General features: G+C 44.7%; 9 protein-coding genes, 1 long non-coding RNA gene and 3 other non-coding genes across 26 annotated transcripts in view; 6 read left to right on the plus strand and 7 right to left on the minus strand.

Annotated features, from left to right (window-relative positions):
• The first annotated feature begins 1,029 nt into the window (after positions 1-1,029).
• Btbd18 (BTB domain containing 18) lies at positions 1,030-9,992 on the plus strand. Of its 2 annotated transcripts, XM_002729202.6 has the most exons (4): positions 1,030-1,564; positions 1,981-2,060; positions 3,336-3,505; positions 7,362-9,992. In XM_002729202.6, the coding sequence occupies exons 3-4, from the start codon at positions 3,382-3,384 to the stop codon at positions 9,410-9,412; spliced, it is 2,175 nt and encodes a 724-aa protein (XP_002729248.1). In that variant the 5' UTR covers positions 1,030-1,564; positions 1,981-2,060; positions 3,336-3,381; the 3' UTR covers positions 9,413-9,992. The 2 variants fall into 2 exon arrangements, with proteins under 2 accessions (XP_002729248.1, XP_063141354.1); XM_063285284.1 differs by lacking the exons at positions 1,030-1,564; positions 1,981-2,060 and having other exon boundaries at positions 2,403-3,505.
• A 227-nt stretch (positions 9,993-10,219) lies between these two features.
• Selenoh (selenoprotein H) lies at positions 10,220-11,787 on the minus strand. Of its 2 annotated transcripts, none has more exons than NM_001321292.1 (4): positions 11,567-11,787; positions 11,329-11,474; positions 11,107-11,210; positions 10,220-10,442 (listed from the first exon to the last, which is right to left on the minus strand). In NM_001321292.1, exons 1-3 carry the CDS (start codon positions 11,668-11,670, stop codon positions 11,110-11,112), a joined length of 351 nt encoding a protein of 116 aa, NP_001308221.1. In that variant the 5' UTR covers positions 11,671-11,787; the 3' UTR covers positions 10,220-10,442; positions 11,107-11,109. The 2 variants fall into 2 exon arrangements, with proteins under 2 accessions (NP_001308221.1, NP_001108411.1); NM_001114939.2 differs by having other exon boundaries at positions 11,082-11,210.
• A 1,519-nt stretch (positions 11,788-13,306) lies between these two features.
• Tmx2 (thioredoxin-related transmembrane protein 2) lies at positions 13,307-20,957 on the minus strand. 2 transcript variants are annotated; one of them, NM_001007643.1, is made up of 10 exons: positions 20,750-20,957; positions 20,383-20,460; positions 19,958-20,281; positions 17,009-17,069; positions 16,657-16,770; positions 16,309-16,385; positions 14,695-14,801; positions 14,453-14,518; positions 14,222-14,351; positions 13,307-13,753 (listed from the first exon to the last, which is right to left on the minus strand). In NM_001007643.1, the coding sequence occupies exons 3-10, from the start codon at positions 20,144-20,146 to the stop codon at positions 13,610-13,612; spliced, it is 888 nt and encodes a 295-aa protein (NP_001007644.1). In that variant the 5' UTR covers positions 20,147-20,281; positions 20,383-20,460; positions 20,750-20,957; the 3' UTR covers positions 13,307-13,609. The 2 variants fall into 2 exon arrangements, with proteins under 2 accessions (NP_001007644.1, XP_063139352.1); XM_063283282.1 differs by lacking the exons at positions 13,307-13,753; positions 20,383-20,460; positions 20,750-20,957 and having other exon boundaries at positions 14,259-14,351; positions 14,464-14,518; positions 19,958-20,146.
• On the plus strand, positions 20,508-31,030 carry Med19 (mediator complex subunit 19). The gene is given in 5 exon segments (NM_001107741.1): positions 20,508-20,768; positions 27,190-27,446; positions 27,603-27,699; positions 27,992-28,086; positions 29,148-31,030. Coding segments are annotated over 5 exon segments (735 nt in total). The 5' UTR covers positions 20,508-20,551; the 3' UTR covers positions 29,217-31,030.
• On the minus strand, positions 30,413-58,568 carry Zdhhc5 (zinc finger DHHC-type palmitoyltransferase 5). Of its 6 annotated transcripts, none has more exons than XM_017591897.3 (14): positions 58,199-58,337; positions 56,733-56,862; positions 55,986-56,147; positions 53,253-54,407; positions 45,353-45,474; positions 38,973-39,130; positions 36,831-37,003; positions 36,579-36,681; positions 35,498-35,589; positions 34,859-34,991; positions 34,411-34,534; positions 33,347-33,459; positions 32,081-32,940; positions 30,413-31,687 (listed from the first exon to the last, which is right to left on the minus strand). In XM_017591897.3, the coding sequence occupies exons 4-14, from the start codon at positions 53,354-53,356 to the stop codon at positions 31,522-31,524; spliced, it is 2,148 nt and encodes a 715-aa protein (XP_017447386.1). In that variant the 5' UTR covers positions 53,357-54,407; positions 55,986-56,147; positions 56,733-56,862; positions 58,199-58,337; the 3' UTR covers positions 30,413-31,521. The 6 variants fall into 6 exon arrangements, with proteins under 6 accessions (XP_017447386.1, XP_063140208.1, XP_017447387.1 ...); XM_063284138.1 differs by lacking the exon at positions 58,199-58,337 and adding an exon at positions 57,787-58,053; XM_017591898.3 differs by lacking the exon at positions 55,986-56,147.
• Positions 58,518-68,025, plus strand: LOC120101590 (uncharacterized). Of its 2 annotated transcripts, XR_010065262.1 has the most exons (3): positions 58,518-58,920; positions 60,243-60,463; positions 67,346-68,025. It is a non-coding gene; the product is annotated as an uncharacterized LOC120101590 (long non-coding RNA). The 2 variants fall into 2 exon arrangements; XR_005502272.2 differs by lacking the exons at positions 58,518-58,920; positions 60,243-60,463 and adding an exon at positions 58,929-60,202.
• On the minus strand, positions 65,140-68,844 carry Clp1 (cleavage factor polyribonucleotide kinase subunit 1). Its single transcript, NM_001009599.1, has 3 exons — positions 68,762-68,844; positions 67,355-67,982; positions 65,140-66,237 (listed from the first exon to the last, which is right to left on the minus strand). Exons 2-3 carry the CDS (start codon positions 67,958-67,960, stop codon positions 65,566-65,568), a joined length of 1,278 nt encoding a protein of 425 aa, NP_001009599.1. The 5' UTR covers positions 67,961-67,982; positions 68,762-68,844; the 3' UTR covers positions 65,140-65,565.
• Positions 68,845-73,738: 4,894 nt separating this feature from the next.
• On the plus strand, positions 73,739-79,074 carry Ypel4 (yippee-like 4). Of its 3 annotated transcripts, XM_039105727.2 has the most exons (6): positions 73,739-73,969; positions 74,528-74,715; positions 76,999-77,323; positions 77,482-77,525; positions 77,851-77,959; positions 78,133-79,074. In XM_039105727.2, exons 3-6 carry the CDS (start codon positions 77,183-77,185, stop codon positions 78,220-78,222), a joined length of 384 nt encoding a protein of 127 aa, XP_038961655.1. In that variant the 5' UTR covers positions 73,739-73,969; positions 74,528-74,715; positions 76,999-77,182; the 3' UTR covers positions 78,223-79,074. The 3 variants fall into 3 exon arrangements, with proteins under 3 accessions (XP_038961655.1, XP_063140475.1, NP_001019540.1); XM_063284405.1 differs by lacking the exon at positions 74,528-74,715; NM_001024369.1 differs by lacking the exon at positions 73,739-73,969 and having other exon boundaries at positions 74,541-74,715.
• A 1,832-nt stretch (positions 79,075-80,906) lies between these two features.
• On the minus strand, positions 80,907-80,994 carry Mir130a (microRNA 130a). The gene has a single exon (NR_031876.1). It is a non-coding gene; the product is annotated as a microRNA 130a (primary transcript).
• Positions 80,914-80,987, plus strand: Mir3590 (microRNA 3590). The gene has a single exon (NR_037388.1). It is a non-coding gene; the product is annotated as a microRNA 3590 (primary transcript).
• Positions 80,995-96,987: 15,993 nt separating the features above from the next.
• Positions 96,988-97,094, minus strand: LOC120101953 (U6 spliceosomal RNA). Its single transcript, XR_005503006.1, has one exon. It is a non-coding gene; the product is annotated as a U6 spliceosomal RNA (small nuclear RNA).
• A 3,994-nt stretch (positions 97,095-101,088) lies between these two features.
• Serping1 (serpin family G member 1) lies at positions 101,089-110,978 on the minus strand. 2 transcript variants are annotated; one of them, XM_006234447.4, is made up of 8 exons: positions 110,864-110,978; positions 110,292-110,366; positions 108,698-109,211; positions 107,283-107,417; positions 106,130-106,333; positions 105,810-105,946; positions 103,596-103,815; positions 101,089-101,577 (listed from the first exon to the last, which is right to left on the minus strand). In XM_006234447.4, the coding sequence occupies exons 2-8, from the start codon at positions 110,340-110,342 to the stop codon at positions 101,324-101,326; spliced, it is 1,515 nt and encodes a 504-aa protein (XP_006234509.1). In that variant the 5' UTR covers positions 110,343-110,366; positions 110,864-110,978; the 3' UTR covers positions 101,089-101,323. The 2 variants fall into 2 exon arrangements, with proteins under 2 accessions (XP_006234509.1, NP_954524.1); NM_199093.2 differs by lacking the exon at positions 110,864-110,978 and having other exon boundaries at positions 101,102-101,577; positions 110,292-110,396.
• A 20,405-nt stretch (positions 110,979-131,383) lies between these two features.
• Ube2l6 (ubiquitin-conjugating enzyme E2L 6) overlaps positions 131,384-139,370 on the plus strand; it is a 15,017-nt gene continuing 7,030 nt past the window's right edge. The window contains exons 1-2 of one of the 2 annotated variants that reach the window (NM_001024755.1): positions 131,384-131,876; positions 135,520-135,615. In NM_001024755.1, coding sequence (NP_001019926.1) covers positions 131,850-131,876; positions 135,520-135,615 — 123 coding nt within the window. In that variant the 5' untranslated portion in view covers positions 131,384-131,849. Of the gene's footprint in view, positions 131,877-133,134; positions 133,215-135,519; positions 135,616-139,370 lie in introns of those variants that run through there. The other variant, XM_017591548.3, reaches the window with a different exon arrangement.

Genomic DNA, 139,370 nt, shown 5'->3' on the forward strand with positions numbered 1-139,370 from the left:
TTGTTTGTTTGTTTGTTTGTTTGTTTTGGTTTTTTGGGGGGTTTTGGTTGGTTGGTTGTTTGTTTTGTGAAAGAGTTTGTCTGTGTAACAGAGCCCTGGCTGTCCTGGAGTCGCTTTGTAGACCAGCGGGGGTGGGGTGGGGGTGGGGAGGCAAACCCACAGACATCTTCTTCAGCTTCTGCTGGAACTTATAGTGTGCACCACCAAGCCCAGCTAGTAGTGGTTTTGTTGTTTGTTTTATTGTTTTGAGACAGGTTCTCTCTACATAGCTCTGGCTATCCTAGAACTCATTATGGAGGACAGGATGGCCTGGAACTCAGAGATCTACCTGCCTCCGCCTTCCAAGAGCTGGGATTAAAGGCGTATGCTATCATTCCTAGACTCATTCTCTGAAAAGAAAAAAAAAACTTTTATTTTATTTTTAAATCAGTTTTTAGTATCATCCCTGAAAAGTTTCTGTTATAAACTTAGCTAAATGGTTTGTAGAAGGCTACAGGTACTCACTGTAAGAAAGTGTTCCCACAACTTGAGTCACCACTTCTCTGAGATTCGGGACTGGAACTGAATCCATGGAGGATGAGGGGAGGGGCAGAAACCAGTCCAGTGATTTTTTTTCCTGAACCTCTCTAGTCTTAGAAAACATCTATCTTAATAGCAATATTGCAAGCAGAAACATATGTATGTTTGGTTTTTTTTCTCCAAAAAGTCTAGAAGGATCTAGCCAGGACAAAGATTATTTGCTGCCTCTTCAACAACAACAAAAATGTACCTCGACCTCTCAGAGCCCTCCCTATTTGAGCGGAAGTCTTGGCCCTGTCCCTCTATGTGCTCCGGAACAAGGTAGATTCCAGAAGAATCCCTCCCATGCAGGCCCGTGCCCCCTACCTCTCGCAGCCCAGACATCTTCCCTCAGCCTCAACTCCCTCGATACTTCGTCTCCCGCCAAAGCGCCCCTCCTCCTCTGATTGGCTCTCCCAGCAGCGGCCGTCCAATGGGGATGACGTATTCTGGCGCGCGGAGGTACTGCGGGCAGAGGAAGGAAGTAGTCAGGAACCCTCGACGCCCGGAGCGCGAGGATGGCAGCGCGCGGTGTGTAGCCTGGGCCGCGTGGCCTCAGACCCTCGTCGTCATCACTGCCCAGTGCATGTGGGTGCTGGAGACCCACAGCGGCCTGGGGGCACCAAGGAGAAACTACAAAACCCTGTGGGCAAAGCCAGTGAAGTCCGTGAGGGCCAACCCTGATTTCAGGCCTCGGCTAGCTCCTTGCTCCATTCCCAGAAACCCTCGCGCCGAGGATCCCTCTTCAAAGGAGTTGGGCCTGGGGGCCCAAGGTGTGCGGGGTGACCTGCTTTGCAGGGCCTTCTGTGCCACCGTTTTCTCCACTAACCCTCGTTTTCTTGTTTCTGGATTGGGAGAGGATCACTTAGGCTGTTGGCCTACCTGTGCTGCTTTGCGCAACCTTTCGACTTGAGACTGGACATTAGAAGGAAACAAAGCAAGTGGACAAGAGGACCATAGGAAACAGAGGACAACAGGAACAAATTCAATTGCAAAACAATTCCAGGTTGGGTCTGAGGAAAAGGCTAGGCATTGATGTTTTGGAAATCCTCCCGGCACCCTTGCAACAGGTGCCTCGCTCATGTACATTTCCTATGGCTGAGATGAAAATTAGTCGTCTTTCCCACCCTGCCCCTCTCACCTCCACCCCCATCCTCTTTCATGGTATAAGGCCTCACCCTCACACGTGCCAGGCAAGAATTCTATTCCTGAACTATACCATCAGTCCTTTTTAAATTCTATTTTGAAAAAAAAAATTCTACTTTGAGAATGGAGCTCACTAAATTGCCCATGCTGGTCTGAAACATAATACTCCTGCCTTGGCCTCCTGAACAATAGCTAAGATTTCCGACATAGGGTCACCAAGCCCAGCCAATGCTTCTTTTTCTTAATTTACTTACTCTGTCTTTTCTTTCCTGACAGTTTTGACGTGAACTATTTGGACTCTTCAGTGCTTCCTGACAGAAAACTGCATAACTGTACCAGAAAAAGGCAGCTATACGGTGAGTAGGGGTGGGGAAGTGGTCAAGGCACACGCATACACCCACAAACAGGAAGTATATGTCAGAATATTCATTTTATTTGGGTGGAAAAGAGTCAACTGCTTATCTCACCTTGCCCCATTGTTAGCCAGGCAGTTAGCCAGGGGGACGAGTCCATGTTTTTGCAAATGGATGAGGTCAGTCTGTCTCACTTTGGTCAATCAACAGTGGTCTTGTTTCTACGCAAGACCTCCCAAATCCTGTCTTGCCTTGATTGTGCACCCTCTACTGGTTAGTGTGATAAGTGAAAGTAAAGTGCACATGGCTTCCCAGAGTCACTTTTATAGCTAGCAGTATTGTCTTTAAAAGTGTAAAACTGGCCTGGAGAGATGGCTCGGCGGTTAAGAGCACCCGACTACTCTTCCAGAGGTCCTGAGTTCAATTCCCAGCAACCACATGGTGGCTCACAACCAACTGTAAAGAGATCTGATGCCCTCTTCTGGTGTATCTGAAGACAGCTACAGTGTACGTATATAAAAGTGTAAAATTCAGAGTATTCTAAGATGTGGTGCTCAGGAAGGATGCAAGTAGTTGGCACTACTGTAGGAGTTGGGTCTTGGCTAATATGAATGAGAAAAATAATAACAATCTTGGACATTTGGGGAAGACAGTTACTTTGTGCTAGGCACACACTGTACTAAACAATTTTACCTGTATTGACTCATTTTATTTTAGTTTGAATCAGTCTCTCTGTGCAGCCCATGCTGGCTGGCCTCAAACTCACAGTTATCTCACCTTTTCCTCTCAGTTGCTTCAATTACAGACATGTTATCCCACCCCCCATTCCCTCATTTGTTTTGTTCTGTGTTTGAGACAGGGTCTTATATAGCCTAGGCTAGCCTTGAACTAGTTAATTATGGGAGGGTGGATGTCCTTGAATTCCTGATCACACTACCTCTGCCCCCAGGAATTGGAAGTATAGGTATGCTCTACCATGTCTAGCTTATTTAAAGTTCTTTAGAAGCCTTACAAGGTAAGTACTGTTATTTCCACTTCATGCATGAGAAAAGTGAGTCTCTGAGAAACTAGGTCATCCGCATGGTATTAATGCAGCTAGGCTAGCCCAGAACTAGGCAAGCCAAGACTCACCCTGTCATAACAGTCTTTCTTGACAGTATCCTCCACATAACTTCTCAGCTGTTTTTTCAACTCATTAGCTTTTAAAATGTCTGCCATTTCAAAGGCAAAAACATAAGTTAGGTCATAATAACTCTAAAATATATTATCTCCCTACAGGAATCTGAACCAGGAAAACCTAGGAGGTTTATTAACCAGATACAGCATGTGCTCTCCTGCCAGTCCCAAAATCCTGTACAGGAATCCCCGGTTCCTCCGGGTAGCTTTTCTGCAGCTTCATCACCAGCAGCAGAGTGGTGTGTTTTGTGATGCCCTTCTGCAGGCAGAGGGTAAGAAATTACCTGAGGTTGAACTGAACAATCACTATAGAACAAGCAAGGTAAAATGAGTTCAAGGCCAGAGGTAAACCTCAAACTCAGAAGATTATTATTAGCTATAAATATTGTAAACTTGTTGACAAAAAGCTTTTTTGTTTCCAGGACAGTTATTTTTGGGAGGGGATGAGGTTTTGTTGGTGGTGGTGTTTGTTTTGTTGAGATAGGGTCTCAGTCAGAACTTGCTATGTAGGCCATGCTGGCCTCAAACTCAGGAATCTGGAACTTGACCTCTGCCTCCCCAGGGCTGGAATTAAAGGCTTTCTTTTTACCACCACACCTGGCTTAGGATAAGTTTTTTCTTGTTGTTTTTTGAGATAGGGTCTCATGCAACCTAGGTTTTCCTCGAACTCTATGTGGCTGAAAAGGGCCTTCAACTTCTACTTTTCCTGCCTCCTAAATTTACCAACATGCCTAATTTGATGCAGAGCTAGGGATCAATCCTGTGGTTCTTGTGTGCTGTAGACAAGCACTTTACAAAATGAGCTATATCCCCAGCCCTTTCAAAACTTCTCGAGAGTAAAATTGTTGGGAAGCTGAAAAGATGGTTTAGTGGTTCAGAGTATTGACTGCTCTTCCAGAGGGTCTTTGTTCGATTCCCAGAATCCACGTTTCAGCTTACAGTGGTCTGTAACACACACACACACACACACACACACACACACACTTTGTGTGTGTGTGTGTGTGTGTGTGTGTGTGTGTGTGTGTAGGTAGGTATGTAAAATATAAAACACATTTTTAAAAAGTTAAACTGTTACTATTTTTTAACCCCTAAAATTAAACTAGAATGGGGCTGGAAAGATCTGGCTCACTGGCTAAGAACATTTGCTGCTCTTGTACCAGCAGCCACATGTTGGCTTATAACTATCCATAAGCCCAGTTCCAGGGAATCCAATGCTTTCTTAGCAACTGGCACACGTGGTGCATATGCATTTGTGTAGACAGAAGACTCAATATGTAATTTAAACCTGGATTTTAAAGAAAGTAAATCTTGACACTAGGCAGGACTTAGGAAGTTTAAGTAAAAGGATCACAAGGACAGCTCAGGCTACTGAGTGAGGCGTACTTACTCATGCATGCTGCTCCTGTGTGTGCTTGTGCTCTGTCGCATACACATATATACGTTTTTTGGGCTGGGAGGTGTGCCATGGCACACAGGTGAAGGTCAGAAAACAGTGTGCAGGAGTCCGTTTTCTCCTTTCATCCTGTGGGCTTCAGGGATGGAACTCAGGTCTGTAGACTTGGTTGACTGCTAGTACCTTCCCATGCTACGTCATCTTGCATACCCAGACTGTCTCAACAAACAAAACAGCAAAACATTAAACAAAAGTGGCCAGATAGTATAGGCTGGAGGGATGGCTCATTGAATAAAAAAGCCCTTGTGTTGCTTTTACAGAGGACCTTGGTTCAGTTCCCAGCAATGACATGGCAGCTTACAGGCTATCCAGTTCCAAGAGATCTGGCGCCCTCTTCTGGCTTCCTTAAGCATCAGGCATCTATGCAAGCAGAACATACATACACATAAAACATAAATATATAAATCTTTTTTAAAAGTTGAGCATATAGTTCAATTGACAGAGTGTTAGCCTAGTTTTTATAAATCCCTTGGTTCAGTCCCCAGCACAGATTAAACCAGGTGTGGTGGTACATGACTGTAGAAGTAGGAAGATCGGAAATTCAGGTCATCCTTGACTACATAGGGAGTTTTAACATTGTACCCAGCCCCAAAATAACTAAATAAGAGCATAGGGAGATGGCTCACTAGATATAAGTCCTATGTGTCCAAACATGAAGACCTAAGCTTGAAGCCCTAATACCCAAACCCATAGTCTGTAATTCCAGCACCCCTACAAAGAGATGTGAGTCAGAAGACAGGAGAACACTGGGAGCCCAAAGGACAGCTGGCCTGGCATAGGGAGCACATAGAGATAGACCCTGTATCAAAAGTGAGGAAAAACACAAGTTGTTCTTTTACCTATATGTATCTTTTATAGCACACGCATAATTGTGCTTACACACATGTGGTATGCAAATAGGGGCTGGGGAGAAGGCTTAATTGGTAAAGTGCTTACCTTAAAAGCACAAATATCTAAGTTTAGATGTCAACACCCATGAAAAAGCTGGGTGTCTTGATATCTATGTTCCTATAATCCCAGTGCTGGAGATATAGAGACAGACAGACCCTTGGGGTTTGTTGGCCAGCTACTCTAGCCAAATTGATGAGGTCCAGGTTCAATGAGAGGCTCCCTCTCAAAGGATAAGGTAGAAAATCAATCAAGGTCAACTTCTGGCCCCCACATACCCGAAATAAGTAAGTAAATGTAAACTTACTTATTAATGTAAGTAATGTAAGTAAATAGTAGTTAGAGAGATCACTCTATGGGTAACAAACTTACCATGCAAATGTGAGAACCCGAGTTTGAATCCTCAGACTCCTAGTAAAGCCAGTACAGTTGTGCACACCTCCAGTCTTAGTGCTCCTTTGCCTAGGTGGAAGGCAGGGGAATGAGAATCCCAGGAAACTTGTAGACCAGCTAGCCTGGCATTATGGGAAACAACAAAGAGCTCCTGTGTCAAGGTGAAAGGTGGGAACTGACGTTTGAGCTTGTTCTCTTTTATGTTCATGCTATAGCATGCAGATATCACCCCTTCATGAATATGCATGTACACAAACAAAGAAAAGAACTAGAGCCTGATGTAGAGGTGTACAACCTTAATTACTCTTCTCAAATGATTTGTGTATTTGAAGCCAGTCTGGGCTATATAATCAGATCCTGTCAGGAAATAAGCAAACAAAAACAAACTTTAAAGTCTTGTGGGCATAGAAAGTCTTAAAAATGAAAATGATATCCTAATGAGATAGTTGCAAAGATTCAAAATATGTTAAGCACTTGGGAAATTAAGCCTTTTTTTTTATTTGTTTGGGCCTTTTGAAAACAAAATCTCACGATTTAATCCTAGCAATATGGAGGCAGAGGCAGGTGCAGGTGGATCTCTGTGAGTTTGAGGCTACCCTGGCTTCAGAGTTCCAGAACAGCCATAACTTCACAGTGAAACACTGTTTCGAAAAACCAAAAGAAAAAAATCAAAACAATACCTTACATCCTGGCCTTCAGAATGACTGAACTCTTGATGTTTCTACCTACGGACTTCTGGTGTTACAGATATGCACCACCAAATGGGACTTGAACGAGGGTGTTCTTTTGGCAGGGGGAGGGTTGTCTTGTTTTAGATTTACTTGTTTTATTTATATGAGCACACTGTTGCTGTTTTCAGACACACCAGGAGAGGGCATTGGATTCCATTACAGATGGTTGTGAGCCACCATGTGGTTGCTGGGAATTGAACTCAGGACTGGGAGAACAGTCAGTGCTCTTAACCATTGAGCCATCTCTCCAGCCCTGGACAAGGTTTTTTAAAGCCCTAAGTTCGCTGATTGGTTAGCTGATGCTGTTTCATATTTTCCCACTCTTTCAAACTGTTGCTTAAGGTTTTTTCTTATCTCCAAATTAGTGATCTTTGTTGTTATTGGGACGAAAAACAAACCAAAGCAAAGAAAAAGCATAATAGGGCTGGAGAGATGGCTCAGCGGTTAAGAGCACTGACTGCTCTTCCAGAGGTCCTGAGTTCAATCCCCAGCAACCACATGGTGGCTCACAACCATCTGTAATGGGATCTGATGCCCTCTTCTGGTGTATAGGCATGTATCAGGCAGAACACAGTATACATAATAAATAAATAAATCTTTAAAAAAAAAAAAAGAAAGCAAAGAAAAAGCATAATAAATGTGTTTTTATTTTTGTTTCTTGAGGTGAGGCTGTCCCAGCCCACTGCTGCATCCTGTCTGCCTGTAGTCCCTTCTTCACAGAACGCTTGGAGCGGGAAAGGCCAGTTCAAGGTCGGAAGGTGGTGCTGGAGCTGGGAGGCCTAAAGATCCAGACACTAAGGAAGCTTGTGGACTTCCTGTATACGTCAGAGATGGAAGTATCTCAGGAAGAAGCCCAGGATGTGCTGTCTGCTGCCCGTCAGCTCCGAGTGTCAGAGCTGGAAACCCTTCAGCTAGAGGGCGGGAAGTTAGTAAAGGCTCCTCAGGGCCGAAGACTTAACAGAGAGTGCTTACAACCACCAAGTGCTGCACCAATCTCTGCCAGAGTAGTGGTACCCAGGAGCCGCCCTCGAACTCCACTGCCTGTCACCCAAACTCCAAGTCCTCTTGGGGCAGTGAAGTTGAAGTCCTTAGGGGAAGAAGAGGGGGCTCACAAAAAGAGCAACCTACCAAATGCAGATAACTTGTCAGACACTCTTCTACTCAAGAAGAAAGCCAGAGTTTGCCTGACTCAAGAAAGAAGTTCATCTCCATCAAGCCAGAGAGAAGGGCCTAAGGAAAACAAGAGTAACCCTGGTTCCACAGCACTCCCCAGTTTGTACCCTTCTGTGGATGAGCAACTTTTGCCCAGAAAGATCAGGCTGAGCCGCTCAAAGCCATCCCCCCATGTCTATACATCTAAGCCTTCCAGCATGTTAAGTGGTCCCAGCTCAATGCCCACAGCCCCTGGCCGGCGTCTTTGGAGACAGAGAACTGTAAGTGAAGCAACACAGGGTGTAGATAAGCAGAAGCCAGGAGAAGTTAGTACTCTACAGAGCACTCCAGACCCACCTGATGTCGGGAAGACAGGTGGGAAGAAGCAGCCAAGCCCTGAATCCAGAGCCCCTGCCTCCAATTCTGTAGAGGAGGGGCAGGTTGGAAGAGTAAAACTTAGAAAGATTGTCAATGGTACCTGCTGGGAGGTTGTACAGGAGCCTCCCATCAGAAACACTCAAGATAGCCCCCAGATCCTAGAATCCTCAGATGCAGATGAGCCTCCGGGAACTCTGCTGTCCTCAGTTAATGAGCAGGAAATACCTGCTAGAATACAACTGTGTCATGACTCCCCTGAGAACTCTAGACTTCAAGACATTCTGCTCTCTGCTAGCCACTCCCCAGACCACCCAGTGGTGAAGTCAGAGTTTGGGTCCAGTCCAATGCTGACAGGGAAGGAACCTGAGTTGAATATTGACTGCAGAGAGCCCTACACATTTGACACAACCTTGCTTAGCCAACCTTGTGAGGCTGAGCAATATCGAATCACAAGTGCTGCAGCCACCAGTGAACTGGAAGAGATTTTGGACTTTATGCTATGTGGCTCAGATGTTGAACCACCAGTAGGATCTTTGGAGAGTCCTGGGGCTGAAGGCTGCAGAACCCCAAGTTATCACCTGTCAGAAACAGGAAAGAATTGGATTGAAGGGGAAGAATGGTGTTTGCCAGACATGGAACTCTGGCCCAGAGACCTCACAGGATTGGAAAAAGAACCAGTTGGTGAGAACAAAGAGCCAGTTGAGCCCTTTAGTCCCCTTGTCATGCGCTCTGAGAACACAGAATCAATTGAGCCCCTCAGCCCCCTTGTCATGCCCTCTGAGGTGAGTAGAGAGGAACTTTCTCTAAGAGGCTCTTGGACTCCAGACCTTGAAATTACCAGCTCCCAGCCACTGGATGGTCAGGGAGAAAAACTTATCCACCTTGACTCCTCTGACCCTTCCCAGAGGTCTTATAGTGATCTCTCTCCTCCATGCCCAAACTGGGCCGACACAGGGCTGGAAGTGTCCCTAGGCATGGATGAGGTATTGTGTCCTGTTCCCAAGGCAGTCAGGGAAGTGTCTGCCAACCCTGAACTGCTGGACCCATTTCCTGGCAGTTCTGAAGATGAAGAGATTGATGTGGTAGACTGGACAGTGGAAGGGAAGCTGGGGCCCACTAGTGTTCCCTCTGTCTGGCCTGATCCTTCCTCAGAGTCAGAAACAGAGGTAGATATACTAACATAGTAGAGGTAGGAGGGCAGGTTAGAGCTCTTAGGAGGGTGACAACTATTCATGAACAAAAAGCTGTGTCAGAAAAACAAGCATGTCTCCTCCTCTCAGCACTGATCTCCCCTCAGGTTTGTGCACCAGGCAGAAGTCAAATAAATAGCAATACCATGGATAGAGAATTATGAACAATGCTATTTCTTTGTAATCCATTTTTCAGTGATAAAACTCTGGTCCCCAACTCTGGTCATAAGAATAGTTATGAATAGGCCTCTCTCAGTTCATGAGACACAGTCACTGAAAATTCAAGAAAACTTCAAACACTGTATTCAAAGAATGTTTGAGAAGAAATGAAGCCATTTTTTGGCAGAACACTGAAATGAGTGGGCTCTCTAAATTGCCCAGGCTGGCTTTGAACTTTGACTTCTGCCTCAGCCTCCTGTAGCTAGTATTACAGGCCTGTGCCACTAAGGCCAGCCTATGGGGCTTACTCACTGCCGGTATGGGAAGTCATGAAAAGCTGCCACAGAAGCCAGAAAGATGTTACTTCCATGGCCACTTCCAAGAAGTAGATTAAAAGTAGTTGATTTAAAAAACAGATTTGCTTTGTACAGTTTTGTTTTAAAGCAGGGTCTCTAGTAGGCCAGGTTGGCCATGAACTCCTAGTCCCCTCAGCCTTCCAAGTGCTGAGATTGCGGGCATACACCACCAAACCCAGCAACATTCATGTTTTTGTGTTTCACATGTTTTACCATAGGCCTTACAATTTCCAGACACAAGTTACTTTGCACTATGAAAAATACATAGACCAACAACTCCACAAAGTTGGTTGTATCCATTCTTTAAGACAAAATTTAAACTTGATCCTTATTTGCAAATACTTGAACTTTTATTAAACAAATCAACACACTTTTACAGTGCCTTGCTGGAGATCTGCCTCAGAACTGAACCATCACTTCTGGTGAGGAAGAAACTATGGCTTCAGGTACATAGCTTAAGTTTGGCCATGCACCATCATAAATGCTTCAACATCTCCAGGGACTGAAAGCTGCAAATAGAGAAGGGAACATTAGAGTAGGGTTCAATCACAAGAACCAAGAAAGACATGCCCTCCCCACAGCCACACACAACTCTGGAGCTCAGTGAACTCACCTTCCATCAGTGATCACTCAATATGCATATTCAGAAAACATGCCAACAAAGTACTGTATGAAACACCAGGGACAAAATCAAATCTATGTAACCAAGGGTTTGGGGGGTGGTGTGTGTGTGTGTGTGTATGTGTACGTTTTAATGTTAACTCACAGATTACTAACACAACTCAGAAAAGGGCAGGTAAAGTGAAGTAACAGCAAAGATTCTATCAATACAAGGGAGAAAAAAAACAACTAGAGGTAAGCCACAATTTACTGAATGGGTAAGATTTGCAATAGACTCAAGGGATTAAAATAGCACCAGAGGTGGAAAACTGAATTAGCAAACAAAACTTGCCTATACCCTCAAGGCAAGACTTAATTAACAGGGAGCACAAATGGCATTTCACTTAGATGTATTTGGGGGTCTGGAATGTTAGCAGGGATTCTACAATTTATCTACAAAAATCCCGAATCCCATGTAAAATACACCAGAATGGTAAGGAGACCTTCCCTGTCTATCCCAGCGTGCATCCCCTGGTCACGATGCAAACCTCAACAAGAGGACTCTTTCCCAACCTCTTATGAAAGGTACTTCTTCAATTCTTCAACCATCTCTTGAGGCTCAGGAAATTTGAGCTTTCGTGGAGGGCCCTTCTTAATACCAGTCCAGAGTTCAACACCTGGGAAAAGATTGGATAAAGCCAAATTATGGTGGTACTCATTAGTACCCTCCTCAGTTTTCGGGTGGCGGGGTGGGGGTCGCTTCTCGCCCCTCCCCCCATCGCGGCCTCTACTCACGACTGTTGTCCGGGCGCAGCAGCGTCACTTCGAAGCTGCCCCTCCGCGGCTTGGACCGGTTCACTTGCACAGATATCTCTGGGGCCTCCAGTTGCAGAGCCTGGCTCAGGGCAGCAGCATGGCGGCCGTAGACACGTCAGCTCGTACTGCAGACACAAGAGGTTGCAAATGGGGGTCTCTGGTCCCAGCCGCTAAAGCCTACCCTTCCCTGCCCTTCTTTAATCCCCCAGCCCCTCACCAATGCTCAATGACCACGGCCGCGCCCTCCGCCAGTTTCTCGCGCTTGTCCGCCGACTCGATAGGCGCGGCCCCGGCCTTACGCTTTCTTCCGAGAGGGGCCATGGCTCGGATCTCCGAATGGAGCGTTGGAGGAATAAAGTGGCGACGCAACCCGAGAGGGAGAAAGCAGCTGCCCGGAATCACAGTTGCAAAGTTCAAATCTCGCAGCAAACGGGAAGTGCACGGGGTGGGAACACGTGATCTGAAGGAGGGCCCTTCAATCACAACCACGCTGCCTATAAGAAGGGAGTGGGCGCGGCGCGGAAATCCGGATCAAACCACCCTGTACAGCAGAGAGGACCAGTACTCTGAACCCTTTAGAAAAACACAATGGGAGGAGATGGAGGGGTCTTGAAAGCCTCTTTCAGCTGGGGGCTTTCTGTATCTATACCTCCTACCAAGGGATCCTCAGACCAATTCCAAATGAAGTCCATGGTGTTTGTACGTAGATTACAGAAACTAGCTAATTCGCACCAAATTTCTTTTTTTTTTTTAAAGATTTATTTTATTTATTTTATGTACAGCATTCTGCCTGCATGTGACTACAGGCCAGAAGAGGGCACCAGATCTCATTTCAGATGGTTTTGAGCCACCATGTGGTTGCAGGGAATTGAACTCAGGACCTCTGGAAGAGCAGTCAGTGCTCTTAACCGCTGAGCCATCTTTCCAGCCCTCGCACCAAATTTCTTAATCCACATCCCCAGTGGTGAAGGCAAAAGGTATGCCCTTCGATGTTGTGTATTTTGAAACCCAGCCATTTACAATCTAGACGCAGTAGTGGCGCCTAGTCTTGGATACTTAGGTGAAACCAAGACTAAAAAAGTTGAGATCTAGAGGTGTGTTTGGCTTTTAAAGTCAGTTCAATATTCAGTTTTAGGATTGAAAAAAAAAAAAGCAGTCCCCCTGCAGCTGCCCACTAATAAAGGAGAAACACCAAGGCAATCAAAATAACAATCCCTTTATTAGGGAAAGCTGTGGGGTAGGAGGAGACAACAGCTGTTCAGCCATGGGGCTTTCTTCTTCGGGGCCCACCACACAAAGGAACCTCTCAGATTTATACTGCCCTTCCTCTCAGTTCCCATGACACAGGGTGGACATCAATTCTATTTCTAATGATGAAATCCTGGTTGAAGGCTTTTCATTTAAGAGACACTTAAATGATAACACATATACCCCTTTTAGGTGTTCTGCCTTCGTGTGTTTGTGCACCACATACACACAGTGCCAGCCATGGTCAAGGGTAGATGTTGGAGACCCTGGAACTAGAGTTACAGACAATTTGGCTCCATGTGGCTGCTAGGAATCAACCTGGGTCTTCTGGAAGAACAGCCAATTCTTTTAACCACTGAGCCTTTTCTCCAACCCCTTAAACTTAAATTTCTTTCTCTTTCAAGATTTACTTATATTTATAGTATTCTGCCTGCATGCCAGAAGAGGGCACCAAATCTCATTACAGATGGTTATGAGCCATCGTGTGGTTGCTGGGAAGAGCAGCCACCATACTTTTAATCAATGAGTCATTTCTCCAGCCCCAAACTTAAATTTCTTAATGCACAGATCAAGCCAGAAAGGCCCAAAGGAAGTAAGGGTCCTTGAGGGAAAATTATAAATGCTTCATACTCCGATAGCTAACATGAGAGTTAATTTAGTCTATGCTTTGCAGGCTCACTAGGGGAATGATTAAACCAGACTGGTGATATTCAAGTGTTGAACAGCAGTTTACACACTGACCCAACCTTGGAGGGAAACCATTTCTACCTCTATCCATGAGATTACTCCCTTCGAGGAACAGTTGGCCAGGGCAGAACAGCCCTTCGTAATAGAATGCTTCATGGTTCCCAAGATGCTTCTTTAAAAATCAGAAGCAGACACAGTGCCCCACCTAGGCACAGCCAAACAGGAGAAATCAAAAGGCCTCAGGCAAGGATTGTGGTTACAGCTGGAACTGGGCCTCGAAGGTTCCTGAAATGGACAGGAGAGGAAGCAAAAACAATGCAGGGTCCTATTTGTCTTTCTTGTTCTCCCCATCTGGCACGGCAGTGGGCGTAGGGTTCCCAGGCTTCTCCTCTGACATGTCTCCACCCTTTGAGAGCTTCTTGGCTCGTTGGTACAGCTCATTCAAGTTGAATTCTCGAATCACATTCTCCTATGCAAAAGAGATGAACACATCAACCGCTAGGTGGGAAGGTAAAGTTCAGAGTGTAGGAGTAGGAAGTATTTAACTAAGCACAGTCTGTAAACCAGAGGAATCTGCCCTACCCTACCCTTTTTCTGATACTTAAGTGTCTACTAGAGGCCAGTTATTGTGTCAAGAATTGTTCCGTGCAACTGTAAAGCAATCCTATGAGCCTCCAGTTTATTGAAATTTAGTGATGAGGAACCTAATTCCCTACAGAATACAAGCACCTCATACACCAAGTCTCTATCATTTTTCCTCAGTATTAGCAGCATATAACATAAATCTGCTGACTTAATAAGTGATATCCTGGAACTAATCTACATCCTCAAAAACAGTGGGCAAGTGTCAGAATTCAGGATTAAACCCAGACGAAGTATAAAGCCCATTCACTGTTGTATATCTTTCTCCAAACCATGGCCCATGTTTTTCCCATACCTCAGAAAAGGTCCAAGAGACAGCTCGTCCTTTCTTGTCAATCTGTGGCCGACGCATTACCTCCTTGCCACCTTGGAAGAGGATCAGGGTAGGGAGTTGTTTGGTGAGGGGTGATGTGCTCACTTTGTACCTAGGATCAGATGAGGGCTCAGTACAGTGTGCACCTGTATACACTACTTATATCACTGCAAGTTAATTCTCACTGGGTCTCCAGCCCAAGCATCTACATACCGTGTGCTAACGTCAGTGTAACGTCCAACATCTACCTTCCCAAAATTTAGCCCTGAACAGTTGTACCTGCAAAAAAACATATTATTTAATGTACTGAAATATAAAGAGATGGATCAAGGGAAGTGAAAGTATAGATACCTAGGTAAGAAAGGGAGAAACAACTTTGGATATGCAAAGGTTAGGGACAAAGGAAGGGAGCTACAAGGTCTCTGTCTCTGATATGCTTCATTGTGTATACTCACTTGAGAGACAAGTCAGCATAGATGGGAGCAAAAGACTGGCAATCATTAGACCAATTGGCAAAGAACTCCACAATCCAAGTGACCCTCTTGTCTCGTTCCAGTTCTTCCTACCACACAAAGGAAAGAGAGAATGGGCTAAATCACCCGAGCACCTGAGAAGGTTCAGACCCATGGCAATCGCGGGCTTCCCCTTCCACAATGAACAGTACCCTGACAACATTTCCAGGTTTACCTGTTGGTTCCAGGGATTACATCTAATGCCTCATACATGTAAGGCAAGCACTCTACTACAAATAAAAATCATTTGGAGGGAAGTATTAAAACAAACTTTTATAAAATATTATAAATCAAGAGATGGACCTTCCCCCAGAACTTCCCAGCTGTAACGGCCACCAATCTTTTTTTTAATAACCAAAAAGAAATGTGTAGCTACAGTTATTGTGTGGGTGCAGGCATGCATGCCACTGCCCGCTTATTGTCAGTTCTCTCTTTTTAGCCTGAAGATTGACGTTTGGCAACAAGGACCTTTTTTTTAAGTTTATTTTTTAATTATTATTATTTTGCGAGAACACACATATGGAGGCCAGAGGATAACTCTGTGCAGTGGATTCTCAAATTCTACTTTTACATGGGTTCCAGCGACCAAGTTGAGGCTGTCAGGGCTTGTGCAGCAAATATCTTTACTTGATGAAGCTCATCTCACTAGCCTACCAGTCTTTCCTGTGACAGACACGGAGCTGGAACTGCTCTAGAACTCATTATGTAGCCTATACTTCCTCAAACTTGCAGCAACTCACTAAGCAGGCCTTTAACCCCAGCATTTGCTAGGCAAGGCAAAAGATCTCTGATTTGAGGCCTGCCTGGTCTATGGAGGAAGATCCAGAATAGCTAGGACTATCCAGAGAAACCCTACCTTGAAAAACCAAAATAAACAAACGAAACCTTGCAGCAATTTAGAATAATACAACCTAGCTTCAAATAAATGAGACATAAATAATATAGTATTATTTACTAGGCTCTGCACAATTACCGGGGGATTACCCCTAAACTAAATCTCTAATGCTACTACCCCAACTAGGCTCCCCAAATACTTGCTGTTTGTTACTTCTCTGCGTTATTTTTGCTTCAGCAGTCTTCAGCAGGTGTTCTAGGGAGGCATTTCCCTGTGGTACATACTTCTGGTCATGAATCACAGAGATCTCCTGTCTTCTGCCTCTTCCCCTCCTCTGTGCTCCTTCTCCTCGTGGTCCCTACCTGCGACCCCCAGTCTGGTAACTCAAACTCTAGCTTTCTCTATTCCAGCACTTATTGGCTGTAGTCAGTTTTATTTAACCACTCGTTTTAAACTGGGAAGCAAGGTTTATACAACAAAGGCTGGTGTACACGAGGATCCACTAGTCTTAGATCTTGGGGTACAGAATTTAGTGTTTGAATACAAGCAGCACCAGACCAACCCCCCTAGGCAGCAATCCGACCTCAGCCTCCCAAGTATGAGCATAACAATTGCCCATCACCAACCCCAGCTGTTTACTTCTACCCTGAGGCACTGTCTGTAGGAATAAAGAACACGAAGCCATAAAGCAGGAACCAAGAAATAGGAAGCAGAATACTCACATCAATGGTTTTATCATTGAAGTACTTGATATATTCAGGACCCATGTACAGGGGGGGCTTGCAGGTCATCAGGAACACTAAATGCAGAGAAAAAAATGTCAAGAGATAAAAATATACAAGGCCTTTTACAGATTTACTTGCAAACTCACTCAGGAATTTCAGAATATGTGCACATATTCCTCTTAAAATCCTGTCTAAGAAAGCACCACCTTAGCTACACATATAATTCATTAGGTTCAAGATAAGGATCGGAATCTGGTCCTCAAAAATCAAGCCTTTATCAAAGAACTTTACTATTTTGAATTATTACCTTATAGAACCTTAGCATAATAAAAGCCATTTTCTCACCTATGCAGAGTGTGAGGTACAGCAGGCCCATTCGAATATCCAATCGGAAGAAAAGAATTGCGTTGGCCACTTTGCTAAACATGAAGATGTTGCCCACATGTTGCTCCACAGTGACTAGAACACAGAGATACCACAGTCAGGCTGGCTGAAGTTCCCACTCTTTGCCCCTCTTCCTAGGGTACTTTGAAATGGGAACAGGAGGGAGAGGATATACAAAGGCCAAGGAGAAACTAGTCCCTGGCATGAAATGTGGAACTAGTTTACTAAATACAATGTTCCTCCAACAGCATGAAAGGGGAGCCTCAGCACGGCATGAGTCCCAGTGCCCAGCCAGTGCACAGCAGGAACTTACTGGATCTGCGGTTCTTCATCATCACAATAGCACTGAGAAACATCAGGATCTCCACCTCTCTCTGGAAGACAACAAAGTGGTGAACAAGGCTGATGGGATAGGGGACAAAATATGAAATGCAAAACAAGAGATCCAGCTTGAGTTGGTAATAAAGCCATAGCTGGAGCTGGCTGAGGGACAGTGGTACCAACAAGTCAAAAGACTGAGGCTTAGGGTCTAACCTTGGCAAACGGCTAGTATCTTTTCCTGTCTCAGCCTCTGATTATTGGGATACATAACCATGTCCCACTGGTTTTCTTTAACAAGGTAGTGAGTGTGTGTGTGTGTGTGTGTGTGTGTGTGTGTGTGTGTGCGCATGTGCGTGCTCTCAGGCGTGTGCCACAGCATACACGTGGAAATCAACAACATCTTGTAGGAGACAGTTCTCTCAAACTCACAGTGCTCCTCCCACTTCAGCCTCTCCAGTGCTGGGCTTCTTTTATCATCTGGTTGAGAAAGGATCTTGTTATATAGCTTAGGCCAGAATGTCTTCTCTTTTATTTTGTTTTGGAGAATCTTTCATGGGTCATGTTGGCACCCAACTCCCCATGCTGGTTTACTTTAAGCTTGTGACCCTCTTGCCTCACCTCCCAAATGGTGAAATCACAGTGTGTATTACCATGCTATGGTTTTACAATGACTTATTATTATATTATTATTACAATTTCTTTTCAGGGAGTCTCAAATTTTTATGCTGTCTTCTGTCTTCAGGATACACATGGTGTGAGTCCACATGTAGTGGTGCACATGTGTGAACCCAGCATCCTGGAGGACTGAGGCAGGAGGAACACCAAAACTTCAAACCTGGGGTTGGGGATTTAGCTCAGCGGTAGAGTACTTGCCTAGCAAGCGCAAGGCCCTGGGTTCGGTCCCCAGCTCCGAAAAAAAAGAAAAAAGAAAAAAGAAAAAAACAAAACAACAACAACAACAACAAAAAAAAACTTCAAACCTAGCTTGGTCTACAACATATCAAGTTTCAGGCCAATGAGGACTACAGGTGTAGTTCCACTGATGCTGGCACAGCCTGAGGAGCTCCCCTAATCTCTTAGGAGCCCACTCAGGTCAAAGTAGGATTCATAGTTTCATTAAAGGAGAGTTTCACGGCTAGCCAGTATAAAGAGTTGTGTGTATATTTGTTTTGAAAGAATATTTTTCGCTTATGTGTAATACATTAAATGTGTATTAGGAGTTTACCTGAATGTATATAACTGCACTGTGTGTTTAGTATTCTCAGAGACTAGAGGTCATTGCTGGATCCTCTGGAACTGGAATGATGGATGGTTCTGAGCTGCCATGTGGGTGCTGGGAACCTCATTCAAGTCCTCTCTCTAATACCAGTCAGTGCCCTTAATCACTGAGCCATCTCGTCTCTCCAGTCCCCAGAGTTGAGGTCTTCTTAATTCAATGTTTACTTTTATTATTTTTATCACATACATGTGTGCTGGTATATGCAAGTGAGTGCAGGTCACTGAAAGGCCCCCCCTCCCCCCAAAACCTGGAGTTACAGGCAGCCCCAAGCCTCCTGATGTGGGCATTAAGAATCAAATATGGGTTATCAGAAATGAGTATGTGTGATTCCTCCTAACCTCCCCCAAGACAAGGTTCCTTTATGCAGCCCTGGCTGTTGGAACTAATCCTGTAGACCAGGCTGGCCTCAAACACACTGAGATCCACCTGCCTCTGTCTCCCAAATGCTGGGATTAAAGGCACTCACCACCACTGCCTGGCCTGAGTATGTATTGTTAACCACTGAACCATCTTTCCATTTTGAAGCTATTTTAATATAGTCTTAAGTGTGTGGGTTAAGGGAGAAAAAAAGAGTTCAGGAAGATTCAAAACCATAGGCACTTCTTCCTTATTTTTTTTTTTTAATCATAGTCATCTATACTATATTGGTGGGATTTGAAGCTGTTCTCTTCAGAGGGCCTAATGAAATCATAGGGCAAATCTTAAGAGGCACCTGGCAGAGTTGTAATTTATAAAGTAAGATTCCAGAGTACAGGAATAGAAATAAGTAGGGTATCTGGTGCTCTTTTGTTTTGAGTTAGGGTCTAACTATGTAGTCCTGATGGATCTAGAAAGCCCTATATAGATCAGGCTTACATCAATCTTACAGAAGTCACCTGCCTTTGTCTCTAGAGTGCTGGGTTAAAATGGTACAACCCAAAGCCCCGCAACAGTATTGTATCTTTAATGTAAACAAAGTTAATAATCTTGTTTGAGAGTCCCAGAACATGTGAGGCCTACCCAAGGTTATATTAATACCTTTAGTCCTGGTCATTGCTGTTATAGCATAAATATCTGTATATGAAAAAAAAATATTAGCTCTATGTCCACAACCTTCACGGTAAATGTTAACTGTTCTTAAATATTGCTTCTTAGATGGTTGATGGGCTTCCCCCCACCTCGTATTTTTGTAACCTTCCCTGTTTTCCTATCCCACCTCAGGAAGATAGTGCGCACAGTTGTTATGCCCAGAGCAGACGATTTTTCCACCAAAGTCATTTATTTTGTTGAGTCAGTGACCTATGTCTGCCGGTCTATCAGAGAATTGATTAAGGTTAGACAGCACTTAGTGAACGCTGTGTTACCTTGAAAAATCGCCTAACTACACTGTGATCACTTCGTTAAAAATTAGAAAAATTTAAATGGTATTTCTACCACGGGCCTAGTCTTCGTCAGTGGCGCCCCAAGGAACTTGGAATCACAGAAGAATATTGTTCATCTGTGATGGAAACCCTGGAATCTGTTTCTCCATCTTTAACACGAAGGTAAGGACTAGATAACGGCCTAGGCTCTCCACTCAAGTGTGTAAGCTACACTCGAAACCCGCCCTCCCATCTTCACATGCACCTGCAGGGCAGGGATGGATGGTCAAGGTCGACAGCTACTAAGGCAGGGGGCGCTCACCCAGTCAAAGTCACACGGGTTGCCATCTTCGCGCTGCGTGGGGAGACCGTTGCAAATCGGCGGCAGCTTCCTCACGAGGAGGAAAGCAATGGAAAGCAGGGCAGACAGAAGGCAATAAGGTCTGGCCAGCCATCGAGAAAGCCGCGGCACCGAGTACACCAAGGCAATCAGAGGCGCGAGGACAGCCATCTTCCCTGCCTACACTCTTGCAGGCTCACTCCCGCTCCCCAAATCGTCGTCCTCCGCCCCCAACAGCAAGGCTTCTATTGGGCCAAATATCAGATGCAACGCCTCCAGACCCGGATGTAGATCTCTTATTGGGTGCTATAATAGATCGGAAAATGAATTAGATAGTCTATTGGTCCTCATAATTGTCGCTTTTCTACCTGAGTCATTTTATTGGCTATTAGTCTGTGAAACACTACCTGAACAATCTCTCAGGGCAAAGGAAGTAAGTTGCCGGAAGATGGTGGGCGGAGCTTAGCGTATCCAATGATGGGAAGCTGTTAAACCAAGAGGGTGGTACCCTGTGAAAGTGCTGTCCAATGAAAGTAATTAACGCCAGATCCCGGGTAACCAAGAGCGGCGAGTGCTATGGAGAACTTCACAGCCCTGTTCGGAGCTCAAACTGACCCCCCACCGCCACCAAGCGCACTAGGGTTCGGGCCTGGAAAGCCTCCGCCGCCACCCCCTCCTCCTCCGGGAGGTGGTCCAGGCACGGCTCCACCTTCGACCGCGACCTCGGCCCCCGTGGGAGCGGATAAGTCCACGGCTGGAAGCGGTCCCTTCTACCTTATGCGGGAATTGCCAGGTGAGTAGTGGGCCAAAAGTAGCCAATCAGATAATAGTTTAGGTGACCGTTGTGGCTAGCATCCTGCAGCGCAAGGTGTAAGATAACAGGGCTACGGGTGGCCAGTGGGCAACAGTGTCAGAAGCCCTTTGGCGATTCACAACTCTAAAAGATAACTTGATTTCCCGGGGTGGGTTTGGGTTGGGTGTGAATATCTGGGACTACCTCTAGCGAGAAGTTCTGTGATCCGGGTTCTCTAACCGCTGTTTGTGACTCTATGAAAACGAGCCATTGTTTGGAACTCGGGAGACCTGATTTAACGTTTCTGGAGACAGTAAGATTTTAGTTTAAAGTCTGTCACAAACTTGTTGGTTTATAGCAAGTTGCCTTCCTCGTCAGGGACTTGGAGATTAACCCGCTCAAAGAAAGGACTAGAATTGAATCAATTCTTACATTCATAAAGTTAGTTATTCGGGAAAATTGGGGGGGGGCGTGGCTCAGTGGTAGAACTCTTGACTGCCATGCATAAGGCGCGTGTTCACAGAATCATCTCTGAGTAGGTAACATTCAAGAATAAACAAAGCCATCGGTCCTTGGACAGAGAGAAGATACTAGATAGAAGAAACTACATCAGGAGACCTGTTTTGGAGGGGAAGATGGGGGGGGGGGTGCTTAGAATATCTGAGGGGCAGAAGACACATTGAATTCAAGGAAAGGAACAATTCCAGTACTGATGGAAAATAGGTAGAGGCCTTTATAAGGCAATGTAGGTTTAAAGTTCAAGTTGAAGTCAATTTCAACATGGGGGGGGGGGGGAATGAGCTAATTTAGTGATTTTTTTTTTTAAAAAGATATTCAGCAGAAACATAAGTGAAAATGGGGTAATCAGAAATCAGTGTTCCTAAAAGAGAATGGTTTGGACCAGGACTTAGCAGTAGAGAAGCAAATGAATACAGGATACATGATAAAGGTGAAGCCTACAGAAATAAAGAACTAAATATAAACAGAGGAATTGTGGGTGTTCTGTACAAAGGTTATAGTAGTCTGAGAGTAGGAAGTTATGGAAAGAAAAAATTTGAAGAGCTAAAAATCAAGAGGTGTTCTGGATATGTTAAATCTTAGGGAACTTGTGGTACTATATACCAGCACTCAGGAGGTGAAGGCAGAAGGTTCTGGAGTTCCAGCCCAGCCTAGAGGACATGAGATCCTGCTTCAAAAAAAGAAAAATAGAAGTTCAGTTATCCCAATTAGCTATTAGCACAGTAGTTTAAAGTTCACATCAGTGAGGTGTGTACAATATGTAGCCCTTTTAGATAGATAGGTATTATATTTTATAGTTGAGGACTGAAGCATAAAGAAATAACTATATGTGCTTTAATGACAGGTGTCTTCCAGAAGTTCTCTTTTTCCTTATTTTAGTTGTTTTGCCTCACTATGTAGCCCTGGCTTGTCTCAAATTCACTGTAGACTTGGCTGGCCTTGAACTCACAGAGATCCACTTAATCTCAGCCTTCAGGTATGTGCCACCATGCCCAGCTTCTTCCAGCAGTTTATCTTTTGCATTTCCTGTTCTGATTATGCCATTTATATATAAATCAGTTGATAAATACTGAATCTCCGAGGCAAACGCTGGGTATGGTGGGATTCTGAGAAGGGGAGATTATTAAGCCGGGTTTTTACGTAGCTTACTTTTTGAGATCCATAATACATGGTTTAAGGATGGTGCTTGTATCTTTGTGGGTGTCTGTTTACTACTTTATAGTCATGCTTCACACAGGAAGCAGTGTTTAAAACTACCTGATGGTTTTCAAAATGTGTTAGCCAAAATGACAGCAATAATAAGATGTCATTTGAACTGAACTCTGAAGAATTTATATAGGCAAACAAAATTAGAAAGTTATTTTCTCAAAGGAAATAGTGGTACAGTTTTGTTGCTGTTTTCTACCCAGAGGATACGTAGATCTATCTGGATACATTAGAAATTTTGCAGGAAGATTAGTAGTTGATCAGGCTCCAAAGTTAAGTTGTAATAAAATTTGATTAGGAAGGCTAGGGATGTAGTTTAGTTGGAAGAGTACATGCTTAGCATGCATAAAGACCTCTATATTCATTCTCCATACTTGACAAACCGGGCTTGATGGTATATTTCTATAATCCCAGCCCTTGGGAGATGTACACAGGAAGATCAGGAGCCCAAGGTCATTGCTGGCTACATGAGACCTTGCCTTGAAAAGGTCCATTGGAACTGTAAAGATGACTCTAAGGTCATGCAGTTAAGGACATTTGATGTTGTCCAAAGGACCAAGCTTGGTTCCCATAATCCATATGGGAGCCTCACAATTGTATGTAACTCCAGCTCCAGGGATCCCAACACCCTCTACTGACCTCCATAGGCACTCAAATAATATGTGGCATACATCCACACAACACAACACACACACACGCGCACGCGCACACACACACACGCACACACACCAAATAGGATAAAAATAAATCTTTCAGGATAAATCAAGAGGCAGGTTGATCTCTCAGTTCAAGGCTAACTTGGTCTACCTAGTGAGTTCCAAGTCATCCAAGACTTTAGAGAGAGACTCTATATCAAAAAAAATTTAAAATTTTAAAAAATTATTAGATTCTAGTACCATGGGAATTTAAATAGAGGTTATTTAAATAGAGCACCCCCATGCTTAAAATCACACTCAAGACCTTCCACAAGCTACATAAGCACCTAAGCACTGTACCACTGGTTTTTGTTTCTAAAACTACAGAACATGAGTTCTCAGGTTTGGAATAGAGGGGCCATAATGATGTAAACAATATTTAGACTTTCAAGAAAGGAAAAAAAATGAATCTGCATAGAATTGACATAGAAAGAGTTGGGAATTCAAAATTTGGTTTTTAGAATCATGCCCCCCCCCTTTTATGGATTTTTTTATTTACATTTCAAATGTTATTCCCTTTCCCAGTTTCCCATCCATAAACCCCCTATCCCATCCCCCTCTCCCTGCTTCTATGAGGGTGTTCCCCACTCCCACCCCTCCTGCCTCCCTGCCCTGGCATTCCTCCATACTGGGGCATCGAGCCTTGACAGGACCAAGGGCTTCTCCTCCCATTGTTGCCAACAAGGCCATCCTCTGCTACGTATGCAGCTGAAGCCATTGGTCAGTCCATGTGTACTCTTTGGATGGTGGTTTAGTCCCTGGGAGCTCTGGTTGGTTGGTATTGTTGTTCTTATAGGGTTGCAAACCCCTTCAGCTCCTTTAATCCTTTCTCTAACTCCTCCAATGGGGACCCCGTTCTCAATCCATGGTTGGCTGCAAGCATCCGCCTATGTATTTGTCACGCTGTGGCAGAGCCTGTCAGGAGACAGCTATATCAGGCTCCTGTCAGCATGCACTTCTTAGCATCAGCAATATTGTCTGGGTTTGGTGGCTGTATGGCTTAAAGAGGTTTATAAATCATTTTCAGAGAACCAACAATTCAAATAGAAGTTAAATCCCTATTTACTTTTTAGTGTTTATGTGTATGAATGTTTTCCTGCATGTGTGTATACGCACTGTGTATCCAGGGAGGTCAGAGAAGACATCAGATTTCCTCTAACTAGATTTATATACGAATGCCTGTGAGCAGCCCAGCAGGTGTTGGGAATGGAACCTGGGTCATCTGCTGAGCTGTCTGTCTATCTGGCCAGCCCCCTCATGTTTACTTATTTAATTTCTTTTCTGTTTGAGGCAGTCTCATGTCACCCAGGCTGGCCTCAAACTCCTGCAGTCAAGGATGAGCATGAGCTCCTTTCTTTCCTGTCTCTACCTCCTGAGTGTTGGGATTACCAGGATATGCCACTTTGGTATGCTTGAACTCCTGTTTTAGAAGTTCTGAAAAGCACTGGCTTTGGTGGCTCACCCACCCAACTCTTGGGTGGCAGAGGTAGACAGATCTCTCTGTGTTCAAGACCAACCTGGCCTACAAAGTAAGTTCTGGAACAGCCAGGGTGTTAAATAAAGAAACCCTTTTGGAAGAAAAAAAATATGAAAAGCGGGCTGGAGAGATGGCTCAGCGGTTAAGAGCATCCGACTGCTCTTCCAGAGGTTATGAGTTCAATTCCCAGCAACCACATGGTGGCTCACAACCATCTGTAAAGAGATCCGATGTCCTCTTCTGGTGTATCTGAAGACAGCTACAGTGTGTACTTACATATAATAAATAAATAAAAATCTTTAAAAAAAATATGAAAACCAACAACTACCCTCTCAGCTGAGCCTTAAACATAACCAGTGGGAAGGAGGGGCACTGGCGGAAACAGGACAAATGAGACAAACAGGAGGGTGCTCAGTTAGGAGAGGCATGACAGTACTAAGGATCCAACACTGCTGCACATCAGCCTTCTGCATTATTGCACGGCGAAGAGAAGGGAACATGTGCAGTAAGGCCTAGACCAGAAAAAAAGTGCTTATGTCAGAAACATTTTAATGTATAACCTGTGCACTAACCAGTCATGTGGATAAGACACCATCTCTTGGGGCTGGGGATTTAGCTCAGTGGTAGAGCGCTTACCTAGGAAGCGCAAGGCCCTGGGTTCGGTCCCCAGCTCCGAAAAAAAGAACCAAAAAAAAAAAAAAAAAAAGACACCATCTCTGCCTTCACAGTTCAGAACCGGAACTTTCCCAAGTAAATATCATAAACAGGCCACTTTACCTGTATGCTGTCATAATTATCAGTGAGGTTGTTCATTAGATAGTTCTACTTTTATTTTGTCCATATTATTAGCATATTTCTATTTTGAAAAAAGTCAGCCATTGAATATATTGTATCTGTAACTGAACTATAAGGTTCTGTTATACTGATCCACACAGAGATGTTTCTGAGATCATTTTATGAAAAGCAGAACAGTATTTGATATAATGTCAAGTAAGTTATTCTAGTTAGTTTTCCTCCTTTTTTGAGTTTCTGTCTCTCCCTACTTTGCTCCATCACCTTTCCATCCCTCTAGCCCATGGTGTAGTATTTTGTGTTTGTTTATTATATGTTACTGAGGTGGGGTGTTTGAGACAGGATTTCATTAGGGAGCCTAAACCTTGTCTCGTAGCATTACACTTACAGGTGTGTACCACCATACCTCGATACCATGTTATTACATACAGGTTTAGTGTCTACAATCTAATACGCTTATCTAAAATGTTTCCAGTTTTTCAGATTTCAAAATATCTGCATAGATTTTAACCAGTTGCACATCCTGAATCCAGAAATATGAAGTCTGAAATGCTCTAAAATATGAAACTTGTTAAGTGCTTGAATTCACTAAGTTTCACATTTCAGACTTTTGAACAAACTATGAATGTTCAACTTATAAAATTTACTTTTATTTTTTTCTGCTTGGTTTTGTGTGTATGTGTGTTTAATTATATGATTTGTTTTTGAGACAGGGTCTCTATGTAACAGCCTTAGCTGTCCTGGAACTAGCTTTGTAGGATAGGTTGGCCTTGAACTCACAGAGATCCGCCTGCCTCTGCATCCCAAGTAAATGCTGGGATTAAAGGCATGTGCCACTATGCCTGGCTTTGTTTGGTTTCTTATTTTACTTTTTTGAAAAGGTTTATAATTGTGGTGGCTTAAATAAGAATGGCTCCCAGAGGGGCGGCAATGGGGGGAGGGTTGGGAGGGGAACACCCATAACAAAGGGGAGGGGGGAGGGGGATGTTTGCCCGGATACCGGGAAAGGGAATAACACTTGAAATGTATATAAGAAATACTCAAGTTAATAAAAATATATATATATATATATATATAAATAAAAAATAAATAAGGCTGCTATGAAAAAAAAAAAAGAATGGCTCCCAGAGGCTCAATATTTCAATGTTTAGTCACCGGGGAGTGACTGAAAAAGATTAGAAGGATTAGGAGGTGTGGTCACTGGGGATGGGCTCTGAGGTTTCAAAAGCTCATGCCTAGGATCTCTCTATGCTGGTGATATTTCTCAACTCCTCAAGTGCCATGCTGTCATCATGTTACCCAACATGATAATGAACTAAGCCTCTGAAACTAAGGAAACCTTCTTGTAATTATAAGAGTTCCTGGAGCCATGTCTCTCTAGAGCAATAGGACAGTGACTAAGACAATAATTCTCCTTTAATAGATTCCTCATTTACATTACTATAGTCCTTCGTGGGGCTGGAGAGATTGTTCAACAGGACATGGGTTACCCTTGCAAAAGAGCCAGATTCAGTTCCTAGGGCAGCTCACAACCATCTTTAACTCCAGTTCTAGGGGATCCAACCCCCTCTTCTGCGGGCACCAGACACACATGGTACACATGCATAACATTGCAGACAAAATAAACATACATATAAAGTAAGTCTAAAGATTGTTTTTTCTTTCAATTTTCTTCCGAGCTACTAACAAAAAGTTACCTGCTTTTGGTATAACTATTATTACTGTTTTCTAGGCAGCACAGAGCTGACGGGCAGCACCAATTTAATCACACACTACAACCTGGAACAGGCCTATAATAAGTTCTGTGGGAAGAAAGTGAAGGAGAAGCTAAGTAACTTCCTGCCTGACCTCCCTGGGATGATTGATCTTCCTGGCTCCCATGACAACAGCAGCCTCCGCTCCCTCATTGAGAAACCTCCTATTCTTGGTGGCTCTTTTAATCCGATCACAGGGACCATGCTGTCTGGTTTCCGCCTCCATACTGGCCCGGTGAGTCCCTTTTTGGGGAGTAAGAAAGTAAATGGCCTGAAAGGTATGGAGGTAGTTTTCTGTCCAAGTCTATTCCTTCATAATTTACTGAGAACAGATGATGGGGGAGAGGATTTTTTCTCTCTGCTCACTAGGACCGTCTTTTGGTTCCCTCAGTTGCCAGAGCAGTGTCGTCTGATGCATATTCAGCCTCCCAAGAAGAAGAATAAGCATAAGCACAAACAGAGCCGTACCCAGGATCCTGTTCCCCCAGGTAAGGAGCACCTCTTATTCAAACAGAGACCCTGTCAAGTATGGTCTGGCCTTACAGTGAAGCTTAGTTACCCTGGACTCCCAGGTTTTCCCCAAAAAGAAATTCATATAGTGCCCTTTCTTGGGCAAGTAGTGACTTAGCACAGGTGCTCTAGCAAGACCTCTATATCCTTTCTAGACACTTGAGAAAAATAGTAGTAGGATTTCTAGAGTTAGATTTTCCTGTAGCCTTGAGAGTTTATAGCAGTAGATCTTAAGCTCAACAGGTTATAGGCTCTTAATGTTTCCTACAGAAACACCATCTGATTCAGATCACAAGAAGAAGAAAAAGAAAAAAGAGGAGGATCCTGAACGAAAAAGGAAGAAAAAAGAAAAGAAGAAGAAGAAGGTAGGGAGCTGATGTGATTGGGACCCATCAAGTTTTCCCTGTGTCACCTTTTCCTTCTTTTTATTATTTATGAGTACATGTGCTTCCCTACATTAGTGCAGTGGCCAGAAGAGGGCTTAGCCCTGGAGCTGTAGTCACAGTCCTATGATGGTACTGGGAACTGAACTCAGGTTTTCTACAAGACAGTACATGCTTATAACCACTGAGCCAGCCATCTCTCCAGCCACCATTTTACCATTTTTAAATAGAATTCTTTGCCTCAAGTTGGACCAAAAATTGAAAACTTAGGGCAAACTTTTTGTTTGTTTGTTTTTTTCTTTTTTAACAAAACTGACCAAGGCTAATTCTTTTATTGTTTTTCTCTGAAGTAGTAGGGAATTAGCTAGGGCCTCACTCATGGTAGGCAATTGCTTTAGTATTGAGCCATGTCCAGTCTTTTTAAAAATTTGTATTTTGGGGTTGGGGATTTAGCTCAGTGGTAGAGCACTTGCCTAGGAAGCGCAAGGCCCTGGGTTCGGTCCCCAGCTCCGAAAAAAAAAGAACCCAAAAAAAAAAATTTATATTTTGTTTGATAATTTTTTTAAAGAATTATTTTTTGTGTAATACACTGTAGCCATCTTCAGACACAACAGAAAGGGCATCAGATCCCATTACAGATGGTTGCTGGGAATTGAACTCAGGACCTCTGCAAGAGCAGTCAGTGCTCTTAACCACTGAGCCATCTCTCCAGCCCCTCTTATTGATAATTTTTGAGATAGAGTTTCACTGGATTGTCTAGGCAGGCCTTGGAATTTGTAGTCTTTCTGCCTCCATTTTCCCAGGTAACTGAGATTACAAGTTTATGCTAGCAGGCTCACCTTGTATTATTATTATTTTTTTTTTTTGACAAGGTTTCAAGATGTAGTCTTGGCTGGGCTGGAATTCAGTGTGTAGACCAGGCTAGTTTCTACCTCAGATCTACTTGCTTCTGCCTCCAGAGTACTGGGATTAAAGACATGCACCACCACATCCAGCTAGGTCCATCTTTAGTTTCTGAATGTCCTTACTTTTTTTTTTTCCAGAACCGACATAGTCCAGACCACCCGGGTATGGGCAGCTCTCAAGCCAGCAGCAGCAGCAGCCTCCGCTAATAGGACTACTGGACTTTGCCAAGGATGACTTTCCTGTGATACTGAACCTGCTGATAAAAACTGTCTTCTGGGCACTTGGACCCTGTTGTGGGGTCATCCAGCGGCTGGACAGGGGCCAGCCCCTGCTGTGCATGTGACTAATACACTTTAGAGAAGGGCCATGCTTTTTATGGTTTAGACCAATTGGTGTTTCCATGGACGTCCTTTTTTACAAGAAGCTGTTTTTCTTTTTTTTCCCCCTCTCCTTTATGCAATTTGATTCCAGGACTTCGGTTTTTTGTTTTGCTTTTAAAGTGCGTTTAACAGACTAGCATAGCTGCCTTTTAAGAGACAAGTGCCATTCTATTTGAATCAAAGTTTAGGACAAGGGACTAAGATAAGATGCAAGAGATTCTGGATCTTGCCATCACATGATTTCTTCTTTAGCAGGCTAGAAAATCAAAATGAGACTAGAGAACATGGTGTGAAAGCAAGTTTGCTAGTATTTTCCCACCATAGACACAAAATTACTTTGCTGATTATGCTCAGAGCAAAGTGCCTGGATGATCTTCATCTTCCATCAGGAAAGCTGGCCCAAATAAGGTTTATACCTGTGTTTATATACCACAGTGAACTGGTGATCCACAGCCACCAGTATATTTCAGCAGGAAAGACCAACTAGTATTTGTCTCATCGTGCTCCTACCGTTCTCTGGTGCCTGTCCCCTAAGACGTATGTATACTAGGCAAGTTTATCTTTTCCTTTCCCTCCCTTTTTTTCCCTACATGCTTTTTAAATGAACCTCTCACAAGAAGTTTAATATTGGATTTGGTTGTTTTGAAAAAGTTTAGGGTTTTTTTTTTTTTTTTTTTTTTTTTTTTTTTTTTTTTTGAGACATCACACTATGCAACCCTGGATTGCTATGACGGCTAGGCTGGCTGGAGACCCATCTGCAGTTCCCACCAAGTTCTGGGATCAAAGGCATGCACCACCATGCTTCGCTGTTTTTACTTTCTAAAGAGGAAATTAAGGAGGAGTAACACAAGAAATTTCAACAAACCAGATGCTTTTGTTATGAAAAGCCAGGTTTTTCTCACCCAGCCAGGCATTTAATTTGATAGCCAGAATAAAAACAGGACCAGAGAATGAGGTTTTCCTTTTGACTCCATAAGACCATTCTGCCTTAACCAGACAAAACACAAGTCAGGGGGAACTGGTTAGATCAGGATTTATTTTATTCTTTGTTGGTTTAAAATGGCTAATCAGAATAAAAAAATTAAAGGGTCTCTGTATAGAGGCTGGAGTCTTCCCTGTTTAAGGTTAGAACCCAGCTACCCCTCTACCCAGCACCATATTGAGGTGGGCTAAGGGGTAAACCCCAAGGGACAATCGGAGGGGCCTAGGCCTGCCACTCCTTCTCTCTATCCCATTTTTGGCATATGATGAAAAATATTGCTTTTTTGGATTCTTCTCTCCTGGCCTTGGATTTTAAGATTTTCCTGTAAATTCTAGGGAAGCATTGAAGGGGCTCACCACAATCCCTGTCTTCCAAGAATGGAGGGCAGGGCTGCCTGGTGTTTCTTAAATTTGGCCAAGCTCTCTTCCTGATCTCCCACCACCATCATGGAACTGTGACCCCTTTCCTGGGGAAATTAGATGTGAAGGAGTTTAAAAACTCTCCAAGTTCTTTTATCTGACAGAATCCCAGATGTACCCAGGTTTCTTTCCTAATCACTGAGCACCAGCAGGTGCTACTTCTTCAGTCGGTAACTGGGACAAAAGAGGGAACCATGGAGAAAAGGAAGACTTTAATGTCTCTCTTTTCCTGCTGGTCTAAGGAAAGGGAAGAATAAAATCCCCCTCCATATATATATATTTCTATATATCCCTCCCTTGTTTTCCCATCCCAGGATAGATATATAATTTCTTTGATATTTATAATATATATATATGTACACACACACCTGGTAACGGAGAAGAGGAAAAAAATAGAATCCGTAACAATAATAAAAAAAATTATTTCTGGTTTAAAAATGATCTGGTTCCCTCCAGGGCGAGCAATTGCACAAATGTCCACTGAGTCTGGTCCAGGGATCAAGGAAGGGAAGGTCTTAAAAGATCAAAGGAGGGGGAGGTGCCACCCCAGTCTCAGGGCCCCAACTCTCCTTAACCCCATGGCATTTTGTAAAACAAGCCTCATCCTCTTGGAATCGGTGGTTTAAAAAATGTCCATGCAAAGTAGGGGAGCCCCTTGAGGGAAGGAAGGTGGCCACCTGAGGCCCTTTGGTGTAGGTGCAGAGGTGTGGGGGAAGGGAGGCGCCAAGATTCACACAGAAATCTCGTAAGTGGTGCCACCCACCCCTGACACCTTCTTGACTCCTCCCCTTGTGGGGCTACTGAGAGGTGGCTGGCCTGGGCCAGGGGAAGCTGAGCCTATACTCTTGGGCTGCCCATTGGATTTGCTGTAGGTGGTCTTGAGCTGTACTTCGTCTCTGAGGGAAAAAGAAGAAACAGACATCAGGGAAAGATGCACAAAACACACAAAAGGTCTAATATTGGGGGGTGGGTGAGTTTTTCACATATTTTCTTACCCAAATACAGTCCCTTTTACTTTATTGATATGTTTAAAGTAAGACTGATTTCTCTTTCTCCCCAATTCATTCCTAAGCACAGCTCCCATATCCTTTCTGGCAAAGAAAACTTTCAGGAGGGCAATATTAAGGGAATATTATCAATCTTCAATCTCTTAAGGAGGAATTGTTCATGAAGGCAATCAAATGTGAAAAGAGTTCTCAGCATCCCCAGATACTAGAATCCTATACAGCCAAAGGCCTGATGCCTTCTGCTAATTAAGTTGAATGAAGGGGGATGAGACAAATACTTACTTGGGTGTCAGTAATGGCTGCAGTGCTACTTCCTCTGTCTCAGACACACCAGATGGGGCTTTTTGGCTGCTATAGGACATCGATCGGCCCAGGTAGGGGGCAGTTGTGCCTGGTTCAGGGGACCCTAGTCCCCGGCCTCTTAACCCATCTGGTTTGCCAAAACGGGGGACGGCTGGGCGTCCCAGTGGAGTCTTGCTCAAGGGTGATCTCTTGGAATCATCTGAGGAGGAACTAGTACGGGGGGCATGGCCTGAGCCTGGTGTTGACTGAATGCCTGAGTCTCCCAAGCCTGGTTCTTCCTCACGGCCTGCAAGTGGAGGTGACTGTCGTAGCAGCTTCTCTCGTTCCTGAAGGGAGGCCACGATGTGGCGAGACAGATTGTCATAACGGACTGGTGAGGGCTCTCGGTGTGGTGGGCCAGTTGGCAGCAAACGTGGGTGCCTCTCGGCTTCCCGTTGCTGGGCCAGCCGGGCTGACAGGAAGGGAGAGGTGTAGCCTAAAGGTGGGTCTGGCTCAGGCCCTGCCTGTACTGACTCAAAATCAGGGCTGTCTGAAGGAGTGAGTAGGCTGTCATAAGATAGACTTCCATTGCGTGTCTGATTGGCCAGGCTCTTATAGGAGGTGGAGGTGGTGCCCTCTGAACGAATGGACTGCAACTGGCCCAGCTCAAAGCCCGTGCCCTGAGCTGACTTGAGGCTGGAGGATCGTGAACCACTGGACAAAGGATCAAAATGAAAGCTTTTGCCAAAAGTGGGAGACCGGAAGCTCTCTGGCTCCAAGCTGGGTTCTGAGCGGTAGCTGGGATGGCGGCTGCTATCTGCAATTGAAGTTGGTTCCTTCAAGCTGTCTCCACGACTCAACTGTGGAAAAAGTGTAAAACAGTCTTAGCAATCCTTTTGATAGCTAAAAAGATCGACTGCGGAACAGAATTACATGCCAGGAGTAAGTACATTTCAAACTTGGACATCATATAGTTTGCCCTTAACAAAAAACTGTGACTTGGAACAAATACCTCATTTTAAGATGCAGGAAATGAGGCTTACAGAGACTAAGTAATTTGGCAGAAGTCGTTTCTCAAATCAGATTTGACACTAATTAGTGGTTTTATCTAGTATGCGTCACTGCTCCTTTTTTTGATGAAAAACACAAGGAAATTCAACTCCATTAATGTCAATAATCGAAAAATGCCCTTGGCTTTTATGTTCCCTCCTCCTTTCCTCAAGAACTAACATAGGTTATGACCCCACTTCTTAGAGTACACAGTACCTTGGCGCTGGAGGAATGAGGCATGGCGGCTGATGTGCTACTGCTGCTGTAACCTGGCCGATACTTGTACATGGTAGGTGTAGGGGGGCTGTCTTTGCCCAAGAGACTGCTATCTACAGGAGGAAAACCCAGAGGGAACTACTTTTAATAAAGTTAATTCTTTAAACTTTTTGGGGTTTCTGAAAGTACAGGGAACGGACATGGTAGAATCATGTATACCTAATAAAAGCAAAGCCTAGGGAACAAGATTTTGCTACAGTGCCTGAAGACTCTGCTGGGCCTGGTGCTTAGACACAAGCCTACAGTCTCTGCTACTCAGAAGGCTGAAGCAGGAGGATAAATGCTGAGCAGATATACACATGCAAGCCAAACATCCATATACATAACATACAATAAAAATTAAAAAACAATGATAAGGTCAGTGGTGGTAGATAGAACACATCTTTAATCCCAGCACTCAGAAGGCAGAAGCAAGCAAAGTCCTCTGAGTTCAATAACAACCTGGTCTACATAGTCCTTGTTTCTTTGTTTCATTTTGTTTTTCCAGAGAGAGTTTCTCTGTGTGGCCCTCTCTGTCCTGAAACCTTGTAGACCAGGCTGGCCTTGAACTAAGAAGTCCATCTGTCTCTGCCCCCTGGTGACCCACCCACTAAAGGCTTGCGTTTGTTTGCTTGTTTAAAGAGCAAACATCTATACTAGTTTCATAATCTGTGGTGGGCAAATGCATCAAACATACTAAGAGAAACTCTGATTCAGGCAGACTCTCAAAAGATAAAAAAGCAACAAGCCATAAAAGCCTACAGACCCAAGTTCAATTCCCAGAATCCACAGTGGAAGGAAAGAACCGATTCCTGGAGTTGTCCTTTGATCTACCCACTCAGCACCACCCACATATACAACATAAGATTGTAAAAAGTAATTCTCTGTGAAGTCCCAATCACTATCTCTTGCTAACTGGCATCCCCCTTTTCTAGCTATTCAAAGAAAACTGCTCAAGTATCATCCACTGGGTGTTCTCAGCCATAAGTCAACTATTACCTCCCAGCCCTTGCTCATTTCCTTACCCTCATTAGTAGCCAGGCTGAGGTGTGTTCGAAGCCCTGTGTATCGGCTCAGGTCTGGCTTAGGAGGAGGTGGAGGTTCCGCATCCGCAGACTGGCTCTCTGTTATCTCTAGGCTTCCCTTAGACTAATAAATGGAGGGAAATCAGAGAGGGAAACTACATTAAGGTAATATTAAGTCGGCATAGTGTAAATACTGGGACAAGAGTCAGTTTGGGGATAATAAAGGACAAAAAAAAGCTGAGCGTCTGTCATCTGAAAGATGTTACATCTTATGAAGACATGGAAAGTGGCTCAGTGTCTACTGTCATGGAACTTGAAATGTAATGAAGAAAATATCTGTGTTTAAGTGACTTTAACACCAAGATGTACACTCAGTGCAGGTTCCTATCTCTTTGCCAGAGCGTGAAATTCCCTGGGTTTCCCTAGCTTTACTTTCCTAATTTCTCACCTTAGTCCTCCTCAGTTCTCCCTGGATGCCATTATCCATGATCTTCACAGTTATCTGCCCATCTGACACTTCTGGTCGAAGGAAAGGGGGTCTGATTACAATTGTCTTCTCTTTCTTTGGTCTCCCCAAATACCTGGGTAGCAAAAGTGAGAAGGCTTTCACTTACTACTTCATTCAAAATTTCTACTTGCACACCATCTAGGAAGCACGGTGCATACACAATAAGTCATGAGCTGAGGTATATGGCTCAGTGATAAAGAACAAGACCCCAGTTTAATCTTCAGCCAAAAACCAGTCCTATCAGAGTCTATCAGAGTAAAAGTTAGTCCTAGCCTGATTTAATTCAATGAAAACCTTCAGCTTGAGTAGGCCTTTACAGGCAGGTATCTAGCACTCTGCAGGTAAATTGTATACATCCTCAGTTCTCAAATGCAATTAGCCATACCTAAACACTATCAACTGAACTCAAGAATTCACTAAAAGATCAGCATGCCTCTTCCTTGTAGCGCTCACCATTCTGAAAGCAAACCCACCCTAAAAGGCCATTTTCCATTAAAATTCCCTTATTCAGAACAAGCCCAAAGGAGACAAAAGTTTGACCAAGAATGAACACTAGTCCAAGGGTGTATGTAGGTGTACCTGGGTGCTGGAGAACTGCAGAGGACACGGCTAACATTGTTACAACAGCCATTGGTAAAGGGATTCACACCTCCCCGGAATTTTCCTGTAACCTAGGAGGCAGAAAGAACCAGGTAGGTCAGACTATGCCAAAAGGCAAATTATTGTGTAGCCATTCTTTCAGGTAAAAAATTGATGCTGGTGATGATTAAGAACAGATTCTAGAATGAGGGTTCTAAGTCTACCTCATGGAAGCCAATCCTCATATCAGTTTTCTGTATAAAATGGGGTTAACTAAGTACCTCCCCCCCCCGGGGGGGGGGCTGGGGACCGAACCCAGGACCTTGAACCCAGGACCTTGCGCTTCCTAGGTAAGCGCTCTACCACTGAGCCAAATCCCCAACCCCAACTAAGTACTTTTCTGAATATTGACTTAAAATAATCCAAAAATCCACAGATGAGTTCCCTTATATAATGGGTACAGTAACTGCAAATAGCCTATGTACACTAACTCATCTCTCCATCATCGATACCTAATACAGTATGTTATATAAAGAATTATTGTATTATTTACATAACAATGCTAAGAAAAAGGATGTATATATTCAGTGATTTTCCCTCCAAGTCTATACCATCTCTATTTGATTGAACCTAAAGAATCCACAGATAGGCTGACTGCAAGATAAGACTAAGCAATTATGGTTAGCTACTATTATGTGCACAAAAATAATCTTTAAGCAGTACTATGTATTTCCTAAAATCTGTCCCAACTCGTTTCTATAAATTCACAGACTAAATATTTGTTAAGAGAATTAGAACAAGACCATTTTTTAAGGTTACTGTCTTCCTTTCTTGAAGACAGGGTCCAGGTAGATCGATCCTATTGCCTCAGCCTCCTAAGTAAGATTCTAGGTCTGCACTACCATTCCAAGCTTTAATTCTACTTATTGAGGACCTAGGCCTCCTTCACTTTCCCCACTACTGTTAATCTCTACACCATCACACTAAGTATTCGCTAGCATTCTGTTTGGGAAAGTATTAATGTTATTAAGTAAGGACCTAAGACATGTCATGTTTAGTCTCCTGCCAGTTCTCCTGGTACCTGTTCATTGGTTGTGCGTCCCCTGGCCACCAGCACCACATGAAATCCTGTGAGGCCAGCTACAGGGATGAAAAACAAGCCAGCCACACACATCACTGCCATTCTGATTCCAAGCAGTCAAGGAAAACAGGACAACGTTATCTTGCTTTCCCCAGCTCTACTATACCACTTCCCCTTTACCTTTCCTAACTCAAGGATTCAACTTGCCCCTCATCCCACCCCCCATTCTATACCAAAGGCATTCAAGGATACGTGACAGCAGTTCGGACCCCTGAGAGTTCCTCTATGTGACAGAGGACATAAAGGAGGCCAAAGCCAAACACACCCATGATGTGGGCTGTCAGGGAAAGGAGGAAAAGGAAGAAGTATCTGTAGTTCCTGCGACCAATACAGTTGTTCACCCAAGGGCAGTGATGATCAAATTCCTAGGAGCAAAAAGATACAGAATAAAAGGCATCCTTAAAACATAGCACCAGGGGTTGGGGATTTAGCTCAGTGGTAGAGCGCTTGCCTAACAAGTGCAAGGCCCTGGGTTCGGTCCCCAGCTCCAGAAAAAAAAAAAAGAGAGGCAAAAGACAAAGGTAAAAACATAGCACCAGGGTTAGCCAAATGGTTCACTGGGTAAAAGTACTTGCCACCAAGCCTGACAACCTGGGACTCACATGATAGGAGATAACCAAGCACTGCAAGTTATCCTCTGTCACATGTGTGCCAGGCACACACGTACATCCACCTGTCCACCTCCCCATCCCTGCCCAACTATGCCACATACATAATAAAAAAGAAAAAACCCCCACCAAAAAAAGCAGCATTAGATTTCTTCTGTTGAAAAGAGGAACTAAGTAACAGAGCATAAGTTTTACTTTTGTTATTTATGATCATTTAGTTACGCAATTTTGAAAAGTTTTAAAAATTTAAATTTAAAAAATATTCAAAGCAGTTTCTCTTTGCTTTCTGTTAACGCAAAGACTCCGGAGGTTGGCCAAAAGCCAAATTCTCAAGTTGATCTAAAGTCTGGCATGGTGCTACAAGTCTACATCTCTAGTACTTGAGATATAGGAAGATGGCCACAAAAGTTTGAGGCTAGCCTGCTCTATATAATGTGTTCTAGGCCAGTCAGGGCTACATAGCAAGTCCTTGCTTTAAATAAAAAAAAAAAAAATATATGCAACCAAAAAAGACAAATGTTGGTAAAACATTCAAAATTTATGGAAATAAAAATAAAACAACACAGAAGGATAGGTACTAAACACAGGTCATGCTCTTCGTACAAGAGATAACACTAAGTCACCACAGGATGGACAACTGAACCAATGTTGGGGTGAGGAAAGCTGTTATTAGAGCGGAAGCGTCCCTGTGTAATAACAGTTCATGCTCTGGCTCTCATGTGCTGCACTCTAGATAGCACTCGATTCAGCTGGACCATGCAGATTAGGCAGCTCCACAGGACTATACTTCAGGAATCTACACTAGGGGCTACAGAGATTGCTCAGTGATTAACATGTATGCTGTTCTTGCCACGGAATCTAAAATCTGTTTATGGGTAGTCAGCTTACAACTGTGAGGCCCCTGGCCTCCTCTGTCACCGGCACTTCATATGTAAATACCCACAAACACATATAATTTAAAAATAAATCTTTGTTTAAAAAAATTATTCTAGGGGGTGCAAGACTGCTTAAGAGCAGTTACTGCTCTTGTAAGACCTGGGTTCTGGTGCCAGCATCCACACAGTCGATCGGTTTTAGTTCCAAGGGATCTAAAGCCATCTTCTCGTCTCCTCAGGCACCAGGTACACACAAAAATAAAAAACAAAACTTTTTAAAATGTATTTATTTATTTTTAAAGATTTATTTATTTATTATATATAAGTACACTGTAGCTGTCTTCAGACACACCAGAAGAGGGCATCAGATCTCTTTACAGATGGTTGTGAGCCACCATGTGGTTGCTGGGAATTGAACTCATGACCTCTGGAAGAGCAGTCAGGCACTCTTAACCGCTGAGCCATCTCTCCAGCCCTTAAAATTTATTTTTAGGGGGTTGGGGATTTAGCTCAGTGGTAGAGCGCTTGCCTAGGAAGCGCAAGGCCCTGGGTTCGGTCCCCAGCTCCGAAAAAAAAGAACCCCCCAAAAAAAAAAAAATTATTTTTAAAGAGAGAGCTGGAGAGATCTTCCGGAGGACTCAGGCTCAATTTCCCACATGGAAGCTCATAGCTGTCCGTGAGATCCACCTCTGGTCTCCAAATGCACACAGTGCACAGATATACACAGGCAAAAACATCCATATAAACACATAAAAAAATAAAAATTTTAATTAAAAAAGAACCTACCATATAGTAAGGAGGAAGACAACTTAGGATAAACAGAGTCTCACCTCACCGTCCAGTGCTCTTACCTCCACACAGTTGTCACAGACACTGCAGTGGGAGCATCTAGGAGGGCGGTAAAAGCGGCAGGTGGCGCACCATTTCATTCGCACCTGGATACCCTTGATCTCCACTGTTTTGTAAAGGGGAGCTCGGAAATCATCTTCTTTGTCTTCGTCTTCTTCAGCTAGAAAAAGAGAAAAATTTACAAACAAATATGCGCAAACTATTAAGTACTAGGAACATAGGATGTTCAGAACACAGCTCCTTAACAGGATGTGCATTTGTGTGTCTGTGTGTGTGCCAGAAGGTGTTGGATCCCCTGGTGGTGCTGGAGTTACAGGCAATTGTGAGCTGTGAATTGAAGCTCTCTAGCACCAAAAGAGTTTCTTTAGTACCTCGAAATAATGTTATATTTTACAAACCCACAGCTCACATCATACTGCATGGTTAAGAACAGAAGTTTTTCCCTCATATCAAGAATAGCAAGAATATATACTCTTACTTAAATTTTTAAAAATCTGTGTATATGTGAGCACCTGTGTGTGGAGGTTAAAGGACAACTTTTCAGGAGTCAGTTCTCTTTTCAGTTCACAGTTCAGTTGGGTTCACAGGAATTGAACTTACATTTATTTTTATTTTATGTATACAAGTGTTCGCCCACAAGCATGTATATACAGCAAAAGCATGGAGTACTCAGAGGCTTGTAGAGGTAGACTTGTAAGCCACCATGTAAGTGATAGAAATAAAGCCTGTGGTCTCTTTAAGAATAATAGCCTGTGTTCTTAACTACTTAACCTTACTTATCTCCAGTCCAAATAAATAATCTTTTTTAAAATAATTATTTATTTTATGTACACAAGTACACTGTAGCTGTCTCCAGACACACCAGAAGGCATCTGATCACGTTGGTTGTGAGCCACCAAGTGGCTGCTGGGAATTGAACTCAGGACCTCTGGAAGAACATTCAGTGTTCTTATCACTGAGTCACCTCTCCAGGCCCCAAATAAATAATCTTTAAAAAATCAAAATAAAAAAAGAGCAATCTGTTAATGGATACTAGTAACTTCCCCAGTGCACCTTCTTTCACAGTGATGCTGGCTATAAGTGAACATTGATGATCTTGTAAAATGCATTAATACTTTACTTACTTTTGTCTTATCTACATATGTATTAAAATTCAGTAAAAAATCTATTCAGGGCTGGTGAGAGAGCTTAGCCAGTAAATGTACTAGCTGCCATGACTAACAACCTGAGTTTGCTTCCTGAGACTCACAAGGTGTAAGGAGAAAACTGACTCCATATGTGAACATAAAAAAATATTGCATCCGGGCTGGAGAGATGGCTCAGCGGTGAAGAGCACTGACTGTTCTTCCAGAGGTCCTGAGTTCAATTCCCAGCAACCACATGGTGGCTCACAGCCATCTGTAATGGGATGCTCTCTTCTGAAGTGTCTGAAGAGAACTACAGTGTACTAATATATAAATAAAATAAATCTAAAAAAAAAATATGCATCCAATACACACATACAAAATAAATAACATACATACACAAACACAAAATTTAGTAAATAAAAACCAATTTTTGTTAAGTTTTTGTTTTGTTTTGTTTTGAGGACAGGGTTTCTCTGTATAACATTTCTCTGTGGAGCTATGACTGTCCGGGAACTCTGTAGACCAGGCCTGCCTCAAACTCAGAGAGATTCCCCTGCCTCTGCCTCCATGAGTGCTATATTAAAGGCATGTGTCAGTATACTCCCCCCTTGTAATCAATCTTTAATTAAAATTTATATTTAAGTAAACAATCATTTTTTAAAATGGGGGAGAAATCCACAATCTAATGAGTAAGAGAGACTGGGAACTATTAACTAATACTGTGAGAACAATTCTACACACACTGTGGGATGCACACACTGTGGGATGCACACACTGTGGGACCACAGATGAGGAGGAAGTGTACTCTGCACTGGGAAGTAGGGTTCAAAAGAAAGGTGCTCAGAGAGTGATATACATATGATGATTTCCCTTGGTTTACAAATTATGAATCTATCTTAAAAGATAATTTACATTTCAAAATACATAATTACCTTTTCCCCCACAAACGAATCTCTTGCTCAAAGGGTCTGCTCTTTTAATTCCATTTTCCCCCACACTGCTACTCAAACTCCAATTTGCCTCTACTGAAGTTTTCAACTTCCAGAAACTACCCCTTTTTGAAACAATGAATATTACTTTCCCCCTCATATGCAGAGGGCAATTTTTACTTTTATAATTAATCTAGAAAGAATGTGGGAAATGAAGTTTTCAGCCAGGCTTAGTGGCAAACACTTTTAACCCCAGAGGATGCAGATCTCTTGTGCATTATGCACAAGACTTTGGGTTCAATCCCCAGACTGGAAGTAAAAAGACATCTTATTACTTCTGTAGATACATATTATATGTAAATAAGCCTAAATAGTGACATATAAAAAAATGATTGTTTTCCACCATGCTCTTACTACATAGCCCTGGCTAGCCTGAAAACTACTTAAATCTGCCGGCCTCTTTCTCTCCAGAGCTGGGACCAAAGGTGTGCAATCATGCCCAGCTCACATGCACAATCTTCAGGGATGTAGCTGTGATAGATATCGTTACTGTCTAACACATACAAGCCCCTATGTTTAATCCTCAGCAATGTAAGAAAACAAAAAAAAAAAGTCCTTCAAAATAAAGGGAGTATACCACAATTTAAGAGTTCTCTTTAGACGATGAAGTTGCATGTAGCATTTGTCTCTGCAATATTCCTAAACAAAGATTTAACTAATGCCTAATTTATTTTTTTTAAATGGGCAGTGCATGCCTTTAATCCCAGCAATCAAAAAGCCAGAGGCAGGTGGATCTAGTGAATGAGGCCAACCTGGTCTATGGAGGGAGTTCCAGGACAGCCAGGGCTACACAGAGGAACCCTGTCACAAAAAATTAAATTAAATTAAAAAACAAGTTAATTAATTAAAGATAAGGAATCTCCCTCTGTTACCTAGGCTGGCCTCAAACCTGGGCTCAAACAACTGTCCTACCACCATGTCATGTACCATCATCTTGACACAAAAATCTCTATTATACACATCTTTTCAACAGGAAAATCAAATGCTTGGCATTTTAAAATTTCTGATTCTTCCACATTATCACCTATAGAACTTAACTCATTTAACAGCAATAATTATTTTCATTACTTATCAACACACACACACACATACACACACACACACACACACACACGCACACGCACACGCACACACACACACACACACACACACCCCTTCTGAACTCAGCTATTTGAAAGTAATGACCCTAAAAACATTTTAAAAGCTGGGCAGTAGTGGTGCACACTTTTAATCCCAGCACTCAGAAGGCAGAAGCAGGTGGATTTCTGTAGAGTTCAAGGCCAGCTTGGTCTATAGAGCAAGTTCCAGGCCAGTCAGGGCTACAAAGACACTCTGTCTCAAAAACAAACAAGCAAACAAGAACAAAAAAATTAGAAAAAAAATTACAAATGATCATCATGGCTTCTCATATAGTATATACTGAGTATCTGGTGAATCAGTATTAATAAACTCACTAAAGTATTCTTCCTTAGTTTTGGGGCCACAAACCTTCTCTCACAGAAATCCCAAACGATCAGTTACACTGGTCTTCCAAGTACAATGACAGTCAGGAAAACCTCATCTCATTTGCTATCCCAAGTCCACTTAGAAAAATCATCTTACACTTGTGAGGAAAGTAGATGTCATTAGGAATAGCTTTTGCTAGCTCATGGTCTCTCTACCTCTAACTCATGATAGTTCTTATTCCCATCCCCTTTCCAAAGAAAAGCCTACTCCCTCCATGAGCAGGACTTCAATATGCATCAGAAAGGATCCCGTTTGTCTAGAAGCTGACTTTCGGCTTTTCCTATTCTTCAATTTAGGCTTCACATTCTTCTCTGGCTCAATCTCCTCATGCTTCTTTTCACTTAAAGTATTATTAAACTCACTAAATATTATTATCAACTCACTAAAGTATTCTTCCTTGGTTTTGGGGTCACAAACTTTCTCTCTTCTTCTCTGTTTACTTCTTAAAAGAGAAAATCTGATGCTTGCTGACTGCTTGCTCATTTTCCATTCACTGCCTGCAAACAACTGTAATTCACCTCTACCTTCTCCTTATACATAAACACACCGCTTAAAGTACTATTAAGATAAACTTTTCAGTCAGGTTTAGTGATTCACACCTGTAATTAGAGCACTCAGGAAGCTAATGCAGAATTCAAGGCCAACCAGGGCCTTGAATGAGACCCTATTTAAAAATAAAAATTTTTTAAAGAATCGATTCTTAGTAAGCAAAACAAAGGGCGATTCTGAGTTACCATACTAGTAGTAAGTCAGTTACTTTATGAATTCTTAGCTTTCTCTTTACTTTCTCCTCCTTCTTGTTCAATCCCTCTTCAATGACTATTTCTCCCATACTCATAATAAAAATGGCAGAACTGACCAGATCTTACCTCTTCTCTTTCCTAAGCTGACTCTTCTTTCTCTAGATAATATTACTCCTGCTCTTTCAAATACCATAGCTGCATATTTCTAAAACAAAGTATTTAACTCCTACTATTCAATTGCCTACTGGTTAACTGTACCAAGGAATACCTCAAATTCATTATCTAGGTCTCAGAATATAGTACTTGTCTAAAGCCTGGTTCAATACCTAGCATGGAAAAAACAAAAGCAAATATACAGTCTATTTAACATTCAGTTTATAAAAATCAGCATCTGAGCTGGAGAGATGGCTCAGTGGTTAAGAGCACTGACTGAGCACCGACTGCTCTTCCAGAGGTCCTGAGTTCAAATCCCAGCAACCACATGGTGGCTCACAACCATCTGTAATGGGATCTGACGCCCTCCTGGTGTGTCTGAAGGCAGCTACAGTGTACTCATAAAAATCAGCATCTAATTTATCACCCAAGTTATGAACCTTGAAACTACCACAATAAAACTCTCCTTTCCCAGCTAAGTGCTACGCAGGCCTAACTTGCTTAGCTTCTAAGTTCAGACAAGATCAAGCATGCTCAGGGTGCTGTAGATTATTTTTCACACTGCTCTGCCCCATTAAGCTGTCATAAATGATTCTGTTGAATCTACCTCTGAAAAAGCTGTAATTCTAGTCTTAAGTCCAAATTTTCATGGTTTATATTATTGCCAAAGCCAAACCCAAAGCCTGTACACTGTCTGAAGAGTTATTTTTTGCAAATTTAAGATCTTTTAGTATTAAAGGAAGAGGTATAATATATTTACCAGAGGCTTACTTGTTTAATTTAGCAAATGAAGTCCTTTACAACCCGGGTCTGGGTTTTACCTTTTTCTGGTCTCACCATATACTACACTATATAATACTCCAGCAATGATAACTTCATCATTCCATGGTTAGAATGATGTGTGTTCTTCCTTTACCTGAAATTGCCCTCCTGTCTTCTACTTGGTAAAGTCTCTCACCCATTCTTACTTCACTAATTTCTCTGAGCAAATAACTACATCCATGTCTATGTGGTTAAGAGAACCATACCCATCGCTTCTCGGCCTTTTGGCTAAGATCAAGTGAAGAGAACCGTACCCATACTTTCTTTCTCATTTGTACCTAACACTACTCAGTGTATAAGATTAAATAAATTTCTGAATAAAAATCAAAGATTTCACCCAAAGAAGCAGACCAAAGTGCAACCCTATTCGAGATGCTATTTATAGGGCTGGAGAGAAAGCTCAGCAGTTAAGAGCACTGACTGCTCTTCCAGAGGTCCTACGTTCAATTCCCAGCAACCATCTGTAATGGGATCTGATGCCCTTTTCTGATGTGTCTGAAGACAGCAAAAGTGAACTCACATACATAAAGTAAATCTTTAAAAAAAATCATAAAAAAGATGCTATTTATAATCAATACATGTTGAGAAAGAAATAAATCAGTTTCTCTAATGGAATGATACTGGGTATCAAGCCCAGGAGCAATAATAAGCCAACACAAAGCAGACTCCAGTTTGTATGCATATATGGTAGTTTAGTTTGTTTTCCTTTTCCTTTTGTTTTTTTTTTTTTTTCGTTGTTTTATTGTTGTTTGGTTTTGAGAGGAAAAGGACATGAAGTTGGGTGGGTAGGGAGGTGGGAAAGATCTTGGAGGAGCTGGAGGATGGGAAATAATATGATCAAACTATAAAAAAAACTTAAATAACAATACAATTTAAATAATAAAGCTTAGATCCAAAGTGAACCAAATTAACTAGATATTGTGATATATGTTCTAGTAACAGTGTCCAAAAATCCTACAAGCCCAAGATCAATAGTTATCTGACCACATAATTATTTTTAATGATAACAGGGAACTTACATGAGAGTACAGAAAGGTCTTACCTCGGGGGAAAATTCCTGGGTCCATAAAGGTGGCCATGCTGAAGTTGGCCAGCACGAAAAGGAACATAATCGCATTGTAAATGGGCACTGCAGGTGACACATCCAGGCTTAGTCCTGGACACCTGCAGATGATAAAGTAGGAAATAAACTCCCTTGGCACCAGCACAAATCTATAGAGATTCAGCCTTCTTACATATATGTAATTCTTAAGTGACTTTCCTCTGACATCCCAAAGTACCTTTATCTTTCTTATCCAGCAGTATCCCAGTTTCCCATAAAACTCTTCAGTTTACATCAGAATGACACAATCTTGCATTAACCCCCTGCATCAAGGTCTGTTTCTTCAGAATCTTTGCACAGCCTTACAATTCACCTATCTCCTTACAAACCAGACATAAGAACTAGGGATTGACTATGAGTACCAACTAAATTCCTGTCTCTGAAGCAACTTACGGTTTGTGGACCCTCTCTCATTGACAACCAGCTTAATAGCCCAAAGCATGCCGATGCTACCTGCTTCTCTAGCTCCCCTTCTGTCTTTACAGGTAGCTTTGAACCAATCTCAACTACCTTGGATTTCTCCAGTTACCTCTCTAGAGACTAATTCTAATGGTTAAGAATTGAAAATAGGGCTGGAGAGAAAGCTCAGCAGATAAGAGCATTGAGTGCTCTTCCAGAGATCCTGAGTTCAATTCCCAGCAACCACATGGTGGCTCACAACCATATGTAATGAGATCCAATACGCTCTTCTGGTGTGTCTGAAGTGTCTACAGTGTACTCATAGACATAAAATAAATAATTCTTTTAGAAAAAAAAAGAATGTGGAAAGTACAATTGCCAGTTCAAGGTTCATGTAGGCTCCACAGGAGAAAAAAAAACAAACAAAAAAAAAAACAATGTTCACCTTGGCAGTACATATACTAAAATTAGAATAATGCAGATCATCGTGCCTTTATGCAAGAATGACATGTAAATCTGTAAAGAACAAAGAACTAGATTTCTCCTGATATCTAAAAATGGAGCAAAGAATATGAGGAAAAGTTAAGCCAATTTCAGACAAAAGAAATTCTAAATCCTATGGAAGGCTCGGTGGGAGGGGGCACACATATCCAGTATTCATAGCATTCAAATCAAGAGGCATGCTTTAGATACCTCTAACAAGAAAAACAAGAAAGAGTGCTAACATAAATCTGACTTCAGGTTCTTTCAGAACCTAATTCTGAATAGAGAGGCTGTCCTCTCTTTCCCAGGAACCTTACTTTATCAGTATTATCTCTCAGCTCAGCTCAGAAGAACTTCCTCCTCACTACAAGACATTAGCTAAGACTCTAATCTGCTTTGTGTGGTTGAGAATTTAATCTCCAGAATAAGGACAGCATCTGCCCTTGTCCCTTTTACCCAGTCAGAATACAGGAAGAATTTAATGAAGGAAAAGATGGGCTTAGGACAATAAGACAACATGGATATCTGAAATACTAATTCATTATAGTCAAGAAGGGTGATCAGTTTCAAAACAAAAAACACAACTGTAAATAGTGACACAGGACAGTTTAGAAGCAGTGGGCTTTTTAATTAGATATAAATAAACCAATGAGACACAAATCTCTGTCACCACTATCCAGTATTCCAAAGTCAGCCATCCATACATTAAAAATGTATAAATACTACTAAGTACTATTTATGTGCCAGGCTTTGCAGCTAGTAAATATTAATAAACTCATTGCTTCTCTTTACTGGGCTACATAGAATTGGGAGCCAAAATAATAAGATAGCTGTCAAAATGAAAATATCCCTTTAGCCACAGTTCCACAGCATTATCACAGAAAGTCCCTTCCTCTGTGAGCACTTCTGCTCAGGAAAGATGTTCTTCTGTCACGTCATCAGGAGCTGGTGTGTAACTATAACATAAGAAGGACGAGCCCGCAGAGCCTACGTCCCAGGTTTCTCAGGAGGGAAGGAAAGAAACTGAAAACCAACCATCCAGGTCAGAGCCCCTCCCTAGTACTTAGCTGTCCTTCAATTTCCGCCTGAGGAAGAGAAAGGGTGACTCACTTCACTCCTACAGCCTGGGAAGATAATTAGAAGGGAAAAATAAATTAAATCTTTAGGACGCTGAGGTGCTTGTGATTTAAAGTTCTTAGAACTGGTTGGTCACTGTAGCCCCTCAACTCAGAGTTCAATCTAGGTCTTTCTTTTTTCTTATTATTTTCCTCCTCATACCCTCCCATTTGTTTGGTTTTTCTGAATGAGGGTCTCTTTGTGTGGCCTATTTCAGCCTGGAACATTAAGATACCCTAACACTAACTTTAGAACTTCTAATATTCCTGCCTGCTTCAGCCTCCTTGGTGATAAGTATTACATACACCTGGCTCAACTCTTGACCTTTTAGACCTCAGCTTTTTTCTTCAGTGTCATTTCCAAACAAAATAAATCACCCAATTCCTTGTGTATCTGTCAAACTTTATCTTTAAATCTCTATCAGTGCATTTCAGGGAAATACATAATAGTAAAATTCAATCTGTTATTAAAATAAAGATCGTCCCCACAGTGACAGAATGTCTAAGTGATTCAAATAATTCACCTTCATGAACAGTGTCTTCTAGACCCAGACTTGCATTCTAGCTAAAGGAACAATCCCCCTCAACATTCTGGGAGCAAAGCCTGTCTCGGCCACACACCTATGTTCTACTTGTCTTGAGGAAAAGCTTCCCATGTTTTAGCACTCTGCTAGATTCCAAGATGGCCACCCCAAGTGGCCTGTTTGAGTTGGTGGCCTTAGAGATGTAGCCAGAACTAAGGAGAGAAGTCAGGACTTGTCCTTAGCTCTAAGTAATAATCACAGAGCACAAGAAGTTTAGGGAGTGGCTGCAGCTCAGAAGCTGAGTCACTGATGGGATTCCCAGACAAACCACCCCAGGTAGAACAGGTTCTTCTGCCCACCCATTCATTAAGCCTATTTTCAATGCCAAGTAAAAGGGAAGTGGGGGTTTCAATATACACTCTCCTGAAAGCCTGTTCCCTAGCATTTCTAATACTTCCTACTATGTAAAAGGGAAAAAAAAGGTCAAGTTCCTAGAAAGAAAAAAAATCAAAAAGTTTTAGATTCGAATTCTCAGTTCACAGGAAGCTTGCCACTTGTCACTTCAGTTATGTAATACAACATGAAAATAAAGGAGCATGTCTGAAAAGAAACTAAAATTCTTTTGTGGCGGAGGAGGGAGGGAGGTCCTGTTCTTTGAGACAGGTTCTCATTTTGTGGACCAGGTTGTTCTCTTGCTCAAAGATCCATCTGATTGCCTCCCAAGTGCTGAGATTAAAGGCATGTGCCATGCTTTGCTACTAGAATTCCTTTTAAATCAGCATCTATCATACTGAGAATTCACCAGATACAAGACACAAGAAAAATCATCACTCTCATCAGTTATCATTCCAGCTCTTTCCTCCTTAATCCCATCTCCCCTTTGAGGTCCTAGAGATTCAAAGACACTTAAAGCTGAGGCACTAAGCTCCTAAAGAAAAGAGCGTTGCCCATGTGCTCCACCCGAGCCTAGCATACTTCTTGAGCATTTGTCCAGTGTGTCTTGATGAGAAGGCTACAATTAATGCTCCATTTCCAGCCTAGAATTTCATCAAGGAATGCTTCTGCAAAAATTCCATGGAAAACAATTTGTCCTCTGAGAGGTTCATAAGTTTCTCTTTACACTTGCTTTTTATACTTCTATACTTTATAATTTCCAGCAGTTGAACCATGTATGCTGTAGAACCTGGGCACTTATTCCTGGATAAGGAAAACCACACGGGAAGGAAAGAAACACCCATCCCTCAATTAATGCCCCAGATCACCAGGCTGTTCCCACACAAATCAGGTGCTATCACCTCTACTGGTATGAAAAGAAAAGAAAAAAACTCACAGAAGTTGCCCAGTTCTGTAGATAGATTGGAAGAGACCTGAGGCAGAATCTGAAAGAAAGCAAGTTGGGCCACGGGTAGGACACTGGAGAGACCATATGTATTACTAACCTTTTATTCTACCAAAACCAGAGATCTTCCTACCTCTTCTCCCCAATTTCAGAAATGGAAAATTAAGACTGTGTACTTGGGAATACTATGGAAGAGATCAATTTAGTGATTCCCAATGATGTTACCAGGAGCTCTGAGGTCTTAGGCACTTTGGGAAGCTGGACTTGTATAAATTTCATTTGAATCCTAGCACTCTTAATTTTTTTTATATATATACTGAGATTTCACGTGAGATGCCATCTAGAAACGTTCACACAGCTGAAATAACGTGCTCCAGTTAGAAAGGAAGAACTGAGGTCCAAAAACATTAACAAAATACCAAACTCAGTCTCCTGACCTCAAAAGGCGAGCATGTTGACATTCACCTTTAATCCCAATATAAGCCAAAGGCAGGCAGATCTCTATGAATCTGAGGTCAGCCTGGTATACATAATGAGCTCCAGGCTAACCAGAGCTACATAGTGAGACTGTCTTAAAACAACAAAAAAGGGTTGGAGATTTAGCTCAGTGGTAGAGTACTTGCCTAGCAAGCACAAGGCCCTGGGTTCGGTCCCCAGCTCCGAAAAAAAGAAAAGAAAAAAAAAAACAAAACAAAACAACAACAACAACAACAAAAAAGCAGCCAGAGGTGGTGGCAAACCTCTAATTCCAGTCCTTGAGAGACAAAGGCAGGTGGATCTCTGAGTTCAAGGCCAGGCTAGTCTATACAGTGAGTCCCAGGACTGGCTCAGTGCTACAGAGAAACCTTTTCTCAAAAAAGCAAACAAAAAAGTATTGAACTACCACAGATGGAACCCAGATGCAAACTCTTATTATGTAACCAGGAAGATGCAGGTTTACTTAAGCAGATACTCTCCTACCCAAACAGTGAAGACAGAAATGAATTAAGACAGGCTACTTGCAGCTACTGCCTGGCTTTAGTACTGACCAAATGAAGTCAAGGAGGAGGAGGATCAGCTCTAGGGATAATCTCAACTACTCTTTGCAGACTTCTCTGGGACAGAAAAGCATCATTATTTCTTTGATGACCAGACCTAACTGCTAATTTCTGTTCATAGCTTTCCCTACTTAACAAAGAAGCACGGAGGGTAAATTGTTCCTAATTAGTTGAAGCCTACATGCCTCTACTAATTATGTCTGCCAGCTGAAAGGACCTCTTCCTCCTGCTCCCAGTCCTCCGGGTCCCAAAGTAATTATCACCTGGGACCTAGACTGATGTAAGAGCCACTTGTAACCTAGTGAAAAGAAGAGGAGGGTGACAGAGCAGTTACAGATTTATGGCCCCACATAGAAGTGCGTTCAAAAAGAGCTGCTTCATCTCTTCATTTAAACCAGCGAATTCTTTCACATAGTAGTTTTAAACAGTGTTTAAATCTCAAAAGGGGAGGAATGCACAGAAGAACCACTCTTGAGAGCCATGGTGCCTCGGCCCAGAAGGGCTTATTTAGGAGACACTTCAGTCAGATGAAAAAGACAAGGCTCAAGGCTCTCAGAAGAAACAAGGTGACAGGGACAGAGACTGCTCAGTGGTTAAGGGCACAGTTGTTCTTCCATAAGACATCCTTCTTGGGCTGGAGAGATGGCTCAGCGGTTAAGAGCACCCGACTGCTCTTCCAGAGGTCCTGAGTTCAATTCCCAGCAACCACATGGTGGCTCACAACCATCTGTAAAGAGATCTGATGCCCTCTTCTGGTGTATCTGAAGACAGCTACAGTGTACTTATATATAATAAATGAATAAATCTTTAAAAAAAAAAAAAAAAAAGACATCCTTCTATAATTCCAGGTCCAAGGTATCTAAGACCCTTCCTGGCCACTGAGGACACGGGAGTTGGGGGGGAGTAAGTAAAAGCAAGAAAGTGCTTATGACTTGACTCCACGGGTGAGACTTTGGTAAGAAAAGGAAGCCCAGACACTGATCCTGTGAAAACTAATGATGGAGGTATTTCACTTGTGATTTTTAGGCTCTCCTAAATTTGAATTAGAAGCAGAAATTTCAAATAGAGCCCATTTTTCCCCAGGCTAAGGATGTAGTTTTATGTTAAAAATAGTCACCTAACATGCACAAGACCAGAGTCAACTCCCTGCACCACAAAAAACAAACAAACAAACAAAAACCCAAAAACTTTTTGCTGCAGCTGACACAAGAGGGATCCGACTCAACTTGGAGCAAAGAATGAAAAAGTAGTCGAAACAGCTTCATCTATCAGTAAGACGGTGCCTGTCAGGACAATTCTTTTGTGGGCAAACTGGTATAACAAGCCAAGCACTTCAGTGGTTCCAGATTAACAAATTAAAATACGGATTCTGCATGCTTGATCTCAACAACAGTTTGGAAGAGAAAACCACTTATACTGTAGTTGAATACTTTAGCTACTACAAGAGCTTGACTCCCAAAGGAAAACAGACATTCCTATCAGGTAGATCCAGTTAGCCATCTCTCTTGACCCAGCACAACACTATTAAAGCACAAAGATATAAATATCTCTTAGTTAAGTTTTTGATTTTGTTACTCATAAACAGCAAAAATCAAAACATGTTGACACTGAAGAAGCACTCCTCCATATCAAGGACAGAATATGAGTTACACAAGTGACAAGAGAATGAAGAATGAAGATCTTAGTTCCCTGATCACTCCAAGAGGTGCAGCTGGAATGCTAGCTCAATGACTCAACAGTATGAAGCTCAGAAGGCTGGTATAGACTCATTATAAACTGCTTATAGAAAAGACATTAGATGGCCACATGGGACAGAGGAGGAAAAAGCCAGTCTCCTCCAGTAAAACAAAGATGAACAAAGTCTTAAGATCCTAACCTGGAAGGCTGCAGATCCTAGACTCTAAGTGAGGTATCTTTGAATGCCAACTACTTTTCCCATTAGAATTAATGAGTTCAAGAACTCCCACTCCTTTTAGTGGGAACTAATGCAAATAACTCTTCTAGTATTTTCTTTCCAAATAAAACTTGGGTCTTTCCCAGGAGCCTTTACTTCTCCAGACCTTAGCGCTTACAAGTATAGAAAAAAAAAGCATCTAGGTAACACTAAAAACCAACACTGTCTCATTAGTATATCTTAAGTCAATTCCCAAGCACTCAGAAGGCTAAGGCAAGAGGATCATGAATTTAAGGCCAGCCTGGGTTACATAACAAGATTCTGTCTCAAAATTCTCAATTCTGGCAGAAAAAGATAAAAGCATGTATACAATCCAAGAATTCAGGAGGCAGAGGGAAGATTAACACAAACTTGAGGCCAACTTGGTCTACTTATGGAATGCCAGGCCAGTACGGGCAACACAGTGATACTATGGCTCAAAAACAAAAAAGAACAACAGCAGCAGCAGCAACAACACCACCTCTCTGATGTACTCAGCTTTCACAATTCTAGCCTATGTCTCAGACATGCCAGATGTGATTGCTATTTGAAAAGACTAAGTCGGCACAGCCTGGTGGTACAAGCCTTTGACCTCAGCACTTGAGAGGCAAAGGCGCGTAGATTACGTGAGTTCACAGACAGCCTGATCTACATAGTAAGTTCTAGGACAGCCAGGACTCTGTAGAGATCCTGTCTCAAAAAGAAAAAGCAAAGCAAAACCAAAAAACAACTAAAAAGATTTAAGTCAATTCTAGTTCTCTTTTTCATTTAAATTTCTTGAAGCCTCTCTGTGCTTTCCTATTTCCTTCCTAGTTTAGTATCACCTATGATGGAACTAGATAGGAAAACATGAAGACATCTGAGTTCACAGGACAGGAAGTAGAAGAAACCAACAGAGTAGGGTCAGACAACTAGTTGGCCTTCCAAATAACTAATGAAACTGAAGAAATAGTCTTCACTTCCATGGCAAGACCCTCCCACCGCCAAATGCCACTTCGGAAAAAACTCACGTAAAGGCAAAGAAGAGTGTTGTAGCTCCCACTAGAAATATGGCGGCTGCTGAGACCGGTACATACTTGCTGGGTTTGAATCTCTTTCCAGACTCTGCGGGCATGTTGGAGCTCTGATGAATGATGTGCCCTGCCGCATAGCCCAGGCCCACACAGCGGCAGAACAGATAAGAAAATGGGATGAGGGAAACAGAGAGGAAAGAAAACTGGGGAAAACAGAAAATGTAAAATTATCACCCTTCCCCCTCCCAAATAAAAATGAAGGTCAAAAGATCTCAAATGAAGGAAAGCACATGGGAGGGGGAAAGGTGATTTCAACTGATTAAAAACCACCTCCCCAGAATAGAGCAGAAAAGGAGATTAAGAAACACAACTTGTACAGTTTAAAACGTGAAGACAAACAGGCTGTACGCATGCAAACAGTCGCAGGTGGAAAACATGCAGTCAGGCAGATCAAGGTATAGCTCATGGATGAAGGCAGGTCTTCAAAAGGGAGGAAAGAAGTATTGGGGTGGGGAGGGCAGGAACTCTTCTGAGGAGATACAAGAGCCCCTCCACAACACCACACTTCACAAAAATAGGAGCAGCACCTAAAAGGTGTGCCCTGGTTTTCTATTTTAATCCAAGAAGGAACTTGGGGTCTCTTCCAGCTTAAAAAGAAGCTGATTTTTTTTAACTGCAGTTCTTGTTCCTTTTTGGCAGTCTTCTCAGTGCCACCACTCTCACACCTTGACTTCACCAGGGCTGGCTGTCTGGCAATGGTGATTTAATTTTATTTATTTCTCTCTTGATGGCCAAAGTTGGACAATAGCTGTTACAGGGTTGAGTTGTAAATCCTTTTCTTTGAATGGGGAGAAAAAACAGACAGCAGTATTGCCTGTTTTCAATCTTTTCTTGTTATTATCACGCCTTTTAAGGGCTCCGTTTCCCATCAAGTTCATGAAAAACTAAAAGGAAATTTAAAATCCTTGAAGCCATGTCCTTTTCAATAAGCAGAATAAGATGAAGCTGATTTCACCTGACGACAGTTTAAAAGATTACTGTAGATAAAGTTCCAAAGATGTCCCTGTTTCCAGGTTAGTCAATGTCTCTGATCTTTTGTCTTCAATCCTGGGCTTCCTGGATGCAGAGTTCAAGTGGGATATGGTGCTTTACCTGGAGAAAAACAAATTACTTTTATCAGAAGAAATCTTTCATGGTATTTCTTAACACCAAGGCTAAAACCCCAGGCCACTGTTACTAAGTGCCTTTTGAAAGAAAGACTATTTTCCATTTCACTTCTATGTATGTAAGAATGAACTCTAAATGGAGTGGAAAATACATTCAGAGTCCTTCACCTTTTTAAGGGCTACTCTAATTGGAAGGGAGAACCACGTCTTATCTGACCTAAGGTCATCCAAGGACTGGCTCTTATAAGACCATCTCTCTTGTAACAACGTATAGCAATAAAAAAAAAAAAATCTAAAAACAAACAAGGGCACAGGAGTGAAGGGCACTGCTAACACAGACTTTTCTCTTTGGACAAAGAGTATATTTATTCCTGTAATAAAGCAAGGAAGCTTAAAAATAGGACAGCAACTATCATTTCCTTTTTTGTGTGCCTCTTTCTATGCCTATGGCTTTTAGCTACAACACCAAAGAGGCAAAAATTCAATTTTTGGACTTTGGGAATCATCTATTAAGGGTCCTAGGCAAAAAAACAAACAACAAACAAAAAAAAAAAACAAACAAACAAAAAAAAAAAAAAAAACAACTTGCACCAAAAGGTGAAATATTCTCTTTAAGAAACTAGGTTCATGAGAATAGGACCCCCGTTGAAGGAATCAGAGAAAGAACTGGAAGAGCTTGAAGGGGCTCGAGACCCCATATGTACAACAATGCCAAGCAACCAGAGCTTCCAGGGACTAAGCCACTACCTAAAGACTATACATGGACTGACCCTGGACTCTGACCTCATAGGTAGCATTGAATATCCTAGTAAGAGCACCAGTGGAAGGGGAAGCCCTGGGTCCTGCTAAGACTGAACCCCCAGTGAACTAGACTGTGGGGGGGAGGGCGGCAATGGGGGGAGGGTTGAGAGGGGAACACCCATAAGGAAGGGGAGGGGGATGTTTGCCCGGATACCGGGAAAGGGAATAACACTCAAAATGTATATAAGAAATACTCAAGTTAATAAAAAAAAAAAAAAAAAGAAAAGAAACTAGGTTCAACGCAGGGATTGGTCCTTTTCCTCCAAATTTAGTAGTTTTTAATTCCTAACAAAGGCCTATGTGGAGGTAACCTAAACTCCTTATTCAATATGATTAAAGGAACAATTATTTCTGATGATCACAGTAACAAAACAACACGAGCACCTTAATTTTACAGGATGCTTTTCATCTGGTGATCTCAAAGCACTTTACTCACATTATCTGGTGACAGAGTCCCTTATCCTATTTTGTAAAATTGATGGCTAGAGAATGCCTGGGGCCATTCCACTGAATCACTTGGGTAGTCAGGTTCAGAACCCAAGAGTATAATTGCTGACACAGACCCTTTCTACCACACTACATGCCTAATGATACCTTGGAATCTACAGACCAAAGTTTCTGCTTAAGTTAGAATTTCAAATGAAAGCAGTGCCATTCCCCACAAGCTGTATACTATTTGATACTAATAGCACTATTAAAAACATCGAAAGATCCAGACAATGAAATACAAATGTGTTTAGGAAGTTATCACTTCTTCTCTTACCCAAGACATAGAAGGCAAAGGAGCCTGCTACTGTCACCACTCAGTGATAGTGGTGAACGCCTTTAATCTCCACACTCAAGAAGCAGAGGCAGGTGGATCTCTCCAAGCCATCCTGGTATGCACAGCTTCCAGGCCAGCCAGGGCTACACAGTGAGACTTTGCCTCAAAAGAAAAATTAAAAAAAAAAAAAAAAAAAAAAAAAAAGGATGGGAGGGAGGTAAGCAACATTAGAGGTAGGCCCAAAGTTTGCACTAAGTTTTTACAGTCCTAAAAGCCAGATCCTATTTAGTCCTGATTTTATGCTTATTTCTGTTTCCTGACTTTAGGCCTAAATATCTTTATCCACTGGAAGAAGCATATCTTGATTTGTAGACAGTACTATTAAAGGAAATGTTTCCCTCAAAACTCCAATGATAAAAGGAAAATTACTTAATTATGTAAAGTGAATCCTATACTATTGCTGATCACATTTACTACAGAATAGCAGCCACACAGATTAGTTCTGCCATGATACAGCAGTACATGTAATTATGGAACCACATACAGAAATATAAATAAACCATTGTCAGAAATGTTAGGATATATATTAGAAATGACAAGATAAAATAATTTATTGGTGGGGTTGGGGATTTAGCTCAGTGGTAGAGCGCTTGCCTATCAAGCACAGGCCCTGGGTTTGGTTCTCAGCTCCGAAAAAAACAAAAAACAAAAAAATAATTTATTGGGTAGGTATAAATAATAACATACCAAGTCTTATCAAAGGAATGTGGTGCAGAAAGAGAAGGCACGAAACCGGAAAGGTGAGGGTGGTTCATCAGTCACTCTGGTGTATCCACAACAGTATCACTAAAGTGTCCAAGAATGCGCATGACACATGCTGACCAAGGGGGAAAAATCATGGAGTGAAAATATGTATGTATAAAACAAACAATATAGAACCAGGTGTGGTGGCCCTCGACTGTAACCCCAGAACTTGGGAGGCATAGGCAGACAGAACTCTGAGTTAAGAGGCCAGCTTGGTCTACAAAGTAAGTTCCAGGGCAGCAACGGTTATGTACAGAGATCCTGTCTCAAGACAACAACAAACAATTCAGGATATGTAATTTGAAGACTGTCATAAGGTCTGATATAAGTAGTTCCTTTGGAGCAGGGCCGTGGACAGTACATGTATTACTGTTAAAATAACCAAGCTTTATAGCACAGTACAGTAAATCTGAATATATAGAAATGGTGATGCCATATAGAAGAATGCATACAAGCTATGAAGGAAAGATCCAAGCAGAAGTTTTTTAAAAAAAAAAGTATTATCATTACAGATCGTCCTAGGTACCCAAGCACCTTGCGATAGAATTCTTACAAACATTAGGTGAATTTGTATGTGCTCATGAGTACCGGAGAGATCTGACCGATACAAAGCAGACTCACACTGGGATAAAAGGATGGAGATCTAACCTAAGATTATCCTGGACAAGATGGCATTAACCAGGAAGTAAACCCAAGACGACAAAATGGTCTGCAATCTAACATGAATCTGATTCTACGACTACTTCTAATAACTTTAGTCACTTTCTTGTTTCTCATTTTAGTGGTTTCATTTGGCCAACTGGTTAAGGAACTTTAAACCTCCTTAGGAATAGACGGTTATTGATAAAATATTGTCAAGTACATTCAAGCCCTACCTGTAAAAAGTACAAAGTACTAAAAGCATGGAGCACCTGGCTGGTGGGGGTAGGGAGAAGCAGCAGATGGATGGGAGAAAGAACAGGTAACCACAGGACGAAGCTCTAGCCAAAATAAGTACCAGCGGAGTGTAGGAAGAGGGGCCTGAACGGAGCGGTGAAAGGAGTATAGTCCCCAGCCGGCAGCTGGAGGAAAGAGAGTCATCACCGGGGGCAGAACTGACTACCCCTGGCCCAGAAAACACGGAATCCACCGCGCGCAGGGCCCGCCGGAGCTGAGAGAACCGCGGGCCGGGGACGGAAGGGGCGGCGGCTCCGCAACTGGGCAGCCCGGCACCAACCGGTTCCAAGCCCCGGCGGCCGTGGTTCTCTAGACTCTGCGGGCGTCCGTTTCGAGGCCCATACAGACTGAGGAGGGGTAGGGCCTTAACCTCCTCCCCTCTGCGGTCCCCCTTCCCTAGAGGTCACTCTCCCCTCCCACCTAACTAGCCCCGCACTTCCGGTTCCGCAGGGGCCAGCGTCCCCGGTACTCACCCCCGGCGCGGCGCCCGTCACCGCCGCCGTCGTTGTCACCGCCGTCGTTGTCGCCGCCGCCTCCCAGCAGTGCCGTCTGGCCTCTGAGAGGCAGCGCGCGGCCCCCGCACGCTCCACGCCCGCCCCGCCGCCGCGCGCTCCCGATCGCAGACGCTCGCCTCCGTGCCGGCGCGCGGCCGTTGCCCTCAGCCTAGGGTCTGTAGCCCTCACGGCGTTCCCATTGGCTCCCAGGAGCGGGCGCGTGCGACGTCCCTCGCGGGGCACGTTCTTCTCATTCATGCGGCTCGCGCCGCCGAGCCCGCCCCCGTTCACTCTTCCATTCACCCCCTAACCCCCGCCCCCATGCCTCCCTAGAACGTGCGCGCGACCGCGGGCGACCGCGGCGACCTCGCCTTCTGATTGGCTGCAGGGGCACGGCGCCGCGAACACGTAGTGATACGGGAGCGCGCGCGCCTGGCCGTCGTGTCTGGCTGGTGGTCGGGAGAAGGGGCATGGCAAACTGCGCAGAATTGGGGACGAGGAAGTGAGCCGGCTTGGTCTGTCTCTCCCTTTGTCCGCTTTCCCATTTGTAATGTATCCAAGAAAAACTTTTAAGAAAAAAAAAATTCTACGTATGTACCGGAAGTGCTAGAAAAAAAAGCAGATGCCCTTTCTTAGTTCAACAGCCTCCTCCGAGTTAGCCTGGTACAGTCCTGACAAGTGTCGACGATAGCCAATCACCGGTAGGCCTTTCCAGCTTCCTTCCTTGCCTCTTCATTCATTGGTGTGAGGATTAGGTAGGGCTGCCCCCCACTTTTTTTTTTTTTCTTTAAGGAGCGCAACTTTATTTAAACAATCCGTTGGCTGGCGAAGGCGTCAGTGGGGTAAATTCTCAGACCATGGCAGAATTCCTGAGGGGTGGTATGGCCTGGGCTATGGCTCACACATGGAGGAAGGAGGCGGCACGGCCAATAGAGTAGTCTAAGGAGAGGGTTCTAGCAAGGGCAGGGTTTGATGAAGGAGCATGGCTGCTATCCCTAGATTTATAGCGCTTGCCCTATGGAGTGAGGCACCGGGAGTGCGCGCGGTGAGAAGCGTAGACACCCCCACGACTACACTAGGGATGGGCGCCCTGACCTCACCCAATTTGAGAAAACAGGCTGAAAAGAAAAGTCTTTCTAGAATAGACTGTCCCTGGCGAGCTGCTGGCCAACTCTCCGTAGATCACGGCACTACATTTTGCCCTAATTAGGCCGAGACAGCTGTGGGCCCAGTAGCTTTGCCATAGGGCTCTCCTCTTACAGCTTCAGGCCATCTCTCATTTGTAAAGCAGCTCTGTTACATAACAGCCCTTCAAAAAGATATCCCACGAGCCACTTCCCTGAAGCAAAGTTCTCTCAGTTCAGGGTGATTTCCAAGTCCTGTCATTGTTTCCTTGACTTGTCTTCAAATGTTACTGATTTAACTTTTGACACTTTAGCCTTGGGCAGCAAGTTAAAGCAAAAAAATCTATCCTTTGTCTTTTAGAATCTAGTCTTGTCCCTTCTCTGACACGGCATATACGATCATTTTTACTACTGGCTTCAATGCAGCATTTATTGCAACCGTTTCAAGTAAACATTTTTTAAGGAGTGCAACTTTATTTACAACAATCCGTTGGCAAAGGGGTAAATTCTCAGACCATGGCAGACTTCCTGAGTGGTGGTATGGCCTGGGCTGTGGCTCACACATGGAGGAAGGAGGAAGGCCAATAGAGCAGTCTAGGGAGAGGTTTTTTAAAAATCTCCAACTATATGAATAATTTTAAGGTATTAGTTGAGGTACAACTTTTACCCTATCAAGTATATTCTGCCTATAAAATAACGTTTCCTTAAGATGAGGCAAATTTCATTTCTCTAGGATTTTAAAGCTTTATTTCTCTACTTCAGAAGTTAAACGTTCTTGTTTTTCCTACCTTTTTAAATAGGAAAACTATGAGAGAGAGAGAGAGAGAGAGGAGAGGGAGAGAGAGAGAGAAGAACAGAGGTCAGCAATTTTCCCGTGTTGATTCTTTCTTGGCTTACAGATACAGAGCTCAAGTTGTCAGTCGTGCCCAGCAAGTCCTTTCACCCACTGACCCATCCCGCCAGCCCAATTTTTCTACTAAGAACCTGTGTGAATCGTCATGTCTCTTGGCCAGAGTATACTAAATGGAAAAAGTATTCCATCATCCAACCAGAAGTCTGGAACACCTCAGGGTCACTAGGGACATTAGACTAATGGATTGTCAAGCCTAATTTTAGCTGGGTGAGCACTAGCAGAAGCATAATCACTATCCCAAGATGTAGTGACAATTTTTGGATTTTGGTTTCTTTAAAAAATATAAGAATGTGTGTAGGAATATGGGCCTGCTTCAGACTCTCCCCAGCAGCTGACTATGTTTGCCTAGTCATTAGCATTAGCAGAGGCATGATTTCACCAGCTCCAGACAGTTTCTGTGATTGTGTGAGGTTTGGAATTCTGGGAACTTTGCAGAGGGTATATAAATGCTAGAGCCCTGATATTGGTGGTCATTCAGCGGTGTTGGTTGTAGTTTATTAGTAGTGGTGCTCAAAGAAGAAACAAAAGAAATTAAGATTCAGAATCTCCTCTCTTCTTCCTTCTATCCTATCTAGTGATAGGAGGTGAAACTGGGGGGACAAAAGGTAGGAAAAAACCCACCAGGGCGCAACCAAGTCATAACAAGGATTTCATTTTTCTTAGGAATGTTTAATAGGATGTACCTCAGAAACTTCTGGAAAGGGGTTGGGGATTTAACTCAGTGGTAGAGCGCTTGGGTTCTGGGTTTGGTCCCCAGCTCTGAAAAAAAGAAAAGGAAAAAAAAAATTCTGGAAATAGTCCAGAGTAAAATGAAGACTAAAACAATATATTATTGAATGATCATACTTGAAGTAAATTACTTTGACAAGTATATCAGATAACACCTGACACTTTTTCTCTAGTGTCACTAGGCTTTTTCAAATCCTCTTCCCTTGAATTTTCTCATGCTTACCAATTGCAAAACAGTGTCACAGGAGTTGGGGATTTAGCTCAGTGGTAGAGCGCTTGCCTAGCAAACGCAAGGCCCTGGGTTCGGTCCCCAGCTCCGAAAAAAAGAAAAAAAAAAAAAAAAAACCAGTGTCACAGTTCAAATTAGTAAGAGTGTAACAATAAATGCATCCTTTAACATCTTCACATTGAAATGCTACACACGCACGCACGCATGAACCAGAAAACATGTATGGAGGTTAGAGAACAACTATGAGTTTTCTCCAGACTGTCAGGTTTGGCAACAGGTTCCTTTACCTGCTAAGCCATCATGCCAGCCCTCCACCCTCTTTCTTAACAAAAGCTTCTTGAAAGACAAGTCTGCATCTTACCTCCTCAGTGTATAATACCTCTACAGTCTATTTCAGTGGGACTCATGTCCCCACCATTCCAACGCTACACTTTTCAAAGTTTTGAATCATACCAATGCTTGGGATCCCTTGTGAAGTCTTTTTTAGTCCCCAATATGCTTCACATTCTGCCCCCACTGCCCACCCCCATTTTGTTTTTGTTCTATTTTATGCAGTACTGAGAATGGAATCCAGCGTCATGCCTGTACCACTAGAATTGCACCCCAAGCCTATTTGGTCTTTTAATTCCATCCTGTGTCCTTGTTTCCACTTTCATAGTACCTAAATTACTAAATTACACTGCTTAAAACATTTCTGTATTTAAAGGTTAGTGGCTGTCACAAACTTTCAACCCAAACCTGTTCTAAGACTTCAGATGCTGTCTATGCTGTACTTCCAGTTGGATGAGTAATGACTCAGACTTCAACAACACTCAAACTCACTTGCTAATCTTTTACTTCTTCCTGTAGTTTCCCAGCACCTGGGCACCTGCAATCCCAGCACTTAGGAGGGCTAAGGTAGGAGAGTCTCAAGTTGTCAAGTTGGAGACCTCCTGGGAGACCCTGTCAAAAACAATTATGTGTGTATATGTGTGTGTGTGTGTATGTTAACAAAGAAGACTTCACAAGGGACCCCAAAGCATTGGTATGTATCAAAACTTTCGTGTTGGAAAGGTATCTCGTGTGTGTGTGTGTGTGTGTGTGTGTGTGTGTGTGTGTGTGTAATAAAGTTGGCGGGTAAACATAGGTGATTGACTCTACAAGCCTGGTAACCTGAATTCCATCCCCAAACCCACATAAAGGTGGACTGACACCACTCCATGGGTTGTCTTCTGACTTACACACATGTGCTGTGGCAAGCATTTTACACACATACATCATGCACATAAATATCCACAAAAAAAATGATAACACAAATTTTAGGAGCTGGAGAGATGGTTCTGCACTTAAGAGCCCTGGCTGCCCTTCTAGAGGACCCAGGTTCAATTCCCAGAACCCATCTGACAGTTCACAACTGTCTGTAACTCCAGTTCCAAGGAATCCAACACTCTCACATAGACATGCATGCAGACAATGTATGAAAAATAAGATATATTAGGGTTTTACTGCTGTGAACAGACACCACGACCAAGGCAAGTCTTATAAAAGACAACATTTAATTGGGACTGGCTTACAGGTTCAGTCCATTATCATCAAGGCAGGAACATGACAGCATCCAGGCAGGCATGGTGCAGGAGGAGCTGAGAGTTCTACATCTTCATCTGAAGGCTACTAGAGTGAGGGTCTTAAAGCCCACACTCACAGTGACACACCTATTCTGACAAGGCCACACCTCCACATAGTACCACTCCCTGGGCCACAAATATTCAAACCATGACATAAGAGTAAATCAATCTTTAAAAAAATGTTTTAAAAAAACCTTCAAAACATTTATTTATATGAGTCAGGTATGATGGCACATGTAGTAATCCTGACACTTGTATGGTGGAGGAAGACTGCTAGCTGTATACTGAGTTTGAGTGTAATCCCTGTCTCAAAACTGTGCACATACACTTTCTCACTAGAGAGGTGGCTCAGCAGTCAACAACACTTGTTTGCAAAAAAAAAAAAAGAGAGAGAGAAAGGGGTGTGTGGGGGGGGGAGTTGTGATGGCACACGCCTTTAATGGCAGCACTTGAGAGGCAGAAGCAAGCAGATCTCTGACTTAGAGGCCAACCTGATCTACATACTGATGGAGTTCCAGGACAGCCAGGATTATACAGAGAAACTCTCTCAAAAAACCAAAACCAGGGAAAAAAGCATGTTTTACTTTTCCAAAGGACAGAATTTGGTTCCCAGCACCCATATGGCAACTCACAGGCTAAACTCCAGCTCCAGGGAACTGATGCCCTCTTCAGGCCTTCCTAGACACCATGCATGCATGTGGTATACATACATACACATAGGCAAAATATTCACACACATAAAATTTAAAGCAAGGGGGTTTGGGGATTTAGCTCAGTGGTAGAGCACTTGCCTAGCAAGGGCAAGGCCCTGGGTTCAGTCCTCAGCTCTGGAAAAAATTAAATTTAAAGCAAGCACTCATGCATGTATGCATGCATCCAGGCACATACACACAAAACCCCTCAAAAATAACCATCCTTGATCCCATTTTTTAGTTCCTTACCACTCTCATCACCCAGTCCTTATCCATTTGACTTTCAAAATATTGCAGATGGTACAGCCAGTAGCTCTCCCAGCTCCTCCTCTGCAGCCCTTATCCTGTCCTCCACCAGTTCACACCCGGATACCTACACATGAATATCCCACTTGTTCCCTGACTTCTCCAGAGGCTTGCCCTCTGTAATCAACTATCCACATAGCAATGATCTCTTCAAAACAGAGTGGGTCAATAAAACATTATATGAGAGGGGCAGTACTGGAGGCAAAATGGGTACACAGGAACAGAGGACAAGGAAAATGGGGAACAGTAGGAGAATTAACCAAAACTAAGTATGCATGAAAATGCCAGAAGGAAATATCACATGTAAAATGCATTGTTCCATTCCTCTGCTTAATGACCAGTTAGTCCTATGATCTCTCCCACTGCTGTGGACAAAATCAACTTGACTCCAATTTATATACTATGCTTTACCTGCTTTTCCAGCTCTCTCTAGCCTCACTGTTTTTATTTGGTTTGTTACACCCAACAACCATGCTTTCTCCTTCACTAAAGTCAAACCTTTCCTTTCTAGGATCTTGCAGTTTCCTCTACCTGAAAGTTTTTACTACTTAATTTTTCTAGGTCTTACTTGAGATGGACTCAGAAAGTACCAATCCCTGACTGTCTCAAATCCCCAGATTTAAGCTTCTGTATATTACTTGCCTTTTTTACTCTTTTGCTGCAAGTTCATAAAACTTCATTTCACACTGAGAACAGTTTCGGATGAGTATGAGAGTTGTGGGATGAAGAAAAGGTTAAACTTATTGTACACTTACTAAAGTTCAGACAAGAAACACCAAAATGGCCTTTTCAGCCTAATGCCCAAAAACTCTAGTACATTTGGACTTTCAGACCTGGCACAGAGAAGATAAGAATAGCTATAATAAAAAGGTAATGAACAGGGGCTGGAGAGATGGCTCAGCAGTTAGGAGCACTGGCTGCTCTTCCAGAGGTCCTGAGTTCCCAGCAACCACATGGTGGCTCACAGCCATCTATCTGTAATGGGATCTGATGCCCTGATGCCCTCTTCTGGCATTCAGACATATGTGCACAGAGCACTCACACACAAAATACATAATTTTTTTTTTTAAAAAAAGGTAATTTCCTATCTCAAGGAAATTGGATATGAAATCATCCCAAATTATCTCATCTCTAGCTTCTTATCTCCAAGTACACCAGGCACTAGAAACAGGTTTACCAGCTGAGTGGACCATCATAAAAATGTGGATGGCACACAAGGAGGTTCTTAGTTTTCCTTTCCTCACATCATTTTAGCAACAAACCGTTCCTACAGTTTCTATAATGCTTAGGGGAGAAGTAAAATTTAAAAAGAATCACACCAAATTCTATGACAATAATATTTATTAAAATTAATTGTTTTAAAGTTTGAACTCTTTCTCACGTCCGTCCTGGTTAAATAATATAACAAATACTATACCGAGACAGTAGAAAATGATAACAAGAAAACCTACATGGTAGCATAGGAAGACATGGAGTTCTCTAGGGTCTTGGAATCTTTAAAATGGTACCTTAGGCGATCTTAAAAAAATATTCAGATTTTCTTTTTGAGCGCTCTCCTTTTGGTTCCAGGTAAATGAACCAAATAATAGCCAGGACTCTGGCTACTGCCACTGTTTCAAGAGGTAGAGGATGTGCTCTCTGCTAGTTGGGCCTTGTCAGTTGACTTAGTAAGACTGCCAGAGCTCATTCCATCTGCTTTGGTGATGGTCAGAACTCTAGGGCGCAGAAAGTGAGGCTCCTTGCTAATCACTACTTGAGATCCATGAACCGGATATCCATGATGAGAAGAAAGTTCTTAGGCAGTGGGCGGGGGGCTGGAGACAAGACAGTAAACACCTGGTGTTCCACGTCCACACTGGTCACAACAATGAATCCAGCCACACTTGTCTCAGAAAGGTTCTCTTCTGTGCCCTCAGCAGTGCTGACACTCAGGAGATGGTGCACCATATCTCTACCAGGGGTGACAGGTACTAACTTGAGCTGATTGTCTTCCTGAGACATGCCCAGAGGTAAACACGAGTCTGGGATGGTGGGTGCCCCAACTTTGTAGATTTTCACATCAGAAAATTTGACATTGAAGGCATGGGGATAGAAACAGCCTCGGAATCCATAGAAATATTCACGGATACGTTCATCCCTACATTCCCGCCGGAAGTCCTTGGAGCGTTCTACCACACCCCCTGATTTTGGGAGCAGCACAGTTCGAACAAAATGAGGCAGGTCCCTTTTCAACTCGTTGTACAGTCGTTCTTGATCCAGAACCACAACCACATCCACCTCAAAGGCTGAAGCTGCGTGCACCAGGGCCTGGTAACCATAACCCTTGACCCAGCCACAGGTGTTGATGACACAGCCACTCACAGAAGCTCTTCTATTCACTTCACACCTTTGGTTGAACACATCTGCTAAACGAGATGTAATCTGGAGAAGAATCAAAAGGAAAACAAAATAAGTAATAAATTCGTCTGTTTTTCTTAGTGATTAATTTTTACTTCATGTGCATTGACTGGTGGTTTACCAGCATGTATGTCTCTGTGAGGATGTCAGATACCCGTGGAGCTTGAGTTGCAGTCAGTCATGAACTGCCATGTGGGTGCTGGGACTTGAACCTAGGGGCCTCTGGAAGGAGAGCCAATGGTCTTAACCACTGAGCCATCTCTCTAGCTCCTAAATCCATCTAAGTTTCTCTTTCCAGTAATAGGTACCATCCAAAAACTGTACAGGCTGGGATTCCAAACACAAGCCTTGAAGTATGCTTGGCAATTGAGCTGCAACCTTAGCCCCTGCTCTCCGGTATTTTTACTTTTCTGAGACAGGGTTTTAGTACAAGACTCTAGCCTAGCTTCACACTCTTGAAAGTCCTATCTTAGCCTTCCAAGTCCTATAGGGATCAGCTACAATACTCACTGATATATTAACATCAAAATTGATGGTTTTAATGACTGTGGTTTTAACCCCATAACATGGAGTTAACTTTATCCTAGAGCTGGAGTGACAGGCAACTGGGAATACCATGACATGGATACTGGGAAATAAACTCTGTTATTTTGTCTTTTTTTTTTTTTCGGAGCTGAGGACCGAATCCAGGGCCTTGCGCTTGCTAGGAAAACTCTGACCCCCGACAGTAGTACTGTTTTTGGTTTTGTCGTTTTGTTTGTTTGCAACACAGTCTCACTCTGTCCTGGAACTCACTATGGAGACCAGGCTGGCCACAAACTCAAGAGATCTACCTGCCTCTGTCTCTGCTGAAATGAAAGGTGTGTGTTAGACTCAATTGCTGACCCATGTCTGCACACCCCCTGCTTGCCGTTTTACCTCTTAATAATGAATTACTCTGAGCAGTGTCATCGAATGCTTAGCAGTGTAAAGCTCACACTTTTAAAATGGTCTCTCATGAAATCAAGTGGACTATCACACAAAAAAAATAAAAATAGAACAATTACATTCAGAGAGAAAATTGTGCAGTTTTAAGTAACAAAGTTCCCTACTTCATACCCTGACTGTAACTTTTCCCTCCACCCCCTCTTAGCTCCCTGACCTTGTTGTAAAGCTTGATGTTGGTGCCAGGAGTGGTGGAGCCAAAATGATACACAAGAGGTGCCTGGATGGAGAAACCTTCTTCCACATCTGCGGGTCGCTCAATGTACAGGGCCCCCATGGTACCAGGAATGGACACAGAGCCCTGCCCTACATCCAACTCCACGTAAGTAGGACGTCGGCCCAAACGCACTGCGTAGTTGAGTAGCAGCCGGCACACCGTGGACTTGCCCACATCAGTAGGACCCACAACCATCACTCGGGGGCCTCTCTCTTCTTCCTTTTCTGCCTGCCTCCGCATCTGCTCCAAGGCTGTATGAGTGTTAAGGTAAAGCAACATAGGGGTGTCCTTAGAGACATAAGCCACCTCGGTCCGGCCACTCAACTGCAGAGAACAGCCATGCCAAGTGAAAACAGCCACCTTGGCACCAGCATCAAAGGTGAATTTCTTGTTTCTGGTCAGTTCTGTGCCAAAGATCTCTGCCATGCCAGCCAGCAACTCCAACTGAACTGACTGAGATGCCTCCACCTCAAATCGAAGCTCTGTTTCTCGCTCTAGTTCAAACTTGGTCGTTGGCTTCTTGTCATCATTGGATTCCTCACTCATCTTTTCTGTTGAGCTGCTGTGCCTAGAACCCAAATTAAATATTAGATCAAATCACTATTCAAAAATCTTCCAATGGTTTAGTCCCTTTATCTTTTTCTGCACAGTTCTTATTGCCTCCAGACTCACGATTTACAGCCTGTCTCCCCACATCCAGAAGGTAGAGATATTTTTGTTTGCTCCTCTGCCTCTAGTAAGTAGAAGAGTAGCGCACCTCAACAAAATACAGAGTGAATGAATGACTAGGACATAAAAAGAAAACTACCTACAGATGTAATTAACAGGAGATTCGAATTGCATAGTCCTCCATCACTATTGAAAAGAAAGTAACACATGGCCATTCTCCTCCAACTCCCTTAGCCAATAAGAAACAAGCCTCTAAATCGTAAGCAAAGAATGGGACACTGGGTTCAGAATCAGAAAACAGTTGCATGTCCAGCTCTGGGGCTACTAGTAGTTACTATAATCCAACCATTTAATACCAAAACCAACTCCCCAGCTGCTATACGATGGGCATTTACACGTCCTACCGTTAAGAGTACAGTGCCGGGGATAACAAGGACCACAGTTGGAAAAACAAAATATTAAACTAGAAACTACCAAAGAAATGTAAATTACTATTTCTGAACCACAATTCTGAGTCCAGTATTTATCACAGTTAGCTCCAACATCAAAACCTGCCGGAATCTCTCAGAGGTAATTGGGGTCCTTAAGCCTTACCTGTAGAGCCTCTGGATCTAGATAAGCGTTACAGAAACCTCGGTACAGGACCTCAGCACTTTCCCAACCATGAACGACGCTCACCTAAATACTAGCCGGAAAGCAAAGGCGGTTCCGCTCTTGCGCGGTAGTAGGAGACGCGGTCGCGTGATGCATTTTGGGACGTGTAGTTCGGAGTGAGTGAGCGCGCGCCACCGCATGGCCCTCTGGGAATTATAGTTTAAGGATTGTTCTGTGACGCGCGGAGGTGGGCGGGGCAGCGCCGTCACTTTGTGCGGGAAGACCGCGGGAGGCGGAAAGGAGTCGTTGCTGGTTCGCCCACGCGCGGGAGGTGGTTGCATGGTCGCTCCCTATCTGCTGTCCAGCAAAGCTAAGGGCAACCAGAAAGGGAGCGGCACCACTGTCTAGATAAGAGCTCTGCTCGACTAGACCACACGCCAAAAAGTGGGGAAGTTAGCAAAACGCAGCCTAAGCAGGAGATCCAGGCGGAGGGAAAGTGGCACAAACACATACAAGCAGAGACACACACTAAGTCAAATAGAAACACACATACCATGTCAAGCAGTCCCCACTTTGAGGCTATGCGGAACTGGCATATAGGAGAAACTAAGTGTAATTCATTCTCTCCACTCCCCCTTCTCTCCACCACTCTCCCCCACCCCGAAGCTAGCCAACCTGGCACTCCTTGTGATTCTCCTGCCTCTGATGTCCTGAATGCTGGGATTTACAGACATGAGCCACGAATCAGGCTGTTTTTTTCTTTAGTAAATTAGAATAAAAATCCAATGATTTCTTTTATCTTATGAATCAGTCATTATCCAACAACTTCTGCCAGAGTTTAAACTGTCCATGCACATCTGACAGTTATACAAAGTCGATCATTTACACCACTGCTAACCGGTTCCACATCTATTATCCACTTTTCATGAGTATGGCCTTTGGAATCTAGTATTAGTTCACTGCCTGACTTTGGATAAATCACAGGCTTCCTTTCCCTGAGACATCTCTTGTCTATAAAATGGGAATAATAACAGTATTCGACCTCTTAAAGTTGTTTTAAAGATTGGATGAGACATATGTGCTAAGCACAATGCCTATAATATAGAAAGTATCTGATGTTAGCCTTAAGTTTTTATTATAGGCTGGAGAGACTATAATAATCTTATCTGTTTATACAGTGCTTTACAATTTTCAAAGTAGCTTTAGGAGTCCATGTTACAATATCCTACAAACCCAGGTAGGTATAGTATCTCCAATTTCATTTGAGAAGAAACGAGGGGTTGGGGATTTAGCTCAGTGGTAGGGCGCTTGCCTAGCAAGCGCAAGGCCCTGGGTTCAGTCCTCAGCTCCGAAAAAAAGAAGAAAAAAAAAAAGGAGAGAGAGGGGTTGGGGATTTAGCTCAGTGGTAGAGCACTTGCCTAGCAAGCTCAAGGCCCTGGGTTCGGTCCCCAGCTCTGAAAAAAAGAAAAAAAAAGAGAGAGAGAGAGAAGAAACGAAGATAATCAGAGGCATTTTCCCAAGCACTCAGTTATTAGAAGAGGAAGGCTTTTCTTTTGTTGTTGTTGCTGTTGTTGTTGTTGTTGTTGTTGCTGCTGCTGCTGCTGCTGCTGCTGCTGCTGCTGCTGCTGCTGCTGCTGCTGCTGTTTTGAGACAGTGTCTCACTGCCCTGTCCTGAAACTCACTTCATAGAGCAGACTGGCCTCAAACAAAGATCTATTTGCCTCTGCCTCCAGAGTACTGGATTTACAGGCATTAAAAGTATAAAGACTTAAGGGTAGGCTTTTTTGATGATTTTTTTTTTGCCAACTTAATTGAATCAGAAAATACCTGGACACCAAGGAGGCACACCTTTGGGTGTGTCTGTGAAAGGATTTCAGAAAAATGTAACTGAAGCAGAAGATTCACCCGGAATGTGGACAGCTCCGCCCTATGGCCTGGGATCCTGGACTGAATCAGAAGAGGAAAAGGGAAAAACTACTTAAGGACCTACATTCCACACTATCTACTTCCTGATGTGGCCAGACTTAAGCAAGTTTTCACCACCACAGCTGCAAGCCATTGTCACTGCCTTGCCTTCCTTGTGTTGATTGACTCAGTCTTCTGAACCATCATCAAAATAAAACCTCCTTTCAGTTGCTTTTTGTCAAGCAATTGATTACAACAATGGGAGAAACAACTAGAACATTTAAACTTAGAGCTGAGGGAGCTGGATCAGTTTCTAATAACAGGAGAACAATTACATAGTGATAAACATGGTTGTACGGGTGTATAGTCATTTCATCCCAGGTAGAATCTTGTGCAGTAGTTCCAACTGTAACCCCATTTTACTGGTTTTCTGAGTTTTAAGATTTATTGTATGTGTCTGAGTGTTTTCCCTGTGTATATATGTGGACCACACTCATACTTGGTGCCTGCAGAGGTCAGAAGATAATGGAATAATGGATGTTTGTGAGCAGCTATGTGGGTGCTGAGAATTAAATCCCAGGACCTCTACAAGAGCAACAAGTGCCCTTAACCCATGAGCCAACTCTCCAGCCACTCCACACAACCCATACTGTTTGTTTGTTTGTTTGTTTGTTTGTTTGTGGTTTTGTTAAAAAAAATTGGTTCAATTTTTTAAGAAAGGGTTTCTCAGTGTAGCCCTGGCTTTCCTGGAACTCATTCAATAGACTAGGCTGGCCTCAAACTCAGAGATCCATCTGCCTCTGCCTCTGCCTCTTGAATGTTGGACCTAAAGGTGTGAACCACAACTGCCCCACCTATTTTTATGTGTATAAGCATTTTTTTGTCTTACGTGTGTGTGTGTGTGTGTGTGTGTGTGTGTGTGTGTGTGTGTGCATGAGTGCATGCCTGATGCCCCTTTAGTTCAGAAGACGTCAAATTTCCTGGAACTGGAGTTACCAATAACTCTGAGCCACAATTGCTAAGCCATCTTCCCAGCCTCTGTTTGTTCTTTAAAACATGTGACTACTTTCCTCATCCTATCCCATGTGATGAATTTGAACTGAGAGATTAGGGCAGCTTTCTGGTCTACCTTTCTCTCGCTGGTCCTACCTAGCACTCAGTTTTCAGGCAAGTAAGTTGCCAACCTCTCACAGTTTTCTTTGGGGATGTGATTTAGTTGTGCCATTTATTTGCCATGCGGACATTAGCTTTTCAGCAAACTACTCCACGTAGACTACTGCTTTTTCATTCTTCAGAATGTTAGCTCTAGACTTCCATTAGCAAGCTTGTGGCCTCATCTGCTTTCTTCGGAACGCATTCTTCCCAGTCTGGTTCTTTGCTTCCACTGTCAGTGCCTCTCAGTTACCTCAAAGTCATCTTTCTTCAGATATTGTATAACCATCTCCAACTGAATTCAGGAAGAGCCCTCTCCTCCCTTTGAGATTGCTCTCCATTTCGCTTCTTAAATACAGAAAAAGGACTTTGTACAAGTCATCTGTGTGTGCCTGCTGCCCGCACTCTCTTCGTTTTCAATCTCACCAGGCACTCCTGCCGCCCACCCCTCCATAGGACAACCCATCATTGTGTCTTGTGTCCTGATCCTTCTCCTCTGCAGCTAAATTTTGATAGTTCTGTTCCTTTGTTGATTTAAACTTATGAATATCCTTTTTGCTTCCAGCTTTAAATCTACAGCCTAAGGGCCCTAAGGGCCGTACTCTGTTTTCCTCAGGCCTGGATCCTCAAGGTCATCCTCCTCTTACACTACCTTCCTTTTTCCTTTGTTTGGCCCTTTGTGTTGTATGTGATGATGACGTGGGGGTAGCAATGTGCCACAGTGTAGAGGCAGAGGACAACGCTTTGGAGTTGACTCTGTCCTTCCACCTTGACATAGACTCTGTCTGGGGACTGGATGTGGGTTTTCAGTCAGGCTGTGGGCAAGCAAGTGCACTGCCCTCTGAGCCATCTTTACAGCTCCAGTATTACCATTTTTATCTCTTACCAAGACAACTGCCCCTCCCCTCTCCACCTCTCTCTCTGGTTTTTGTTTTTTGAGAACCTTGCATACTGGATCCTCCATGTCTGCTTCTGCAGTGCTGGATCACATACATGTGCTGTCACGACCAGTCTCCCTGGTTTTGGGCAGAGTCTTGCACTGTAGCCCAGGCTGGACTGCAACTCCTTGTGTACTTCAGGCCGGCCTCTTACTCAGAGGACTCATCTCACCTCAGCTTCCTGAATGATGGTAACCAGCATGCCAGATTCCTCCTTTCTTAGCCAGCTCTTCTCACTTTCAGGCCTCTAGTGCTAACCCTCGTAACACACGCACCACACCGTGTCTTCAGAGTTTACCTAAACTCCAGACTTGATCCTGACTGAATATTCAGAATTTCCTTTCTTTTTACCCGACCAACAGGATCTCTACCTGTTTTCCCGGCCTTTGTTTTCACCCCTCACGTGTGAGAAGAGAGATGGATGGAAAACTACTCTCCAGAAGTCTGTGTTTCACAGTTTTCATTTTCTGAAAATTATCCTATGAAATAAAAAAGGAGTTGAAAATGTTCTAGGTCAGATGAATTTTACCTGGAAGCTGATTAAAATAAAATAGCAAAGGAAAATGTAATCCTTCCATATGACAAATATTAGGCATCCTGTCTGCTGAAATACCAAAAACATAATAGGAATATTCTCTGGGCCTAAGAGTCATACCTTGAGAAGACTGGCTTCTATCTGTATTGGTTTGGAGTTTCTTTTTATTCATCCCTCTTCTTACCAGGATGCACTGGCTGGCCTGGAATTTGCAGCCCTGCCCACCTCATTGTCCCATGTAGAGAATGCTGTTGGGAGATAACACTAACCCATTTAAAAAAAAAAAATCCAATTGAAATGCTAACCTAAAAAGTTAACTAAAAAGAGAGGAAACAAAATAAAATTCCATTACTCTTTTCTTAGTGCCCATCATATGCCAGGCATTTCTTTGGAAATTTACATGCTATCCACACAGTCACCTCTCCATGAGTTACATGTATTAGCTTCCCTGGTCAGAAGAGGAACTGTATGGCGCAGAAGGATTAGTCACTTGCCCAAGGTTCCTGGTGAAAATTGGCAGAGCTAAGATTTCAACTCCAGCGTCTTGGATATCAAAGCCAGACACTCGGCCCCTATCTGAAGATGCAAGAAAGCTACTATTTGGCAGATATCTTCAGCATGACGGGCTCGGCACTAGACACTGCAGCCTCGGGATGTAGAGCGAAGTTTGCCTGAGGACCTGCCTCTGAAAGTTTCCAGCTCTGTTAAGAACCTCATGTCACATAGGTGCCTCCATTCACAGCACAGACCATTTGGATGGAGGTGAGAAAAGGTTCCTGGGTTTAAGATGTCATGTTTGACCTATGTGGCCATTAGAATGAGACATTAGAGCTTCCAATTACTCAGTACTGAACACATTTGAGAGCCTGGTTTGCCATCCATGACAATTAATATATCCTTCTTTACCCTGCATCAGAGCTGATGTCAGAGATGAAGTGGAAATGTATCATGTTGAGTGCGTGTGTACTTCCTGGCTCTCTCTAGATCCTCCTCTCACTTCGCCATCCTTGCTCCCTCCCTGCCATCCCTGCCCTTCCTCGGGTTCTGTTTCCTTGGTCACCCAGCCTTGCTCCTCAACAACCTATTTCTCCTTTTCCTTACCACCAACTTTGACACCCCTAAGCCAGCCATCCCTGTGCCCCCACTCCCTAACATCACTCCTCTAGCCTGGTCCCTTGATGCCTGCCCCCTCCCTCCCTCCCAACCCGCCTCCTGTGTCTCCCAGCCCTGCTCTGACGTGGGAGGTGAGGGGGGTGGGGGGTTGGATGACTCACAGTGTTATGATGCAGTTCCACAACACACAGCCACATTTACCCACAGACCGAGGTGCAGAGCAAAAGGCAACCTCTGCCCCAGCAGCTGTCCAGCCTGCAGTCCCAGACCTCAGCCCCCCAACTACCCTCCCCCAACCCCATCCCCTTCCCAATTGAAGGAGCCAACAGAGAAGAGAGAAGAGTGAACAGAGAGATTGAGAGAGATAGACGGAGATCTCTGGAGCAGACCTCAAGGTGAGGGGGCAGCCCTTCTCCAAATCAATCTTCCCCCTTGGCAAATTACCTCTTCCTGCTGCGTGTTGCTTTCTCTCCTTTGCAGAAGCATTATTCATCCACCCTTTGTCCTCCCTTCCCCCTCCCCGCTGCCTCGGCTCCTCTTTCAGCTCCTCCATCCTTCCCTAAGCTCTGACGATTCTCTCGCACTTATTTCCCGGCAACTTTGGCTGCAGCATCAGACATCACTGTTTATTGTTTTTGCTACTGGTGCAGACCCCCAAAGCCCGCCCTGGGAGCAGGCTGCCCTGCTAATTATTCGGACCATACCATACTGAAAATGCCTGGCCCAGGGGGAGGCAAAACCTCAACGCAATTGAATACATCCGTTGTGAGCACAGGTCCCCCTCCCCTTTTTATTTCCTGAGAGGCACTGGATTCGCACCTGGTCCCACCTGTCTCTGCCTTGTCACTTCGGCTCTCAGTTGCCAGTCTTCCCAGGCGCAAGCCCTTGTGCTCCCCCCACCTCCCACAGTCCAGCCCCATCTCAGCTTCAGGGACTTGTCCTCTTCCCAGCACTCACCTTTGTTTTTGTTTTGTTTTCTGACCCCAGTAATTTGCCTGATTTGCTTCACCCCATGACGAGAGATGGCAGAGATGGGAGAAGAAATGACCCCAACTCTCCTTTTTATTATTTTTTTACCCTTTGCAGCTTTTCCTCTGCTGGACAGAGAAGCGGGGGACAGGGAGGGAGGCGTGACAGTGACAGAAGGACAGGGCTGGGGAAGAAGATAGTGGGAGGGGGGCAAACCTGGCATCTCCTAGTCCCTTGAAGTAGGTGTTTCAAGGTGGCACCTTGAGGGGAACTGAAGGCAAACTTAAAGATCAAGGAAGTGATGCTGAACTGTAGCAAGGAGGGCCAGAATACAATGTCACCCTGAATTCAGCCCAAGGTGTCTTCCTGGGACGCAGACAACAGTAGAGGACCAGAAACTGAAGATGGTCTCACTCAGGGGGTTTTGTAGAGACTGCACCAGCAGCCCTTGGAGACAATAGAAGAATCGGGTGCTTATGGCCACCACAGAGGACAGGGGAACAGTCTGTTTGTCTTGGCAACTGAAGCTGTACTGCCGCCTCTGCTTGGTGGTCCAGCATCACAAGAGCACTTAGCGGGCATCTCTGAAAGAGACACAGGCCACCCCACCTACAGCTGCAGAATACTCCACTAGAGAGGCAGAGGCACGTCACCTGCTTATCGGAGTTAGCAGAAGACACCTCCCTCCTTATCCTCTGCCTGCAGTACCTCAGCCACTTTAGGACTGGAGTGTGAGCAGATCCCAGCGTCTCAAGATTCTTAATCAGATCCCTGCAATTATTTCATTTGCTGCTGTCCTGGCACTGGCCTGTGCTCTAGCTCCTGGGAGGAGAGATATTTTCTGCCTTGTGCCCCAAAGCCCAGCTTTTAAAAATAAGGAGTCTCCTTCACCCTGCTGTCTCCTCTTAAGGTTGCTGCACTCAGCCCACAGCCCAGGAGTCTGGCCTCTGATGTGCTGCCTATTTTCCATGGGTCTAGCTGTCAGACTTGCTGGTGGAAAGATAATTCTTCTCCTAGGGCTAGGTGCCTGTCTTTAACTTAGAGCTAAGGCAACAGTAAGTAATGAGACCAGAGAACCAGAAGCTAGGGAGACAGCAAGTGCTCCCTCTAGCCCGGGAACTGTGTAAGGTCTGCAATACCCAAGAAGCTACCAAGTTCTATAGAGTTCCAGGGTGCAGGACTCAACCCCAGGGGAGTGGTGAAACAGTGTGTGTACCCATTTCCCTGTTCCTCTTTCCTTTCCAAATGTGGGCCAATTGTATTGGCAAACGGAGGCCTTGAGACAGAAAAAACAAAAAAGCTAAACAAGCAAGCGAACAAGCCCAACTTCCAGGAAGACCTGGCTCTTAAAAGGTTCCAATCTCGTGTTTGGGTGCAGTTCCTCACAGAACTGGACACAAGGTGGGCCTCTGCAGGTGAAGTTGCTCCCAAGGCAGGGTCTGTGCCAGCAGGCTGCTCTCAATGGAAAATGCTAGAGGCTGCTACCGTCTCTGGAGAGAGAAAGGTACCAAATCCCTGGCCATGGCACAAGACGCCTGGAACCGCTGCCAGAACAGAATGGGACTCTAGGGGACGGAAAGTGCAACACGAGGCTGAGGACTGGTGGTGATGGGGAAGGTAGAGATGAGCTGAGCCCTTCTTCTCTAGCCATTCAGAAACGGCTCCCTGTGAGGTCCTACCTCTCGTGATATACCTTCTTCTCTTGCCAGGTGATTTCCATTTCTATCTGGTTCTCGTCTGGGGGGGCCCTGGCAGGGCAGCCCCCCCACACTTCTACTGTCCTGAAACACGGCTCTAGCCAATCTGCTCCGCTGCTTTACCTGCGACCGTCTCTGTGGGGGCTGCACCGCACCAGCCCCTCCAGCCCGCCAGGGCATCGTCCTCCAACCGGTCATGCCCAGCTGTGACCCTGGCCCGGCCCCTGCATGTTTACCCACCAAGACTTTCCGCAGCTACCTGCCCCGCTGCCACCGCACATACAGTTGCGTCCACTGTCGAGCACACTTGGCCAAACATGATGAGCTTATTTCCAAGGTAATGCTGAAGTGAGGGGCCACTCCCCCAGTCTTTTACTCCAAGCTTGCCAAGAGAGAGGGAAATGAGAGCATCTGAGGTCTCCAGTCACTCCAGCTGGGGTTTAGGCAGTGGAGCTAAGGGATACCCAGTGGTCACTGTCTGTCCTGTTTCCACAGTCTTTCCAAGGAAGCCATGGCCGGGCCTACCTGTTTAACTCCGTGTGAGTCCACCTCTTTCTTTGTGTGTGTGTGTGTGTGTGTGTGTGTGTGTGTGTGTGTGTGTGTGTGTGTACACTTTTATTTCAACAGCTTTCCTCTTTGCAAAATGGGGGTGAGCCTTCAAAAGGACCAGGCACTCCTGGTTCCTCTATAAAGTGGTTAAGGAAAGCAGTTTAGTTTTGTGGGGTGAAAGAAGGCTCAAGCACTAATTCTAAAGGGGTGGACTGCTGAAGGAAGGTTCCTCAGGTAGAGATCCTTTTGGGTTGGTTGGGGGCCGGACTGACAGAGCAACCCTACTGTGTGCTGGGTCCTTGTTTCCCGAGACAGGGTCAACGTGGGTTGTGGGCCAGCTGAACAGCGCCTCCTGCTCACAGGACTCCACTCGGTAGCTGACATTTTCTGTGAAAGCTGCAAGACTACACTGGGCTGGAAATATGTAAGTATTTGAAGACTCCTAGACAGTCCCTGTGGCCCGCCAAAGCCAGTGTCCACACACCAGGCCTTTGCATAGTCCACAGAGGGAGCTTGGAATTGGGTTGGCCTAGGTGTCGGTAGAGGGGAGACACTCTTTCCCTTGGTCATTACTTTACTCCCTTCCCCAACCCCCAGGAACAAGCTTTTGAGACCAGCCAGAAATACAAAGAAGGGAAGTACATCATTGAGATGTCACACATGGTGAAAGACAACGGCTGGGACTGAGGGGCTCAGCAGTCTGTGACCCTCCTCCGCATGCCCCACCCTCCTCATACCAGTCCCCGGCCCTGCTGAGCAGTCCACACCAGCATGAGTACTGCCCACCCCTGGGGAAACTCGGTTCCAAGTGACCACCTCCTCCCTCCCCCGTCACAGCAGTACCAGGTTCTTTGGAACAGGAGCCTGGGATACCCCAGGGGTGGTTAAGGTTCAGGAGTGGGTAGCAGTCAGGGAAATACAGAACAGGGGAAGGAGATAATTATGGCACCAGAAACCAAGTGATGGCAGGGCGTGAACTCAGGCAGAAAGGACTACGAATTACCAAATGTTGATCAGCCTTTCTTGAATGAATAGGACAAACATTGGTGGTGGGGCTAGACTACAGAAGAGCAAAGATGGAGTGAAATTTTGGTCTCAGATATCAGGGCCCCAGAGTCTGAGGGTAGTTTATCCACCCCCATTCATGGTGAAAAAGGACCAGGGATGGGGCCAATAGAAGGAAAAACACAAACCCTAGGCCCTGGGAATCAGTTACAAGGGTTTCCATTTCACTCCACTGTTTACCTTGGCACTAAAGAGGCACTTTCAAATATCTAATCTTTGCCACTGGGTGGGGTGGGAAAAGCTGCTCCGAGAACAGCCCCTACCCCCAGCTGGCTGTTGCCAGAGAGAGCAGTCTTTACAGGCGTTCCCCAAGGCTCAGCCACCGCTCCCTGGGACCCAGTCCTCTGGAGGAGGCGGATCATCAGCGCTGAGGGGACCAGTCTTTCCTGTGACTGCCACCAGCGAACGAAATTTTTGTATGATACATAAAGTGTTTGGGTCTATTTTTAATAAAAAGGGGAAAAGCAACTGTGAGGTGGCTGTCCTGGCTTTCCTTCCGTAGGTATGGACCTTGTACTGTCCACTGTATGCACACCAGCAAGGGCCCCCCCCCCTTTTTTAAACCAATAGGAGGCAGCAGTTGCTCTGTCTGTGGCAAGACCCTCCACCTGTTTCACAAGCGGTAAGCATCCAGGTGAACCAAGAGGTATGGGTTTTCGTGAGCTTGTCCAAAGGGAAGATCTAATGTTTTCAGTCCCCCAGACCTCTACCCAGTGAGGCTTTTACTTGGACTCAAGATGAGCAGCTGGCGTAAACTTATCCCACAGTTTGGCGTTTTCTTGTGTATCCATAATTTTTTGGGGGGGAAGGGGGGTTGGTCCTAAAATGTCTTAATTCATGGATACCATGGAGGCCAAACTGAAAATCAATGGGCTGAGATGCTGCTACAGTTGATCTAAAGTGGGATGTAACTCAAAAGTTACAGCATCAACACAAAAGTGATGTAAGGAACATGGTTGGGGTGCACTGATGTGAATTGGAGTGGCTCAATTTATGGTAAAAATCGTAAGTTACATTCTCATTTCTAGATCAACTCATGGGCATTGCAAATATTTGTAGGTATGTATTATTTGCCAGACGTTGTACTGAACTCCAGGGATGTCTGGTGAGCAAATCAGCCATGGCCAGACGTTTTAGAGCTCTAAATCTAATGGCCAGAAAGACGCTAATTGATCCCAACAGAAGATAGCAAGAGCTCTAGTACAGTCCAGCTTCCTAGATTTGAGGAGTCAGGGATGGCTTCACAAAAGAGAGACCATGTTGGAAAAATGGGCTGGGAAAGGTCAAGATGAAGGAAATTCAGACAGAACTGTGTGACGTGGCACAAGTTGGGCTAATTTGAGGAAATTACGTTTTTCTGAAGCTGGAATAGAAGTGCAAGAGGATGAGACATGAGATTAAAATGGGAGAAAAAGGAAGGAAGAGCTATAAACCTTAGAGGATTGTGATTTCATCCCACAGACACTGGGAAAGCATGGGCAAACTACTGTTATTCTGTCTTATGTAGCCTAGGCTGGCCTTCTAACTTGCTGTATGACTTTGATTTTCTTTTTTTTTTTTTTCTTTTTCTTTTTCGGAGCTGGGGACCGAACCCAGGGCCTTGCGCTTCCTAGGTAAGCGCTCTACCACTGAGCTAAATCCCCAGCCCCGAGATTAATCTTTTAAGATCATAAATAGTGCTGTCCAAATTTTGGGTGACCAGGCAGGTCTGCCTTCAAAATCCATCCTGATGAAGTGAGTGGTCAGGAAGGGGTTGTGCTGGAAATGAAAACTGTGAGTGAAGAGACCTCCTTCCTACACGGAAGATGCAGGGACGAGCAATAGAGGACAGGAGGGCCACTGAAGTCCCTTTGCCTAGGTGCCTGTCCATTCTTGCTGTCCCTTTTCCTTTCCTGTGCACCTCCTCATTCCCAGAGGTCTTCTGTGGGCCTCACAAAATTTCTCCCATACTCTACAAACTGTCCACCCCAAGCCTCATCCAAAAACTCAGACCTTCATTTAAGGAGCTGCCCCTGGGGTTTTATTCCGAAAGGCTGAAGACCAGATGATACCCTCCTATAACCAGCAGGTGGCATCAAAACCATTCACCTCCTCAGTTCAAATCTCTCTGGACAGATCTACAAAAACATGAGTGCCTTCCTGTTGGGTTTAGAGCAGAGCTGTTCACTTAGGAGCTTTACAGCACAAGCCAAATAGCTTCTCACCTAACGAATGGCTTCATATATCCAAACTCCCACCAGGGTCGCTGACTGGTCCTCGGATGGGAGAAAACAGTGACGCTGAGGAGGCTGCCGGCACTGGGTAGTACTACAAGGCCGATGCCCTTTTAACATTGCACTGCTCGGTACACGTGTAGACAGTAGCACAATGTGAAAAGAGCTCCGGCCAGCAGCAAAGGCATGCCGGCCCGCCTCCTCACCCTTTCTCCCAGTCTCTGACCAAACTCAGCTCACAGCCTTCCTCTCATCCTCATTTCCTTCCCAGCAAAGATACCCTTTTCCTTGAGGGGTGGTGGTGCAGAGCCAAAGAAGACAGCCTGTGGGAGTCTCAGCATTTGACGCTTCTCAAAGGAAATAACTGTTAAAAAAAAAAAAAAAAAAAGTCCAGGTGGTAATAGGTGACACTGCATTCTGCCTGCAACCTTTACTCATCTCCAGCCTAAAGCTAACTAATAATTTTTAATAAAAGAAACCTTGGAGGTCCCAAGTGACCCTCCAGGACCAGAGTAATGGAAGGTGACTACAGGTGCTTAGGCAGGAGAAAGAAGCTCCCAGATCTGGAGGTGCAAGCAACCAAAACCCCATTCTGTTTTCTTTCTGATGTCTTCCAAGTACTCTATGGATGTGGTATGAAGGAAAATGGTCAGTGATTTAGCTCTTGAATTAAGGATAAGCTCTCAATGATAGTGGGATTAGAAGCCTCGTTTCCTGTTGTAGAGTCTTCACACTCATTTCTATGACCCCAGTCTATCACCCTTAATTTCATTCAGGACAAAAGAGACTGATGAAATTTCAAAGCCAGATGCACTTGGAATGCAAAGGCTCAAAGCCCTCTGGAGTCACACACCAGCTAAACATACTGACCAGAAGCCAGTTACAGCTCTGACCAAAGGGACAGACACTGCAAGGAAATGCCTCCCTGTGGAGACCCATTCAGACCATGGCGTAGCCTCAGGAAGACCCTCCCCCCCAATTGCAACAAGCAGAAAAAAAAAAAAAAACCAAAAACAAAAACAAAAAAACGGAAGGACAGAGTTCCATTAGGGAGTTCTTCCTACGGGCTTTCCCCTCCAGCCTCCTCCCACCACCTCAGGAAGCAGGAGAGCGTCTTTCCCGCCTTCCCAGGGAGTTTGTTCTTGTAATCAGCAAACACTGGGCCCTGCCCCACAGTTTGCACAGTTCTAATAGACAGAAATCAAGGCCTGGCTTGGATCAGTCGCCAGGCCTCTCTGCTCCTGGAGTTGGGCAAGCCAGTTGGGAACAGGACCAGACCAACATGGGGCAGAGGGACAAAGACAAGACTACCCAGTGAGCTTCACCGTAGCCAAAGAAGATTCTTCATCAAGAAGTTCCCAGATCTTTCCTTAGGGAGAGAAGGAATACGCAGAAGGGACACTGAGTCCCTTGGAGCTCCTGTGCCCAACTCATTCCTGAGGGGAGATCAGCAATTCAACAGCCAGCAGGACCCCTCCCCCACCTTGGGCCTAGGAGCCATCCCCCAGCTCCTTCCAGAAGCCGGTGTAGAAACAGAGGAGGAAATGGGGGAGGGGAGGCCCTGGCTCAAGTTCTCTCCACTCCCCCTCCTCATTGGCCACCATCTTCCGGCCCCAGCCCGCCAGAGCAGCAGGAATGGGGCCCAGCCTGTGGAAAGGAGAGAAAGGGCAGGTGGGGGGTTAGCTAGAGCAGCAGGGGCAAGGGGCTGGCTCCAACTGTCTCCTCCTGCAATCCCCCCCACCTCCTCCTGCAACCATGGCGACGGGAGGAGGAGAGCAGGAGGGTCCTGAAAGCCCTGTTCTGTGAATGGGATGAGAGGGGCAGCTGGGAAGTGTGGGGTGAGGGGCACTTTCCCTCGACACCCAACTGTGCCCCCACCCCACCTCGAGGCTGGACCACACGCGCTCACACGCACACGTACAAACTCTCAGCCATACTTGCTGCACAACTCACCCCACAGTCGACACTCACCCCAACTGGAGGGAGGAGGCATGGCTCCCCACGTCCTCGCACCCCACCGCTACTAGCTAAAGCCAGCCTCACACCCCTACAAGCAAGTGGAGCTCACCTCACAAGTTCTGGACGTGACGAATTCCCTGCAATGCTCTATCTGCTCTTGGAACACACCCTCCAAGTCCCCTGTGTCCCCACACCCTCCCAAGCCCAGAGACAGGCAGATGGCTCAACCTCAGAGCCCCCCACCCATTCCCACCACGCCCCCCATTGGAAAATGACAGTGAAGCCACCTCAGAAAGACATGACTGGTGCTCCCCAGTTAGTGTTTCCAAAGGAAAAATATAGAAGATGCCTACGAGTGAAGGGGGAGGGCAGAAGAGAGGAAAAGGCCAGAACACCCCCTCCCCTCGCCAAGAGAAGAAAACCGAAAAGCGCCGAGCTCCCAATACCTACACATCGCTCTTCTTAGGTTCCTCTGCCCGCCACCTCCTTCTTCCCGGGCTCTTTCTCTGCCTTTCCCTCCCTTTTGGCTCTCTTTTCTGGCCTCGCTCCCCTTCTCACGCCCTCTCCTATCCCGCCAGCCTCTCTTCCCCGGCCAGGCTCCAGTCCTCGCCGGCTGCCCCTCTACCCTCCGGCCAAGACCGAGGCTCCGGAATAGGCTGGCTGTGGCGCTCCGCTCTTCTACAGATCTCGCTTTTCCCCCCGCGCCCCCTTTCTCCTTCCACACTCCCTGCCGTCCATCTTGAATACTTGGGATTCTTGAATGGAGTGAGCAGGATCCGCTCCCCCAGGCTCTCATTGGCTGTATGTTAACCCTTTTGAAACGAGATCCTCCCTCCCATTGGCTGCCAGGCTCCCCTCTTCTCCCCCAACCCCCATCCTCTCCGCCTCTCGACAGCCCTCGAGGTCAGGGCTCCCGGCGCCCCCTCCTCTGGCCTCTCGCCTCCTGTTCCCTATACTTACCCTGTTTCAGGATGCCCCTCTTCCAGCTCCTTTCCATCCCCCCATCACCACCACCACCACCACCACCACCACCACCACCACCACCACACACACACACACACACACACACACACACACACACACACACACGACCCCAGGTGAAGGCAATGCAATTCCCGCCAAATATAACTTGCAGCTAGGCTGTTCCCAGATGCCCCTGGCTCTGGACTTGGAGACCTCTGAAAGATGCATCGGGTCAATTTCCTGCCTATCAGCGTTTCCTCAGCGTTTTAGCCTCACCCAAAGCAGTGCGGGAGCCTCCTGAATACATGCGCCCCTTGGGCTGGGCAGGAAACTGGCAACTCCAGAAAGAAGAGGTGGGGCTGTTCAGAAGAGCTAATCCAGAGAGCCGCAGGGCAAGCCTGACCTGATCAGGAATGCGCAGCATCTGAAGCCCTGTTCAGTCACAAACATCCCTCTGAACCAGCCTTGCCCCCACCCCCTATCACCGCCACCTCTGCCTAGTCCAGGCTGACTTTCTTGCACTGGTTAGGGTCTTTGAGCTGGAGGATCCTAAAGTCTCAAGAGGAAGGGGTGGGGTGGGGTATATCAGGTATATAAGGTAGCTTATATTTACATCTATATCTGCTTGTAACAAGCATGCAGCGGTCATGTTCCTTCCATAGGCCTCAGTCTCCTCAATTCCAAAACAATTGCCATGTGGAATTTTTGGGGTAAAAACGGAAATGATTCTATCTAAGTGCGTCATCCAAGATGGTAGCCACCAGACACAGAAAGCTGTTAAGCAGTTGAAATCTGGCTAGAGTAAAGGAACTGGCTTTCAAATTTAGTTTAAATTGGATCACTATATGTTAATTGTATATTAATTGTATTGAGTTTCTTTATGACTTTGTTTATTTTGTGTGCTTTTTGTTTTATTTTGTTTTGAGACAGCGTCACAACCTTGAATTTGCTATAAAACTGAGACTGGCCCTTTTCATACAATGGCTACTTTGAATAGATATTCCTTATCCTGATGAATGACAGAATATTCTTGGATGTTTGTCTCTTTATTGTGTGTGTGTATATGTGTAAAGTTTGGGGGTTTTCTTGAGACAAGGTCTTGCTAGGTGGTACAAATCCAACCCAAGTTTGCAGCAGTCAGGCCTCTTCGCTAAGCCTCCCCCCAACAGTGTGATTACCACCCAACACGTGCCACCACACTCTGCCCTCCCCCTTTAGTAAAGACATTCCTTTATTCTATCAAAAGCTGTGCAGACCCACATCAGACATCATCAGGGGCATCAATGCATAGGGAAGGAAATTCAACATCCTTGTCCAGAACTCATTCTGTATAGCTGCTATTTTTTTTTCCCCCCGGAGCTGGGGACTGAACCTAGGGCCTTGCGCTTGCTAGTCAAGCACTCTACCACTGAGCCAAATCCCCAACCCCGCTATCTTTTTTTTAATTGTGCTATTTAATATGCAGTGTTTGTGGGGGACATGCATGGAGGTCAGAAGACAACTGAGATCAGTTTTGTCCTTCCATCATGTAGGACCTTATTGCTTTTACAAGGCTAAAACCAAGATGTTGCTGAGCTTGGTTGAAACAAGCCTGTAGCCTCAGTATTTAGGAGACAAAGAACTGATGATCAGGAATTTAAGATCACTGTTAGCTACGTATTGAATTTGAGGCCAGCCTAGACCATATGAGAATCTTTTTTTCAACAGCCAAAATTAAAATATTGTTAGGGATGGAGATAGAGCGTGCTACTTGACTAAGGGCACAGGCAATATGGATATTTATTTATTCATGCCTTAATATGCACCAATAAAACCAGTACATAGCTTAATACACACACACACACACACACACACACACACACACATTATTACATTTATTCAATGTGTATTTTAACCAAGGCCATATGGGAGCTGGTGTAATAGTTAATCACAGTGGCTGATATCTAAGGATGGTCCATTGTGGGATGACCCAATAGGTTTCTTTAACCAGCATATGGAATCCCTGTGTTCCAGGGTAGCTAGAGTTACAAGAAAACAGGCAGAAGCTGGGTATGGTGGTACATGGCTGCAATCCTAGGACTTCAGAGGCTGAGACAGATGAATTGGCAAACTTGAGACCAATCTGGACTACATAGCAAGATTATTAAAGAAAGAGGATGAAGAAGAAGAGGGAGGGAGGAAGGAAACAGCACAGCACCGGCTTCCTGAATCAGTGTTAGTGAAAGACCTCACTATCTCCTACCATGAGGAAAAACTGCTGAGGGACTGAAAGAATGACTGGATTTATTCATTCCTGGGCTTATTCAGAAATACAAGACACTGGGACTTGTAGAGAAATGGGAATGCATGGTGTACAGTATTCGCATAGATGTAAGCTCAGAATACACACAGGACTCTAACACAGCTCAGAGGGCACTCGTAAAGAAGAGGGCTGAACTTGTAGAATATTTGTTCAATCTCTGCTTCTAGCAGGTTCTGCAGGGATAACATGCTTCTGTGTCAGAAGTTAAAGAGATACCTAGGAAGTGGCTCTGTCTTCAACATCCCTTTACTCCTGGGCGAGATTGCTAGACGCCTTCTTTGGTGAGAAAAAGCTTCAGAGAAGAGAAGACTTGGAAAGCAATTCTAAAGAAATGCCCGGAAGCAGTACCTGAGACTTGACCACCCAATGGGATCCAGACAAGATTATGGTTGAGGAGAGCCAGAGCACCCCAAGAAAAAGAAAAAGGAACAGCATAGAAGCTGAGAGGTAGGGATGTGGTGATAGGTACTCTTTATTGTTTGGGGAGGCCTCAAAACCTCTGAGAAAAAACAGGAAGAGTGGAAGTTACTGAGAAAAACAGGAAGAGTGGAAAAGCAAGCTAGGGCAGACTCTAGAGTTCCTGTAGCCACTGCTCAGCTGCAAAGACATCATTTTTCTTGAAGGTTCCCTCCCCTTTCCCTTACTGCCTTCGTCTAGCTGGTCTATCCTTAGCTCTCGGATGTGTTTGCCTTGGTCTGAAAGTCCTCTGTTCACCAAGACTTCTCCCTGCAGACAGAGCAGACTCTCCTTCCCCATTAGAGGACTGATTCTCTTGGCTCTGCCCATGTATAATCATATGTGTGAAGTGTTTCCTTTTCCATTCACAGCCTTCCAAAGCCCTGCTTGACCCCATCTCTTCTCAGGTAAGAGAGCAGAACAGCTTCTCAGGAAAGAGCAGACTCACTGAAGCAGGTTGTCAGTAAGAGCCTCTTCAGTTTCCCCTCACCCCTCAGTAAGGTGGCTTTTTAATCTTCACTGTCTGGCTTCTCTCCTGTGCTTTCACGTCTGGCAACCGACAGTATGGAAGACTCTGGATGGCCTCAAACACGTTGTTGGCTACTAGGTGCGCAAAGCAAAGAAGTACACAGAAGGCACATCAAAAGGGACAGGTTCAAACAGACATGAGACTCTTTGTTCTGAAGTGCATTCCTTTCTCTGAGGTCTTCATGCTAACCTTGCTTCAGCAATTGCCCTAATGACTATCTCCGATGCCTTTCCCTAAGCTAGGGGAAAGGTCAGCAAGGAACGTTCAGAAACCTACTCCTGCATCTGCCTATCTTTGTGTACATAAAGCTCACCAGAACACAACTGTGCTCCTTAATGAATATACTCCCTTTGCTATTTTCTGCAACCAAGCTGAGTGATTGCAGCTGAAAACATGGCTGGCAAAAGCCTGGCATGTTTACTACCTAGCGCTTTACAATAAAAAGCTTGCCAAATGCCTTGCTTATGAGAAGTTTTAGACTTTGTTCATTTTAGAAAAATGTAAGATGGGCAACCGAGAAGGACCTGGAAAGGTGGCTGGGACATCATCCCAGCACCCCGAAGTCGAGGCAGGAGTACTGTTTGAGTTTGAAGCCAGCCAGGACTACATAATGAGTTACAGGCTAGCCTGAGCTACACCATGATAAGACCCTGTCTGAAACAACAAACACGAAAGAGAATGAAAAAAGGGATAGAATGGGAGAAGAGCAAACGGAAAAGAGGAAAAGGGAGTACAAGTAGGCAACCGAGATGCCTAACAATGACGTAGGGAGGGACACAATCCACTCTGCATCTCAGCCTCCGTGGACCAATCCATGTCTTCTCTCAGTCTGTTCCAAAACACTGAGCAGTACTAGCTCCACTCTAGCTCTTCTTTTCATTCTTCTGTTCTGTTCTTTTATTTCAAATTAATGCATAACAATCACAAGTTTACAATGTATCAACAATCCAGTCAGGATAATGAACAGGTACCTCTCCTTTTTTTTCTAGTTTTTCTTTCAGAAGTTATACAAATTGCTACGACTTTTCCTCTTGGGTAAGTGACTCAGTGTCCATCACTCATATATCCTCTGTTTTCTCTGCACCGTACCACCACCACCTCTCCCCCTGGAATTTCTATCACCAGTAATCACAGCAACGCACTTCTACTTTGAGACCCAATTTTTCAGTTTCCACATATGAATTTCACACGCATCCAGAGAACGTACAGCATCTGTTTCAGTAGTTCTGGCATGATTCATTTACCGACCCACTTTTAAGTTCTTTTTTAAATTTGTGTATGTGGGGAGTGGATAAGAAAACATGGGTGTGAGTGTACTAGGAAACCAGAGGCATCATATCTCCCTGCAGCTGAAATTACAAGTGGATGTAAGCTACCAGATGTGAATGTTGGGAACTGAATGCAGGTCTTCTGCAAGAGCAGTGTTCACTTTTAAGCACTGAGCCATCCATCTCTCCAGCTCTACTCACTCACAAAAATTATTATCATACTTTTAAAGCCAGGTGTGGTGGTACTTGTCTTTAATTCCAGCCCTTGGGAGGCAGATCTCTGAGAGCTCAAGGCCAGCCTGGCCTACAGAGCGAGTTCCAGGACAGCCAGAAATATAGAGAGACCTTGTCTCAATTTTTTTTATTATATGTGATTATTTATGTGTATCTCACGTGGAGGTCAGAGGACAAAATTTGGAAGCTCTTTCCTTTCTTGTGGGTCTGAGGAATTGAACTCAGGTCTCCAGGCTTGGTAGCCAGCATCTCGACCGGCTGAGCCATTTCACCAGCCATACGTGACTGTTTTTAAATTCTTGTAGTCTGTTTTTTCTGGTCCCACTTCCACTGAAATAGTCCCACTAAAGCATTCTTTACTTCCCAAGGCCTCCTTGTTATTGATCCACTATCCTCGGGTCTCATCATTTGTCATTGTTGACTACTTGTGTCGGTTTCTTTTTTTTTTTTCTTTTCTTTTTTTCGGAGCTGGGGACCGAACCCAGGGCCTTGCGCTTGCTAGGCAAGCGCTCTACCACTGAGCTAAATCCCCAACCCCTTACTTGTGTCGTTTTTAAAATTGATTTATTTTTATTTTATGTGCATTGGTGTTTGAGGGTGTCAGGCTCCCTAGAACTGGAGTTGCAGACAGTTGTGAGCTGCCATGCAGCTGCTGGGAATTGAATTCAAAACCTCTGGAAGAGCAGTCAGTGTTCTTAACCACTGAGACATCTCTCCGACTCAACTGCATGTGTCTTGGAATGTCCGTGATATCTGGGAAACAAGTCCCACTGGACTGTTTCTCTCTCCGGTGGTTGCTTAACTCCCTTTCTATAGCTCCCTCTTTCCTCTCTTACTCTCGCAGCATACAGAGTCTGCAAGAATTTATTTTATTTTATTTTTTGTTTATTTTTCAAGACAGGGTTTTCCTGTCTAGCTTTGGCTGTCCTGGAACTTACTCTGTAGACCAGGCTGGTCTGGAGCTCACAGAGATCCACTTGCTTCTGTCCAAGCGTTGGAATTAAAGGCTTGAGCTGCCACCACTTGGCGTTGCAAGAATTTATCGTTAGCCCTTTTTTTCCATGCACACTTCCACTGGACCCGATCATCGTGTGCCTAACTTCGACAGTCACGTTTCTGTGCTTGTCTGCTTTGCTTTGCCTTGTTCTCTGAGACAAGGTCTTGGATGTTCCTCAGCCTGGTCTTGCACTCAGCCTCTCGGTTGCTATTGTCACAGCTGTGTGGAACCATGCTCAGCTCTCTAGTCACTTCTGTAACGACAGTTGCAAATATATAACTTCTGAGCTGAAAGTTCAGATTTCTAACAGAAGACAACGATTCCTTAGACAGATGTCGTACCTGCCAAACAAGCCCAATTTGTTTAACATCAAACCCATGTCTTTCTACACTCCTGCCTCTGCCTATCCCTCTGGGCTCTTTTCCCATCTGCTGTTTAATTGTTGCAATTCCCAAGGGAACTGCTCTTGACTCTTCTGTCTTTAGTGACGATTTTTATCCATTCTTCGTTTCAACAGTCATTGCCAAATCTGTATCTCTGTATGTGTTCCCAGCTGTCTTCTTACATTCCCAAACAGATGTGCGAGATGAGCAGCCGCTGATTTTGCTTGACTCGATTCCACCCCGCCTCTGGCAACTGCATTTTACTTCTGTTTTTCAGAGATACCTTACTATTTACTTTCAGTCACCATGATTCATATGAGACTGACCCCACCTGCCCACTCAAGGGCAGTTACACAACTGAAATGTCCTCGCTGCCTACTGCTAGGTACCAAGTTAGTCCAACTCTGAATGTCTTAGAACAACACACATTTCTTTTCCCTCGCTGTTTTTGTGGCTCAGGAATCTGGGTGAGACTTAGCGGAGTCCTCTGACTAATGTTTCTCGTGAAGCTACAATGTGTCCTTCATGGCTGGGGTTTCAGGGAGGATGGGTCTGTTTCCATGCTTACTTTCATCAGTTTTGAGATTCAGTTCCATGCCTCCAGTGCCAATGGACTGAGAGCCTCTGTTTCACAGCGTTATCAGCTTAAGTTCTTTGCAATGTGGGACTCTGCAGCGTACTAGCTTGAATCAGTCAAGCCAACAAGAAAGAGACCCTGCTGGCAAGATGAAAGTCACAAGCTTCAGGAACATGATCGTGGAAGCCGCAACCAACGCCTCAACATTGACAACTTATTGGAAATCAGATACTCTGTTAAAATAATAATAATAACAAAAATAATAATAGGGAGAGAGAGGGAGAGAGAGAGGGAGAGAAAGAGGGAGAGAGAGAGAGAGAGGGAGAGAGAGAGAGAAGAAATTAGTTATTCAAGAGGAAGGAACTACACAAGAGCCTGGATACCAGGATACAGCAGCATTTCAAGTTATTCCAAAGGCCGTCAACCGCACCAGACTTAGCTAATTGATTGATTCAAGGATGAGTAACCAATCAGAGTCAATCATATTTTTTTGGCTTGAATGCTTTGACTTGAACCTTTGAAAAAGCCATATTACTAGGATTGGCAAGGTAGTGGAAGAGGGCAAACTTGAAATGGCCAATGGTCATAGCTCTTGTCGTGTATGGGAAAGTCTAATGTGACAAGGCAGTAGCTGAGATTATATCCCTGAACTCCCAGTTGTCCTTAGCTCTATATTGTCTTAGCATAAAGTCTGGCACCTTCCAAGTGCCACTTGGATTCATATCGCTTAGAACAAAACGCAGAAGGGAAAAAACCCTTTCTGCACACTTAACTGTCTTGCCTTTCCCTCCCAAAGATGGGAATCACTCGTATGCCACCACACCGTGCTGAGAGGACACTTACTAAGGGGATGGGCTCTCATGATCACGGAAGCCGAGAAGTTCCATGGCAGGACGTTAATAGGCTGGTCAGTCAGGGAGATCCGTGATACAGCACAGTCCGAGTTCAAAGGTCTCAGAGCCAAGGAAGCTTGTGGTGTAACTCTCAGAGGCCAAAGGTCTGAGAACTGGAAACTGTTAGTGAAAGTACTGGACTCTAAAAGCCAGAAAAATCTAGTGCTCTAAGGTCCAAAAATAGAAGTGTGTCCCGGCTCTAGAAAAAGGAGTGAACACTAATTCATTTCCTTTACCCTAAATTTTTAAAACTTTTTATTTTATATTTAAGTGTGCAGGTGTTTTTAAAATTGTCATTCCACTACCTATTCACTAAGCGTGTACGTGTACAGGCGTGTGTGCGCCGTGACATGAGTGTGAGACTCAGAGACAGCTTGCTGACGCAGCTTTTCTCCTTCCACTTTGTGAGTCTGGAGGATTGAACATAGGTCATCCTCAGGTTGGGTAGCCGGTGCCCAGGGTGTGGGTGTAATTTTGTCGGCATGTGTGTATGTGCACCGCTTGCATGCCGAGTGCCCACAGAGGGCAAAAGAGAGTATCAGACCTTCAGAACTGGATCCAAAGACAATGTGAACCATCATGTGGATGCTGGGAATCAAACCCTGGTACTCTGCAAGAGCTCCTAACCACTGAGTCTTCTCTCTAGCCCCTCCCTTCACCTTTTTGCTCCATCAGTGCCCGAAGCCAGCTAGATAGACTGCCCCCATCTATACCAAGGGTACGGCTTTTACACTGGCCCATTGTATCCACATGCTGGTGTTCACTGACACATTCCCAAAGACATTCCCAAAGATAATGGCAAAAGCTTATCAAGCTGGCTTCTGAAATTAAATAACATTGGTTTACCTTGTGTTGGGTAGTTACTGACGCCACTACGACTCTATAGCTTAGGAGAAGACCCTGAACATTGGTGGACCCCAGGACGGTTGGGGCACAGAGGTCTGGAGCCTTCCAGAGTCTCAACAGAACCTGGGGGTATTGTTACCGAAACAGGAGTCAAGCTGATGAGAGCTATAAACTTTGCTAGGGTTGGTTATTTATTGTTGTCTGGCAATGGAATTCCAACGTTCTGTGTTTGTGTTTTAGACAAGCACTCTGTTACTGAGCCATACCTTTGTCCAGGAATCAGAGTTTAAATCCATATCGGGCAACATAAGATTGTGGGTCACTGTTGGTTTCAGTCGCACCCGTGGAACTATCAGAACTAGGGGCTGGGGAGATGGCTCAGAGGTTAAGAGCACTCACTAACGGCTCTTCCAGAGGACGCAGGCGTAATTTCAAGCACCCACAGGGTAGCACACACTTTCTGTGTCTCCGGTTCTGTGACCACCATGTCCAAATTAATTAGAGCAAGCAATTAATTAAAACAAGCTTTTTATTCGAGCACATGGGCTGCTACTCCCTAAGGCAGGGTTTGAGAGGTCAGTATTGGATATGAGGAAGACATTTATAGCTTAGGGGTAGGGAATTTCCAAATGGGGATTTGGCAAGCAAAATAAACAGGGGTTACAGGAGCAAAACGTAAGCATAACAAGTTAGTTATAATGACTTCCAGAAACAAAACCATGATTACAAGGAGGTGGTAACAACAGGTAGTCATGACAAGGTAGCCATAACAACCCTTTTGGAACAAAGATAGGGTTTGCAAAACGATTATTAGCTTTTTGAAACAAAGACATGATCACCATTACTGCAACAGGCAGCACAGAGCCATCTGTAGTTATGGTTACAGTGGGGCACAGCCCCATCCGTGAAACACAGTTTAATCATAAACAGGAATGAACCTAGTTTATCTTTACTATTCGACGGTTTTTAAGCCTAAGATGGAGGGAGGCTGGTTCTTCAATCTAACACCCTCTTTTGGTTTCCGTGGTCACCAGGCAGGCATGTGGTACACAGACATAACATGCATGAAGGAAAAACACCCATACGAAGTAAAACAAACAAACAAACAAACACCAGAACTACATGGAGAAGATTGTCATGGTCCCATACAAAAACTTTATGCAAATTCTTGAGGTTTTTTTTTTTCATATTTGAAAGAAGGAAATTAGTCTGGACCAACCAAAATTCAAGGGTAATGTCCACGTGGCTATGCACGACAAAGCTTCAATAGCGCCATCATGTGGCAGAAATGCTAATTGTACAGAAACCACAATCCACTGATCTTCATTAGAATCTCACACAGGTGCTTAGTTGGGGGACAGGATTCTGGGTATAGGTTTGCTGACTTACAAGACCCTGTTTGCCCAAAAGTAGGGCGTCGGGGTGGATATTTTAGGAATATATGTCTTTCTCTGCAATCCCCTGTCTTCTTCTAAAGATGCATGTGTTGTAGGATCTGGGATTAGGGATGTCACAGAGTTAGCGCAAGAAGAAAATTCAATGCAATTGTCCTTCCACCGCATGTAACCAATTTGTTCCTAGTATTATGATGTCGACAAAATGTTTTTAATTAATTCATTTTGGTGTTGCTTTGTTTTGTTTTGTTTTTATGAGTCAGGGTTTCTCTGTATAACAGAGTCCTGGTTATCCTGGACTCACTTTGTAGACCAGGCTGGCCTCGAACTCACAGAGATCTGCCTGCTTCTGTCTCCTGGGTGCCAGGACTACAAGCGTGTGCCCCCTCATCTGGCTCATTTTAGTTTTTCTGTAGCCCCAGCTGTTCTGGAACACCCTGTGCAGATCAGGCTGGTCTTAAATTCAAAGAGATCCACCTGCCTGTGCATCCTGAGGGCTTTTTTGTGTTGTTTTCAAGACAGGGTCTTACTGTAGCCTAGATTGGCCTAGAGCTCACTGTGTAGGCCTTAAAGTTTCCACAATTCTCCTACTTCAACCTCTTCAGTACTGTTATTACAGAAAAACAACAGATTTCTCCTTAAAATATTTTAATTATTACTCTTATTATCATTATTGGTGCAGGTGTGTATGTGTGTGTGTTGAGGTATATGTGTGTATTTGTGTGTGAGGTGTGCAGTGTATGTGTGCATTTGTGTGTGAGGTGTGTGTATATGTAATGTAGTCTGGAGTGTATATGTGTGTGCTTGTGTGTGTATGTGTGGTGTGGGTGTTTGTGTGTGTATGTGTGTATTGTGTACGTGTGTGTAGTATGTGTAGGGTATATATATATATATATATATGTGTGTGTGTGTGTGTGTGTGTGTGATGTATGTGTGGAGTATGTGTGCAGTATTTGTATGGAGTGTGTGTATGATGTAGTTATGTATGTTCGTGTAAGGTATATGTATGTGTGGAGTGTGCGTGTGTGCGTGTATGCAATGTATATGTGTGGTGTGTGTTTGTGTGTGTGTGCTTGTGTGTATGTATTAGTGTACATGTGTGGAGTGTATATGTGTGATGTATATGTAGGAGGGGTATGTACATGTATGTAGGGCTATGTGGGGGGATGTATATGTGTGTGGGATGTGTTTGTGTGTGTAGGTGTGTATGGAGTGTGTGTGTATGTGGTATATGTGTGTATGTGGCAGGGTATTGAAGTGGAAACTTGAAGTTCTTTGGAAAGTCAGTTATGTCAAATGATGTTTTGCTGGGGCACACAGGTGAAAGGACGTCTTCCTAAAGCTAACACACGAAAGTCTGTTTTCCTGAAGTAGGCACAGGTGAAAGGATGTTTGGATACAGCAGACACGTGAAAGGACTCTTGATGAAGGAGTGTAAATATGACCCCACAGACAGAGGGGGGGATGAGCACTTTGGACGGAGCCTTGGTCTGCTCCGTCTTGCACTTCTTCGCGCTAAGGACATGTGTATACTGGCCTGCCTTACATAGAGTTGTGGAGCTCAACTTGTGATAAGGCTGCCATTGAGAAAAACTCACCCTGGGCTAGAAAGATGGCTCAGCAGTTAAGAGAAAAACCCACCCAAGGCTTGTCATGGCCTCAGGCCAGTTGGTGAGCCTGGCAGTTCCTTCAGGATTGGACTACAGCTGCGTGGTGCCTGCCTGCCTAGAGGACTGGTCTGCAGCTGCCCAGTCGTATTGGGGTTTGCTACAGGACTGAACTGCTCTACTACCAAAGAAGATCGAGCTTTGAACAGGTACATTTCCCCCATATCCTAATAACTTTTCTTTTCACCTCTGCTGGGTGGTGGGCTAGAGGAGAGGTTGAACTCTTATTAAAAGTAGGTTGCAAAAAAGTTATGCCTACAGGGTATGTATCTGTAGTGTGTGTGTGTGTGTGTGTGTGGTGTATATGTCATAGAACAATTTTTTCTTTTATTGGGTTTTTTATTTGCATTTTAAATGTTATCCCTATTTCCGGTTTTCCCTCCAGAAACCTGATATCCCCTCCCCCTCCCCCTGCTTCTATGAGGTTTCTACCCTCACCCACCCACCCATTCCCTTCCACCTCTCTGCCCTGACATTCCCCTACACTGGGGCATAGAACCTTGACAGGACCAAGGGCCTCTCCTCCCATTGATGCTGGACAAGGCCATCCTCTGCTACATAAGCAAATGGAGCCATAGGTCAATCTCTGTATACTCTTGGGATGGTGGTTTAGTCCCTGGGAGCTCTGGGGGTTCTGGTTGGTTGATATTGTTGTTCTTTTGGGGTTGCAAACCCTTTTAGCTCCTTCAGTCCTTTCTCTAATTTCTCCAATGGGGACCCTGTTCTCAGTTCAATGTTTGGCTGCAAGCATCTGCCTCTGTATTTGTCATGCTCTGTCAGAGCCTCTCAGGAGACAGCTATATCATGCTCCTGTCATGCACTTGTTGGCATCCACAATATTGTCTGGGTTTGGTGTCTGTATATGGGATGGATCCCCCAGGTGAGGCAGACTCTGGATGGCCTTTCCTTCAGTCTCTACTCCACACTTTGTCTCTGTGTTTCATCCTGTGAGAATTTTTGTCCCCCCTTCTAAGAAAGTCTGGAACATCCACACTTTTGCCTTCTTTCTTCTTGAGCTTCATGTGGTTTGTGAATTGTATCTTGGGTATTCCAAACTTTGGGGCTAATATCCACTTATCAATGAGTGCATACCATGGGTGTTCTTTTGTGATTGGGTTACCGCACTCAGGATGATATTTTCTAGTTCCATCCATTTGCCTAAGAATTTCATGATGTCATTATTTTTAATAGCTGAGTAGTACTCCATTGTGTAGATGTACCACATTTTCTGTATCCATTCCTTGGTCGAAGGACATCTGGGTTCTTTCCAGCTTCTGGCTATTATAAATAAGGCTGCTATGAACATAGTGGAGCACGTGTCTTTGTTGTATGTTGGAGCATCTTTTGGGTCTATACCCAGGAGTGGTATAGCTGGGTTCTCAGGTAGTACTATGTCCAATTTTCTGAGGAACCTCCAGACTGATTTTCAGAGTGGTTGTACCAGTCAGCAATCCCACCAGCAATGGAGGAGTGTTCCTCTTTCTCCACATCCTCACCAGCATCTGATGTTACCTGAGTTTTTGATCTTAGCCATTCTCACTGGTGTGAGGTGGAATCTCAGGGTTGTTTTGATTTTCGTTTCCCCGATGACTAAGGATGTTAAACATTTCTTTAGGTGCTTCTTGGCCATTCGATATTGCTCAGTTGAGAATTCTTTGTTTAGCTCTGTAGCCCATCTTTTAAAATGGTTATTTGATTTTCTGGGTCTAACTTCTTGAGTTCTTAGGAATTTGCGTGTCATCCTTGCACGGGGGCCATGCTAATCTTCTCTGTATCTTTCCAGTTTTAGTATACGTGCTGCCGAAGCGAGCACATAGAACAGTTTTTGAAAGTTGGTTCTCTCTGCACTTTCAGCTGCTGGACAGTCCCTTGATCTTTGTAAGGAAAAGCTCAGAGCAACAGCTTGCTAGAGAGAGTTACTAAAAGTCTCTGTGCAAATATGTACAACCACTTAGGTTGGAAATGTGGCCAAAGGGATCATGTGCTCTTACATCCACATTCTTTTTCAGAGTGGTTTTGAGAGTCTTGTCTTGAAGATGTAGAGATTCTGTCCTTTTATCTTGAATTTGAGCTGGTTTGTCAACTAACTGAGCCATGTCACTAAGCAGGAGTGATGTTATATCTCTTTCTAGCTTCACATGCAAGAGGCCTTGTAGCTGGGTGGTGTTGGCCCATACCTTCCAGGGCTTGAGAGCCATTGCCAGGTGGATCTCTGGTTCAAAGCCAGCCTGGTCTGCAGTTAGTTCCAAGACAGCCAGAGTTACACAGAGAAATCCTGTCTCAAAACCTAGAACCTAGAACCAAACCAACAAACAAACAACAAACCTAGAACCAACCAACCAAACAAAAAGACCTTGAATTCCTATGTCTGCAACCTCTGTATGAGAAAGACCAGACTGGCCTCTATGAAAATGAGATTACGTGGAACAGTTGGCCATGTGACTCCTTAACATCATGTCCCAAAATGTGTGCAAGAGCTTATGTAAGCCAGCAAGGTCAAACCTCTCCACACATAGTCCACACTGGTACAGAAGGAAGGGCCTGTGGACAACTCTTGAACAATGAAATGTAGTGGGAAGCAGGGATCTTTCCACAGTTTTAGGACAAATTAGGCTGACTTGTTTGGTTCTTGGTCTTGGCTGGAAGACAAACTACAATGAAGAATTGGCCCAAAATTCTGAGGCTTTGCTTGGTTTTTGCCTAGCCTGCATGAGGAGTCAGAAACTGAGGAGAAGCCTGAACAGACCCATAGCGGTGAATACTGAGGAAAAAGATAAGCCATGACTGTGGCTCCATCTCCTCTCCCACTAAGGATGCTTTGACTTCAAGCAGAACAGGTAAACCAGAAACAGGAACCAAAGTTTCGGCTTTCAGGAATAAATCTCTTGGCTACTGTGATGGTTTGAATGAGAATGGCTGCCATGGTCTCTTTTGTTTGAATAATTAGTCCCCAGTTAGTAGAACCATTTGGGGGAGGATTAGGAGGTGCAACCTTTTTGGAAGAAGTGTGTCACCTGGGGTTTTAAAAAGCCTGTACCATACTACTGCCATCCAGTTCGTGTTCTCTCTCTCTCTCCCTCTCTCCCTCTCACCCTCTCTCCCTCTCTCCCTCTCTCCCCCCTCCCTCCCTCCCTCTCTCTTTCTCTTCCTCCCTCCCTCTCTCCCTCTCTCCCCCCTCCCTTCCTTCCTCCATCTCTCCCTCTCTCCCCCCTCCCTTCCTTCTTTCCTCCCTCCCTCCCTCCCCCTCCCTTCCTCCCTCCATCCTACTTGTGGATCAGATGTAAGCTCTCAGCTACTGCTCCAGGGCCATGCCTGTCTGACATTATTTTCCCTCTCATGATGGTCATGGCCTCTAACTCTCTGGAACTGTGACCCTCTGCCTCGCCTTGGTCATGATGTTTTATCAGGGCAATAGAAAAGTAACAAGACAGCAACCAGAATCCATGCTAAGCTTATCCTGCCAGGGGTTATTAGAAGCTTGGGTGACCTCACATCCTTTATTTAGCCATGAGCCCGGCTCTTTAGCTCAGCACCTTGGAGAAAGGGACAAGCCCAAAGGCTCAAGAGCTTCATGCTTGGGTACAGTTAGGTTAGGTGACATTTTACTCTGTCACCTACTTCCCAAGTGTCTCAGCTTCTTACATTTTCTGGGAGGGAAGGAGGGGAAAGACAGACTTTCTTACAGTGTCGGGTAACAGCTGTTTGACTCTATATCCTGGCCATCTGCAGTCTTCGGGAGATTCCCTGACCTAGAACTACATCAAGCAGCATGGCTTGACCTTTGACCTCTTTTGAAAATTAAATCTTCACCATGTCTGGAAGAGGCTTAGGAAATGTCCGAGGAGCAACAGCTCAGGGAGTACACTTACCTCTGTGCTAGTAGTGGATTGAAACTTGAGGGTCTGAAGTATTGGGGACAGAGCTGGGGAGGGGAGACGGACGAAGCTGGAGTCCGGATCTTTTACCTCATCAGTAAGAGAAGCTGATGGGGTAAATCAAGGAACGGTGGTCTGAGTATCTGAGTTGGGTGTGCCTTTCCCATGAAAGAAGAGGGAGACAGGGAGGCAAGAATGTGAGCTGTATTGAGGAGGTGGGGAGAAATAGAGACAGAAGGATGAGGGACAGGGATATGGGCTGGAGAGAGAGAGGGAGAAGAGACACAGGAGGGGTCAGAGCTGAGGATGGGTATAGCCCACAAAAACAAACAACAAACAAACAAACAAACAAATTTGGAGGCAGAGCTATAAAAAGGTTCTTTTGGGGAGCACTCTTGTTATACCAGGCTATCCTATAATGTATATTCCTCCTGCCTTAGCACCCAGAGCTATGGTTCTCAACCTATGGGTCATAACCCCTTTGGGGCGGGCTGTTGAATGACCCTTTCACAGGGGTTGCCTAAGACCATGAGATAACATAACTATTTTGCACTACAATTCACAAGAGTAGCAAAACTACAGCTATAAAGAAGCAGTGAAAGTAATTGTATGGTTGGGCTCACCACATTAGGAAGGTTGAGAACCACTGCTCCAGAGTGTTTTATTACAGGTTTGTGCCACCATGCCCAGAAGAAAGCTTCTGAGTTAGTCACACAAAGTTATTACAGCAATTAAGTGTCTGCAAAACTCTTAGCAGAATGCCCATGATTATTCCCACCATGTTACTGCTACTGTTGTGTTTTTAGAGTTTATCTTTTATGTTTAGTGTGTCAGTGTTTTGCCTGTATGTAAGCCAGTACACACATGTGCGTACCTAGTCCTTGTGGAGGGGGAAGGGTGTCAGGTGTCCTGGAACTGAAGTTGCAAACAGTTGAGTTGCTGTGGATGCTGAGAGCAGAAGCTCGGTACTCTGGAAGGACAGCTAGAGTGCTTAACCACTGAGCTATCTCCAGCGTCTATTGCTACTTTTTTTTTTTTTTTTGAGGGGGAGGCAAGCAAATAATCAAGATAAGGATTATGGCAGATACACTGCATTTGTGGTCCTTCAATTAATGGCTCTCTACCCCGTAACTCTGTAGTGGTTTCACACTCTAAATCAAAATTTCATGCTGCTTGTTGAAGAAAAAAATGGTAAACTTGCTGTAGGCAGACAAGAGAGAAAAGAGGCTATGTTCTTAGAACACAGGTCATCCTGGTGGCAGGACATAGGAGACATATACAAGAGTTTCAAAAAGTGTCACCCAAGACCATTGTGATGATTTGAATAGGTACCCTATAGATTCATAGTTTGAATGCTTGGTCCATAGGGAGTGGCACTATTAGGAGGTATAGTCTTGTTGGAGTAGGTGTGGCCTTGTCAGAGGACGTGTGTCACTTTTGGGGGTGGGCTTTGAGGTCTCAGATGCTTAAGTCCAGGCTCAGTGGCTCACAGTTTTTAACTGCTACCTGCAGACCACGATGTAGAACTCTCCTTTCTTCCAGTGCCATGTCTGTCTGCACACTGCCATATTTTCTGCAGTGATGATAATGGACTGAACCCCTGAAACCGTAAGCCAGCCCCAATTAAATGTTTTCCCTTATAAGAGTTTATTGGTCATGGTGTCTCTTCACAGTAATAAAACCCAAACTAAGACAACCATCAAAGACTGGTCATCCCCCAACCAACCTGCTCACTATGCAAAATGCATTTATATGTCCAGGGAAGCTCAGCTAGTCAGATCAGCAAGACACTGGCCAATCCCGAGGCACGGATGAAACAGTAAACATTGGGGGCCTTAAGGCATTAAGTACAGACTGGCTTATTACACGTAGCTGATGCAGGAAGCGTGGCAATTCCTGTTTTTGATATTGAGGCAACTAAAACACAGAGGCTAGCGAGAGAAGAAAGTGTCTGCAAGTTTTATTTGTAGACTCTGTTAAGCTTGAACCATAAAAGCTGCAAAACAGTGGTTTAGAGAGCATGTCAATACCATGGGGGTTGGTGGGTGGAAACTGTTCCTTCTGCCAGTTCCTAAGGCTGGAAGTGGCTAGGGCAGGCAGTGGCGAGGAAATAGCTGGATGAGCTGAAGCTTGGGTGGCAGTGCTTCAAGCCTGACTCCTGCCTGTCTCAGGCCCTGGGGTCATATACACGGCCCATGAAGACTGGGAACTTGTGTCGCTGGTCCCAGAGCAGGAAGAGGAAAGGCTGCTGCACCTCAAAGATGAGTAAGTTTCGGGCCACGGAGATGGTGGAGGCTGCGGCTGCTTCCACACCTGTCTCTGTCAGTTCCAACACCGTCTCGTGTTTCATGGAAGACACCTGAAGATCTGGGTCCTCAGTCAGCCCACACAGGTTGAGATCGTAAGTGAAGTCAAAGAATTCTAGGGCAAAAACAAGAGGAAGACAAAAATCAGACATCTGCAGGAAACCCTTGGTGGGTGGAGATTCTGCTCTTAATTTCCTGGGTTAGTCTCAAATTCCTGTAGTCTCTTCCTTCCCAGATTCTACATCATGCCTTTGGTCTTGTCAGTGGGAACCCCTGGCCAGGAGACCCAACCACCACTCTTCAAGAGAGGAGAGGCCTCACTCTGTCTACCACCAATTCTCCCCTGAAAAAATGACATCATTGCTTTTAAAAGGACTTTGGAAAATAGTGATGGGTAATATGCTATAAAATGAGATCATAGGAGGGTGTAATGCCATGAGGTCATAAGTCATAAATATATACTGGTCTCTGCCCTAAATTCCTAACAAAGAGCCCCTAAGTCCCTAGCATTTCCTTAGCAGCAGAAGTAACATTTTAAATATTTAAAACATTAAAACATTTTGTTTTAATATTTGATTTTGTTTTCTCCTTTTTTAAAAAAGACTTATTTATTTAATGTATGTGGGTACACTGTAGCTGTCTTCAGACACCAGGAGAGGACATCAGACCCCATTACAGATGGTCGTGAGCCACCATGTGGTTGCTGGAAATTGAACTCAGGACCTCTGGAACAGCAGTCAGAGCTCTAAACCAACAGGCCATCTCTGCAGCGCCTTGTTTTGTTTTTGAGACTGGGATTCTCCACGTAACCTTGCTGTCCTGGAATTTACTATTTATATCAGGCTGTCCTTGAACCCTCTGAGTCTGCCTCCTGAGTGTTGGGACTGAAGGTGTGGGCCCCCACCCGCTGGCTCAATATCTGTTTTTTGATTCCTGTTCCTAAAAGCCCTTGTAATTCCTCACGAGTAGGAGTACTAGATGCATCTTTTAGTGTATGATTTGGTTTTGTATCCTGATTCTAGAAAGTGAGATTACGTATTAGGTGGTCAAGAGTCAGAACAGGAAGTGAGTGATCAATCTACTAGGGGTGAAGTTAAAGCTTAGAAAATGGTGCTTCTATGAGAGCCAGTGAGCTGGCCCCACTCCTTGCTGGGCAGTGCTGGATTGCTGGCCCAGGTATCTGGGTTCTGGCTCACTGGCTTTGATGGTGTAGTTATGGAAGAGCTGTCCTGATGACCAACTCAGCTACTACCCAGGCCCAGATCCAGGGTTTTGCACTGGCCCACCCTAACATCTACCCCATCTGTGAACTTCTGAAGCTCACGAAAGGGCTGGTCCTGCCAAACCAAAGCTGCAGTTTCTCTGTGCAGCACCCAGCAACTTGGTGAGGATTCAGTATTGATAGTGTAGCCAAAGCCAGAGGCCTCGAACCAGACTTGCAATGAACGTTTGCAAGTAAAGCAAACGGTTTACGTACTGTGTGACACACTGTGGCAATCTACAGCTTCCACAGTGAGATTTTTTGACTGTTTGTTTGTTTGATTGTTTGTCTTCTTTCGTGGGGGAGGTCCAAAGGGTAAAGAGTGATATCGAAGGATGGGGAGATGAGTGGGATTGGGGTGTATGACATGAAATTCACAAGGAATCAATAAAAAGTTAAATAATATTAAATCAATGGGGAAACATAAAATGGTGCTTCTAAAGTTTCCCAAGAACTCAGAGCCCCTAACTGTCACATCTAGATGAATTTGAGCCTATCCTGTGAGGTGGTTGACTATTGAGTGTAGCTGAGGTAGTGAATGTTGGCAGCTCATCTGGGTCACATGGTTCAATGAGCTAGAGGAAACACATCCCGGATGGAGATCTGAACTGCCATTGTGCCTTGACTCCAACTAGTTCAAGGGGAAGTCAGGCAAGCTTTTGGTAAGTCGCACACAGTTTCAGACTTTCAGCTTTCTCAGTGACTTCATGGGATAAATAAAAATCCCTGTCCCTTTAACTTACATAGCTAAGGAGTAAACTCATGTTAAGGATGAGGGAAAAAAAGACCTGTAGAGTGATAGCCACATCTTAGCGCCACCTTTCCCACTTCCCCTCAAGACTGAGGAATAACCGAAGGTGGCCAGGGCTCACCCAGTTTCTCCATGATTGACAGCATGTCTTGGCTGCTCTTTACTTTAATGCGAGGCATCATCACGTAAGTGGGCTGAAACTTGGACAGCTCTAGCTTCTTCAGGATGGCCTTAAAGACAGTGGGGTTGAGTGCCTTTTCCATGTCTTCAAGTTGGTGTGTCGGGCTCTGGGGTACCATGATCACAAAGCTCAGGTTGTGAGAGAGCTGCAGCTGTCCCACCTAAAGGGTATGAGATACGCATCATTAGCTCTTCTGCCCCAGGACTGTCTTTCACTAAGCGGCGGTTAAACCTGACTAACATGCTGTGCCATGAAATGGGGATGCCAGTCAATCTGACTGAAGCATGCTGGTCCTGGTGAGAGCCCAAGGAATGAGCACAAGTTTTGAATCATATCCTGACTAGCAATGTAATAAAGAAGGCTTCTCTCCCCTTTCCCTTCCCTCTCCCTTCCTTTTCTTTCCTTCTTCCCTCCCTCCCTCCATCCCTCCCTTCCATAAGATTTTATGCAATTCACAATGGGTTCAAACAGAGGATGACCCTGAACTAATTTCTTCCCTCCCTTCCTCCCTCTCTAGGTTTTTCAAGACTCTGTGTATCCTTGGCTGTCCTGGAACTCACAGAGATCTGCCTGACTCTGCTTTCTGGGTGCTGGGACTAAAGGCATGCACAACCACTCCTCACCTGACCCTGACCTTATGAGACTCCTGTTCTAACTTCCTGTGTTCTAGAATTACTGGTATATACCACCACAGTCAATTTTATGAGGAGTTGAGGATCCAACCAAAGCTTTCTGTAGGTCTGGCAAGCCCTCTACCAAATGAGCTTGAGATGTGGTTTATTTAAGCCCTGTTTCTTTTATACCTTCAATTATTTCTAGATTAGTTTTTTTTCTTTTTTCTTTTTTTTTTTCTGGAGCTGGGGACCGAACCCAGGCCCTTGTGCTTGCTAGGCAAGCGCTCTACCACTGAGCTAAATCCCCAACCCCTCTAGATTAGTTTTGATACCAAAGGCAAATCTGCCACATAAATATTGTTTAGGGAATAATGACAAGAAAAAAGGTTTGGGTGTGTTTAGTATAATCTTTTCTCAGACTGTTTTCTGTTGAGAGTTCTTTTAATTCATGGACACACCACCCCTGGATATGGGATGCTGGCTCCAAAACCCTCTCTCTGAGACACTGATGCACACACCTGAGTGTAACCGGACCCAGAAATCTCCCAAGGTGGAAAGCAGGCTATGCTATGCTACGAAGGTGCGTTTCCCTTACGTTCAGTGCTGAGACATTGCTTCCTGCCCCACGGATCTGTGTCTTGCTAGCAAGGCAGGAATGCTTAGGCACTGGGCATCGAAGAATTTACTAACTAGAATCTTTTGGGCTCCTCCTCCTCCTTCAGACAGGAACTCCCTACTATATAGTTCTGGCTGTCCTGGAACTTGATATGTAGACTAGGCTGGCCTGGAACTCACAGAGAACCATTTGCCTCTGCCTCCCAAATGCTGGATTAAAGGCATGCACTGCCCAACCCAGTTTGGGATCCATATTCTGTCTTTTCTCTCTCTTTCCCCACTAGAAATAGATTGCTCAATTTCTGATAAGGAACTTAATTCAGCCTGGTATGGTGGTGCACATCTTTAATCCTAGTACTCAAGGGGCAAAAACAAACAGATTTCTGAATTTGAGGCCATCCCAGTCTACAGAGTGAATTCCAGAATAGCCAAAACCATACAGAGAAACTTGATCTTGGAAAAAAAAATAAACAAAACCCAAAACACAACAAAAAAATAACACCTCTGTATAATACATATCTGCACATATACAGTTATACATCGACAATGCATACAAATACTGTACAAGTGTGCACACACAGAAGACTTGGAGAGCTACCAGTCGACCTACAGTGCTGAATGCTAAGAGAGAGAAAGATACACAGAATTAAAAACAACTCACTGTTTGCCATTTGATGCAGTAGAGATAAATGAAGAAGCTTTAGAATCGTGTCTAGACTCATGTCTTCCAGCCTAAAAGTCCCTGCCTTGGCCAAAACTAGAGAGAGGAGAAGGAGAAAAGAGGACAGGGCTAACAGACAGAAGAAGCTGAAATGGGGAATTTGCAATCAGGCACCCCATAATGGTCAGGAGAAAGGAAGTCACTACAGAAATGAAGCCAGGACTCTCATGTTTGAAGAAGGACTACAGTGAACCCAGAACTTACCTTGGCCTTCAAAGTCTGGTCATTGAAAAGGGCCAGAGGGTACTTTTTGCTACTCAACATGGGCACTTTAATCATAGAGTTTTTGTAGAGGAAAGATGCCATCATCTTCTTTTGCTCAAAGGTTTTCTTCCACTTGGCTAAAGGAAGAAAGGGTGGCTGTACTGTAAGTAGGGACAAAAGGTGTTAAAGGGCCTGTTAGGGAAGGGTAGGACTGTCAGTCACATGGGAATGTGGCTGTGGAACTCAGCCTGGTGGCATGTAAAGACAGGAGGGGAGGCAGAACCGCATTAGGCATGCTACCTGCCTGGTGTTTCCCTTACCACTCAAGTAGACGGCATTGAGAAGGACGAGGCGGGTGTCAGAGGGCAGGCTGTCCAGCAGCTCATTGATCTTGTGGTTGGTGTTCTCCGCCACCCAGGTGTTGATGAGTTTTAAGTTAGCATCACCGTCTGGACCCAGGACTCTGGGGCTGCTTCCATACAGGCTCAGAGAGGCGTTCACATAGGTGTCCCGTATGGCTAGATCTGAGAGGCAGGACAAGGCAGGGAAGTGTGAGTCCTCTGAGCAGTCCTACCCTCCTTCAAAGAGCAAGTATGAGAGTGAGCACACTTCCCATAGGTTTTGTTGTTGTTGTTGCTTTTTGGTTTTGTTTGGTTTTTGAGATGGCTATAGTATGTAGCTCTGACTAACCTGGAACTCTTATAGACCAGACTGGCCTGGATCTCACAGAGATCTGCCTGCCTCTGCCTTCAGAGTGCAGGGAATTAAGACCATCACATTTGTCCAGGTTTTCATGGTGGTTCTTGCTCACTCCAATGATGACAAAATGCTGGAGCAGAGGCCAGTCCGATCCTCTATTATAGATGGGCTAATTTAGGCTCAAGAAAACAAACTTGGAACTGAGAGCCACAGAGCTACTCAGCGCTGCTGCTGCTGCAGACCTGCCCTAGGCTAGACCGCCGTCCACGGTGCACTTCCTCTCCTCTCCCTGCTGTTCTTCCCTCATTAAACAGGAAGAGACCCTACTTCCAGGCCTCGGGGGAAGTTCATGACAAGACTTCCTGACTTTTGCTCTCACAGCCCAAGTCTACTGAAGGAAATGTGAGTTCTTGAAAGAGTGAACTGCTTGACTGGACCAAGTAGATCAACATATTTGATCAGAGACAAATTTGATCAAAATAGATCAGAACCCTAGGCTTTGCTTATGCTTCAATGCAGAACCTCTAACGTCTAACCTCTAGTCCTGCTGTTAACAGGTACATAGGACTTTCTTATTTTAACATCTTCTTTCCCAGGCTTTCTTTTTTTTTTTTTTTTTTTTTTTTTTTTTTTCTTTTTTCGGAGCTGGGGACCGAACCCAGGGCCTTGCGCTTGCTAGGCAAGCGCTCTACCACTGAGCTAAATCCCCAACCCTTTTCCCAGGCTTTCTTTTCCAGAACCATCCACAGTTTACTATCTGCCCTGGACACTCACCTGGGCTGTGGAAAATCTGAGACACAGAAGTGACACCTTTGGATGAAAAAGCCTTTAGTGTCTGGTGGACACAGGCAAAATCCTTGGGGTAGGAAAGGATGTCCTCCAAGTTGCTCTTGGTGCTGTCTCCAGCCCCTGCAACAGACACAGAGAGAGATGAGGGATCTTGGGGGAAGAATGGGAGACCTACGATTTGAGACCGGGGCTCAGGACTGGCTAGAATGAAGGATATTTTATTTTTGCTCCATTAGGGGTCTCGGAGCATCAGAACTGTATTCTGAAAGACAGTTCATGTGTCAGGAAGAAGGTAGTGGGCAGTCCCAAAGTCATCCCACTAGACTTTTCCAGGGCTTCAGATATTCTCCTTCCCTGGTTCTCTACCTTTGTGAATCCCATACGTTAACTTCGATTTAGACGGTTGGGATTTCCAAAGGGACATCCTATAAGCAGAGTCATTTGATCACTATTATAAACAAGATGGATGTTACTTTCTAGCACTTACTGTACCCGTCTTCTCTGCTGTAACAGCTAAGATTTGTCGAGAGCATGTCTTCTACTCCAGGCATTCTATCTCATACCTCTCCTATGCTACCTTATTAAACTGCCACCAAGCCTTTTACATAGGATACTCATGCTCCTATGATACAGAAGAGGACCCTGCAATTTCAGGGATCATGCCTGGAGAGTCGGGTGCCACTAGCTACGGTGGGACATTAGAATTTGGAGAAGTCAGGAGAAGGAAACTTGTCTGTGCAATCTCTAGAAGACTTTCTGGAATTTTCCTTGTTGGGCTGTGAGAGAGAGGGTGTCACACCTCTTTCTCTCCATTGGCCGTGGGAATTTGTTATTGCCTTTCCCCAGATGAATCACTCTCCTGAAGGCAGAAGCCTTTTTACCTCCCAGGGAGTCGAGGCACCACATTATCTGACTCTTGTTTCGTAGGAGGTCGATATCACCACCTCTACTTAACAGGCAAGAAGCCACAGACAAGAGCGATTGAGTGAACTGTCTGTCCACGGTGGCATAGCTAAAACGTGCTCCACCATGATTTTATCTTAGATCTGTCTCTGGTGACTTCATCGCTCTTAATCACCTTCCATTGCTTTGAACCATCGTTGGTGACTAGGACCTTATTTTATATGTTATTAATGAGTCCATAGGAGTTTAGTGTATACGCAAGTGTATGGGCTGAAGAGATGGATCAGCATTAAAGGTGAGGCTCACAACCAGAAATATAATAGTACCTAATTAAATCATGGTTACATGAAGCACTGTTGAAGAGTGAAGGCCTACACCCCTATCATGTTGCCCATTTTACAGCTTCTTTCCAGAGACATAGCCTGGCAGAAGGTCTGTGCTTGGTGATCCCCATGAAAGTGTCCCGCTTATAGCCCGGACAGGAGTCAGAGTCTTACCAAGAAGGACCTGCGTGAGGAGGCTAGCAATGCTGAATGGGGAAAAGGCCATGTTGGTCTCAGCCTTCTTCGTAGCCGAGAAGGCGTGGTAGAGTTTCACAGAGAAATCTGTCAAAGCCTCCGACAACGTAGCCTCTGAGGAGTCTCTGTCTGAATCAGAGCACCAAGCAAGTGGCTCTGGGCAGAGGGGCTCAGTCGGAGCCTGGGTGGGAGGGGCTGAGGCTGTGGAGGGCGGGCTGGAAGAATTCACGGGAGACTGGCTGGGAGAATCCTCAGGTAGCTGAGCAGCTGGTTGGACATGCTGGATGAAGGACTCGTTGGCTACTTGATCCATGGTGTCATTTGATATTTTGGTGGATCCACTGGTTGTTGGCCAGGTAGAAGACTGTCCTGTGTGCTCAATGGGACTCCGGGAGCCATCTCTTTCAGGAACGCTGTCCCTGCTTCCCTCTTGAACTACTAGTGGATCCTGGGAGCTGTGGCTGGTCACTTCAGAATCTGAGAAGGCTCTATCCTGTGGTTCAAGAAACAGTTTTTCATTTCCTGGTGAGCCATAGTCCCTCAACCATTCCAAGCAAGAAGAGAAGACTGGGGAGAACATATCGTACCAGTTGCTTCTGGTACAACCTGGCAGGTGAAACCTTGGAGCAACCCCACAGTTCCTTCAGAAATAGGTGATGCTGGGGGAATTCTCTGCAGGAGGCACGAGGCAATTCTGATCTGGTTGTCAGTTATCTGTGTTCAGTGACCGCCATGCAAGAAGCTGTTTTCTTGTAAATATCTATTCGTTTTGACTCACTAGTGCCAGTCTTATTTTAGGACTGTGGATTTTCCAAGAATGGATGCGGTGCACCGTGGGTACTGAAAACAGTATTCCAAAAGGAAAGGAAGCAAGGGTAGGGACTAGGAACAGTGGCCCAACCTGTAACCCCAGTCATCTGGGTATTTGGAAAGTGGAGACAGGAGGATCTCTGTATGTGGCAGTATATTCAGAAGTGGGTAGGAAAGTGTGTAAAATAAAGACTCTTGCTTACCCTAGTGTCACCCAAGATGCCAGTTTCCAGCATATACCACTGCTCACCCACCGGAAGCAAGCACTCACTGTTTTCATGAGTTACTTGTTATCCCTGACCTACCAGGCCACTGGGACCACAGTGCTCTCAACCTTGGGGGTTGGTGGGGGTGGGGGGATGGAGTCCAGGTCTGTCTGCTCACCTTCCTTTTTGCAACTGGCTTCCTACAGAACCTAGCCTAGAGGAGCCCATCATAGCAGCATGGAAGGTGGAGGGTGTCTGTTTTTTTCACAACTTTGGGCTTGTTTTTCATCTTCTTTCTATGTTCCATCTAAGCCCGGCTGATGGGCCGGGTAGGATCTATGTATTCTCCCTTCTATATATTGGGTTAAGAAAGCCTGGAAAAGAGTCCTGCCCAAGATCATTCCAATACACAACCCAGTCCCTCTGGTCCCTGGTATAACGCTAGTTCAAGGCTCGAACTTAAGACTCCCAGGAGAGGCTTCCCTCCTTCGTCAAGGCCTGAAGGGTTAATTCTCACTCCTACCCCCAACCCACCTCCTCACAGAGGGACCACTTACCCCAGCTAGCAGCAGCAGGAGGAGGGTCAGTGGGGTCAGCTTGGAGGCCATCTGGGCAGCGATGTCAGCTGCGTCCTACGAAGCCAGTTAGCCTCTGAGCCAGGCGCGGAGCCTAGGAGCTCTGGGGGTCCATCCCATCCCCGGGCCCGCCCCCATTCCTTTCCAGGCCTCGACCCTTCCTTGGTGTGTTCTCTCCTCCTCCCTCTGGGGCAACCTTCTCCCTGGCTCCGCCCTCTGTTTTGTTTTCCCCAAACCGCTTCCCTTTCCCGGCACCGGCTGGCCCTTCTCTCCCTTCACGCCCAGGTCTCTGCCCATCTGTTCAATCTCCCTGGTCCGCTTAACTAAACAATAAGCTAGAGGCAGCAGGAGGAGGGCCAGGGCGAGCTGGGCAGTACAGCTTTGAGGGAGGGGGGGGGGAGGAAGAGGAGGAGGAGGCTGAAGGCTCAAGTAGAATCAAGCCCATGGAAACTGCAGAAATAGCAAACCGCCTGGAGAGTAGGGGAGGAGGCTGGAGATCTCCCTGCCAAGCCCGCTTTAACTTGGTAGTCCTCCCAAAGCCCCCATTACCAAACCTGGTCCAAGTTCTTGGTCACTAGGCAGCTTCAGGGCAGACTGAGTGGACAGTTGCAAAGGGTCAGTGAGGGTGGGGTGTGTGTGTGGGGACAGTCTCAGCTATTGGCTGGTTCAGGACACAGCCCAGTTAAAAATTAAGGATGATTGATTGCTACTGTGAGTTCCTGTAATTCAGGATGGTACAGATCGGACCCAGTCTGGAACTGTGGGCCAGACTACGAGGTTAGCCTGGAGCTCCTCCTGCAATGGGGTAGGGTGTGATGGGCTGTGGTGGGGAAGCTTAAGTGCAGCTCTTAGCGATCTTAGTGTTTGGTGGATCGAGATAAAGGCAGAAGAAACACAAGATGTGCCCAGTGTTTGACAAGGGATTTTTAGATTAATGGGTAAAGTAAGCCTTTGGAAATAGGCCACTTGATAGTTAAGAAACCAAGCCTTAGAAGTAGTTAAATGTCTGGCCTTCCATTGCCCTCATTTGAAGATATGCCAGGCTTGGACCGTGTCTCCTAAAAACCTAATGGGGAGGGATCTTCCTCATCCTTACACATAATCATTGGTTCCAGTTTGAGACCAGGGAATCTGGAGGCTTCCAGGAAGCCCTGGTTTCAACCCCTACTAGCATGACAAACCAAAACAATCACAAAAACCAACAACTAAAACAGAATAATGGTGACCCCAAACCAGCCTAAAAGACAAACAAATCCTGAGGTATATGTGTTTGGGTTGAGTTCTCACAATAGGCCTCTTATGGGAGATCCTGGCAAGGAAAGAGCCCAGTTAGATTTGAATTTTAAGTAAGTCCCATGCTGTCTTGTAATATGCTTGTGATAAAACTTTTTGCTATTTGTTTTGTATCTAAAATTCAAATTTGCCTGAGCAGTCTGTATTTTATTTTGGATCTAACAGTCCTTCTTCCTCTGCAAAAGCAGGCTGTTCTCCCTGGTAAAGCACTATAGCTTGTGAAGTTCTGTGATTATCTAACTGTAGGCCTGATCCTTCCTGCCTTTGCCTCCTTCAGGAAAGTTTGTTCTTAGCCTAGATCTGATCCTCAAGGAGTAGAGAACATTCATAACTATCTTCCTGGGGACCTTAGAAAAGTTTTACCTCATCGTGTGCTTCATAGTCTATAACCACACCAGGAACTTCTAAACCATAGGGAGGTTCTACAATCTCAGCGCTGTCCCTTGAACAGTTGCAGGCAAATTCTGCTTTATACCCAAGGCCCCATTAATGGCTTTGGGGCACGATGAGCTGTGGATTCCCAGAAATGGGTGAGCTAAACTAAAGCCAATACACTCATTGCATTCGTACAACATCTCTGCGTCTCTCCTCTCATTAACTCTCATAACAGCCCGGAAGTAAGTACTAATATTGATCACATCTTAAATGAGGTATTATTTTGTATTTATTTTAATGAGACTCAGGGCCTGGAGAGATGGCTTAGCAGTAAGAGAGCACTTGTTTGCTCTTGCAGAGCATCTGGGTCCAGTTCCCAACACCCACTTGGTACCTCATGGCCATCGGTAAGGCCAGCTGTAAGCATCCAGTACCTTCTTCTGATCTCTACAGGTACCAAGCACACATGCGGTGCCCATACAGCATTTGTATAAAATAAAATAAATGGATGAATAATTTAAGAATGAAGCTCAGAGTGATTACTAGATCCATGGAAGACAAAAGTGTATGGTTTGGAGCTGAAATGTCACCGACAGATGAATAACAGGTGACACTATCTGAGAACTCCCAGGAGGTGGAAACTGATTGAAGGTCATGGTGTCTTCAGCAGTCTTTTGAAAGTTACACCTGGCCTCTGATTCGGGCTTGTGTGCCTCTGATTCCTGGTCTGGTCTGCTGTAATGTGAACAACTTCCACCCCATGCTCCTGCCAGTGTGAGTAGAGCTGCTTGCTATGCCCTCCCCACTGTGATGGGCTGAATCCCTCTGATATTATGAACCAGGCTAGACATTTTAACTCTGAAGTTGACTATGTCAGGTATTTCAGTCACAGAGACATGAAAGTAACTAGGATAGAAAACCGGTACCAAGTACCAGTGACCAAATGACCAGTGACCAAAAAGATTCTGTGACCAAATCTAGCCTGTGGTATGGAGGCCTTTAGAACTAGTTTGTGGGGAGAATAAGGAGGAAGTAGGAAATGAAGGGGAGGGAAATGTTGCAATATTGTAAACTCTTATTTAATGGGTTATTTTGGTGGAAGTTTGGAAGACTGACTGCCAACCAGCGTGTAAAGACAGGTCATGAGGTTTCTGATAGCAGTAAGGATTTTATTGAGAAATGGATTAGGTTCAATCTGGCAAAGAATTGGGCCATCTTCTGTTGGAGAGTCCTGGAATTTTGAATAAGATTGGATTGAAAAATAATAGACTAAGACACATGCTCCACTATGTTCATAGCAGCCTTATTTATAATAGCCAGAAGCTAGAAAGAACCCAGATGCCCTTCAACAGATGAATGGATACAGAAAATATGGTGCATCTACACAATGGAATATTACTCAGCTATCAAAAACAATGACTTCATGAAATTCATAGGCAAATGGATGGAACTGGAAAATATCATCCTGAGTGAGGTAACCCAATCACAGAAAAACACACATGATATGCACTCACTGATAAGTGGATATTAGCCCAAAAGCTCAGATTACCCAAGATACAATCTGCAGACCACATGAAGCTCAAGAAGAAGTGTGGATGCTTTAGTCCTTCTTAAAAGGGGGAACTAAAATATACATAGTAGGGAATATGGAGACAAAGTTTGGAGCAGAGATTGAAGGAAAGGCCATCCAGAGACTGCCCCACTTGGGTATACAGCTCATATACAGCCACAAAACCTAGATAATATTGATGAAGCCAAGAAGTGCATGCTGACAGGAGACTGATATAGCTGTCTCCTCAGAGAGGCTCAGCCAGAGCATGTCAAATACAGATGCAAATGCTAGCAGCAAACCATTGAACTGAGAAAGGGGTCCCTGTTGGAGGAATTGGAGAAAGGATTGAAGGAGCTGAAGGGGCTTACAACCCCATAAGAACAATACCAACCAACCAGAGCTCCCAGGGACTAAACCACCATCCAAAGACTACACATGGATAGACCCATGGCTCCAGCTGCATATGTCAGAGGATGGCCTTGTCAGGCATCAATGAGAGGAGAAACCCTTGGTCCTGCCAAGGCTGGACCCTCTAGTGTAGGGAAATGTCTGGGGGTGGGAAGGGTGGGTGGTTGGGGAGGGAAACACACTTATAGAAGGGGAAGGGGATGGGATAGGGGGCTTATGGATGTGAAACCAGGAAAGGGAATAACATTTGAAATGTAAATAAAAATATCCAATTTAAAAAAAGAAAAGACATGGGGTTGGGGATTTGGCTCAGTGGTAGAGCGCTTGCCTAGGAAGCGCAAGGCCCTGGGTTCGGTCCCCAGCTCCGAAAAAAAGAAATTAAAAAAAAAAAAAAGAAAAGACATTAAAGCATAATTTCAACAACAACAACAACAAAAGAAAAGTAATAGACTAATTCATTGATAGAAAAACTTTAGAGGCAGTGAGGATCAGGGGCACAATGACTGGCAGAAAGATAATGACTCCAATATGGCTAGAAAAGGAATGTGGGTTGTTTAAAGTTGCAGACAAATCAGCTGCACACAAGATGGCTATAATTGTTAAAGAGATCAATGACACAGAAGAGAAACAGTACTCTTTGCCCAACAGAAAAGGTGTCTTGAGGGTGAGACTCCATACATCAAAGGTAGTGTTGTGTTTTATAAAATGGTGGCAGTGGTGCCACAGAAGGCAGTGTCTGGGCAGGGCCATGCCGCAGCTTTCCTTCTGGGAAATCAGTTCCACAATAGGTTTAATATAAAAGAGTTTATTTGGGACCTGGAGGAAGGGAGAGAGGCAGAGAAGGGAGGGGGACAGAGAAGGACAGAAAGAGAGAAGAGAGAAGGGAAGAGGCTAGCCATGGACAAGTGGGGGGGAGGGGGGAGGGAGAAGGAGAGAGAGGGAGAAAGGGAGAGAGGGAGAGATGGGAGGGAGAAAGAGAGAGAGAGCGCAAGCTAGCAAGCTGTTCTTATATGGGAGTCACGCTTTTACCTGGCTGTTGCTAGTTAACAGGTGAAGCCTAGAGGAAATGCTAACAGGTAGATCCAGGGCATATAATTGAAATACCATTAGAAAGACTTCCTTTTTTAAAATTTTATTTGCGTGCATGTGTGTGTGTGTGTCTCACATTCAGAGGATAGAAGGATAGAGAATAAAGGCCTCAGATTCCCTGAAGCTGGAGTTTACAGGTGGTTGTGAGTCATCTGATGTGGGTGCTGGGAATTGAACTCAGATCCTCTGCAATAGTGGTAAACACTTTTTTTTTTTTTTTTTTTTGGTTCTTTTTTTTCCGGAGCTGGGGACCGAACCCAGGGCCTTGCGCTTCCTAGGTAAGCGCTCTACCACTGAGCTAAATCCCCAACCCCGGTAAACACTTTTTTAACTGCTGAGCCATCTTTCCAGTGCTGAAAGACTTCCACCTAAGAAAGTTTCTTCCATGCTATGCTATGTAAAAACTCAACTGAGGTCCAAGGGAGCCTGGATACTCCTGGACCTAGCAGTGGAAGCTGAGGTCATCTGCATAGTGCTGGTTTTATAGGTACACAGAGTGATAATTTTGTGATCATGGAAGCTTGCACCCAGATAATTTAAGCCTGGGAGGCCAGGCATAGCTATCAAGCTCAGAACCCTGCAGTGAATCCTTGAGAGGCCCATGTATGAAGCTGTGAAGGTAAAGAATAAGAGACGGGTGTGCCAGAACTGGGTGCCATCTGCTGAGAAAAATCGCAGGCCCCACGTGAAGCCAACCCAAGAGAGAATCCATGTGTACTACAAACGAGGAGGCCATAGAGGTCTATTAAATTCACATGGTGCTACTACATGCCTGGAATGCTGAACCTGGAGCTACAGGATTTAACCTTCACCCCACTGGCTTCGTTCTCACCTGGAGCTAATATTTCCTTGCCTGCAGATTTTAGGGTTCTTAAAGCTGCACTAAATTTATTTCGCATTACGAGGTGGCCAGGTGTGGGAGGTTATGACTTGAGTCTGAACTGTCACCTGGAGACTCGTGATTGCTCTCTGGCTGGTGGCACGATTTTGGGGTGGGGCAGACTTTTAAGAGTTAGGACCTGGTTGGTGGAAGTGGGGCAGGCATAGGGCTGAGCTTTAGAAGGTCACACCCAGGCCCTGATTCCAATTCTCTTTGCTGACCAGTATACCACAGTGCAAAGGGCCTCCACCTCATTTCCATCACCTTGGTCCGAGACTTTCTGCTGTGTCTTTTCTGCTTGGATGTAATGAAAGTCTGGAGTTGTGAGTCAAAGTGAATATTCTCCTTTAGGGTCATCTGTGCTAGACAATCTGGTCACTGTTAAGTAAAAGTAATAGAGATACACAGCTAGTAAGTGTCAAAGGTTAGCTTGGACCAGATCTGGCTGACCTTGAAATCCTTGTGGTTACTAGCCCATGCTACAACCAGTCAATCCATAGCAACCACAGAATGTGATCCTGGAGCCCCCTCCAGTGCTTTCTGGCCAAAGTTTCAGGGTGAACGGTGAAGATGCAAAGAGATTTCCTCTGTTCGTAGATCGCTTTCCTTCAATATTTTGGCCACCACTGTCTGTGCGCCCTGGCCATTCCCAGGGTGGCTTCATTGTAGCATCTTTCTTGTTTGATGAAGCAGGAGACTGCCTCGCCATGTTTACAGAATCTCTTCCTGCTGTGGCTGCGGCTGTGAATTCAGTCCTTCCCCACTGCGGGCAGGCGTTTGCTTGCAGGCTTGTGTTTTGTGTGAATGAGCTTTGTCTCTGATTTGTTACAACACACCTCTTTCTGTAGAAACCACAGAGTTGGCAGCCACAAGTACAAAGTTTGATGTGGGTTCCTGGTTTCACTGTAACCACAGTGGTATCTGCACTGTGCCACCGTCCCCTCATGTGGGTGTTCTCTTGCTCAGCTCTACACTGTTTGAGCCTTTCTGGAAATCTTGCTCATTCATAACTCTTCTGTTAAAACCTCTACTCTTTTCTTCCTGGAAGTCTCCAGCTGGTGCCAAGAGGTGGATGGAGATGAGAGATGAAGACCGGAAATAAATACAAATACTTGCTGTGATACAAACTTTCCAATCCACAAAACTCTAAATGACCTCTGTAGTAGCGCAAAACTTTTTAGAGTAGAATAGAAGCATTCAGTAACTCCTGATATAGACATTCTAAATTGGCTCATTTGTTTATCTAAGGGTATTTTATTTTTTCAAGCTTATCACTTCAATGTCATATATTTGCTTTGTAAATTTTTTTAAATAAGTCAGACATTTATAAAATGAATTCATTGCAGACACATCTGCTTTTTCTTTTTCTTTTTTCTTTTTTTTTTTTTTTTCGAAGCTGGGGACCAAACCCAGGGCCTTGCGTTTGCTAGGCAAGCGCTCTACCACTGAGCGAAATCCCCAACCCCACACATCTGCTTTTTAAGGATGCACTAGTGTATCCTTCCAGTATCTATCTCTTATTTATAAAAAACATATATTGAGGGGTTGGGGATTTAGCTCAGTGGTAGAGCGCTTGCCTAGGAAGCGCAAGGCCCTGGGTTCCGTCCCCAGCTCCGAAAAAAAGAACCAAAAAAAATATAAAAAACATATATTGAATACATAATTATTTCTTGCTTCCTCCCCCTCTCCTCCTCTCTCTCCCCTGCTCCCCTCTCTCTCTTAAAGGTCTCATATAACCCTGGACTCAAACTTGGTATATGAGATGTCCTTGAACTTCTGATCCTTCAGCCTCCACATTTACTAGGTTTTGTGTCTCCACGCCCGGTTTTTGTGGTGCTGGGAATTGAGCAGAGAGCTTTATGCATGCTGAACAGGTACTCCACCAACACAAGTATGTCTCCATTCCCTATAATAATTTGTTTCTTACTTAATAAGGTATCACGAGAACCTAAGTCATTATAGATAGCTCTAGTTCATTCTAGCAGATGTACAGCATTCCATTGTATGGATGTATCATAAACTGTTCCTTTGACCTCAGGCATAATGAAATTTGAGTTGATTTGTAAGCTAGCCTTAGCTGCCTGCTGATTCTAGAAGGTTCTCTCACTTACTAATGGCTACCCTTCTTGTCCAGCAGCTTACCTGGTGTGTTTGTAGCTTTTCTGGTTTAGCCTTCATCCCCAGGTGTCAGTTGTCATCTCTTATGCCAAGAGGTCCAGGTTTGTCTTGTTTACCCAGATGTGAATTTGGTCTCTGTATTAGTTACCTTTCTATTGCTGTGATAAAAAAAATGATAAATCATAAAATTATTTCAACTTATAGATTATACTCCAGCCTGGGTCATGAACTTTTTTTATGGAACCAAGAATGTTTGTGGAATCACCTATATGTTTAGGTTTTGATGTTATGATTTTGGTGGTAGTGTTTTGTTCGTTTTGTTTGTTTGTTTGTTTGGTTGGTTGGTTTTGTTTGGTTATTTTTTGAGATAAGGTCTCTCTGTGTAGCCCTGGCTGGCCTGGAACGCTTTCTATAGATCAGGCTGGCCTTGAACTTAAAGATCTGTCTACCCCTGCCTCTTGAGTGCTGGGATTAAAGACGAATGCCACCACAGCCCAGCTGACTTTACGTTTTATTTTCTGATGAAGTATGTGTTTTAATGGCTGTCTACAGTCTTCAAATTTCTATCATTTAAAATTACGGAGGCTGGGCATGGCGGCACATGCCTTTCATTCCAGCACTTAGAAGAGAGAGGCAGGTAGATCTCTCTGTGAGTTCGAGGACAACTTCATTTACAGAGCAAGTTCCAGGAGCAGCCAGGACTGTTGCACAGAGAAACCCTGTCTCACAAAACCGAAAAAATCCAAATAAATAAATAGATAAGTAAACAAAGGATTACTCTCAACAACTGAGCCATTTCTTTAGCCCTCCCTTTTATTTTGATGCTTTATAATTTTTATTGCCTTTGCGTATTTGTGTGGGGTGGGGGAATGTGTGAAGGTCAGAGGTCAGCTTGAGGCAGTCACTGCTCTTCTTGTGGCTCTCAGGGATTAAACTCAGATCATCAGTCTTGGCAGCAAGTTCCTTTACCCACTGAGCCATCTCTAACTGGCCTCATGCCCACCTTCTTATAAATGGCTTCAGGGGATTGAACTCAAGATCTTCTTGTATGCAAGACAAGCACTTTTCCAGTTAACTATCTCCCTAGCTTGGCTGTCTTAAAGAAAAAAAATCCAACTACTATGGCATTTGGCTGTAGTTGATTTTCATTTGTACGTGATTTGCAGGGCCCTTTCTTCTTTTTGGAGAAAGTAGAACCTCCCTGTGTGCTCAGGCTGGTCTTCATCTCAGTACTCAGTCCATCCTCCTGCCTCAGAGCTGGGGCTGCTGATGCACGCTACTACACCTTGTCAACTTTCAGTAACTTTAGTGCTCTGCAGTTTTATCTGTCCTACTGGTGATGGCTTTTGGGGTTGCTTCCAGTTTCAAGCGGTTTCGTGCAATGCTACTCTGGACATACCTGTTTCCCGTCTGTTTCTTAAGGGCTTACAAATAGGAGGATCGTGGCTCAGGGATGTTATGCCACCTCCATTCCACTGACCTTTTCCAGCATGTCTTTCTTTCCTAGTGTAGACTCTCCGAGAAGTTTAAACAAGTGTTGCAATTGCTCTTTTTTTTTCCTTATTTTTATTTTTTCCTTTTTTTATTTATTTGTCTTAGGGTGGTCTTGAACCCCGATCTCCCTGCCTCTACCCACCAAGTGCTGGAATATTTGTAGTCTGTCATTACACCCTGAAGTTTCTGGTCTCTTTTGGAGACTCGGTTGTGTCATGTGATGTTTTTCTGGAAACTGTCTTATGAGAGGATGTTTTTGCTGAAGCAGACACGTGGGAGGATATTTTGCTAAGAACAGACACGGGGTGTTTTTCTGTAGGCAGTCTGGATAAAAGAGCATGTGGTCTTTTGTTAGAGTGCATGGTTGAGAGAGCACATGATGCTTGGAAAGGATGCATTACCCAACAGACAGTGGATGATGCTGGGTGGTATTCGTACCCCTTACCATTTTTTGTTGGTCACAACTTCATGGAGAGAAAGGCACCAAAACACTTGTGATGGTGTTCTGGTGGCCTCTTGCTGCTTCTGTGGATTCAGGCAACTTATGGCTTTTTTCCTCTTCTAAGATTCGGGCAGATTGGCAGAGCCAAATCAAAGCAGTTTCTTCTGGATCGACCTGCCATTGTTGATCATGGATGGTGTTTGTGAGTGGATTGAGCTGATTTCTGTGAACTGAACTGCTGATACCCTGACAATGCAGATTGAATTTGCTACAAGGAAATATTTCTAAACAGGTCCTTTGTTCAACTAACCTTTTCTTTCTACTCCCTCTGGTGGAGGATGGGCTAGAAAGGAGGTTAAAACATTTAAGAACACTTACTAAAATTAGTTTTTGAAAAATCTAAGCCTACAACACCCAACTAAATTTGTTTGTATTTTATGCTGGTCTTGCGATATAGCCCAAACCAATCTCAGACTGGAGATTTTTCTGCTCCAACCTCCATAGCTGAGCTTAGAGGTATGTGCCACCTCAGCTGGTGTAAATGGTGCTACATTTTTATAGACTCACTTGCTTTTTTGCCAGTGTTCTCTTATTTGGTCAAACATTCTGAAGGAATCTATTTTTGTTTGCTGTTTGTTTTCAGGCAGGGTCTCACTGTGTAGCCCTAATTGGCCTGGAACTTGCCATGTATACCAAGGTGGCCTCAGACTCGGCGTTAACCTGCCTCTACCTCACAATGCTTGGACTAAAGGCATGCACCACCATGCCTCCTGAATTATTTATTTTTAAAGTTTATTTGTGTGTGTGTGTGTGTGTGTGTGTGTCCTATATTCTATATTTCAGGTGCTGTGTATGTGTGTACCACATGTGTGCAGATACCCACAGATTACAGAAGAGGATGTTGAGTGCCCTAGAGCTGCCCCATGTGTGTCCTGGGAACCGAACTCCAGTCCTCTGGAAAATAGCATTTTGAACTGCTGAGCCCCTCTCCAGCCTCTCTCTAAATGTTTGTTTGTTTATGTGTATGTGTTTGCACATGTATTTGTTTAGAGGTTTGAAAGCCACAAGAGCTGTTATTTTCCTTCTCCCAGTGTGGATCACAGGGAGGAGACCCACTGAGCCATCTAGGCCAGGATGGTTTTTAGATGAGCTTCACATTTGAGGAAGTCAAATTGCCCACTATGATGTAGGAGGGTCTGGTCATGTCAGCTGAGATACTAATAGAACAGTCCTCCCTCCCTCTCTCCAGAAAAAAAAATTTTTGCCAGGAGACTGCTTTTAGATTAGCTTCCACAGTCACGTGAGACAATTCCTTAAATAAATTTCTTTTCTATATATACACATCCTGTTGGTTTTGTTTCTCTGGAAAACATGACTAATACAGGCTAAACAGTCAGGCTCAATAGTGTGTGCTCCCCTGACAGCTGGAGAATATCAGGGGCTTGTGGCAAGAACTTACCACTCTGCCCCCTTGGATAAGGCTTCTAGCTGACAACCTTCCTTGTCAAGGGTATCAGGTGCATTCCTGTATCAACGAGCAATGATCTTAAGTTCCCTGGCAGACTTCAGAGTTAGTCAAAGGAGAGCCACCTCAGACTCTTGTTATTATAATGTCTGAATCCCACCACCTCTAGATGTTTATTCTGTTCCTGAGAGTTCAGCCGCTGTGTGGTCTACCGTGACTTGTGTTGTCCTCACTCAGGGTAATGACCCAGATGTGGCTAATCCCTGTCCCTCTTAACTGTCCAGTGTCGGGCAGTATATGTTAGACCGCTCTCTCACTACAGGCTGAGAACCTCTCGGCAGCCCCATGGGGAACAGGGAGTGACTGGAGCAAAAGCCACTTCATGGAGAGATGGCTGGAGAGACAGTGCCAAGGCTAAAGCATTTGCTCAGTTCAGTTCCCTGCATTTACTCTAGTTCTCCATAACCACCTGTAACTCCAGCTCCAGGGGGTCCAGTGCTCTCTTTGTCTCCGTGAGCACCCATGCTCAAGTGCACATACCCACGTGCAGATACACCCATTGATGGAAAAATCACACCTCTCATCTTAAAGGGAACAAAAGAGATTTTGTTCTGGAGCTGTTTTGAGTGACCATGGCCCTGCATCACAGATTTCGGTTACCCCAAAATCCATGTTCCAGTGTGGAGGCAGTTTCATGAAATTTTTAGTTTTATAAAATAAACAAAGTCATAAATCAAGGCAAATTTAAAATGCACTGGTGGGGACACCAGAGAGGCAGATACATGGAGAATGGGGGAAGCTTTTTTATAGGCCTAAAGTGTTATCTGATCATATTCTCAGCTCTTAGATTGATGGAAGCTAGTGTTCTGCTAAGTTTAACAGCTTCTAAGAGGTCTTTATTTATTATCACAAGACGTTAGTTCAAGTTAACAGCTTTTAAGAGGTTTTAATCTACTATCACGAGGTGTTAGTTCAGATACAGAGAGGGCCAGGAATGGCTAAAATTAGTCCAAGATAATTCTGAATCTACAAAGATTTAATCTCTCTACCATACTGAAATTTCAAACTGTCCACCAGTCTCTGCAGACACAGATTCCTTCCAGGAGGTTTTGAATGGTTATTTTCAGAGAGACACACAGCTTCATTTCAAGAATTTTCATTCACACACACACATATAAAATAAAACCTCTTTAAAAGAAGTCATCATGTCTTTAAATTCCCGCTAACTTCTGGTGGTGCCGGAATTAAAACTCTTAGCCAATCTACTGTGAGGTCTTAATTTTTATTTCCTTACTAGCAAATGAGTCAGGTGACCACTCATGCTTGGTTTTGTTTCTTGGTTTTAGCTGTGTACATTACAGTTGTCCTTCTGTCCATACAGCTAGGCACAGTCACAGCCTAGCACAGTCACTTCCCACCTGGAACACTGAATCTTCACTGGACTTTATTTTCCTCTTGGCCCTTCCATCCACTGTCCAATCCACAGTTAGAATCATTAAGATATGAGTTGGTTTTCCAGGGACACCATTCTACGGAAAAGCCCCGTGAAAGGCTGTCTTACCACATCAATAAGACAATCTAGGTTCTCTTCACAGGTCTTTGAGACTGATGTCCAAGCTGGCACCCCTGCCTCCCTGTCCAACTTCCTCTGCATTGCTCAACTCCTCTTATGTCACCCCCCCCCCCACACACACACATACCACACACATACTAACTTCTCTGGAAGACTCTCTCTTTCTTTTTAAAGATTGATTGATTGATCATATATAAGTACACTGTGGCTGTCTTCAGACACACCAGAAGAGGACATCAGATCCCATTACAGATGGTTGTGAGCCACCATGTGGTTGCTGGGATTTGAACTCAGGACCACCTCTGGAAGAGCAGCCAGTGCTCTTAACCGCTGAGCCAGCTCCTCTCCAGCCCTCTAGAAGATTCTTTTTTTTTTTTTTTTTTTTTTTTTTTTTTTTTTTTTTTTGGAGCTGGGGACCGAACCCAGGGCCTTGCACTTCCTAGGTAAGCGCTCTACCACTGAGCTAAATCCCCAGCCCCTCTAGAAGATTCTTAACCATACTTTTGTTGTTCTCTGTGACAACACTGTGTCTTCACTAGCTTTCCACATGCAGGTTGGATTTTTTTTTGTTTTTCCTTTTTTTACTTCTCTCTTTCTCTTCCCTCCGCCCCCACCCCACAGTTATCCGGTAACAGCCAGGTATGCCTAACTCACTATAAAAGGGGCTGCTTGCCTCCTCCTCACTTTTACCTTCTTCCCTCCCTGCCCCTTCTCTCCTCATTCCCCTCCCCTCACCTCTCTCCACATGTTAATGGCTGGCCTCTACTTTTCTCCCCCCATCTCTACTACCCTCTTAACTCCCCTCCCCATGCCCTGAATAAAATCTATTCCATACTTTATCCATTAAGGGATGCCTCAGCATGGGCCTGCACAGGCACCCCCTTTGCCCACGCGATACTAGTAGTGCCTCTGCCAAACATATTCCTGGCTTTCTTTCTTTTTCTTTTTCTTTCCTTTTGAGATAGGATTTTGCTCTATATAGCCCTAGGTGACCCGCCTCAGATTCACAGAGACCCCTATCTTTGCTTCCCAGACTGACATTAAAGGTGTATGTATACTGCCATGCCCGGCTGGGACTTCTCTTTGCTGATATTTTATATAGTGCTAGAACTAGAGATGGAACTCAGAGCCACGTGCACTAGCTGAGCCATGGCCCCCAATGCCAAGGTTTGGAAATGAACTTCTTTAAAGAGTTTATTTTTAAATATGTATAGGCATGCACATGCGGTTATGTGCGTGAATGTAGTTGCCCTCGGAGGTCAGAAACATCAGATTCCCCTGGAACTGGAGATGGTTACTGGGAACTGAACTCCTGTCCAACCAGTGTTCATACCTACTGAGTCATCTTTCCAGTCCCGGGTGGGCATGATGGTTTAAATGACAAATGCTCTCCATTGTCTCTGACATTTGAACACTTGGTTTCCATTGGGTACTGTTTGGGGAGGCTTAGGTGTTGTGTCCTTGGTGAGAGATGCATGTCATTGAGGGTGCATTTTTATGTATTGAACACACATACACGATTTTACCTAGTTAGGGACTGCTTGAGAGTCCGCTCTGTTGACCCCTAACAATCTAACAGTTACATCTTTCTGATACATCCTGCTTTCATCTGAGTAAGTGATGGGAAAACACCAATAGCTAAGGAGAATAGCATCATTTGTTTGTTTGTTTGGAGACGTGCTTCTTGTATCAAAGGCTAAACTCAAACTTAGTATGTAGCTGAGGATAGCATTGAACTCCTGACCCTTCTGCCTCGACCTTCTGATTGCTAAAGTTACATGTGTGCATCCTCGTACACAGTCGATATGTGGTACTGGGGATCGAAGCTTCCTGCATATGAGGCAAACACTCCACTAACAGAACGCCATGTCCACTGGGAGAGATGGGCATTAAAAGAAGCAGACTGACTGCACACTGGCTTTACCTTCTAAGTTCCGCTGTAGCCAAGGGTGACTTTGAGTCAGTCAAGGGATGTCCACTGTGACCCAGTGTCAGAATTCTTGCCTGCTTCCTGAAAAGTTCAGATTTCATTTCTGGCCTGTGCAACTTCCTGTCATCCCTCTCCCCTACCACCTCACACCCACGTACACCAGGCACACAACAGAAACTCAGTAAATAGCTGTTGACCAATTGAATAGGCAAGGCTCTTTGATATTGGCTGAAAAGGACACAGATTGTGCAATTAAGCCTTTTAGTGTTATTTCTCCTACACACCCATCCTTACTGGTGTCTTCTGGCAGCGGCTTACAAAGAGGCTAGAATCGCTTGTTGCCTCCTCTAGGGAGCTGATAAGAGTTAAGAGGAAAGATAACAAAGATATTACCAGGAGGATGGATGGGGACAGGGACAGCTGAATTGCCCAAATTCCAGAGAAACAGCTGCAGCAGGAGCTCAGGACTGCTCCCGGGTGAAAGCTTATTTTTGTCTTACTGACCCTGTCCCAACACACAGCACTCATCTTTCCGCACAATTTCTAGGCCAGAATGGTTCTCGTTTTCCTATTAAAAAAATCCCTTTATTACGTCAAATATTTAAATCTTCACATGAGTTGTCTGCCTGGGCATGCATACTACAGGAAAGTGATCCTTGGGCAAACACCACCACCACCACCAACAACAACAACAACAACTACCACCACCGCCAAAAAACCCCAAACCCTCTATCACCTTCCTGTTTGCTTTTGCACGTTGCTCACAGAGTGTTTATTTAAGATACAGACGTGGGGTTCCAGGGATAGTTCAGCTGATCAATCACCTGCCCCATAAGCTTTAGGGCTTGCACAAGGACCTAAGTTCTGATCCCCAGAAACCACATAAGAGCTGGGTAGGGCTGAGATGGGGTGCTGAGAGCTTCCGGATTAACTGGTTTAGCCAAGTGGTGAGCTCTGGGTTCAGTGAAAGACCCCGCCTCAGGAGACAGGTGGAAAGTGATTTTTGTTCATTGAGACATGGAGTGTACACATACATACATACACACACAGACACACACAGACACACACAGACACACACACACACACACACACACACACACACACACACACACACCTCTGTGTAGCCCTGGTTGTCCTGGAACTCGCTCTGTAGACCAGGCTAGTCTCGGACTTAGAGATCTACCCGCCTGTGCCTCCTGTGCTGGGACTAAAGGCATGGGCCACCATCCCCAGGCAGGCTGTTTTTTTCCCTAGTCAAGAAGCTTTCTAGAGACTTTTCTAGGTCTTACCTGGAGTCATAGAGCAACTGAGACTCCACAAAGGGCTCCGCCTTCCACAGCCCTTCCTCTGTCTGCATTTTCAATGGTCATATTTTTATCTCTTAGCATGGTTCCCATTTGACATCCAAATAATGGGTCCAGAAAGCCAACCCCTGCGTGCATGGGCTATCTCACTTAACTCTGGCCTGCCTCTTTAGCCTCCCTCCATTAGGTTAAAAAAGAAAACTGGGAGGGAACAAAACTCTCAGATCTCAATCTATCGTCCCACCTCTGGGTGGGTCATCTGGTTAGGTTTGGTTGCCTGAGTGACAGAAGCCTGCCTTCACCCCTCCAAGTCAGGGATGCTACTTTACTTCCTCGAGGTCCCTGGGAAAGCAGGGGGCACTCTAAGCTGCTGAGCATTCACTCTAGCCCCATTAATTTGTTCTTTTTCAAAGTTCCCCACCCTCTCTTTTCCTCTTCTTCAGTAAGATGTGGCAGTGTGGATTAAAAAGTACTCAGCAGTTTAGAAAGAGTGCTCTAATGAAAACAAAGGCCAGTCTGAAGCAGTTTCCTCACAGGGTCCTCTGGGAAGCTCCCCAGGCCCTTAGGCTTGGCAAGAGCAGGCGATGGGGTAATTCTGGAACTTCCCGAATCCGGTGAAAACCAGCCATTGGGAACAGATCAGCCCTTCCGGGTTTGTTCAGGGCCAGCTGAAACAGCCTCATCAAAAACGGGTTGAGACTGCTCAGATCTGTACTTCCTGCCCTGGCCCGGTTAGGAAGAATGTCTCTAGACCCCATTCTGCTCTCCGGTGCAATGAAGGGCTTTGATTCCTACCACAGTCTCATCTAACCAACCAGAGGAGTATTTGCTTTCATATTGTTTAATGGTTCATTTTGTTTACTGGCGACACTAATGGGAAAACAGAGGAGGGCATCATCTCTATTAACGGGAAATCAATAACACTCACCACAAATGGAAAAGGTCTGGGCCAGCCAGGCTCAGGTCCTTGAGCCTGATACCTTCAGGGATCTATGAATATATCTGAACTTTAATTTCTTTAAAAATTAGAGGGAAGGGGCTGGAGAGATGGCTCAGAGGTTAAGAGCATCCAGAGGATGCTCTTCCAGAGGTTCTGAGTTCAATTCCCAGCAACCACATGGTGGCTCACAACCATCTTAATAGGATCCAATGCTCTCTTCTGATGTGTCTGAAGACAGCAACAGTGTACTCATACATAAAAATAAATAAATAAATCTTTTAAAAAATTAGAGGGAAAATTAAGTATAGTAACAATGAGTATTGTTACTCATACCCCTTGCCTAGAGAGAGAGAGAGAGTGTGTGTGTGTGTGTGTGTGTGTGTGTGTGTGTGTGTGTGTGTGTGATGGGGTCTCTTTGTTTTTCCACTGCCTGGGAAGCTAGCTGGCCTGTGAGGTTCAGAGGAGCCTTCTTCCTCCCCATTTCTAACCCCAGCTCCCATAGGAGCACTGGGGTTATGGCTGTTCATGCTGTGTGTTTAAGTGGGCTCTAGAGTTTAAACTTAGGTCTTCTCATTTGCACGGCACTTACTAAGCTACTATGCCAAGACATGGGTTGTATTCTTTTTTATTATGGTTTAATAATACATTTAATATGAAGATTTTGTGTTCGTTTGGTTTTTGAGACAGGGTTTTTCTGTGTGGCCCAAGGCTATGCTGGAACTTGCTCTACAGAGACCTTGAACTCCGAGATCTGCCTGCCTCTGCCTCCCCAGTGCTGGGATTAAAGGCTTGCACCTCCACTGCCTGGCTGCAAGGTTTTGTTTGGTTTTTTAATAATAAGCATCACGCACCAAACTTAACCAGACCCAAAGCAGAAAATGCTTTTTAAATCTGTCTGTGCATTCTGTAGCTTTGGAGAGTAAAGCCAGGTTTTATATGTGTTCTACTTATTTTTTTTAAAGCCCCAGTTTTGTTACTTACACCCATTTAAAATGTTCAGCATCCTTTTGGGGCCTCTACCTGCACTAGAAGTCACTGGCCTGAATGATGAAGAGGGAGAAGATGACAAAATGTTGCTTGCTATATTGTTGTGGTCTGCTGACCTCCTTCAGCACCAGTCATCTATGTGGTACCCACGCACAAGTTCACACAAAACACTCAAGCACATAAAATGAATCTTAAGAAAATTAAATGTCCACCTTTGCCTTTAAACTATGTATTTGTCTATAGCTTTGACTGGATGGTTGTTAAAATTTTCCACCTTTAATTTTAGGGCATGGCTGGTGGGTGTCGTAAATGAAATAAGTCAGACACTGAAGGACAAATACTACATATTGTAAGTCACATATGGGGTTTCTGTTCTGTTTGTCTGTCTGAGACGGGGTCTCCTCTAACCCAGGCTGGCTGCCAACTCTTCAAGGACCCAATACGGACATTGAACTGATTGTCCTGTCTCCACCCACCAGGTGCCAGGTGTGTGCCACCACAGCTGGCTCTTTCCCTGTGTGGAAGTTTGAGAAAGTTCTCACGGAAGCAGAGAATAGAATAAATATTACTGGGGAGTGAGGAAGAGAAGTAGAGAGGAATTATACAGGAAGCTGGATAATAGATACCAAATGTGCTTAGGTAAAAGAAATAAATTCTAGGGTTCATTTTTTATTATATTTTTACTTGGTGTGTGTAGTGTCTCTCTCTCTCTCTCTCTCTCTCTCTCTCTCTCTCTCTCTCTGTGTGTGTGTGTGTGTGTGTGTGTGTGTGTGTGTGTGTGTGTGTGTGTATGGCATGGTGTTCATGTGGATGTCAGAAAACAACCCAAGGGACTCAGTTCTCTCCTTTTCTCTTCCCACCATGTGGGTCCTGGGGAGCCACAATCTTTACCTGTGGGGCCATCTCTCCAGCCCTGAGTTCGTTTTTTTTCTTTTCCTAATTAAAAAAAATTATTCATTCATTTATTTATTATATATAAGCACACTGTAGCTGTCTTCAGACACACCAGAAGAGGGCATCAGATCTCATTATAGATGGTTGTGAGCCACCATGTGGTTGCTGGGATTTGAACTCTGGACCTCTGGAAGTGTCACCTCTGAGTCATCTCTAGCCCTTCTTTTCCTAATGTTAAAAAAGAGTATTTTATGTATATGATTCTTTGGCCTGCATATTTGTGCACCATACATATGCCTGGTGCCCAGGGAGGTTAGCAGAGGATGTCTGATCTCCTGGAGTTACGGATAGTTTGTGAGCTGCCATGTAGGTACAAGAAACTGGACTCAAGGGGGCTGGGGAAATGGCTCATCGGTTAAGAGCCCTGATTACACTTCCAGAGGTCCTGAGTTCAATTCCCAGCAATCACTTGGTGGCTCACAACCATCTGTAACGGGATCTGCTGCCCTCTTCTGGAGTGTCTGAAGACAGCAACATACATAAAATAAATATTATATATATATATATATATATATAAATATAAACTGGACTGAAGATGCTGTGAGAGTAACAAGTGTTATTAATTGCGGAATCACTTCTCATACTTGGGCAAATTTCAATAGCAGTGCTTCATAAAGAACCAGAAGAGTCTGTAGGTCCCAAACACACAGAAATGTTTGCCATGCAAATACTAATTTGATCATTATATACATACATAGGTTGAATTACCCCACGGTACCCATCCGCATGTACAATTATTATGTTCCAGTTACAATAAACTATTTACTTATTTATTGGTGCCTCTGTGTGTGTACGCTCTTACAAGCTGGCTCCGGACCCTTCCTAGAATGCTTGCATTCACAGTGATGAAGGGCTGCAAAAGTAAGGAGTAGAAACAGCATACTCTCTGTGCTGCACGCTCTCAATCCGTTCCGGCTCCTGACACCCTGTCACTTTGCCAATGCTGTTCCTTCCCTCTTTTTTTTTTTTTTTGTTTTTAAGATTTATTTATTTAATATATATGAGTACACTGTAGCTGCCTTCAGACACACCAGAAGAGGGCATCGGATCCCATTACAGATGGTTGTGAGCCACCATGTGGTTGCTGGGAATTGAACTCAGAATCTCAGGAAGAGCAGTCAGTGCTCTTAACCCCTGAGCCATCTCTCCAGCCCTGTTCCTTCCCTCTTATTCTCAACAACTTCCTCCCACGCCCTTGGAGGCGGAGCTAACTCTTCAGGCGCCCTCCCTTTGATTCAATCATCCCAGGAAGCCTTTGCCCCGCCTCCACGAGGAGATCAAGTGATCCCCCCTCACCCAGACCCAGTGATTCGTTATGTGATTATCATTAAAAATTCAGAGGCTAAATTGCCGGCGTGGTGGTGCTTGCCTTTAATCCTACCACTTGGGAGGCAGAGGCAGGCAGATCTCTGAGTCCTGGGCCAGCCTGGTTCTCCAACAAGTTCCAGGCCAGTCAGGACTACATACTCAAAGAACTACAAGTACAAAAATCCAGAGGCTAAATTCTCTGTTTTTCAACTGCCCGAGAGCTCCTGTGAGGACAGATACCACAGTTTCTCTGTCTGGTGTGTTCCATAGACAGTGCCTGGCACTTGGTGTTAACTAAGACTACTACTAACCAGAAATGGGTTCAATGCCCTGCTCCCCTATCTATATTTAGGGGTTGCTGATGGCGTCCTGTTTATTATTGCTGGCATTAGAAGGTATCTGATTAAAGTTATTGAATTGAAAAAACAGAATCGTTTTTCAAACACATCCCGTATCTAAGCAGATCAGATATTTGGTTCCTGGATAGAAAAAAAAAAATCCTGTGGCATACTGGGTCAAAATCTTAGGCTTCAAAATATGCTAATTTCTGGGCTGGAATGGGTGAGGCAGGTAGGTGGATTCCTCTCTAGCTTCAGAATTTCTCCCAGATGCTGTGTTCTGCTAATTCCACCATGGTCTCGACTTGGGCTAGAGACTCCTTGGCTGTTTGTGAAGACACACAGTAGGTACATAGATTGTAATCGGCTGGTGATAGAATATATAGGCTCCTGAAATCTATCTCGAGGCTTCAGCTACCCATCATTTTCCCAAATCGCCACAGAGCAGACACCTTCTATGTGTTCTTCCGAGTAAAAGAGTTAAGGTCGACAGAACGCCCCTAACTAGAAGAGATTGGATCCACCAGCGTCCTCTAGTGGTGCTCGGCACCAAGCAACCTAAAAGCAACATCCAGCAACGCTGCGTCTCTGCCTATCTGCTGGACTGTACCACTCAGGATCCCACACAGTTAAGGGAGCGGTCCTTGGAGGGCATAAAGTCTACACTGATCCCCAATCTCTTTTAGGATGGGGTACTAGACCCACAAAGGCAAAGTGATTTGGCCCAGGACTCTGAGAATTTCTCTAGAGGTGGGGGTTAGGTCCACAATCTCACTGAGAGAGCCTGCAGCAGAGTTACTTTGCAGCGGCGTCGGGGGAGCTGACAGAGGCTAGGGATGAACCCCATCCCAGCTCCTGCCTGATGTACTCTACGAGATGCAGGAACCACAGACGTAGTCTCTGATCTGCAAAGAGCTTGAGTTTCTTGGATTTAAGACCGCCAAGCTGGGCACTCCGCAGCCTCCACGTATCCCTCGAAGAAGTGGGAAGCAGGTCTTTACAGCTGGAGCCCGTGTAGGTGGAGCAGAGCGTGGGCGGGGCTCAGGATCGTCCGGCAAGAATCTGCTGCTGCCCCACGCTCCAACCTGAGATGACGGCCAGCAAGCGAGTGGCTAAAGTAAGCCTGTACAAGATGATTCTTTCCTTGTGCTTACCCCCCCCACCCCACTTTCTCCTCCTGCTCTCTGAACACTTTTATTTGGTTACCAGGGCTAGCTGAAACCCAGGCATCCTCACCTTCTCCCATTGAAGGAGTGGGAGAAGGGAGGGGTGGGGGGAGGGGTGAGGGAGGAGGGGGGAGGGAGAAGAGAAGGGGGGAGGGAGGGAGGGAGAGGGACTGATTGAGACAGACTGGAAACAAAGTTGTCATCAGCTTCCGGAGTTGTAATTGGCGCGAGAATGAACTAGATTTCTAAACTGGTTTCAGTTTCAATTCTGCTGAAAATTTATTAGTGGAGCTTATCTCAGGCACCGGAAGGGCTCTGTTGCGCCGTCTAGTGGATACACTCATAATTTGATACCCACCTTACCCAAGGCCTCAGAAGCCAGAGATGCTGTTGGGCTGTGGTGAATGGGCAGATCCTGGAATAAAAGTGTACAGAATAGTCCCTGGAATGAGAAGTAACAATTTATGCCCTGAGTAGGTTATTAGTATGCAGTCCTGCTACAGATGCTAAACGCCTACTTTGTGCCAGGCAGCAGGGGCAAAAAAGGAACAAAAATCTTGTTCCATTTGAATGTTCATTTCTATGTGGGACACTATTTGGTACTATGTAAAAGAATGGAAAGAGGGTAGTCTAGAGGTCTGACTGGAACCAGGATTGGAGATCACGGAGAAGAAACACTGGTGAACTGGTGCTGGTACCTCCAGGCTTTGAGTCTCCCCAAAACACCCCTCTAGTCTGCAGAATTGAGAGCAAGGCCTCCTCAGGAGACAGGAGGGATGATTGCTGTCCTCATCTTCCAAAAAGAAAATTCTTTTAAGGTGGAGAAGTCCAGAGCAGACCCAAACCAGAACTAAACTTTGTTGGTTTTAGGCTGGTACAAAATGGGACAGAGGTTAATTGCTACCTCAACGCTAAGAGGTAGACTGACTTTTGTTGCTCCGGAATCTTCAGCACCAAGCAGTTTGCTTTATCTAACTCTTACAACAACTGTGGGATAGCTGTGTCTTCCCATTTCACGGAGGAGGAAACTGAGACGTCGGGGAAAGTAACATGGCTGACCAGTGATATTCTGCAGAGGTAATGGGGCTGGAATTTGAGCTCAGGCTGATAAGACTGCAAACTCACAGAGCCTTTAATGGCCCGTCTGTTTTCACTTTCGATTCTCCTAAGTCAGGTGACTTACTAACAGGCTTTGGGAGGAGCTGTGTGTCCTAGCTTGGGTTTCAGCAGTCATAGGAAATTCAGCCAGAAGTCATCAAAACGCATTAAAAATCTAAGTACTCCCAGTGGTAAGAGAGAAAATTTCCCTTCTATATTTTTAAATTTGTGTTGTTCAGGTTGGCCTTAAACTTGATATGTAGCTGACAATTTAAATTATTTAATTTAATTTTTTTGTGTATGGATGCCTGTGTGTATACCTGTTAGCTACCTGCAGGCCTAGCAGAAGTCACTGGAGCTAGAGACGGTAGTCAGTCACCATGTGAGTGCCAGGAATGGAACCCAGCTTGTCTGATCCTCTGGAAGACCAACAAGTGCACCTAACTGCTGGGCCACCTCACCAGCTCAACCTTTAATTTCTTAATTCTGTCTCCATCACATCCCCTAAGACCTGGGATCATAGATGTGCACCACTTTATCAAGTTTCATGCAATGCTGGGGATTGAACCCAGGGCCTTGTGCATGCTAGACAAACGCTCTCCCAACTGAGCTGCATCTTCATCCCAGAAAATGTCCATTCAAGATCTGGGTTATACCGAGGCCTTTGCTCTTGCCCAAGCTAAGGCACAAGTTATGCTTGTGGTAAGCTAGAATAGGCAAATGAATGGTCCTGGCTGCAAGTAGAAGGCTTAGAGATAAAAGGGAGTGTGGGGAGTTTTTATGCTTGGGAGACGGGTACAGATGCTGTGCAGCTGTGAAGGATGCCACCCCCAAGCCCCTGGCTTAGGGGAACTTTCTCCCTGCCTGTGTGTACACAAGCCTTCCTCGACTTTATCTCTGTTGACATTTGGGGCCAGATCATTCTTTGTAGGATGTTTCATCAGTACCTCTGGACTTTACATGCTGAATTGTGGCAGCACTCACCCCATTTGTGACAGTAGGAAATGCTTCTAGATATTAGCAAAGGCACCCTGGTGGGTAAATACACCCCTGGATGAGAACCACTAGTTTGTATCTATTCATGTTTCCCAGAGCTGCCTTGAATGTGTGAATGCTTTTCTTTTCTTTTTTTTTTTTAAAGATTTTATTTATTTATTATATATGAGTACACTGTAGCCGTCTGCAGACACACCAGAGAAGGGCATCAGATCTCATTACAGATGGTTGTGAGCCACCATGTGGTTGCTGGGATTTGAACTCAGGACCTCTGGAAGAGCAGTCAGTGCTCTTAACCACTGAGCCGTCTCGGAGCTGGGGACCGAACCCAGGGCCTTGCGCTTCCTAGGTAAGCGCTCTACCACTGAGCTAAATCCCCAGCCCGTGAATGCTTTTCGAACCACCTCCCCCTTCTCAAAATGTGAAGACCTGGAGTCCTTGGGTGTGGTCCTTTGGTCAAATGCATGCACCATGGTATCCTGGGGACTTTGGATGTGCTGGGGGTGTGGTTCAGTGGCAAGGTACCACCTAGCAGGCTCAAGGTCCTTAGTCCCATCCTCACTACTGCAAAACCTTTGGGTTGTTCTGCAGTGAAGAAGCTTTATAACTCATCTTTCCCAAATGTACTTAGCCATAAAGGCCTTTTCCTGTAGTAACTATTAGTATTCCAAGGGGGACCTGCACATGCTTGTCCTGTCTGGGCCCTCTGCCTTGTCTCTATGTTTTTTCGCTTGGTGATCTCCTACCTACTCTTCAAGGCCTATCTCACGGCCGCAGCCTCTGTGAAGTGTCCCCGCTCCCCTCCTTCCTGGTTGTGTGCCCATTCACACCATTCATGGCCTCAAATTTGTTTCCGCTGTTACTCCAAAGATGTTCTTGGGGGCTGCATCCTGTCTTAGTCAAGGGTCAGCAGAGGATGTTCAATAAACTGCTCTTGGGAGAAATCAGGGATGCCCAGGTGATTAAGCCACATTTCTGAGAAGGCGAGTCGCTCATTGTCCCCTGTCTACCGTGTGTGATGTGCAGCGTTTCTCGCCTGGGCAGCCTGGATCAGTCCTTTACCCTTAAGGTGGTATGATGTGGTGGCGGGGAATGGATGCGTGATGGCCTTGCCATTCATTCTGCCAGTGCATATTGTACTGGAAACTCAGATATTACTGAAGAGAGAGGGATAAAATAGGACTCTGTGAGAAAAAGGGCAAGAGGACAGAGTACCTTGCCCTCAGAAAGAAGGCTCCTAGGAGTTCTTACTATTTGAGAGAATATTTGAGATCACCTAATCCTTACACTGGAGCCTACAGCGTTGTGGTGAGGCTGAAGCCAGGTAATTCATTAACCACTCAGCATTGGGTCTCACACCAGCTCAGTGTTCCCTAAGTTGGGGCTCTGACCTTTCTCTTTCTGCTCTTAGGATATCCTGTTTGGGCTTTCTGTGGGGCTGCTGCTGTGGGGCTGAATTTGTGAGCACTTGGCTTACTACCCTTGATGTGATCCCTACAGGAGCTGGACGATCTTTCGAAGGAGCTTCCGCCATACCTGCGCCACCTGTCTAGCGATGATGCCAATGTGCTGGTGTGGCACATGCTCCTGCTGCCAGTGAGTGTCTGTGGGGACCCTTTGGAGACTTAGGTCAGCATGGGCAGGGAGGGTCAGGCCTAGGATCTCTTCCTGGAGGTTGTGGTGTGTGGAAAGATCTGTCTCTAGACCAATTGCTTCTAAGTCCAGTCAGACCAATGAACACAACAGAGACTTTAGATGTAAGAGGACACCCTCCTTCAGACCTGTAGCTACTGAGTGTCCCATAGAAGAGTCAGCAGACGAAGAGTCAAAACCAGAGGAGGCCAGGTGGTGAACATGAGGGCCTGAGTTCAACCCTCAGCACCCATGGCAGAAGTCGTAGGAGCCGGTCATCCCAGAGCTAAGAAGCTAGAGACACGTCTGTGGAGATCACTGGCTGGGCAACCTAGCTCACTTGGTGATTTTCAGGTCAGTGAGAGGCCCTGTGTCCCAAAACAAGGTAGTGTAAAACACACACACACACACACACACACACACACACACACACACACACACACATACACACACACACACACACATTTTGAGATAGGATCTCTCTAGGTAGCTCTGCCTGGTCTGGAGCTTACTATGTAGACCAGGCTGCTTTAAACTGTAGAGTACTGACTCCCAAGTCCTGAATTAAAATCATCTGCCACCATGTTTCATTAATATAGTTTTTGACAAAATGAGACTACCTTGGGTGTTTGTTTGTTTTTTGATGCAGGATCATAATTTGCCTAGATAAACAATACCTAAATAAAGAGGTTGTTTGTTTGTGGTCTGGTGTCTGTGTAGCCCTGGCTGTCCTGGTACTTGCTCTGTGTATCAGGCTGGCCTGCTTCTGCCTTTGGAGAAGGCTAGGATTAAAGGCGTGCACTGCACTGCCTGGCTAGAGGAAAGGTAAAACAGCCATGCATCCCTTTCTTAATTAAAGCTCTTGGAAGAGAAGCTGGTGGTCTGATTTTTTTTTTTTTTTTTTTTTTTTTTTTTTTTTTTTTTTTTTTAGCTGAGGACCGAATCCAGGGCCTTGCGCTCGATAGGCAAGCGCTCTACCACTGAGCTAAATCCCCAGCCCCTGGTCTGATTGTTTAGAGTCTGTGCCTACCATGCGGTGGTCTCACCTTCTCTGTCCACTAACCTGTAATCTAGAAAACTAGAGAAAGGCTTGAGTAGGCCTTTCTCCTTGAGGAAGGCTGAGTGGGTCCAGGTTGTGTCTCCCAGTGTTGGGATGATGACAGTTATGGAGGAGGAAGAGCAGGTCAGAAGGAAGAGGGCTGTCATAAGGAAGAACTAGGAAAGGTCATGTGTGGGAGATACTATGAAATCGGAGGATCTCTATGATTGGCTCCTCAGGCCAAAAACTTCCCAGCCAATCAGGACTCTGGGGGAGGTTTGTTAGGCTCTAGTTGTGCCTAGGACCTGGGTGAAGACTGTAGCTGTCCCACATGGAGGGAGAGCAGGGGCCTTGGGGGTGAGCCGACCTCTGGCCCCAGAGGTCTCAATTTACATATTCATCCATGGGGCCTGTCAGTTCAGCTTCATGTGTCAGAGCTGCACTGGCCTTGTAAATCTCACTGTCAATTGACCACTGTCTGGAGGACCTGGAGAAAGGAAACACTGAGAACCCTCACCATCTTAAGAAAGGAGAGTTCCTTTTACAGATAAGGATGTAGAAAACTTGGAGGTTAAGGAACATGCTCATGGTTACACAGAATAAGGTGGCAGGGCAGGAGCTCAGCTGGCTCCAGAGTTTCTTTTCTTCTCTCCTACCTTTTCCTCCCCTCATCTCTCTAATTCTCCCCTTCCCTCCCCTCTCTACCTCCCTCCCCGTCCCTCCCTTCCCCTTTCCTCTCTTCCCCTCCCCTTCCTTCCTCCTTCCCCCTTCTTTTCTGTCCCTTCTCTGTGTTTACAGTCATGAATCTGTGGAAGCAAGAGGTTGGCTTAAGCTCTGTCCACTTTTGTTGTTGTTGTTGTTTAGACTTTACCCTGGAACTTTCTACGTAGGCTAAGCAGCCAAGCCCCAGGGATCTGCCTGTTTGTACTTCCTGATTACAAAGGTGTGCCATCAGGTCTAGCTTTTAGTTTTTTTAATTCGGTAATTTGAGGGACCCAAGTCAGGTCTGAATGCTCACAAGGCAAACACTTCATGGAGGGAGCGTCCTACTGGGCCCTTCCTTTCTCTTTTCATCTTCCCTCTCTGTAGCCCAGGCAAGCTACAAGTTTTCTCTTCTTTTGTTTTGTTTGCAGTGCTGAGACCCTCAAACTCAGGGTCCACGTGCTAAGCATGCACTTTGCATGCATGCTGCGTTTCCAGTTCAAGTCTTCTGTCTGAACCAGTACATGGATAGTTTTCAGTCAGAACATTTCTTATTTAACCCAGAGTGTGGAAAGTAGTACCACTCTTTCGATAACGTGAGATGGAGGGTGAAAGCCTTTATCTGGCCGACTTTCCTCAAAGATTCGAGATGGAGTCCTGGGGAAGCTCAGTCACTTGAAGAGTCACTTGAAGCAGAATGGGAGCAGGCCTAGGCCTCAGCTGTCTGTCAATAGATGGGACACAAAGACACCCAGCTTCCCCCTGAGGGTCTTACCTCACCCTTCTCTCTGCCTCCCAGGTGCAGGCTTCTCTGTTTATCGAGACCATGAGTTGGGCATTTCCGTTATCGGCCCAGGAGTTGCTTCCTGCCTTAATTCACCACAGCCAAGCCCAGTGTCCATTTTGCAATCTGTTAGGGAGGAGCACTCAGCTAGAATCTTGACTCTGGGCTGAAGACATAGCTCAGTCATAGTGGATGGGCCTCTTGAGCATGTGCTCTTGGGTCCATTCCAACACTCAGAACAGAACACAACATATTTGACTCTGCTTAACCATTGTTGTAATTCTAGCTGTTTTTACCCTGCATTTTCAATAATGGACATTCTAAAAGGACTTGGAGCTTTGGCCCTAACCTGAAGGACCCTGATCTCTGTGCTGGATCATTCTGGTCTCCTCTCCTCTCCCCTTTCCTCTTCTTATAGGGTCTCATGTATCCCAGGCTAGCCTCAAACTTCCTAGATAGCTGAGAAAGACATTGACTTTATCTACCACCCAAACGCTGGGATGACACACGTGCACCATCACACCCTGTTTTATGTGGTGCTGGGAACTGATCCCAGGGCTTTTTTCATGCTAGGTAAGCACTCTGCTAACAGGGCTGCACCTCCACCCACTGGAATGTTATCAGAGAGCATGGAGTAGTGTTCATATGTGGGTTGTCCAGTCTAACAAGTACGGAGTTTCCACTTCACAGCGGTCACGGTGGCCTGGACATTACATATACTCCGAACTACAGAGTCCTTATCGGAAGATGGAGATGCTGAGATACATGCCTTCCGTACTTATCAATAGTAGCTGGCACATGCCCGTGCCACCGTACCTTTCTAAGCCTTTGAAACAAAATAACAGTTATTCTTATCTAAGTCCTATGAAGGGCCTGGAGAGATGGCTCAGTGGTTAAGAGCACTGGCTGCTCTTCCAGAGGTCCTGAGTTCAAGTCCAAGCAACCACATAGTAGTTCACAACCATCTGTCATGGGATCTGATGCCCTCTTCTGGTGCGTCTGAAGACAGCTTCAGTGTACTTCTATATAATAAATAAGTCCTATGAAGACATCTACTGTTATCACTGTAAGGGAGCATAGAGAGATGCAGTTACTTGCTTAAGAGACTACTAGTAAGGGACGGAGCCAAGACTGCCCATGCAGGGTAACTTCAGGGCCTTTATATCCCCTGCACTCCACTCTACAGGCTAACTA

Source organism: Rattus norvegicus, chromosome 3 (genome assembly GCF_036323735.1).
Source record: "Rattus norvegicus strain BN/NHsdMcwi chromosome 3, GRCr8, whole genome shotgun sequence".
Lineage (NCBI taxonomy): Eukaryota > Metazoa > Chordata > Mammalia > Rodentia > Muridae > Rattus > Rattus norvegicus.

Coding starts and splice junctions, on each gene's coding strand:
- Btbd18 (XM_002729202.6), top strand. CDS start 3,382: ATGTGCTCTCCTGCCAGTCCCAAAATCCTGTACAGGAATCCCCGGTTC. Junction 3,506..7,361: donor TGCCCTTCTGCAGGCAGAGG/GTAAGAAATTAC, acceptor TTGTTTCTTGAG/GTGAGGCTGTCCCAGCCCAC.
- Tmx2 (NM_001007643.1), bottom strand. CDS start 20,146: ATGGCTGTCCTCGCGCCTCTGATTGCCTTGGTGTACTCGGTGCCGCGG. Junction 16,771..17,008: donor GATGAAGAACCGCAGATCCA/GTAAGTTCCTGC, acceptor TCTGTGTTCTAG/TCACTGTGGAGCAACATGTG. Junction 14,802..16,308: donor TCAATGATAAAACCATTGAT/GTGAGTATTCTG, acceptor TTTGTGTGGTAG/GAAGAACTGGAACGAGACAA.
- Zdhhc5 (XM_017591896.3), bottom strand. CDS start 53,356: ATGCCCGCAGAGTCTGGAAAGAGATTCAAACCCAGCAAGTATGTACCG. Junction 45,475..53,252: donor ACACTCTTCTTTGCCTTTAC/GTGAGTTTTTTC, acceptor TATCATCTGCAG/GTGTCCAGGACTAAGCCTGG. Junction 35,590..36,578: donor GACGCACAACCAATGAACAG/GTACCAGGAGAA, acceptor TCTGCCTCCTAG/GTTACAGGAAAATTCCGGGG.
- Clp1 (NM_001009599.1), bottom strand. CDS start 67,960: ATGAGTGAGGAATCCAATGATGACAAGAAGCCAACGACCAAGTTTGAA. Junction 66,238..67,354: donor ACATCAAGCTTTACAACAAG/GTCAGGGAGCTA, acceptor ATTCTTCTCCAG/ATTACATCTCGTTTAGCAGA.
- Ypel4 (XM_039105727.2), top strand. CDS start 77,183: ATGCCCAGCTGTGACCCTGGCCCGGCCCCTGCATGTTTACCCACCAAG. Junction 77,526..77,850: donor GCCTACCTGTTTAACTCCGT/GTGAGTCCACCT, acceptor TTCCCGAGACAG/GGTCAACGTGGGTTGTGGGC. Junction 77,960..78,132: donor CTACACTGGGCTGGAAATAT/GTAAGTATTTGA, acceptor CCCAACCCCCAG/GAACAAGCTTTTGAGACCAG.
- Serping1 (XM_006234447.4), bottom strand. CDS start 110,342: ATGGCCTCCAAGCTGACCCCACTGACCCTCCTCCTGCTGCTGCTAGCT. Junction 106,334..107,282: donor TCAGATTTTCCACAGCCCAG/GTGAGTGTCCAG, acceptor CCTGCCTCTCAG/ATCTAGCCATACGGGACACC. Junction 103,816..105,809: donor ACCAGACTTTGAAGGCCAAG/GTAAGTTCTGGG, acceptor CATACCCTTTAG/GTGGGACAGCTGCAGCTCTC.